This window comes from Elgaria multicarinata, chromosome 11 (assembly GCF_023053635.1).
Source record: "Elgaria multicarinata webbii isolate HBS135686 ecotype San Diego chromosome 11, rElgMul1.1.pri, whole genome shotgun sequence".
NCBI classification, from domain to species: domain Eukaryota; kingdom Metazoa; phylum Chordata; class Lepidosauria; order Squamata; family Anguidae; genus Elgaria; species Elgaria multicarinata.
In genome coordinates, this window is record NC_086181.1 from 30,609,738 (window position 1) to 30,753,916 (window position 144,179).

The 144,179-nt window shown below is 43.7% G+C and overlaps 3 protein-coding genes and 2 long non-coding RNA genes across 5 annotated transcripts; 2 read left to right on the forward strand and 3 right to left on the reverse strand.

The window, feature by feature from the left end:
- Positions 1–33,455: 33,455 nt before the first annotated feature.
- LOC134405650 (galactoside alpha-(1,2)-fucosyltransferase 2-like) lies at positions 33,456–34,541 on the forward strand. Its single transcript, XM_063136893.1, has one exon. The coding sequence runs from the start codon at positions 33,456–33,458 to the stop codon at positions 34,539–34,541; it is 1,086 nt and encodes a 361-aa protein (XP_062992963.1).
- Positions 34,542–51,057: 16,516 nt separating this feature from the next.
- On the forward strand, positions 51,058–52,116 carry LOC134406156 (galactoside alpha-(1,2)-fucosyltransferase 2-like). Its single transcript, XM_063137443.1, has one exon. The coding sequence runs from the start codon at positions 51,058–51,060 to the stop codon at positions 52,114–52,116; it is 1,059 nt and encodes a 352-aa protein (XP_062993513.1).
- A 21,357-nt stretch (positions 52,117–73,473) lies between these two features.
- On the reverse strand, positions 73,474–76,969 carry LOC134406165 (uncharacterized). The gene is made up of 3 exons (XR_010025965.1): positions 76,912–76,969; positions 75,695–75,735; positions 73,474–73,821 (listed from the first exon to the last, which is right to left on the reverse strand). It is a non-coding gene; the product is annotated as an uncharacterized LOC134406165 (long non-coding RNA).
- Positions 76,970–82,308: 5,339 nt separating this feature from the next.
- On the reverse strand, positions 82,309–110,158 carry LOC134405651 (leukocyte immunoglobulin-like receptor subfamily A member 4). The gene is made up of 3 exons (XM_063136894.1): positions 110,014–110,158; positions 84,048–84,332; positions 82,309–82,631 (listed from the first exon to the last, which is right to left on the reverse strand). The coding sequence occupies exons 1-3, from the start codon at positions 110,156–110,158 to the stop codon at positions 82,309–82,311; spliced, it is 753 nt and encodes a 250-aa protein (XP_062992964.1).
- LOC134406166 (uncharacterized) lies at positions 97,657–98,568 on the reverse strand. Its single transcript, XR_010025966.1, has 3 exons — positions 98,532–98,568; positions 98,034–98,069; positions 97,657–97,719 (listed from the first exon to the last, which is right to left on the reverse strand). It is a non-coding gene; the product is annotated as an uncharacterized LOC134406166 (long non-coding RNA).
- Positions 110,159–144,179: the final 34,021 nt, after the last annotated feature.

The window sequence follows — 144,179 nt, forward strand, 5'->3', positions numbered from 1 at the left end:
AGCCAATGATAGCCTTTGCCTCCAGGAATTTATCTAACCTCCTTTTAAAGCCATCCAAATGGGTGGCCATCACTACATGTTGTGGTAGTGAGTTCCATAATTTAATTATGCGCTGTGTGAAGAAGGACTTCCTTTTATTTGTCCTGAATCTCCCACCAATCAGCCCCATGGGATGACCCCAGGTTCTAATGTCCGTTGCTGCACTACGACTGCTCCCTTCCCCAGCATCAGTGTCGGGAAAGGGCGATCCAAGAGTCTGCAAAACTCTCTGGACTGTACAGTTCTGGTCACCGCACCTCAAAGAGTAGGGTGACCATATGAAAAGGAGGACAGAGCTCCTGTATCTTTAACAGTAATGTAGACAAGGGAATTTCAGCAGGTGTCAATCGAAGAGGGTGAAATTTCCTCTTCATCACAACAGTTAAAGCTGCAGAAGCCCTGCCCTCTTTTGTAGCTGGCCACTCTGCTATAGCTAGCGTAGCTTTAACTGTTGTGATGAAGAGGGAATTTCACCCCCTTCAATTGACACCTCCTGAAATTCCCTTGTCTACATTACTGTTAAAGATACAGGAGCTCTGTCCTCCTTTTCATATGGTCACCCTATCAAAGAGGGTATTGTAGAGTTGGGAAAAGGGAGGAAAAGGGCAACTAAAATGATCAAGGGGCTGGAGCATCTCTCCTGTGAGGGAAGTTTACAACATCTGGGATTATTTAGCTTAGAAAAAAAGGAACGTAACTGGAGGGGGTGGACATGATAGAGGTGTACAAAATGATGCACGGTGTGAAGAAAGTGGATAGGGAGACATTTTTCTCCCTCTCTCATAATACTAGAATCTGGGGTTCATCCCATGAAGTTGATTCAGGACACATAAAAGAGAGCACTTCTTCACACAGCGTGTAGTTAAACTATGGAATCCACTTAAAAGTGATGGCTACCACTTCAGATGGCTTTCAAAGGGGATTGGAGGAGAAGGTTATCATGGCTAATAGTCTTGATGGCTCTTTGCTACCTCCAGTAGCAGAGGTATTGAGCCTGTGTACACCAAATGCTGGGGAACATGGGAGGGAGGGTTCTTGTGGGTTCCTGGTCTACATCTGGTTGGCCGCTGTGTGAACAGAATGCTATATAGAGGGACCCTTGGTCTGATCCAGCAGGGCTCTTCTTATGTTCTTATCCTTAGATACAGGGCTCACATGCTCCTGCTGAATGTATAGAGCTTCCATGTTCAAGGCAATATACCTCAATAAATACCAGTAAGGCCACAACAAAGGAAAACTGTTGCCTTCATGCTCTTTTTGTGCACTTCCCCAAGGCATATGGTTGGCCCTTGTCAGAGACAGGATACTAGACTGGAGGACCTTTTGTCTGATCTAGCAGGGCTACACTTAATGCTGATTATTATTATTATTATTATTATTATTATTATTTATTACTACTACTACTACTTTATTTGTATACTGTTCAACATCCAAAGATTTTGGAGCAATAAACAGCAGAATAAAAACAACCATTTAAAAATAATTAATATTTCAAAAGAGAAACAAAAACAGTTCAGATAAAACTGACTTTTGATAAACCTTGGTCGGTCACTCAAAGAAGGCTTCCTGAAATAACAATGCTTTCAGGAGGCGCTAGAAGCAGCACAACACTGGCGCCTGCCTGACTTCCAAAGGCTGTGAATTCCATAGGAAGGGGGCTACCACACTGAAGGCTCTTCTCCTGACGGACTCCAATTGGGCCATAGGTCCATGTGGAACCACCAGGAAGATGCCCTCTGCTGCTCAATGGCCAGACAAGTTGGTATGGGAGAAGGCGCTCAGGTATCACCCCCCCCCCGTCTATACATCAGCGGGATTGCTCATTTAATTTTAACCTGAATTTTAGTTGATTCGAATCTAGCCAACGAGCATCACACTGCAGCAGCAACAGCGATTTATCTCCTGAATTTATGTATTTTTGTAGTGCAATTATTATTTCATTTGAATAGCTGTATCTGCCCGTTCCCCATAGAAGAGGAAAAGTGAGTGGGGAAAGGAACGAGGCAGCAGAGGAGGATGCAAGCAGGGGACTGCACACGTCTCCTGTCTCTCGCTGCCCATTCCCCCCTCTTTGTTTTCATTTGAAAAGCTCCATCTTAATTCAACATGAAAACGGGAGGAAGGAACGAGGCAGCCAGAGGAAGCGATAAATGGGAAGCCAGGGAATCAGCCAATCACTTTGTCCTACCCTCAAAGCTCCGCCCACATGTCAAAATGCGATTTAACTTCCCCAATGATACATAACCATAAAGCGGTGCAAACTTGGACGTGATCTAAAAATCGCGGTAAATCGTGAATGCGAATATGCGCATTATCACGTTAAAAACCTGGCGCTACGGCAAATGGATGGCTGCGTCATGTGTCCTGAAATGTGAATATGTGCATTTAGGTCGGGGTAAACAAGCTGTATAGACAAGCCTCTGGTCCAAAGTTGTTTAGGCCTTAAAGAAGAATCGTTAACAATGAGAGAGTTTAAAAAAACAAATGAACACCGATCTTTATGAAAATACACTTTACACATAAGCTCATTTTTTAAAAAAATTATCACTCAACATATGTCCTACGTTTAACTGATAAAACTTGGGCCAATCTTGTGTACTTTTCCTACCTCAATCAATCATTCATCAACCCCTCCTGCAATTAGAGACTACTGAAAGTTTAGCGTTGGCAACTTTTAAATGGCTACAGTGCCTTTGAACTTCAGTTTGATCACACAGCCAACAGGGAAATCCGTGTTATCACCTGCTAATTGGTGCAGATTGCACTGAGAGGGCCAGTGGAAAAGTTGAGATCCTGAATTGTAGTTATTGATTTACTCTGTGATCATTTGTCTGATTTCTGGTTTATAGTTATTAAACTGACAACAATGGTTTTCTTTACTTTTCTATTCTTTCTTTCTCTCTTTTACGACCATTTTACTAGTGCAGACAGGCAAAGGAAGGAAAACAAGTGCACCCTGTTTTATTTTAATTTTAGAAGCATCCCGCAAAAAGCAAATGAGAGATAATGTAGGGATGGTCTTTTACCAGGGATCGAGACAAGTAAAGACGGGACTGCCCTGGTAAACAAAGACAGCTGGGGAATAGTCAGTTGTGTGGAACCGGTCAGGCCATTGCTGTAGGGAATGCCTGAAGAGTAATCACATGTGACTTGGCACCAAAAGGGAAATGGGAGGGGGGGAAATTGGGCTGCTGTCTCCCTCCCCAGTCCTCCCTATATGGCGCCCATCACCGATGCCAGAGTACCCTTAATTATGGATCCTGGTGCAACACGCTTCCCCGTAGCGGCGTCCTTGTGTGACAATAATGCCCCACGACACACCAAGAGATTTCTATTTGGAGGCAAGAATGAGAGAACTGGCATCCTCAGCGAAGCACAGAATAGAAACAGCCCAGCGGTGACGCTCACCAGTCTTCCATTGTTCCTGGGGTGGAATGCCTGTGTAACACGAGCCTTCCCAGCTGTTAGGAGGAAGTTAAACTTAGCCTGGCGAGTTGGGGGTTGAGAAAGGTAAAAGGCATAGTGTGTCGAAGTGATGGGGGCCGGTGGGCCTGGAAGGGACGGCTGGTTGAGGCTGAGGCCAATGGCGGAGCAGGCCTGGGATGAAAGGGTTGAGCACGCAAGCGTGGCTGGGCTGAGAAGGGAGCTCAGGCCTTCCATTCCATTGCAGCTGGTTTTATTAATATTGCTCAGCTATCTCCTGGATTAGCAGTGATTATTTATTTATTTATTTATTTATTTATTACATTTATAGCCCACCGTTTTTCCTCCAAGGAACCCAAGGCGGTGTACATAATCTTCCTCCTCTCCATTTTATCCTCACACCAACCACCCTGTGAAGTAGGCTGGGCTGAGAGTCTGTGACTGGCCCAAAGTCACCCAGTGGGTTTCCATGGGCGAGTGGGGACTAGAACCCAGATCTCCTGACTCCCAGTCCAACACCTTAGCCACTACACCACACTGGCTCTCTGTGATAGGCTTACTACAACAGCCTTTTCCAACCCAGTGCCCTCTTGCCGGGTTGGATTACAACTCTCAACATCCAGAGGGCCATGTTGGCTGGAGGATGATGGGAGTTGTAGTCCGAGACATTGGGAGGACTCCGGGGGGTGTTCGGGGGGGGGGCTGGCCTACACTAGGGTCTTGTGTGAGAAACCGGTGGCAGTCATGATCAGAGTCTTTGTGAAAGGGGTGAAGGTTCCTCAGCAGCTCACTACAGTGAGTGTCATCACACAAGGGAAAATTGTGTTTGTGCTTCTCCACCCACACATTTGTCCCTCATTACTTCCTCTTTTGAAAGAGGAAGTAAACAACGTGCACATGACCCATTCAGTGGGCTGTTTTGATTACACTGCTTCTCCTGCACACAGCAGGAGATAGCAGCAACTTCCAAACTTAAAAATAAGTTGGACTTACTGGGTGGTGTTTTTGTGGCGCGAAGAAGGCTAGAAAGGGTGGGAGGCAGGCAGCGTTGTGAGATGGACCTGCGAAAATCCGTGAGCGCCCAGCAACAACTGAGCAATAAAATGCTCATCTGATTAGGGCAACTGTCTGGCCTTTCCTTTCCAAGATTTCAGGCAGGGGCCATTCCCAGAACTACTTTTAATGTGCTGGATTTTGTATTGTCTTTTGTCTTTTGCCTTTTCTTTTTTTTCTTTTTAAAGTTTTAATATTACAGCTGGTTCAATTATTTAAAAAAAACTTTTGTATACTTTTGTTTATTTGTTTTAATTGTACATGTTTTTAATTTTTTAAAGCTGCCTTGAGTCCCAGTATGGGGGAAAAGGCAGGGTACAAATAAATAAATATAACGAATAATAATAATAATAATAATAATAATAACAACAACAACAACAACAACAACAACAACAACAACAATAAATATTGGGAGATGCCAAGGGATTGAACTGGGGATGTTGGGAGTGCAAATCATGTGCTAGATGACCTTTCGTGCAAATCATATGACGCATGGCCTTTCCCTTTCTAATAGCTATGCATGCGGGGGGGGTGTCGGAGGTTCCAGTTGCCATTGCCCTCCCTCATTCATGGAATGTGAAAGGGAGGTCTAGACATTGTCATCTTCTCAGTCATGTCTCCCCTGGCATATTTTCCCACCACTTCTTCTGTCTTTCTTCTTACCGCAGAAAACCCATTAAGGAAAAGAGATGGAAGTAGGGTGACCATATTTTGGAAACCAAAAAGGAGGACAATATGGCTGCCCTCAGAAGGTGTGGCCACCCCAACATGTCTGGCCCCCAAGGGGGTGTGGCCTCGGTCAGCATCCATTATCATTATCAGCATCACCATTATCAATATTAGTATCACCATCATTAGCAGAGCAGCATCATTATCAATATCAGCATCAGCATCCATTATCATTATCAATATCAGCATCATCCTCACCATCAATAGCAGCAGCAGCTGCTCTCCTCCCAGTACATCTGCCGCCACCGCTGTCTTCTCCTGGGCTGGTCCACCGTCAGTGTCCACCACCTGGGTGGTCTGGGCTACTGCTGAAACCGTGTGAACTGCCCCCTGCCCCTTGGGTCTCGTTGCATGTGATGAGACCCAAGAGGCGGGGCTTCATGTTCGCTCCCTGTCCTGGCCCAGCCAGCCAGGGCAGGGAGCAAACTGCTGCGCTGACGCGATCACGTCAGCATAGCAGAAGGGATAGATCAGCCCTGGGGGGAGGTGGGGCTGGGAGACGCCATCCCGGAAGTCCTGGGATGGCGTCCTCCAGCTCCTCCCCCCAGGGCCGATTGCAGTCTTGGGATGTGTCTTCCAGTCCCCGCCCCCAGCGCCAATCTAGCCTTCTGCTGTGCTAGATTGACGCTGGGGGAGGGCTGGAGGACCCGTTCCTGGAAGTCCAGGAACGGATCGTCCAGCCCTTTTCCTTGGTGAATTGGGGGCCAGTCCCAGTTGCCCCGGTGACCATCATTTCTCCGGAGGTCTCCGGGGTTTCCCGGTGCATCTGGTCACCCTACAGAAGATGATCTTAGGGTCCGGGCAGGTACATATGGGAGGAGGCGTTCCTTCAGATGAAACCATTGTTAAATGAATGCAGATGGCAAGCCATACCACAGGAACAGGAAAATGGAACATATGAAATTATGAATGCACAGCACAAGGTAATGATTACAATGACAATAATAATAATAATAATAATAATAATAATAATAATGCAGCCATAATTTGAGAAGGAGTTGAATTTAATTTAGTTATACGTCATGAGTGCCCAGACTTCTATTCAAGCCAGAAATGCATTGTTTTGCAGACAGCAACTTAAATGATTCAACACAGCCATAAGTTCAGAAGCATTTGTACGTAACAGTGCAATCCTATACATGTCTACTCAGAAATAAGTCCCATTAAGTTCAATGGGAATTACTGACATCCCATGTGCCAGGTAAGTGGGTATAGGATTGCTGCATAAGATAAATCAGCTCAGCCCAGTCTGTCTATATTCAAATGGGAGGGAATCTCGCCCCCGCAATGGCTCATGGATGGCGTTAAACAAAATTAATCCCCCCCCATCAATTGTTTAAAAATCATTAAGCTGCACCTAACCAGAGAGAAATCATTTTTAAATCCATTTTAAATAAATAACATGAGAATGAAAGAACAAGGAATCCCAACCTCAGTCCCATGCAAGTTAATGTTTTTCTTTTTAAACAAGGTAAGCAGCAGCCGTCATCAACCAGTCAGAAATCATGCTTTTCATTGAAATTTAAAATACATCTTTAGAACAGCAAGAGGCCAACAAGTAAGGAGGCCTCCGCTCCTCAAAGCAAAGCAAAAAAAGTTTCCAGTAGCAGTAGGATTGTTGGGCTGGGCTGGCTCCCATCTCCAGAAAAGCAAATGCCTCAAAGAAGGCACACGTGTAGCCCCCCAATCCTTTCTCTCACACTCAAGCCTGCTTGCTTTCTTCCTCAACATAGAATTCAAGACAGGTGGAAAGAAGTTGCACCTATTGCCTTGCCTTTCGCAGCACAGCCACATCGCATGTTCTGCTTTCTTTCCAGCCTACAGTGTGGTGGTGGTCGCTGCCACGCAGCATGGTAGATTTTATTTTTGTTTTGGCTGGAGCGGAGTCTTGAGCTGGTGTGGGCAGCTGACTGGACCATGCATCTGCACCAATGCCCATTATGCAGTGAAAAGACATGGGGGTACAGGGAGCTATCTGGAAAGGCACACAGAGATCCCAGAGTATGTAAATATTCATTGTCGCAGGATCATGGGCATTGGGCATTATTATGGGCAACCTACTACCCGTGGAGAACGCTGGACACCCAGTGGACATTCTGCTCAGTTCTGGTGGCTTGGGCACTCATTTTCCCCAGAAGGCAACATTTCCAAGAAAGAGTCATCACCATCTTCTGGTATTTAGGTCCAACGGGAAGGTTGACGTTATAGCAAACACAACATTTTCTTCTCCCAGGCATTTAACAGCATTTAACAATGCTAAATTTGTTTTTTAACGGATCCCAGAACTGTTGTTTTTAGATGGATACTGTTGTTTTTATGTTTCTGATGATTTTTTAAATTTTTGTATACTTTTTTTTTTTAATGTTTACTGTTTTTAACTTTTGTAAACCGCCCAGAGAGCTTTGGCTATGGGGCGGTATATAAATGTAATAAATAATAATAATAATAATAATAATAATAATAATAATTCCCCCAGGTGCCCTCCTGGAATGTTTCCCATTGCCAAAGGCCTGCACATGCACAGTTCACAAACTAAGGGCTCCTCTAAGCAAGCACTTTATTGCATGCCCCGCGATTGGTCACTCACAAAACATTGAGGGTTATTTAAATGATGTTGTGAATGACCAGGACCTCTCCAGCGGCATCAATTGGAAATTCCGACACTTTTAAAGTGGTAATAGCAGGGGGGGGGGAGAGAGATCCAAAGGTGACTCTTCCACCACTAGATAGCACTCTCTCTAAGTGTGCTCTGTACGCTCAATGGAAGTGAACAGAGCACACTTAGAGAAACAGTATTCAATTCCAACCATGTGGTCGCCCCTCTGTCCGTGTAATGCAGCCCATACAATTGTGCCTAAAAGCAGGAAGTGCAAGCACCCCGGGTAAGCAATGCGATTTCCCCTTTTGATGTAAAGATGCCCTAAGGCAAAACCACTGCTAGCCTGCTGAAGCAAGCAAGCCACAGCAGCAGCAGTGCAATAGCAGCTGGTTCAATTAGCATTGTGCTAACTCAAGAAATACTAACACCAAGTATCAAGAAGTAGTAACACCAAGTATTTAAGGCGGGGCTGCCAGGAACTGTGGGGGAAGGTGCCTGGAAGGAGGACAACAGCAGCTTGCCCAGAGAGCCACCCCCACCGCCCTCTGAGAGATCCAAAGGTGGCTGGGAGCACAGTTGAGCATAATGTGAAAGGGAAAGGCAATTTGTGTTGTGCAGGGCAGAGGGAGATATGGCAATAGCAGGGCAATGTGCCATTATAGGGGAAGGAGAGAGAGGCCGTAGCTAGGTGGGTCTTTATCCCGGGGCAAACCCCAGGATCGTCCCTGTGCGTCCACATCCCTCCCTTGCCCCAGGATATAGCCTTCCCCTTTGGCCCCAGTTTTTCCGCAGTCCTGGGCGCGGAATATTTTATACAATATCAAAACACAACAATTAAAAAAAAAACAACTTCTAGGTATCCACACAAAGCTATTTTTGACTAGTTTGGGTGTCTGTTGTTGTTGTAGTTGTTTATGTCCAGACCTGCACACACTGTGTAGTTTTCTGCCCTTGGAGTGAAGATGGAAAGATTGATGGAAGATGGAGGAGCGGTGTTGGCTTCAGGTTTTGACAAGATGCTTTCAGCGGGACGCCCAAAATGGGGTGTGAGTGGCACCTTTGCCCCCTCCTTAAAGCAGGCCCACCCTTTCCATTGTAATGGTAGCAAACCCTGCTATTCTTCCTCAGTTGCTCATTTTTTTAGGAACAGAGCAAGGCTGTGCCCATCCATCCGACTTTTGGTTCCTTTGTGTTAGTTGGTGAAAACTTTCCTGTTCAGGCAAGCATTAATCCTGCTGGGCCCACAAGGGTTTATATAGAGAGCCCAGTTGAGAGCATTTTATTTGCTGAGCCTGTTTCGAATTGACATGCAGCTTTTAGGTTGTTGTCTTTTCAGGGGTTGTGGCATTTCGACCACTGAAAGCTGCAGTGAGTCATGTGAATTGCACAAGAAGAGTCTGATACAAACCTTTGAATAAATATTAGACATCTCCTTTTGGGCTTACTACGTTGCTTCTCTACCTGCCTGAGGGAAGTGAGATAGCAAGGTTTTTTGCCTGGTGGTCCTCATTGGGCTGAAGCTGATGGAGTACTACAGGCTGGGGAGGGGGAATGAATATGGCAGCTCTACATGCGATCCCTACAGGGAGACGGAGGTGGAGGTAACAGCATGGCCACCCTCCCACCTGGCTTATCCCTCCTTCTGGCTTATCCCTCATGCCTTGGGTGCCTCATTTCATTTCTATAATGTCCCAGAGCCAAAGCTCTCTGGGCAGTTTACAAATATTTTAAACCTGAAAAATACAATATAAGAACATAATATGAAACCATTTACACACCCAAACATAAAGCAACGTTACACAATCAACAATAAAGTCCCAGGAACTGTTAAAAACCTTATCATATGCTGCCAAGTGCCTGAGAGTCGAGGAAAATCTTGACCTGGTGCTGAAAAGATGATAATGTCAGAGCCAGGCAGGCCTCACTGGGTGCAGCATTCCATAATCTGGGCACCACCACTGAAAAGGCCTTCCTGCTTGTTGCCCTCCTCCAAACCAGCTTGGAGGAAGGTCTCAGATGATGACTGTAGTATTTGGGAGGTTCATAATTCCCATCGAAACAGGCTTTTACGATCAAAAGCCACTCACTCCCAAGAGTCCCCTATTTTTCCCTCCTGAGTGGGAAAGCAATTAACCAACACTCCCTTCACCCAGCACTTCTGCCAAAATCAACTTTGTAGTTCCCATATGAGTGCATTTCCTTAAAAAAAACCAACATGTCAGGAGACAGGTTAACAACACTGGCTTACGAAGCAGGGTTGCTATGCACTCAGCCACCCTCCCAGCAATATGGGCATAATCATACTGGGATACTTTGCAGGGCTGACATGACCCACACTCTCTCACCAACAGTACCACACCCCTATAATATCAGTATAAGAATTGGGGACTTTAAGCTCTATTGCACCAGCGTTTATCGCATGCTATCGTTTATCGCACTCTCGCCATGTCTGCTATCTGGTTTTCCAGCACGGGACTCCCATGACGTCGTCCCTGTCCTGCACCCATTTTGCCTCTTTTCCTCTGGTTTGCATTTTATTTTGGCGTGGGGAAAGTAGGGATTATTTTCCCCAAGTGACCTTAATGCCCCTTTAAGCCTCCGTGTAGTGCTGTCCTCTCGCTTTTTCCTTTGTTGGGGGCATTTGCTGATGAAAGGGCAGGGTGGGGCAGTTCTCCAACACTCCATGTGGAATATTCAAATAATTCAATGTTTTACTGCTCCAACCCCACCCTCCTTGCCCACAGCTCCCCCATTTTTAAAAAATAAAGAAATGAAACTTGGGACCCTGAGAGATCTTATTTAGAGCTTTCAGCATGCCAGGTTTGAATCAGATTGGTAGGAGAGCAAACAAGTGAAGAGAGAGTTCACCGGTATAGCTGCGATCGTGAAAGGGAGGCAAGCTGGAGGCAAACCGGGGTGGAGGGTGATAGGTGTGATGGAGCTCTACATATGCATGGGCAGGGTAATTTTTTCAATGTTTACAATCTCAAGGAGGGGGGCGGGATACATTTTTGTGTATATGTTCATACATGAAAACACTTGCTTGGTGTTGCGAGATGTTGAATAGCACTTTTCATTGTTTTGATGCCCTCGGTTGAGTTTTATCGTGTAGTTACGATTGTTTGCAATTATTTAAATAGCATTTGGTTACATTTTGTGTGTTGTCCTGGGAGCACTGGACAGCGTCCAAATTTCCCAAACCCATCAAGGCAGAGAATGTTCCAGAGGGAAGGGTTGGAATTATCACAAGAGAGTCACCATCACGTTTGGTGAACTTCTAGGGATCATCACCGGAATTTAAACTGGATGAAATCGCTATGCCACAGCAGGCCCTCTAATTTAGGTGGTCCCTTAATCTATAGTACCCTTCGCATAATGGTTAACTCAGCCATAGCCATGGATCTATTTCAAGAGTGGGCAGCTTGTAGGGGGGCCAAGACTGCAATCCTATGTATGTTTAGGCAGACAGAAGTCCTACAATTCCCAGCATGCTGGCTTTTGTAGGACTTTTCCCCTATCTGAACATGTACCCTAGGTGTCCTACTTTACATATGTCTGAAGGTCTGTTGTAGGACAGTCCTGAATTTGGAGGCATCCTGTGTTTGAAGCACTTTCCAATTCAAGTTTGGGTTAAAGATAAAGAACTATTAAAAAAAATGTAAGAAGGGAGAAGGCAGACCTTGAAGTTGTGCATCAACAATTAGCACCTGACCCTAGTTTTCCACACTATGGTAAGATATAGTGTCTTTCTTTTTAAATTATAGTAATTATTTCTATATTTGCATCCACACATATACATTAGCATATGCAAATGTTATGCAAATCACGTCCTTTGTTTGTCCTTGTTTCTGGCAATTTGTACGTTGCCACCCTAGGCCTTTAGCTGGAAGGCGTGGAGAGAAGGTACCAGGCTGTGCATCCCGTGCCTTCACCAACATGGGGGGCTCCAGGTGTCTTGGATTGCAGCTCCCATAGTCCCCAGCTAACATTGGAGAGTTAAGGGGAGCGGTTATTCCCCAAACGAAGGGAACCAAAGGGGGATCCAGGATTCCTTGCAGTTGGAGCCTTGTGCAGAATTGAACAGGGAGCTACGCTGAATGGGCCCTCCGCCTCCGCCATAGGTGCATAGGGAGGTTCCACACACAAAATGGGGTAGGCAACATCTGGTGCCTCCAGATGTTTTGAATAAACAATTCCTGTAATCTACCATTGGCCATGCTGGCTGTGGCAGATGGGACTTGTAGTCCAACACATCTGGAAGGCATCGGGTTGCCTATCCCTAGACTGAAAGGGTTCAAGTTTGCAACAGGTGCCCTGTGAAAACAGTGGGTGATGGTTTCTATCCTTAATGGCTGTAAACAACTGCTAATACGTTTGACGTTGGTGTTGCTTCATGACTGAAGCATTTCTACTGGGCAGGGCTGTGGATTGGCCAATTCAGAATTTACCTTGGACAGCTTGGCTGAACTCATGACTTAGCCCCAGCCAGCATAGCCAGTGGTGAGAGATGATGGGAGTTGTAGGTCAAAACATCTGAAGGGTCACAAGTTATACTTTGTTGCCCAATTACATATAGCCGGGGTGGGTGGGGGTGGGGGGATAAAGAAGGCAAAAGTAGCCAGTTCTTACTCTTTTTTTAATCTTTCAACAGGAATTGGACAGGAGAACCCTCCAAATAGAAGACACCTTCAAGTAGAGATCAGTCTTCTAGTAGCCCTTGAAACAGAGGACTGTCCTCTCTAAAAGAGGTCACATGACTATCTCTCCATGACAGAATCATAGAAGGACAAGCCCTGAAACTGGAAATGAGACCTATAGCATACCAAATCTCCTCTTTTTATCTCTCTGCTTCTGGAATAAGTACAGTAAATATATCTTATTTTCCATTTCTTTTCTATATAATCTCTTGTGTCGCCCAGTGCCCCTCAAAAATACCTTTTATATCGTGAGTTTGCCTCATTTTGTTTAGGCCTCTCTGGTAACCTCTTCGTTCCCTTATTTGGCCACTCTTTCTCCCGTTATTTCCTGATTTCAAAGCTTAATTGGATTAATCTCACCAACTCAACACAACAGTGAAAGCTGCAGGAGCCCTGCCCTCTTGACCAGATACAAAAGAAGGCAGGGCTCCTGCAGCTTTCACTGTTGTGATGAAGAGGGCATTTCACCATGCATACAAATGATACCGGCTGAAATTCCCTTTTCAGTGCAACAAGAGCCCTGCACTCTTTTTCATAAGGTCACCCTAAGGGAAGGCTTACTGCACTGCTTTTAGCATGAGCGTCTTCAGATGGGGGGGGGGGGAATTACGTTTCCTTACCATTGTGCACCGTTGCTCTTGCTTCCTGCTTTTTTCCGCGTTGGGAACAAGTTCAAATTACGTGGGGAAATAGAGCAGGGAGGGACCACATGCCCCATACAGATCAATTAGAACAGCGCCTTCTAGTGGGCATTTTATAGTGCAAGTTTCTTGCACGTGACATGAAATACAGGCCTTAGCCCTAAGGTTTATCCCAGGATCGTCCCGGGGTCATCCCTGTTCATGTAAATGACACACAGGGGATCCCGGGAGCAAGCAGGGACGACCCCGGGATAAACCTTAGGTCTAGCTAAGGCCACAGAGTGATATCAGGCGGGTGGATTTTTGCATTTCCCTGCCGTCGCTATAGCCTCCTGCTGCTGTCCCACAATAGTGATGGTCTTTTTACACGGGGAGAGAAAGAGGAAGCAGCAACGAACACGTGGCCCATTCAGGGGCCATTTATCTCTTTCGGCAGGACTATCCAGTTGAAGTTTAAGATGCCTTTTTTTAATAATATGCTGCTTTTAATAATGTATTAGTTTTAAATGTTTTAATTAGCTATATGTATTTTATGGCGTTTTTATTTGTGTTGTACCCTGCCTCGATCCAGAGGTAGAGGCAGGTAACAAATAAATTATTATTATTATTATTATTATTATTATTATTATTATTATTATTATTATTATTACACCACTTTCCTGCACACAGCAGGAAATGGCAGCACATTAGTGGGCAGTAGTGAGCGAGTGATAAAACGCTCATATGATGACACTCATTGTCTTATTTATTTATTTATTTATTTATTTATTTATTAAAGAACCAGCTTTTCTGTGGATTAATTTAGAACACTAGAACCAGGATATAGGGTGGCAGAGAGGTGCAGGCAATTGTGAGGTGTATCTATATGAAATGTAGAGGGGGTGGGGGAAATAGCCCTACCTGCATATATGATTGACAAATTGTGATTTGCCCATTGGTGTCATATTACGCCTGCAGGAACGTAGTAGCCTCAGTTGAAAAATCTTGTTAACACGTCTGGAGATATATTTTGTTCTTGTTCTATTTCAGGATCAAGGCAGGGCAAAGACCTCGAGCAGAGGCAGATTAAACCCACTTCCTTGAATCCTGCCCAGACGTCTAGGAACATCACAGCAGAGGCAGCTGCAGCGTAGAGCTTCGAGTTAATTTTTCACCATGACCTGGTGAGAGAAGCCACTCTGGAGAAAATCACTTTATGGGGGTGGGGGGGGGCAGGAGGGGGGGCAAACAAATGCAAGAAGCAAGCTTAAATGGGGGAGAATGGCTACATAAAAGAGACGCTCACTTCTGATGCTCATGAGAAATATAACCTGGGAAAGTTGAATTTGTAGCTGTGAAATGGATGGAAGAATATGAGAGGAGAACTGGAGATTGAGGTAAGGATGGAGGGTATACTTTGGCTGCTCAGGTGAGGGAGCAGATAGTAGATACTGGCTGGAATATAGGTGTGTGTATTTTTTTAAAAAATGTTTCTTTTAAATTAACAAATGCAGAAGATATACAAAAGAATCTCCCCATACAGCCGAAAAAAACAGAATCATCTTACAACAGGCAGAGGTTCAAATAAGTAATGAAGTCATTCATTTTATCAGCGGTGTGAATTATCTGTCGATTCCCCGTTCTTCTATGAATATTTTCTGACAATTTTTTCTATTTCTGCCATTGCCAGGCATGGGCAGAACCCTTGGAGAGCATTCCAGGGACCATAGGATTTTCTAGATTCCCTCTGCTGAAGCTGTAGACACTCCTATGATTTTGGGAGTGGGGGTGGGTGGGACTCTGAGAGCTGATCTTTCCCTCATGGCCCCCTCACACCCGCCTTGGAAAGAAGTGCAGCGCCTGCTTTCTGAGGTTGCAAAAGTGGCCTTGGATGTCCTTTCAGAGACTTAAAAAAAAATCAAGGGGACATTCTAGTGAATGGGGTGGGGGGAGAGAAGAGACAGGATCCAGTCTATGGTATCTCCAGAATTGGGCCTGCCCCAGGCAGCACAGCTTCTCTGCGTGGCCTGAAAAGCCACTCTCGAGACCACTCCAGAAAGCTCTGCTGGACGACACTGAGAAGATGCAATGGCAGTGGAAAAGAATCCCATTTTTCCACCATCACAGCTCGATAATGAGCTCTGTCCTATGTTCAGATGTACTTGGCATGGATCTTCCTCCACCCGCATTCTAGCCAACTTCCCTCTTGCCATACCAGCAGGAAAATCCCCTAGAGCCCTTTGGAATCCATTTGCCTCCATTGGTGGGCCATTTTAACAAGTTCCTCCAGCCTTGCAAAGGGGAAAGGCCACTGATAAGAAGTCATCTGCCCATGACAATGGGATAGATGTGGTTTCCTCCAGTTTTCAGATCACCACCCTCCTAGTCGCTTGAGAAAACCAAACCAAGCATGTGTTCTCTTACATGTGTTGGGCCATTTACATGTTGAGACTGTAGGACAGACGCGGATAGCTTAATGAGTGCGCAGCAGTTGCAATAAACAGTCTGTTAAGACTTATGGTAAAGGTAAAAAAGAATAATAGCAACCAATGAGTGCCGAGGGCACACAACTACAATGATGTACAATATTCTAAATACTAAACAATATTAACAACGGGGGTGATAGAAATCTCAATATATATTTTTTTAATTTGACATAAAATTCCTTCCACAGAATAACAAAATGTCATAATATTTTTTGAACTAACATAAATTTCTTTCAATAGGCTTTTTAAACATTAATTTCTTTCAATTGGCTTTTTAAACATAAATTTCTTTCAATAGCCTTTTTTAACATAGATTTCTTTCAATAGGCTTTTAGGCTTTTTTTAAAAAAACATAATTTTCTTTCACCTCAGCTGTTGGAAGAAAAAAATCTGTTTGAGGTTTCTCTGCCGGGCTTTAAGCATTCAAGAATGATGTCTGGAATCCCTGCCTTTTTGGTCATGGCATTATCCCCATATAATCCTGAAGAAGCAAAATCAGCGAAAACAGGATTGATTCATACTGGAAACCTGTTTGCCTATTGAAAGAAATTTATGTTAGCCTAGAGAAAGAAAATCATGTTTAAAAAAGCCTATTGAAAGAAATCTATGTTAAAAAAGCCTATTGAAAGAAATCTGTTAAAAAAAGCCTATTGAAAGAAATCTATGTTAAAAAAGCCTATTGAAAGAAATCTGTAAAAAAAGCCTATTGAAAGAAATTTATGCTAAAAAAGCAAAAAACCTATTGAAAGAAATTTATGTTAGCCTAAAGAAAGAAAATCATGTTTAAAAAAGCCTATTGAAAGAAATCTATGTTAAAAAAGCCTATTGAAAGAAATCTGCTAAAAAAAGCCTATTGAAAGAAACCTATGTTAAAAAAGCCTATTGAAAGAAATCTGTAAAAAAAGCCTATTGAAAGAAATTTATGTTAGTTCAAAAAATATTATGACATTTTGTTATTCTGTGGAAAGAACTTTATGTCAAATTAAAAAACAAAAAAGCATTATTGAGATTTCTATCACCCCCGTGGTTAATATTGTTTAGTATTTAGATTATTGTACATCATTGTAGTTGTGTGCCCTCGGCACTCGTTGGTTGCTATTATTCTTATCAACTACTGCCTTCTTTAATTTTGTGCAAAGGTAAAAAAGAAAACAATAATAGCTTTTATTCTAAGTTTTAAAAAATACATACATCATCATCTAGGATACTGGAGAAACACAAAACAAACCTCATTACAACGCGAGGAGATAAGAGATAAAAAATGGTGGCACAAAGCATCACAGATTAGAAAGCGAGTGGTCAAGATATAGGAGTGGAAGAAAAGGCAGAAGCAGTTCGTTTTCCAAACAAACAACGTGTCATTGCCCATTTCCAACAGAGACAGCCCCATGGCACCCAGGAAGTCCTGAGCCACTCTGGATCCAGCAGCCACAGCATGGAAGTTAGAATCCCTCTGAACCATCGTTCTAGGGTCCGCAACACAAAATTCAAACCTCCTCATCAGCTTAAATAGGGGGACTGAAGGGGGGCGGGGAAGGTGGACCAGAAGAAACCCTAGTCTGTCCCACGTAACCAACACAAGGTACAAAGTCAAGACTGGCAGGAAATCTAGAGAGGGAGATAAAATTCATATAGACCAGGGGTTGGCAAAGTGAAGTTTGTGGGTATTTACTGACACTTGTAAAGTAATTTAGGCAGAACTCGATGTTCTTGGAGATAGCCACTGCAACCTCTTCCAGGAATCCGTTGAAGGCTGTAGGAAAAAACAGGTTGCAACAGCATTTTTTGTGGCTAGGTTTCATACTGTCGTTCATGTCTGTTCCCTCTGGCATTCACATGTGCTGGCGAGCTGATACAAAACACTCACATCAGTGAAACTTCTTTGATTGAGGAAATCACACGGTAGACAAGCTTAATGGTTACAGAGTCTCCAAAACACACTTAAAGCTGAACGATGGTTAGAAAGCTTTAGGCTTTTTTCCCTGAAACAATCCTTAAGGCAAACACTCAGAGAGGGGGGGCGTGAATAGGTTACGCCAATAACAGCTTTGAGTTTCTCCAGACGCCGCCTACACTGGCACCTCAAAGGGACATGGCCACTAGCCAGTATCCTAAAACGAAGTCCCAGGAAAGGTTGCTCTGAGCCACTAGAGTTGGGCAGAGAGATCCGTCATGCACTTATCAATCTCAGCCTACCACTACTGAGCTGACCCCGTTACCATGACTTCAGGAAAGGTTAAGCCTTGGGCCCAGGAGACCCATCCTTCTGCTAAGGAATGGGAACTCCCTATCACCTGAGTCTGGGCACGAACACAGAATCCACAGCATATGCAAATCCAAGTCTATGAAAAGCCTCACTACTTTTCATGGCACAGTTCTCAGATATCCAAAGTCCCAATAGCAAAGCGCCCATGTTCAGAGTGCTTTCAAAGCCCCGAGCAGAGATGGAATCCAAACAAGGAGGGAGGTCAGGCGTTGTGTCAAGAGATGAAACCTAGCAAAGCATTTTCAGCTTTGCACCAGCCTTTAAGACCTATTCAAGGTCATTTGACAGACAGGGTAAATCACATGTCAAGAGGGTGGGATGTTACAACTCACTTCGACGAGTGGCCCCCACCTTTTCTAAAACACTCAGAAGTTCCCCGAGTACCAGCTGCCTCAAGGCCAAGGTAAAGGAGTGAACAAACTACTTCTATGGAAACTTCTTACAGAGATAAACTTGTAAGAGAACATCTGGCATTGTCAAACTATTTCCTAATAAATCTGACCGGCCTTGTACCTATACCTGACAAGGGGCGTGGGGCCAGAAGAGGGAGAATTAATTTATAAATGTGCTTGCAGGACTGAAAAGTAGGGGTGTGTGCTCTGCCCTGGAATTATCTGGTAACGGCAAACATCCACAGAGCATTTGATCTTCCAGAGCGGAGATTGGCCGCTTCCAAACCCATCGTTGAATATTAGAGTGGAGACATGCCCAATCGGAGCTTCAAAAGTCTCTGAAATTATCCAGCTGTTTTTCAGGTATCAATGCTGTGTGTGTCTATGTGAATTAAGTATCTCCATAACTAGAAGACAATGAATGGGGTGAGGGGTAACTTTGACATTGACATCTGTGGCTAACCAATTAGGAATTCCCACAGCACTGTCCATGACCGTGTGGAAAACATTAACTGGCTGCTGATTCTGGCAGGGGGGAGAGGAGAGGGAGCGTGTTTCTGCTCGGACTCATAGAAGTCAATCACCCACATTTCCACAGTGTGAAAGTGCTGCTGGGCTGGCTGTCATCGTGAGTAAGAAATCTTCTACACCTGAGTCAGGCACAGGCAGGTTCTTTATTTAAATTAAGCTATTACTCCTGTTGGCTGGCTGGGCTTCCATTGCAGGGGGGCGGAGGGGGGGACTCCATCCAATAGATCTGTAGAGCACCTGGTTGGAGAAGGCTGGGGAAGAAACTTCAACCACTAGCAGTGGAGCCCTGCGTCAGCAAACTAAAGGATAAAAGCTCCCTCCATGAATGCACAGTGATGGATTAACGTGTATGTATGTGTGTGTTTAAGGGGGATATGGTTTGGGGAGGGGGGAATGTAAAAATTCCTAAAAAATCAAGGCATGAATGGAACTGATGGAACTTGGCACAGCTAAAGCCCTCCTTAAGAGCTATCACCATGTCAAGTTTCATCTCTTTATTTTAAAAAAATTATGCAATGTAAGTATTTTTGTTAATTTCCACTTTAAAAAGTCCTAAAAATCAAAGCATAAACCAATCTGATTCAAACTTTGTATGGTTAAAGCCCTCCTTAAGAGTTCTCACAGTCCCAAGTTTCATCTCTTTATCTTAAAAAATTAGGGAGTTGGAAGCATTTGATAAATTTCCATTGACTGGTGCGGTTATCCGAAAAGGGGCAGTTCTCTGACAGGTAATCCGACAGGGCAGAGTAAAGGGAGCCACTCCGAAATCGGGGCAGAGATTTGTCTCAATGGAGTCTATTCTGGCTTGAGATAATTGTTTGAATATTTAGGTATCTAAATTCTGTGGTATCTAGAAATATTCATGGCTCTTTTCAGAGTGCAGGACATCTGCTCAACTCTTTCTTTGTTCCATGCTTGGAATTGTTCTAGAATATATCTGGAACATCATGGAACTTCTTTTGCAGCTCTCTGCAGGAGTCACTGGCATCTGGAGTCTTTGACACTCAGAGCCTCGAACGCTTCCTCTGGCTGCATCTCTAGTTGTTGTTCATCAGACCCTCATCTATACAAGGGCGGTACTTAGGCTGACCATATTTTGGAAACCAAAAAGGAGGACAACATAGCCGCCCCAAAGGGGCGTGCCCACCAACATGCCCAGCCCCCAAAGGGGCGTGCCCACCATGTCCAGCCCCCAAAGGGGCGTGCCCACCATGTCCAGCCCCCAAAGGGGTGTGCCTACCAACATGTCCAGCCCCCAAGGGGGAGTTCCCACCCAAATATGGCCTTGGTCACAATTAAGACAAATCTGTTCTACATAACATCTTAATGTTAAAATCACTGGAATAAAGAACAAGTGAGACATTCAACTTAAGTGATATCTGAAATTAACGTCAGTCATTCCTACTTTTGTAGCTTTTGCTGCACTTTGAATCTTCTGACAAATCTTAACACAAACATGCACATATACACATAATATGTTATCCTTCTGGAACGTCTGGCTGAGTTGGGAGTGGGGGGCACTGCATTGCAGTGATTCCACTCCTACTTGGCAGGTCGGCTCCAGAAGGTGGTGCTTGGGGGACATTGCTCGGCCCCGTGGACTCTCCAGTATGGGGTTCCGCAGGGGTCGGTCTTGTCCCCCATGCTGTTTAACATGTACATGAAACTGTTGGGTGCGGTCATCCGGAGTTTTGGAGTGCGCTGTCATCAGTACGCTGACGACACGCAGCTCTACTGCTCCTTTTCATCCTCATCAGGTGTGGCTGTGGATGTGCTGAATCGGTGCTTGGCTGCGACAATGGACTGGATGAGGGCTAATAAACTGAAACTCAATCCAGACAAGACTGAGATGCTGCTGGTGGGTGGTTCCTCTGATCGGATGGGGGGCGTTCAACCGGTTCTGGATGGGGTTGCACTCCCCCTGAAGGAGCAGATTCATAGCTTGGGGGTTCTCCTAGAACCATCTTTGTCACTTGAGGCTCAGGTGGCCTCGGTGGGACAGAGTGCTTTCTACCAGCTCCGGTTGGTGGCCCAGCTACGCCCCTATCTGGACAGGGATAACCTAGCTTCAGTTGTCCATACTTTGGTAACTTCCAAATTAGATTACTGCAATGCCCTCTACATGGGGCAGCCTTTGAAGACGGTCCAGAAGCTGCAGCTTGTGCAAAATGCGGCAGCCAGATTGATAGCTGGAATAGGGAGGTTTGAGCATGTAACACCGATTCTGGCCCGCTTGCATTGGCTGCCTATATGTTTCCGAGCCCAATTCAAGGTGCTGGTTTTAACCTATAAAGCCCTACATGGCTTGGGACCACAATACCTGATGGAACACCTCTCCCGACATGAACCTACCCGTACACTACACTCAACATCTAAGGTCCTCCTCCGAGTGCCTACTCCGAGAGAAGCTCGGAGGATGGCAACAAAGGAGAGGGCCTTTTCAGTGGTTGCCCCCCCCCCCCCCGACTGTGGAATGATCTCCTTGATGAGGCTCGCCTGGCGCCAACATTGTTATTTTTTCAGCGCCAGGTCAAGACTTTTCTCTTCTCCCAGGCATTTTAACAGCATTTAACAACGTTAAGTTTGTTTTTAATGGACCCCAGAATTGTTGTTTTTAAATGGATGCTGTTTTTATACTGTTTTTTATGTTTTGATGGTTTTTAAATTTTGTATACTTTTAATGTTTACCATTTTTAATTGTTGTAAACCGCCCAGAGAGCTTCGGCTGTGGGGCGGTATATAATAAAATACAAAGCCAGTGAAAAATTAATTAAAATTATTTGTCTTTCGGTTTGTACATTGTGCACACAACGTAACATACATGGTACAGATCCAAACAGAATAAAATTAAAATTAAAGAGTTAAAATAAATAAGAACAGAAATCGCTCATCCACTTGTGATGCAGCATTATAAGCACCGTTATAAAAAGAGGAACTTTTTGAACAGGTGACTGTGAATCAGAAGTATTTCACATAATTAAAAAAGAAGTAACTTTTAAAACCTCAATGCAAGTTGGGGGTGGTGAAATAGAAATGGTAGAAGAAATAAATTAACTGTTTTAAATGGAAAAAAAGGAGTGGAGGAAGTTATCAAACCCACATGAGCAAAATTTGAAACATCCTTGTTGTCTGCACCAGGGTTTATATAGGGGTGAGAATGACTGAAGATGGATATTGAGTTCTTTTATAACTGGACAACCATTGGTATATATATATATATTGTTACTTGAGTTGTGACTTTACAAATTATGATGTTTTAATTAAGATCATGATTGATAAAGAACTTAAACTCGCTTGAAAACATATTTTGTGTATTTTGGTATGTTTTCTCCTTTTGTGTTTGTCTGATTTAAACCTATATTTTCAGATCTAGAAAAGTGTGGATGTCTGACTGAGAGAAAACTAACAAAAAACATAATTAAAAAAGAAGTAACTTTTAAAACCTCAATGCAAGTTGGGGGTGGTGAAATAGAAATGGTAGAAGAAATAAATTAACTGTTTTAAATGGAAAAAAAGTTTAAGGCTTCTTCTTTGCCCGGCATACAATGGGTAATGGAGGTGGGGGTTTTGGGGGGTGGGGGTTTACATCCTTAGAGAGTTTGGGGATTAATTTCTCCTAAAATAGTGAACCATATTACATATTCATTAACGTATTCAAAGCTGATGGGAGTTTCAAAACCACTTCATATTACTAATATCTTTCTTTCTTATTTATCACATTTAGTAATGGGGAACCAGTGTTGTGTATTGGTTAGAGTGTTGGACTTGGGCACGGGAGATCTCAGCCTGACCTACCTGACAGATTAGTTGTGGAGATAAAATGCAAAGGAGGAGGACCATGTAAGACACCTTGGGTTCCTTGCAAGAGGGGGGGAAAGGCAAGTTATAAATGAAATATAGTAATAATAATAATAATAATAATAATAATAATAATAATAATAATAAACTTTATATACATTTTTTTCTGCACAAACAATTAAGTCAGTGTACAATAGAACTCAAACAAATAAGAGATGGGAATCAGATGTTCAAAGAAAACAAATCTTTACACTCCCACTAGGTTTGTAAAAGCTCATGGACACAACTAAAGAATCTCTTTGGATACTAGTCAATAGCCTCACCCAACCTAGTGCTGACAGCTCTTTGCTTTTAGTACCCAGAATTCATTTCAGGTGACTCCTCAATAACAGCCAGCTTAGGCCTCATCTATACCAACTGGGCTATTGCACTATGAAAGTGGTAAGAAAGCAGTATATAAAAGGCAGGAGCCACACCAAGCAGGATATAGTGGTATGGAAGCGGTATATGGTATGTGTCAATGGGTTCTGAGTCAAATTCAGCTTCCACTCCATCTCCTGAAATATTAACAGTGGGCTACATTGTAAGCCAGGCTTTCTCATCGACTCCTCTCCTGAAAGCCCTACTTAATATCTATTACTGTGCCAATTTTGATATCTTTAGCTTTAAAACTTATGTAGATGTAAGCATTTGTTTATTTTGAAGTTTAAAAATATCAAATCATCCTCCTGGCCCCCAGTGGCCGCTCGGAGAACAACAAAAAATTCGCTCTTTAAGGGGTACTAAAATACAACGCTTCTTTTGGCTAAGAAGCACAATTACAGCAGGATGCATGGGAGTGCTTCACAGTAAAAGCAGATTATAAGCTGGAAAACTTCGGAGTCCTTTGCATGAAATTAGCAGTGATAGCACAGTGTAATGAAGCTAAAAGTGATACAGAATAGTCATTGTTAGCTACAGAAGTGCAGACATTGTGACTGCTGAATGAACAGACTTGTTTTTTTCCTGGTTGGCTAGAGTAATGAGGGTGTGGCAGAGTGACCATAGTTTGCGTCAGTAAAAAATAACACACTCTACACTGTCTGGTTTGACCACAAATAAGAAGACTCCAGATGTGTAGTTTAAAGAATGTACAGATCTGGTTGCTGAACCTTTGAGTCTTGGAAAGTCCTATCAGATTAAATGAGGATCAGATCACAGTCCAAAAGAGTAAGTGTCAGAGAAGAAAGAAAGAATAGTAGGTTTTGATGAAGGAAAGAATGTAAGAATTATTTAGAATGTAAGCCTGAGGGTAGGGACTGTCTTCTTTATTGACACATTGTAAGCCGCTCCGAGAGCCTTTTGGCTGAGGTGCGGGATAAAAATACTCTAAATAAATAAATAAATAAATAAATAATAAATAAAGAGAGGTTGGAATTTTGGCAGTAGAATTTTCATTCAAGGGCTGATAGAAAGTTTTGTGCCTCATTTAAATGCCCTTGGCAAAATTTTGTGAACCTGAGATAGGGAAAGAAGGAGGTTTTGATACATGTAAGGAAATGGTGCAGAAGACTAAAAAAGCATAAAGAAATACAAAATTGCTAATCTTATTAAAATAACTCCAAATATGATAACTTACCTAAACAAGGAAGCAAACCTACAAACACATGGAGTAAAGAGGCTTCACTTGAAAGGTTTCCTTTTTTATTATTATTGAAGAGTAATTTGCATATAGGAAGTAAAAATACAAAGCCAGTGAAAAATTAATTAAAATTATTTGTCTTTCGGTTTGTACATTGTGCACACAACGTAACATACATGGTACAGATCCAAACAGAATAAAATTAAAATTAAAGAGTTAAAATAAATAAGAACAGAAATCGCTCATCCACTTGTGATGCAGCATTATAAGCACCGTTATAAAAAGAGGAACTTTTTGAACAGGTGACTGTGAATCAGAAGTATTTCACATAATTAAAAAAGAAGTAACTTTTAAAACCTCAATGCAAGTTGGGGGTGGTGAAATAGAAATGGTAGAAGAAATAAATTAACTGTTTTAAATGGAAAAAAAGGAGTGGAGGAAGTTATCAAACCCACATGAGCAAAATTTGAAACATCCTTGTTGTCTGCACCAGGGTTTATATAGGGGTGAGAATGACTGAAGATGGATATTGAGTTCTTTTATAACTGGACAACCATTGGTATATATATATATATTGTTACTTGAGTTGTGACTTTACAAATTATGATGTTTTAATTAAGATCATGATTGATAAAGAACTTAAACTCGCTTGAAAACATATTTTGTGTATTTTGGTATGTTTTCTCCTTTTGTGTTTGTCTGATTTAAACCTATATTTTCAGATCTAGAAAAGTGTGGATGTCTGACTGAGAGAAAACTAACAAAAAAGTTCAAGTACTAAGCACAAACTTGATGACTGAGAGTCCTTAGTTCATAGAAGGAAGAAGTGAATATTCCAAACATCAAAGATATAGATAATCAAGTACTACAATCTATTTACATTGTGATGAGGAGAGACAAGAATTAGCGATGTCCAGATCAAGAATTATTTTTTAAGAAACCAACATAACTCAAATTGATCATTATGGAAGACACATTTTTGACTATTCTATTTTACTAATTACCAGAAGATCCAGAACTTCCACTGATGCATGCAACAATTATTTTTCCTTTCCTTTCCTTTCCTTTTTGATTGTTTTCCTTTGTTCTTCCTATTTTACTTTATATTGTATTGTATTTACAAAACCTCCATTCACACCAAGTGTAAGCTTGGCTAGGATGCTTAATAGGATGCTTATTAGTATTTTAATGTTATTGTTTTGTTTAATTTTCTAAAATAGAACAGATCAAGAAGATCTGAACTGTCCAGGGGAAAAAAAAGATCAATCAAATAGATGGCAACCAAATAGATTTGATTCAAGTCCATTGCCATGTTCCTGTTGTTTCTCCTGATTTGGATAACGCCTTCAAGGTAAGCGGGGAGCGCACAGACAGATCTGAACACAAACATGCACATATACACATAACAAAAGAAGAACACATTAAAATAGTTAGTTGAACAGTAGAAGAATATTAAGATACCAGCTATTTAAGAGACACAAACAATATAAACTTTCTTCGCTCATTAAAAGTTGATCCTGTTTTCAAGCAAGATGCTTGGCTGCCTTGAATAGTCTGTGATGCAGTGACTGGATGAGACTGAAGATGTATCTCTACAATTCTTACAAAAGACATGAAGAATGACTGAAGTTAATTTCAGACATTCAGAAGGCGTTATCCAAATCAGGAGAAACAACAGGAACATGGCAATGGACTTGAATCAAATCTATTGGGTTGCCATCTATTTGATTGATCTTTTTTTCCCCCTGGACAGTTCAGATCTTCTTGATCTGTTCTATTTTAGAAAATTAAACAAAACAATAACATTAAAATACTAATAAGCATCCTATTAAGCATCCTAGCCAAGCTTACACTTGGTGTGAATGGAGGTTTTGTAAATACAATACAATATAAAGTAAAATAGGAAGAACAAAGGAAAACAATCAAAAAGGAAAGGAAAGGAAAGGAAAAATAATTGTTGCATGCATCAGTGGAAGTTCTGGATTTTTTGGTAATTAGTAAAATAGAATAGTCAAATATGTGTCTTTCATAATGATCAATTTGAGTTATGTTGGTTTCTTAAAAAATAATTCTTGATCTGGACATCTCTAATTCTTGCCTCTCCTCATCACAATGTAAATTGATTGTAGTACTTGATTATCTATATCTTTGATGTTTGGAATATTGACTTCTTCCTTCTATGAACTAAGGACTCTCAGTCATCAACTTTGTGCTTAGTACTTGAACTTTTTTGTTAATTTTCTCTCAATCAGACATCCACACTTTTCTAGATCTGAAAATATAGGTTAAAATCACACAAACACAAAAGGGGAAAGCATACCAAAACACACAAAATAAGTTTTCAAGCGAGTTTAAGTTCTTTATCAATCATGATCTTAATTAAAACATCATAATTTGTAAAGTCACAACTCAAGTAACAACTAATATATACTGATATATATATATATATATAGATATAGATATAGATATAGATATAGATATAGATATAGATATAGATATATAGATATATATGCACCAATGGTTGCCCAGTTATAACAGAACTCAATATCCATCTTCAATCATTCTCACCCCTATATAAACCCTGTTACAGACAACAATGATGTTTCAAATTTTGCTCATGTGGGTTTGATAAATTCCTCCACTTCTTATTTTTTTTCATTTAAAACAGTTAATTTATTTCTTCCACCATTTCTATTTCTCCCCCCACCTTACATTGAAGTTTTAAAAGTTACTTCTTTTTGAACTATGTGAAATACTTCTGATTCACATTCGCCTATTCAAAAAGTTCCTCTTTTTATAACAGTGCTTATAATGCTGCATCACAAGTGGATGAGCGATTTCTGTTCTGTTCTCATTTATTTTAACTCTTTAATTTTAATTTTTCTTCTGATTGGATCTGTACCGTGTATGTTATATTGTGTGCACAATGTACAAACCTAAAGACAAATTATTTTATTTTATTTATTTTTCACTGGCTTTGTATTTTTACTTCCTATATGCAAATTACTCTTCAATAAAAAAAAAGGAAACCTTTCAAGTGAAGCCTCTTTACTCCATGTGTTTGTAGGTTTGCTTCCTTGTTTAGGTAAGTTATCATATTTGGAGTTATTTTAATAAGATTAGCAATTTTGTATTTCTCTATGCTTTTTTAGTCTTCTGCACCATTTCCTTACATGTATCAAATCCTCCTTCTTTCCCTATCTCAGGTTCACAAAATTTTGCCAAGGGCTTTTAAACAAGGCACAAAACTTTCTATCGGCCCTTGAATGAAAATTCTACCACCAAAATTCCAAGATCTCTTTCCTTCATCAAAACCTACTATTCAAGTCACTACAGCTGTTCCTTTTTCTCTGACACTCTTTTGGACTCTAATCTGATCCTCGTTTAATCTGATAGAACTTTCCAGGACTCAAAGGTTCAGCAACCGGATCTCTACATTCTTTAAACTACACATCTGGAGTCTTCTTATTTGTGGTTAGACCAGCCAGTATAGAGTGTTTATTTTTTTCTACCGAAGCAAACTATGGTCACTCTATTATTATTATTATTATTATTATTATTATTATTATTATTATTATTATTTATTTATTTATATAGCACCATCAGTGTACATGTGTACTCTGCCACACCCTCATTACTCTAGCCAACCACACACACAAAAAAGTCTGTTCATTCAGCAGTCATAATGCCTGCACTTCTGTAGCTGACAATGACTATTCTATATCACTTTTAGCTTCATCACACCAGCGTTAGAGTATGCAATCACTGCGAATTGCGTGCAAAGGTCTCCGAAGTTTTCCAGTTTATAATCTGCTTTTACTGTGAAGTACTCCCAAGCATCCTGCTTTAATTGTGCTTCTTAGCCAAAAGAAGCGTTATATTTTTGTACCCCTTTAAGAGCGAATCATTTATTTATTTATTTATTTATTTATTACATTTTTATACCGCCCAATAGCCGAAGCTCTCTGGGCGGTTCACAAAAATTAAAACAACAATCTTTTGTTGTTCTCCGAGCAGCCACTGGGGGCCAGGAGGATGATTTGATATTTTTAAACTACAAATAAACAAATGCTTACATCTGTGTACGTTTTAAAGCTAAAGACATCAAAATTGGCACAGTAATAGATATTAAGGAGGGCTTTCAGCATACCAAATTTGAATCAGATTGGGTGAACCGTTGATTTTTAATGATTTTTTTACATTCCTCCCCAACCCTTTTCCTGGTATGCAAAGGGTCTTAGGAGCACCACCTCCCGGGGTGTGATTTAGCTAACAACAACAACAGCTTTACGCTATGGGGATAATTCGAGGGAAACGGGTACGTGGGATGAAGCTCTTTGTATTCTAGGTCTGGTAGGAGTGCTAAAAGATTTAAATTAAAAGAATTCTGCTCAAGCACCATGTTTTTGTTTCATTGCTAGCTCCTGTGTCTTTTCTGCTAATTCCACAAATTCTGACAAACACATAGCATTCCCATCTTCCTCTTTCCCAAACATACCAGGCTCTGACTCTCCTTCACCTCTACTTTTCCTAGCAAAATTCCAGATCTTATGGAAAGCCATTTCCCTGATAAGGAGATGGGTGTGCTGTGGGCATAACAGGCGATCCCTTGAGTGATCCAGTAGGGTCTCTGGATTAGATCTTCCCAGCCCTCGTTTTTACGACAGCGGGATTGCTCCGCATTGAATATAAACCCAAATTGTCATTGATTCGAATCTAGATAAAGAGCGTCAGACTGCTGCAGCAACTGCAATTTATCTCCTGATTTATTTATTTATTTTTTGTAATGCAGTTATTAATGCACATGTGCACATTATTGCATATATGATGCTATGGAGTATAGCCTAGCGAAGCTATACATTTGATCTGCAGACGATGCGAGAGGTGTGGAAAGCAGTGTAGGGCGCAGGTTGAGAGACAGCCAGCCCGTTTCCCTCTCTTTCTTTTTGTGAACCACCCAGAGAGCTTGCGAGAGCTGGACCATAAGGAAAGCTGAGCGAAGGAAGAGAGATGCTTTTGAACTGTGGTGTTGGAGGAAAATTCTGAGAGTGCCTTGGACTGCAAGAAGATCAAACCAGTCCATACTCCAGGAAATAAAGCCAGACTGCTCACTTGAGGGAATGGTATTAAAGGCAAAACTGAAGTACTTTGGCCACATAATGAGAAGACAGGATACCCTGGAGAAGAGGCTGATGCTAGGGAAAGTGGAAGGCAAAAGGAAGAGGGGCCGACCAAGGGCAAGATGGATGGATGATATTCTGGAGGTGACAGACTTGACCTTGGGGGAGCTAGGGGTGGCGTCAACCGACAGAAAGCTCTGGCGTGGGCTGGTCCATGAAGTCACGAAGAGTCGGAAATGACTGAACGAATAAACAACAACAATATATATATATATATATATATATATATATATATATATATATATGAATAAATTTGTTTTAAGAAGCTTTCTCTGCAGAGCTCCGCAGAGAGACGTCAAACTAAAATCAGCCCGAACGAAGGAGGCAGCGGATTGGTGCAAGATTGGGAAATGGGCCAATCGCGTTATCCTACCCTCAAAACTCCACCCACATGTCAAAATCCGACATAACTCCCCCAAAAACACACAGCCATAACACGGTTCAAACTTGGACCCGATCTAAAAGTCGCAGCAAATCACAAATGCAAATATGTGCATTATTGCAGTTAAAGCCCAGCGCAGAGGCAAATGGACAGCTGCGTCATATAACCTAAAACACGAATATGGACAATTAGGTCAGGGTAAAGAAGCCGTATAGACAAGCCCCCAGTCCCACATTGGCTATTACTGCTGTTTTCAACTTCAACATTTTTTTCCACCCAGGACTCTTGGCTTGCAATACAAGGTTTAAAGCAGCTTCAGAGTCTCTTCTGTGTTTCTCTAAATCTACTGCTTCCCCTTTCAACTTATTCAAATACCCTAAACACTCCTGGTGATTCACCTTCTCTCTCCGCAACTGTTCTTGCCCTTTCAAGTTCTCCTGTGCAACTTGGGTGCAAAGAGTTCTATTCTGCTAATTTTAATAAGATTAGCAATTTTGTATTTCAAGCCGCCTTGAGTCTCTCTGAGGGTCGGGGTGGGCTGCTTTGGGAAGCCGCTCTCACTCTCCTCCTACCCCGCAGATGTCAGCTGCTTCACAAATTTTAAAATTTGCATTTATTTAAAAAATAACGTGCAAGCATGCCACCAGCAAAATTGGCTAAAATGTATAAAGGGGCATCAGGATTATGTTGGAAATGTGAAGAGGAACATTCTACCATGCATGGTGGACCTGCAAAAAAGCAAAAAAAAATCTGGATAGAAATCAATTCTGTAATCCAAAAAATACTAAAAATTAATATCCAACTGAAACCGGAATACTTTCTTTTGGGATTTATGGATGAGCAGATGAAAAAGAATCATAGAATCATAGAATAGCAGAGTTGGAAGGGGCCTAAAAGGCCATCGAGTCCAACCCCCGCCTCAATGCAGGAATCCACCCTAAAGCATACTTGACAGATGGTTGTCCAGCTGCCTCATGAATTCCTCTAGTGTGGTAGAGCCCACAACCTCCCTAGGTAACTGGTTCCTTTGTCGTACTGCTCTAACAGTCAGGAAGTTTTTCCTGATGTCCAGCCGGAATCAGACTTTCTGTAACTTGAGCCCGTTATTCTGTGTCCTGCACTCCGGGACTATATTCCTATATATGACGACAGTGGCAAGATTACTTTATGCACAGAGATGGAAGGGCAAAATAGTGCCCACAATAGAGGAATGGCTACTGAAGATGTTCGAGCTAGCAGAGATGGCAAAACTCATGGTAATAATGAGAGAAAAATCGACTTTAAGATTCATAACTGAATGGGAACCTTTTGTAAATTTTATGAAGGGACGAGAAAAAGACGACTTGTATATCTGCGGATTCAACCAATAATGTAGGAAATCTTAAGAGAGAAATTAGAGATTTGGATTTGACTGTGATAGAGTAAGAATAATGATGATGATGATGATGATGATGATGATGATGATGATGATGATGTTACATATTTTTGCTGGGGAGAATGTTGGAAGAACATTTTATTTTTGTGTTTTTTTGTTTTTTGGGTTTTTTGCTCTGTAATTTTTTTTACTTTTTTTATTGGTGTTTGGAAATAATAAAAAAAGATTAAACCGCAAAAAAAACCCCACCATGTAAGCATTAATGATGCTCAAAATAATGCGGAAGCGTTATTATTATTATTATTATTATTATTATTATTATTATTAATTTATATAGCACCATCAGTGTACATGGTGCTGTGTAATGGTACAAGCGTTATGCCTTGTACCATTAATTGCCTGTGCATCTACATGTAATGGACTGGAGAATTTTCACCCGAAACAATCATGAAGCCGAACAGTGCCGGCTCCAGGTTCTTGGGGGCGCTTGGGCAATGAGCCCCCTTTCCGCAGTGAATGTACTTTCTCACCACTGTTGTCAGCAACTGCTCTTGTTCCTCGTCCTCTTTCTCACCATTGCTACTGCTTGGTTGCTTGACAGAGAGCACCGGTGAGCGAGGAGGTCGTGGCATCTACCGCGTCTTTCCACCAGCACTGCTGTCCCAGCCAGAGCAAGAGGTAGGTGAGCAAACAGGCTGCAGTGGTTCAGAGGAGGAACAAGTCCAGGCGGGTCTTGTCATTGGGCCCATGGTGGAGTGCGGGTCCTGGGCAGGTGCCCAACCATAGCTGGCCCTGAAGCCAAATGAGAGTGAAGGCAATGGATAGTGTCCTATGGGCAGTATCCTGCTGCACACAGCCAGCTCCTCCGGTGCTGGTCTATAAGCAGCCCCTACCGCTTGTGCGATGTGATGTAGTGTTTCTGGGGGCAACCCCCAAAGCGAGTGGAAACTCTTGTTTCTGGAAGGGGGCAGTCGGCAGAGCCTTCCCTTTCCTGAAACAAACATTCCTACGCTTTTCGGGACTTGCCCCAGAAGCTCTGTTTCATATTGCGCGAATAGTTAGGCCAGCTTGCAGATCGGGACCAGTGAGGATGGCTGCACGTGGAAAGCCCCTTGGATGTTGCCCAATGTTTCTTGTCCGCAATCCACAGGTTGTCTTCGTGGTGCTGCTTTGCCGAAACCCCGCAGTTTCGCTGCTGCGGGTGGTGCTTCAAAGGAAAAAGTTGGGTTAAGTCCCCAACTTTCAAAATGTGCAGCTTCCGGGAAATGCTTCGCGGTGGCTGTGAGTTGGTGGCTGCATCATATAACCAACGCAGCACCTCTGCACAGCCACCGCGGGGCAAATAATTCATATAGACAGTCCCTTGGACATGTATGGTAAAAATGGCACTGTCTAACAGCTGGGATTCCTGGAAGTGCAAATAATAATAATAATAATAATAATAATAATAATAATAATAATAATAATAATAATAATAATAATAATAATAATATTTCTTACCTGCCTTTCCAATTGGATCGAGGCTGGGAACAGCAACAAGCATAAAATACACAAAATACTGATTAAAAACATAGCATACGCTGTTAAAAAGTCCTAAAAGCATATTAAAAGTATCCTAAAATTCTACTGGATAGGCCTGCCGGAAGAGATCCGGTGCTATTGCCCAGGCCATGAAACAGGTGATGACAGCAGCACAGAAGGTGAGGGGGGAATGATAGTTCATAAAACCTTTCACTCCCTTTCAGCAAAACAGTTCTGTATAGTTTCCCTACTGAACTAAAGTTTCTAGGGGAGAGAGAATGACTATTAACCTGGTTTAAGTCTGTAGGGTAGACATTTTACTTAGTTATTTTATCCATACCCTGTCTTTCTTCTGTGAAGCTCAGCTTGATATACATAGGAGTTCCCAGACAATCTCCCATCCAGGGATTGGCCAGCCTCAGACTTGCTTAACTGAAGCAAAGTTGATGCAACATGGACCTTCAGATCAAGCATTGGGTATGCTTCCTGGCAATTTTAGGTAACAATCAGACTTGTTGATTCAGGCTACATTCCTTTATCCATTTACTTTGGAGTAAGATCCATTGAACTTGATGGGACTTACTTCTGTGTAGATATGCCTAAGATACCACTGCCATCATTCATATAGTTCACTGTCATATAGTTCCCTACTCAAGAGCACTAGTGGCTGTATTCGCCGTGTTGGTCCTACCTATAATTTCACTCCACCCTGCTCTTTCTTTAGGTGTCCCTGTTTTGGAGCTATGAATCTCCCAGAAAGATATCCCTTCAGCCAACCTTCCATCTTTTTCTTCTTGTACTTGTTTGCTCTCTTCTCTCTCTCCACATTTTTGCACTTGTATGACAAAAACACTTATCAGAAGTGGAGAAGTAACTTCATAAACAAATCGAACTTCTCATTGATGGGAACCACCACCCATAATTCTTCCAGTACATCCTCCAAGCCCATAGATCCTGGAATATGGACAGTGAACTCCATTGGACGCTTGGGGAACCAGATGGGGGAATATGCCACCCTCTATGCCTTAGCCAAACTCAACGGGCACGAAGCCTTCATCCTTCCAGCCATGCACCGATATCTATCACCAATATTCCAGATCACTCTGCCGGTGCTCTCTGATGAAATAGTGCGCAAATTGCCCTGGAGAAACTTCAACCTACATGATTGGATGTCAGAGGATTATCGTCACATCCAGGGCAAGTACGTTCGGCTGACTGGCTACCCTTGTTCTTACACCTTTTATCACCACATACGGCAAGAGATACTACAGGAGTTCACCTTCCATGACCACATCAAGGAAGAGGTGAATCAATACCTTTTGGGACTACGGAGGGAGCACCAGGACGTGACCTATGTTGGAGTGCATGTTCGGAGAGGGGATTATGTGTGGGTAATGCCCAATACCTGGAAAGGTGTGGTAGCTGATAGAGACTACCTGGAGAAAGCCATGAACTACTTCAGAGAGAAGTACCACAATCCTGTTTTTGTAGTGACCAGCAACGGGATGGAGTGGTGCAGGCAAAACATCAATGCCTCCAAAGGAGACATTCACTTTGCTGGGAATGGGCAGGAGTCCTCTCCAGGAAAGGATTTTGCTCTCCTTGCTCATTGCAACCACACAATAATGACCATTGGGACTTTTGGCATTTGGGCCGGCTACTTGGCTGGTGGTGAGACTGTCTACTTGGCTAACTACACCCTGCCAGACTCTCCCTTCCTTAAGGTGTTCAAGCCCTCGGCAGCCTTCTTGCCTGAATGGATTGGGATTCCAGCTGACCTTTCCCCTCTGCTGCCCCAAACGAAACCTGCCCAAGTCCAGAAGCCATAGGTTAGAGTAGGTCGTTGTTCATTGATGTGTGAACCGCCCAGGGAGCTTTGGCTGTTGGGCAGTATAGAAGTTAAATAAATAAATCAGGTACCAGTAGAAGGGCTTATCTTAGGGTGACCCTATGAAAAGGAGGTCAGGGCTCCTGTATCTTTAACAGTTGTATTGAAAGGGGAATTTCAGCTGGTGTCATTTGTATGCATGCAGCACCTGGTGAAATTCCCTCTTCATCACAACAATTAAAGCTGCAGGAGCTATACTAGGATGTCCAGATACAAAAAAAGGGCAGGGCTCCTGCAGCTTTAACTGTTGTGATGAAGAAGGAATTTCACCAGGTGCTGCAAGCATGCAAATGACACTTGCTGAAATTAACCTTTTTCAATGCAACTGTTAAAGTTATGGGAGCCCTGTCCTCCTTTTCATACAGTGCTCCATCACTCCAGTGTTTTATCGCACTCTCTTCATGCCTGGTTTGCAGCGTGGCACTGAGATGACGTCATGCCTGTCCTGCAGACACCCCGCCTCTTCTCCTTTTTCGTATTTTCCTACAGCAGGGAAAGTCTGAGTTATTTCCCCCAAATGGAATTAAAGCGCCCTTCAGCCCCCATGTAGTGCCATCCTCTAGCTATTTACCTTGTCGGGGGGGGGGGCATGTGCTTCGAAGGGAGAGCTGGCTGACGAAAGAGGAGGGTGGGGTGGTTCTCCCCCTCCAGCACCGTACGGAACCAACAGACAGGTGCTGAGTCGTTTGAATGGACTTTTACTGCTCCAACCCCACTCCCATTGCCAAAAGAAACGGAGCCCAGCCAATGAAACGTTAAATCAGTAAATCGCTAGACAACAAAGCCAGAGCGAGGGGGGTGGGGAGGGAGCCCAGGACCATCATAATGAACTGGAGGCAGAAGGAGAACAGGCGGAGTGGAGCGGATTGGAGTGGAAGAGCAAACAAGCGAAAGGGAGATTTCATTGGTATAGCGCAATATCAGAGGGGGAAAGTATGTGTGATGGAGCCCGTGGTCACCCTAGCTTGTCTGGGAATTGAATTTCCAAACAAACAACAAGCATCATTGCCCATTTCCAGCAGAGGGCTCATCTATACCACGCAGGATATTCCACTATGAAAGTGGTCTACACAAGGCAGTAGACACACCAAGCAGCACAGAGCAGTACGAAAATGGTACATATGTTGTCAGTGCACTTCAATATTGCTAAAAAGCAGTAGTGTGGCTCCTGCCTTTTATATACCACTTTCAAAGTGCACTTTCAAAGTGTAAACTGCCCAGAGAGCTTCGGCTGTGGGGAGGTATATAAATGTAATTAAATAAACTTAATCAATAAATAAATCCTGCTTGGTGTAGATGAGCCCAGAGACAGTCCCATGGTACCCAGAAAGTCCTGAGCCACTCCGGAACCAGCAGCCGCAGCATGGAAGTTAAAATCCCTCTGAACCATCGTTCTAGGGTCCGCAACCCAAAATCCAACCCCCTTCGTCAGCTCAAATAGGGAGACTGAGGGGGGGGGACGGGGGAAGTGGACCAGAAGAATCCCTAATCTGTCCCACGTAACCAACACAAGGTACAAAGTCAAGACTGGCACCCAAATGGGCAGGAAATCTAGAGAGGGAGATAAAATTCCGATAGACCAGGGGTTGGCAAAGTGAAGTTTGCGGGAATTTGCTGACACTTGTGAAGTAATTTAGGCAGATCTCGGTGATCTTGGAGATAGCCACTGCAACCTCTTACAGGAATCCATTGCAGGCTGCAGCAGCATTGTTTGTGGCTACGTTTCATACTGTCATGTTCATGACTGTTCCCTCTGGTATTCACCCGTGCTGGCGAGCTGACACGAAACACTCACATCAGTGAAACTTCTTTTATTGAGGAAATCACATGATAGACAAGCTTAATGGGTACAGAGTCTCCAAAACATACTTAAAGCTGAACAATGGTTAGGATTGTTTTTTCTGAAATGATCCTTAAGGCAAACACTGAGAGAGGGAGGGGGCAAATAGGGTACGCCAATAACAGCTTTGAGCTTCTCCACCCGCCTCCGACACTGACACCTCAAAGGGACATGGCCAGTCTTCTAAAACGAAGTCCCAGGAAAGGTTGCTCTGAGCCACCAGAGCCGGGCAGAGAGATCCGTCATACACTTATCAATCTCAGCCTACCACTACTGAGCTGACCCCATTACCATGACTTCAGGAAAGGTTAAGCCTTGGGCCCAGGAGACCCATCCTTCTGCTAAGGACTGGGAACTCCCTGTCACCCGAGTCTGGGCACGGAAACAGAATCCACAGCATATGCAAGTCCAAGTCTATGAAAAAGCTTCACTACTTTTCATGGCACAGTTCCTAGATATCCAAAGTCCAAACAGCAAAGTGTCCATGTGCAGAGTGCTTTCAAAGTCCCAAGCGGAGATGGAATCCAAAGCAGGAGGGAGATCTGGCATTGCGTTGAGAGATGAAACCTAGCAAAGCTTTTTCAGGTTTGCACCAGCCTTTAAGGCCTATTCAAGGTCATTTGACAGACAGCTCCTCTGACCTGTAAACCATGCCCACGTGCCAAGAGGGCAGGATGTATCCCCCTTCGAAGAGCGCTCCCCACCTTTTCCAAAACACTCTGAAGTTCCCAGAGAACCAGCTGACTCAACGCCAAAATAAAGGAGTAAACAAACTACTTCCATGGAAACTTCTTACAGAGATCAATTTGCAAGAGAACATCTGGCATTGTCAAAACTATTTCCTAATAAACCTAACCACTAGATACAAGGCCGGCCTTGTACCTATACCTGACAAGGGATGTGGTGCCAGAAGAGAGAGAATTAATTTACAAATGTGCCTGCAGGACTGAAAAGTCAGGGTGTGTGGAATTATCTGGTAACGGTGAACATCCACGGAGCCTTTGATCTTCCAGAGCGGAGATTGGCTGCTCCCAAACCCATCAATTAATATTAGGGGTGTGCACGGACCCCCAGATCCGCTTCTCTTCCAGATCCACAATTTGCGGATCGGGCCACTTCATTCCGCCCTGCTCCACCTATAGTCCGCTCCGCTCTGCTGCGGAGCTCCGGATCCGGATCGGAGCTCTGCTTCCCCCCCCCCATAGGCTTGCATTGAAATCCAAAAAAGCCTACAACTTTTTTTCTGTTAAAGTTAGAAACCTCAAGTTTAGCACCATGACACCTCATGGACATATACACATGCATGCCAAGCCTCAAGCCAATCCAAGAGTCCCCTGATTTTGGGGGAATTTATGAAAATCGGACATCCCATTTTCAGACATGGACTGTTCCCCGACATTTTGACAGATAAATTTTTTTGAAGTGGGCACCCTCACAGATGCCATCTAGATCCACATTCATGCCAAGTTTCAAGCAAATCCCACCATCCCTTGATTTTTGGCGGGGCTTTAACCTCTAACGCACCACCCATAACCCCAATTCACACCCCTTTGGATATCTCCGTCAATTTTCATGTTAGAAACCTCAAACCCGGCACCATGATAGATTATTCATGGATACACATGCATGCCAAGACTCAAGCCAATCCAAGTGTCCCCTGATTTTTTGGGGAATTTATGAAAATCAGACACTTCAGTATCTCAGGGATTTAAAGCTGCAGACAGCTCAATGGGGCCATTTCAAAGGAAATCCCAAGATGCCATGAATTGGGGAGTAGAGATAAACCTATATGGATCTTCTTCCACACTTGAAAAATTGATTTGGAACTTCCAAAAGTCTAAGTAAGCACAGGAAGGACTTATCCCCTGAGTCAAAGCAAGACACACACAAACCATCCCTGCAAGGCGGGCAGGGGAGGAGGGAGGGAAGGCTGGCAGGCCACAGACATTTCTGGGGGCATAAGGAAGTGAGCCAAGAATAGTTTCAAAGCCAGTAATGCAAACCATCCCTGTGAGGTGGGAGCAGCACAGAGAGATGCCTTTTCTTTTGCATCCCATAACTAGGAGGCTAGGAGGATGAGAGTAAAGCTTTGTGATCCTTGCTTCAGAGTTGATTGACTGCACTGTGATCACAGCCATTACTAAACAACAAAATAATAATGTTAATAGCAGTACTAATTAATATTAATATCAGCAACAACAACATCAACAACAAGGAGTTGAACCACAATGAAAGCCTGCCTGACTTCACTGAAGAGGAAAAGCCAGGAGAGCTTGGGCTATGGGGTGTAAATATAAAATGGAATAAATAAATAAATAAACAAACAAAGGAGGGGTAGAATTAAAAGCAGCAGTGTTGCTGAATAAACAACAGGAAGAATTTTTTTAAAAAGGCTATATCTGTCTTTTACCAGTAAGAGGAAAGTGGGCGTGCCCAGGGGGAGGGGGAATTATGCCAATTTTGACTGGCCCTGTCTAGGGACCAGTCTTTAAGAAGCAAACTAACACTTCAACTCATGATAGGCATTAGTCTCTCTCCACTGGTTAACCTTTGGAGGACTCTGATGACCGCAATGCAATCCTATGGGCGAAATTTTCCAAAATGGCGATCAGAGCGCTCCGCGAAAAGAGAAGCGCTCCGCCTATGGGCGCTTCTCTTCACCGTGCTTCTAAGGGTCCGCGATCCGCTTCTACTCCGCCTCTGGGCAAGGCAGAGCAGGCCAATTTGCTTCTGATTCTCCGATTCTAATCGGAGCAGAGCACATCCCTAATTAATATCAGAGTGGAGATATGCCCAATCGGAGCTTCAAAAGTCTCTGAAATTATCCGGCTATTTTTCAGGTGTCAATGCTGTGTGGGTATGTGTGTATGTGAATTAAGTATCTCCATAATTGGAAGACGCTTAATGGGGTGAGGGGTAGCTTTGATATTGACATCTGTGGCTAACCAATTAGGAATTGCCATAGCACAGTCCATGTCCGTGTGAAAAACACTAAATTTTGGAATGGGAGTCAGGAGATCCAGGTTCTAGTCCCCACTCGGCCATGAAAAACCACTGGGTGACTTTGGGCAGGTTCTTTATTTAAATTAAACTATTACTCCTGTTGGCTGGCTGGACTTCCAGTGCAGGGGGGCAGGGGGGGACTCCATCCAATAGATTTGTAGAGCACCTGGTTGGAGAAGGCTGGGGTAGAAACTTCTACCACCAGCAGTGGAGCTCTTCATCAGCAAAGTAAAGGATAAAAGCTCTCTCCATGAATGCACAGTGATGGATTAACGTGTGTGTGTGTGTGTGTGTGTTTAAGGGGGATATGGTTGGGGGCAGGATTTAAACACTCCTAAAAAATCAGGGCATGAATGGAACTGATGCAACTTGGCACGGCTAAAGCCCTCCTTAAGAGCTATCACCATGTCAAGTTTCATCTCTTTAATTTGTAAAATTTATGTAGATGTAAGCATTTTTGTTAATTTCCATCTTAAAAAGTCCTAAAACTCAAAGCATAAGCCAATCTGATTCAAACTTTGTATGGCTAAAGTCCTCCTTAAGAGCTCTCACAGTCCCAAGTTTCATCTCTTTATCTTTAAAAATTAGGGAGTTGGAAGCATTTGATTAATTTCCATTGACTAGTGCAGTTATTTTATTTTATTTATTCATTTATTTATTACACTTATATACTGCTCCCATAGCCAGGGCTCTCTGGGCGGTTTACAGATTATCCAAAAAGGGGCAGGTCTCTGACAAGTAATCCGACAGGGCAAAGTAAGGGGAGCCACTCCGAAATCAGGGCAGAGATTTGCCTCAATGGAGTCTATTCTGGCTTGAGATAATTGTTTGAATCTTTAGGTTAATTCTGTGGCATCTAGAAATATTCATGGCTCTTTTCAGAGTGCAGGACATCTGCTCAACTCTTTCTTTGTTCCATGTTTGGAATTGTTCTGGAACATATCTGGAACATCATGGAACTTCTTTTGCAGCTCTCTGCAGGAGTCACTGGCATCTGGAGTCTTTGACACTCAGAGCTTCGAACGCTTCCTCTGGCTGCATCTCTAGTTGTTGTTCATCAGACCCTCATCTATACAAGGGCGGTATTACTGCGCCCAGCCGAGCGAGCCGCTGCACTGTCGCATTGATGCTCCTTCACAGAGCCTACATGTGAAGTAACACGTTTAGGTTTTTTTTTCATAGACAGGGCGAGGCGTTGCCGCCAGTGCACCAGCCCACCCAAGGCGCATGGGAGCATGGGAGCCTCTTCTCCTGCAAGTGGGATTTTTTTAAATTGGAAAACTGATTTTGTTTGTTTATTTTGCTTAGCTGTAAATGCGTTGAATCACACTTCTAGGTCTGGTGGGAGTTCTAAAAGATTTAAATTAAAAGATCTCTACTCAAGCTCCATATTTTTGCTTCATTGCTAGCTCCTGTGTCTTTTCTGCTAATTCCACAAATTCTGACAAACACATAGCATTCCCATCTTCCTCTTTCCCAAGCGTCCCAGGCTCTGACTCTCCTTCACCTCTACTTTTCCTAGCAAAATTCCAGATCTTATGGAAAGCCATTTCCCTCATAAGGAGATGGGTGTGCTGTGGGCATAACAGGCGATCCCTTGAATGATCCTTTAGGGTCTCTGGATTAGACCTTTCCAGCCCTCATCTATACGACAGCGGGATTACTCCGCATTGAATATAAACCTGAATTTTCATCTATTCGAATCTAGGTAAAGAGCGTCAGACTGCTGCAGCAACTGCGATTTATCTCCTGATATATTTTTGTAATGCAGTTATTAATGTGCACATGCGCATTATCGCATATACGATGCTATGGAGTACAGCCCAGCGAAGCTATACATTTGATCTGCAGACGATGCGAGGAGGGGGGGAAATCAGGGCAGGGCATGTTGGATCCTGGAATAGATCCTAGATATGTTTCCATGGATTTACTAATTGCTGAGGAGCTGGAGGAATCAGAAGACTCAGCAGAAAACTTAAAGGTCAACGTTGCACCTGGACATTGATGTCATGATTGAATAATTGGTGACTTGATTGTTTCAATTAAGGGATTGCAAGCAGTTGCATCATTGTACAGTTAGCCTATAAAAAGGATTGTATTCCCATGTACATGTATCAGAAATGTATAGAGCTGTAGTGACTGACCGTATGTAAGTATTTGTATTTGTGATTGCCATAACTAAATTATATTTTTATATGCCAGTAAAGGTTTCTTTAAACCTACTAAAAGTCTCAGTCTTAATCTGTGTCTATGCTGAGTTTGCTGGAAACCGCTGCAAAACTCTGTTATAAGGTTATTGGCCAGAAGCCCAGTCTGGCAATAACTAAAATAAGGTTGTAAATATTAGACCAACATATTCCAATAGGTTATGGGCCCAGGCCCCTAAAACAACCAGCAAGCAGAGTGGTTACAGCAAGAACAGTAGGACTGAAGGATTAAGCCGTGGTTGATTAAATTCCTGAGCGTCTTTGTTGAAAGTCGTAGGAACAGGCAGCCGGAAAGCTATTTCGTATAGCTGGTGTCTGAAAAATCACACGGAGAGAACTGGCAAGAGTGGTTTTGAATTTAAGGGGGCACTGAGGAAGCTGAAACTGTATAGCTGGTCAGGCCCTAAAAGAAATTAAACCACTGAAGGGGTTGTATATCAGAAACAACCTGTTAAATTGAAAGTATGGCATTAAATGTTGGGAACACTGTCCCTATGGAATTCCTTACAGACGAAAATTACATGTCATGGTCATTCAAGTTAGAAATGAGCCTGAGAAATCTTGATCTGTGGGAGGTTGTAACAGATGCCCCAGCAGAAGATTTGAATGCAGCAGATTTACAGGCGTGGAGACGTCGCGCAGAACGGGCAAAAGCCCATATTGTTTTGTCCATGAGAAATGACCAACTGTCGTATATAAGCAGAGAAGACACAGTTGATGTTATCTGGACTAAATTGAGAACTGTATATGTTAGCGATACTGGAGGAGCTAGAATAAGCTTAACCAGAAAGCTCTACCGCACACTGATGAAAGAGGGAGAAGATGTAAAAGCCCATTTGCAGAAATTAAGAGACTGTTTTGAAAGTCTAAATGCAGCAGGCTTACCTCTCAGTGATGAAATGAAAACGTATATGGTTTTGTCGAGCTTACCACCGTCCTGGGACGTGCTGGTGACAACTTTAGAAGCAATGAGGATCCAGGACATGACTTTAAATTTGATATCGGGCAGATTGATAGAAGAATGTCAAAAGAGGACTTTGAGAAAGTCAGCCCAAAGCAGTTCAGGCGATAAACCAGACGCATTTGCAAAATGGTCTGGGTATGAAGGGGTTAAGGCTTTGGTGAAGAAGGAGGAAAATGAGTCAGCGTTTTCAACTTCGAGAAAGCCCAAACCTAAGAAACCTCTACGGTGCTTCAGGTGCCAGAAGTTGGGACATTTGCAAAAGGATTGTAGAGTTAAATTACAATCAGAGCCCAACAAAGAGGACAGAGGGAAAAATAAATCAGTGCAGCTAGTCACGGCAGAAGAAAGGAGTCAGCTCTGCAAGCAAGCAGGAGGAAAGAGCTTTCAGTGGCTCATAGACTCTGGATCTTCTACAGTGATTTCGAATAGACCTGACTTCTTCCAGGACTTCAGGGACTCTTCTGAAAAATCTATCACGCTGGCTGATGGCAAAAAAGTTCAAGTGTCTGGCGAAGGCTCGTGCAGACTACCTTTTTTGAAAGAATGCTTTGATAATGCATTGTTTGTTCCCAGTTTAAGTTATTCTCTTCTAGGAGTGTCAAGTTTAACAGAAAAAGGTTTCTGTGTGTCTTTTGAAAAAGACTGTTAAGTATATGAAAAGAAATACTTGCTTAGTCATTAAAATTGTGTGTGTATGGCTATCTCAGGGTTAAACAGAGAAAGACTATCTGTGGGCAATTACCTTGAGATAGAGGCTGTTCTGGGAACCTTGCTAAGATTCTAAGTTAGCCTCATCACAGCTGTATGTAATGTAGATAAGAATTGTGTAAGATGTGTATATAGTTTCTCACTTGTGTAAAATGGAACTGATCACTGCTTACTGATCACTGCTCTCTGATCACTGCTCTCTGTGTATGCCTCAGTGTGCTGATCTGAACTGATCTGAATTGAACTGCACAGAAGCCTGAAGGAAATAAACCAGCTCTGCTGTGTAAGACCTGCGTGATGTGTGTTTGTTTCTGAGCACAAACAGAGTTCCAGAGAGAGAAAAGTTCTGGCAATAACCCAACAAAGACAAATGCTTTATTCGAAAGCATGGACTCCTGAAAGGAACTGCAAAGCTGCAGAATGGATTGTATTTTATACAGGACAATCCAAATGAGGAAGAAACTCCAGAGGTGCAAGCAGGTTGTATGGAAACTTTTGAAAATGTTCCTAACCATGACAATTGCATCCATGTTTTACATTGGAGGCTTGGACATTCGAGTTTTAAAGTTCTGAACAAAACTCTGAATTTTTCAGAGGGTCTAAAAGTTCAGAAATGCAACAAGTTTCTCGATTGTCTGATTTGTAAAGTTGCCAAGTCAAAAGAGAAGAATATTCCACGTGTCAGAGACTGGCGGAGTCAACACGTATTGGGACTGGTGCACATGGATCTGACCGGCCCGTTTCCAGAGAGCTATGGAGGAGCCAGATATGCTTTAGTCATTCTGGATGATAAAACCCGTTTTTCGTGGGTATATTTGTTAAAGCACATATCTGAATGTTTAGACACGGTGCAGGAATGGGTTAAATTCATAGAGAGAAAACTCCAGAAGCAGATCCGGCAGCTGATGACGGATCGGGGAGGCGAGTTTCAATCGACCCGTTTTAAGCAGTTTTGTAAAAAGACTGGCATAAGTCATAAATTATGTAGCCCGAGGACACCGCATCAGAATGGCAATGTTGAGAGGCGCATCGGCATGCTGAAAGAAAAAATGCAATGCTTGTTAAAGGACGCCGAAGCAGAGCCACAATTGTGGGGAGAAGCGTTTGTGGCAGCCAATTACCTTTGTAACAGGACTTGGACTAAAACCATAAATAACATTCCTTTCTTTTTGCTTTACAACAGGAAACCAAATCTAAAGCACTTGAGAACTTGGGGGAGTTTTGCTGTTGTAAATGTTCCAATTTCACAGAGACGTACTGTTCCTTCCAAAGAAATCAGATTACGCTTTGTAGGTTATGATCACAACAACTGGAGGTTCTTGTGCGAAGGGGGAAGAATAGTGGTCTCTAGGTCAGCTAACTTTAGTGAAGCGAATTGGAAAAGAGTGCACGGCAACCTGGAAGTGTTGGTAGAACTAGAAAGCAGGCAGGAGCCTGAATTGTTGGTTAACCGACAGAGTACAGAGACTCAAGAGTTAAGGCAAGAAGAACAGCAGGAAGAAGCTCCAAGACGCAGTCAAAGAGTTAATAAAGGCATACCACCAAAACGGTATGGCTTTGAAGCTTGCTGTGTGAATTATGAGCCTAGTTCGTACTCTAAAGTAAAGAAGTTGAATTCTTTAGAGAGGCAGCAGTGGGAAAGTGCCGAGCAAAAGAAAAGAAACAGTCTTAAGGAAGAGACGAGTTTGCCAGCAGGGCAAAAATCTCTAAGTTGCAGGAAACTGTTTAGCCTCAAGCAGTTAGAGAAGGGGTGAAGAAATTCAAGCCTCGGCTGGTCGCCAGAAAAGTTAAGGAGGCAGTTTGAAATTGAATGTTCTTCAAAATGTTTAAATCTTTTGTTGTTGGAAAGAGGTTTTCCTAGGATTGAAAAAGGATCAAGCAGATGAAAGAAGTTTTTGCTAAGCAATGTGATTGCAGGATTGCAAAGGGAAAAAGCCCCATGGAAATGAATGTGTGAAGCAACCTGCAAAAGAAACCGCTTTAGCAACTTCAGGCTTGTATCATTTGGTGGTGATAAATGTTATGTTCAGTGAACAGTTTGATTGTATGTTTTGTTACTATTCTCAGCAGGTTTATGGTGACGTTTGAAAAGATAGGAAGCAAGTGAAGTTTTTCCTATGAGGCTAAGTAGGGATGTGCTCCGCTCCGATTAGGAGCGTAGAAGCAGTAGCGGATTGGCCTGCTCCGCCTTACCCAGAGGCGGAGTAGGAGCGGACCGTGGACCCCCTAGAAGCAAGGCGAAGAGAAGCGACCATTTTTCGGAGCTCCGAGTTCAGGCGGAGCGCTCCGGTCGCCATCTTGAAAACATTTCGCCATAGGATTGCATTGCGGCAAATAATCGCGCATAACTATGATGTTTTTGAAGCTATCGCTCTGGAAATTCTTGTGCTCAGAGAGTCGTGGATGGGGGTCATTTTGAGACCACTCTCACCTCTCTGCGTTGTCCGTGTCGCGTGCTATATTTTTTTGAAAATCGGGTCAACCGCGCGGCTCAAACTGCGTTTCGGCTTTTCGCCCATAGGATTGCATTGAGGGAAAGAATCGGGGATAACTGGGGGGGGGTTTAAGCTATTCTTGTGCACAGAGAGTTGTGGATGGGGGTCATTTTGAGACTACTCTCAACTTTCTGCGTGCTGTGGTTCACGTGCAATATTTTGTTAAAAATCGGGGTTTGGGTTTTTTTTTATTTATTTTTTTATTTTTTTGGAAGCGATGACAGGCACATTCAACTCCCAATCCTGATGAGAATTGATCTCCTCAGAAAGCATCCTCCTCCAATCCCAGCGTTGGAGGGGGGACTAAGGCAGACCCACCCTGAGAACTTTCTGTTTTGTGTCTCTTTGTGGGTTGGCGTTCGTGGAGGGAACACTTAGTTAGTTAGTGCTCCTGCTTTGGACTTTGGAGATAGATTAGGATAGGTTTAGTTTGGCGTGTGTGTGTGTTTGTTTGCTTCTTTCTGACTTGTAGCTTAGTTTGCCCTGTGTTTTCCCCTTACTTTGATTTAATATAAACTTTATTTTTGAATTTTGGAGTGTGTGGTTGGGTTGGTTGCCCCCCCCTTCCCTGTATTAAAGCCTGACTGTTCTGCTTTTGTGAAAGCTTTCTTTTGAAAGCATACACACACTTTTTGTCCCATTTCCCTACATTTATATTCTTAAACATATTTTATTATATTCTTTCACATAGTCTATTAGTATATATTCTCATACATATTATATTAGTAGTATTCATATTTTGTTCTTCTTATAGTAGTGGTTGGTTCTTTTCCCCCCTCCCCTCTCTTAAATCCTGATTGTGTTTCCTTCTATCTTCTATATACCAAATATACCAAAAAAAATTGATTCTCTTTTTCTTCTCTGTGTAACTTGGACGGAGTGGGCTGCTTTTGTCAAGTTCAACAGGCAGCCACAGATTGAGCATTTTGGGGAAAGCATACGCACACCATTTCCCTATTCTTAAACATATTATATTATATTCTTTTACATAGTCTTAGTAGTCTATTAGTACACATTCTCATACATATTAGTAGTATTCATATTTTGTTCTTCTTATAGTAGTGGTTGGTTCTTTTCCCCCCTCCCCTCTCTTAAATCCTGATTGTGTTTCCTTCTATCTTCTATATACCAAAATATACCAAAAAAAATTGATTCTCTTTTTCTTCTCTGTGTAACTTGGACAGAGTGGGCTGCTTTTGTGCAGCCACAGATTGAGCATTTTGGGGAAAGCATACGCACACCATTTCCCTATTCTTAAACATATTATTATTATATTCTTTTACATAGTCTTAGTAGTCTATTAGTATATATTCTCATACATATTATTAGTAGTATTCATATTTTGTTCTTCTTATAGTAGTGGTTGTCCCATTTCTTGTCCCATTTCCCTACATTTATTAGTAATATTCTTAAACATATTATTATATTCTTTTAGATATTCTTAGTAGTATATATATATATATATATTAGTATATTCTCATACATATTAGTAGTAGTATATTTTATTTTTCTTGTCCCATTTCCCTACATTTAAACATATTATATTCTTCTTATACATATTCTTAGTAGTACCTTATACATAGTATTAGTAGTATTAATATTTTATTAGTCATCATGAAAAGAGGAAGGAGGCGTGCTGAAAGCAGCAAGGCTCAGGCTGCCAGCAGGCTGCCTCTCCTCCTGTGAAACTCAAACGGGCAACTCCTTGGCTGACTGCTACAAAACAGAAGCAGGACAAGCAGCAGGCAGAGCCACTCTCTTCTGCAACTTGTGCCCGGCGTTCTCTTTTTGAGGGTGGGAATGGGAAAAGTGCCCGTTTGCAAGAGGCACGTGGCAGCAGTGCCATTAGAGGAGGAGGAGTATCCCCAACTCCCTCATTCTCCTTTCAGCCCACGAGCCCGCTGATGGACCTAGACGAGGTCCTCAGCACAGTGGAGGGGGGGGAGGAGGAGGAGGCGGTGGGCCTCCAGGATGTGGGGGCTGAGGAGGAGCAGCAGCAGGCCGAGGCTCTCTCCCCAGTCTCATCCCACACCCCTGTTTCTGTGGCAACACCAGAGAGCTCAGGCGGGCAATTGGTGGTGTCACCACGGAAACGAAAGACAAGCATCGTGTGGGACCACTTTGAGTTGGGAGCGGATCCCCGCTTTGCTGTCTGTCGCCACTGCAAACTCAGCCTAAGCAGGGGTTCATCGACAGGGCATTATGGAACCAGCAGCATGAAGATGCATCTTCATAGGCAGCACCAGGCGATCTTGCTGGGAAAAGAGGCGGGCAAGGCGACTGGTTCCAGGGGAAAGCCGAAGGCTGCTGCTGGCACTGCCACTCTAAGCTCTCCATCTCCCATCCCCACAAGGGTTAGGCAGGCAACCCTGCAGGACATGGGGTGGGGGAAGTATTGGCCCACAAGATGGCGTTTTCCAATGCCCACCCAGGGTGCTACTGTATTGGGGCATCTGCCGGGACTGACTCCTCCCCAATACTAGATCTATGACATGTCACTCTGCCTGCCCCTCTGCTAGCCTGTCCTCCTCGGTGACCGACTCGCTGGGATGGTTTGCGTTTGCAATGCGTGACTAACTGCAATGCTGGCTTAGAAACCAGCCATCACTTCCTTGTGCCCCCAGAAATGCCCGCAGCCTGCCTGCCTGCCTGCCCGCCTGCCCGCCTCCCCCGGGGTGCTGCTGTGGTGGGGCATCTGCCAGGACTGACTCCTCGCCTACTCTGCCTGCCTCTCTGCCCGCCTGGTGCCTGGTTTGCTCCCAATCATCCTCCTCTGTGCCCCTCAAGGCGTAACTGCTGGCTTAGAAAGAAAGAACCAGCCATCTTTGCCTCACTTTGCGCCCACTTATGGGTTGGTTTGCTATGCGTTAGTGCTCAAGCCATCCTTGCGGCACTACAATGCATGCTGCCTGCCTGCTTTCCCTCCCTTCTCCCCTTCCCGCCTTGCAGCGATGGTGTATGTGTCTTGCTTTGACTAAGGGGAGAAGTCCTTCCTGCGCTCACTTAGACTTTATCAAATTCAATAATCCCTTTTTCAAATGTGCAAGAAGATTTAGGGTTATCTCGTGGCATGTTGGGATTGCCTTGGAACTGGCCCCATTGAGCTGTCTGCAATTGCAACTTTAAATCCCTGACATACTGGAGTGTTCAAATTTCAAAAGTTCCCCTAACATCAGGGGATGATGGGATTGCCTTGAAACTTGGTGTCCATGGGGACACATGGGTAAGCTGTCATGGGACCAAAGGATAGGTTTCTAACGTGCAAATTGACGTAGTTGTAGAATGGGACTTGATTTGGGGTGAGTTAAAAAGTTTAAGCCGCGCCAAAAATCAGGGGATGATGGGATTTGCTTGCAACTTGGCGTGCATGTGGACACATGGATAAGCTATCATGGTGCCGAGTTTGAGGTTTCTAACATGCAAATTGACGGAGCTATCCCAAGGGGTGTGAATGGGGTGCCCGATTTTCATAAATTCCCCAAAAATCAGGGGATGATGGGATTGCCTTGAAACTTGGCGTCCATGTGGACACGTGGATAAGCTATCATGGTGCCGACTTTGGGGTTTCAAACATGCAAATTGACATAGTTGTAGAATGGGACAATTTGGGGTGAGTTAAGCCATGCCAAAAATCAGGGGATGATGGGATTTGCTTGCAACTTGGCGTGCATGTGGACACGTGGATAAGCTATCATGGTGCTGAGTTTGAGGTTTCTAACGTGCAAATTGACGGAGCTATCTAAAGGGGTGTGAATTAGGGTTATGGGTGGTGCGTTAGAGGGTAGAGCCGCGCCAAAAATCAGGGGATGATGGGATTTGCTTGCAACTTGGCGTGCATGTGGACACATGGATAAGCTGCCCTGGTGCCGAGTTTGAGGTTTCTAACATGCAAATTGACGGAGCTATCCCAAGGGGTGTGAATGGGGTGCCCGATTTTCAAAAATTCGCCAAAAATCAGGGGATGATGGGATTGCCTTGAAACTTGGCGTGTGTGTGTATACGCCCATGAGGTGTCATGGTGCCAAACATGAGGTTTCTAACTTCAACGGAAAAAAAGTTGTTTACTTTTTTAGCTTTCAATGCAACCCTATGGGGGGGCAAAAACGGAGCTCCGGATCCGGATCCGGAGCTCCGAGCGGAGCAGAGCGGAAGTGGGCGAAGCGGGGGCGGAGCGGAGCGACCCGCTCCGGAAAATGGCGGATCTGCAAGTGAAGCGGAGCGGGGGGTCCGTGCACACCCCTAAGGCTAAGTATTGTGCTGGTGTATGGTTGGTGGCTGCATCATATAACCAACGCAGCACCTCCGCACAGCCACCGCGGGGCAAATAATTCATATAGACAGTCCCTTGGACATGTATGGTAAAAATGGCACTGTCCAACAGCTGGGATTCCTGGAAGTGCAAATAATAATAATAATAATAATAATAATAATAATAATAATAATAATAATAATAATAATAATAATATATTTCTTACCTGCCTTTCCAATTGGATCAAGGCTGTGAACAGCAACAAGCATAAAATACACAAAATACTGATTAAAAACATAGCATACGCTGTTAAAAACATCCTAAAAGCATATTAAAAGTATCCTAAAATTCTACTGGATAGGCCTGCCGGAAGAGATCCGGTGCTATTGCCCAGGCCATGAAACAGGTGATGACAGCAGCACAGAAGGTGAGGGGGGAATGATAGTTGATAAAACCTTTCACTCCCTTTCAGCAAAACAGTTCTGTATAGTTTCCCTACTGAACTAAAGTTTCTAGGGGAGAGAGAATGACTATTAACCTGGTTTAAGTCTGTAGGGTAGACATTTTACTTAGTTATTTTATCCATACCCTGTCTTTCTTCTGTGAAGCTCAGCTTGATATACATAGGAGTTCCCAGACAATCTCCCATCCAGGGATTGGCCAGCCTCAGACTTGCTTAACTGAAGCAAAGTTGATGCAACATGGACCTTCAGATCAAGCATTGGGTATGCTTCCTGGCAATTTTAGGTAACAATCAGACTTGTTGATTCAGGCTACATTCCTTTATCCATTTACTTTGGAGTAAGATCCATTGAACTTGATGGGACTTACTTCTGTGTAGATATGCCTAAGATACCACTGCCATCATTCATATAGTTCACTGTCATATAGTTCCCTACTCAAGAGCACTAATGGCTGTATTCGCCGTGTTGGTCCTACCTATAATTTCACTCCACCCTGCTCTTTCTTTAGGTGTCCCTGTTTTGGAGCTATGAATCTCCCAGGAAGATGTCCCTTCAGTAAACCTTTCATCTTTTTCTTCTTGTACTTGTTTGCTGTCTTCTCTCTCTCCACATTTTTGCACCTATGTGACAGGAACACTTATCTGAAGTGGAGGAGTAACTTCATAAACAAATCCAACTTCTCATTGATGGGAACCACCACCCATAATTCTTCCAGTACATCCTCCAAGCCCATAGATCCTGGAATATGGACAGTGAACTCCATTGGACGCTTGGGGAACCAGATGGGGGCATATGCCACCCTCTATGCCTTAGCCAAACTCAACGGGCATGAAGCCTTCATCCTTCCAGCCATGCACCGATATCTATCACCAATATTCCAGATCACTCTGCCGGTGCTCCCTGATGAAATAGTGCGCATATTGCCCTGGAGAAACTTCAACCTACATGATTGGATGTCAGAGGATTATCGTCACATCCAGGGCAAGTACGTTCGGCTGACTGGCTACCCTTGTTCTTACACCTTTTATCACCACATACGGCAAGAGATACTACAGGAGTTCACCTTCCATGACCACATCAAGGAAGAGGTGAATCAATACCTTTTGGGACTACGGAGGGAGCACCAGGACGTGACCTATGTTGGAGTGCATGTTCGGAGAGGGGATTATGTGTCGGTAATGCCCAATACCTGGAAAGGTGTGGTAGCTGATAGAGACTACCTGGAGAAAGCCATGAACTACTTCAGAGAGAAGTACCACAATCCTGTTTTTGTAGTGACCAGCAACGGGATGGAGTGGTGCAAGCAAAACATCAATGCCTCCAAGGGAGACATTTACTTTGCTGGGAATGGGCAGGAGTCCTCTCCAGGAAAGGATTTTGCTCTCCTTGCTCATTGCAACCACACAATAATGACCATTGGGACTTTTGGCATTTGGGCCGGCTACTTGGCTGGTGGTGAGACTGTCTACTTGGCTAACTACACCCTGCCAGACTCTCCCTTCCTTAAGGTGTTCAAGCCCTCGGCAGCCTTCTTGCCTGAATGGATTGGGATTCCAGCTGACCTTTCCCCTCTGCTGCCCAAATGAAAACTGCCCAAGTCCAGAAGCCATAGGCTAGAGTAGGTCGTTGTTCATTGATGTGTGAACCGCCCAGGGAGATTTGGCTGTTGGGCAGTATAGAAGTTAAATAAATAAATCAGGTACCAGTAGAAGGGCTTATCTTAGGGTGACCCTATGAAAAGGAGGTCAGGGCTCCTGTATCTTTAACAGTTGTATTGAAAGGGGAATTTCAGCTGGTGTCATTTGTATGCATGCAGCACCTGGTGAAATTCCCTCTTCATCACAACAATTAAAGCTGCAGGAGCTATACTTTGGTATATCAACCTTTTATCAACTTAGGTTGATATACCAACTACGCCCTTATCTGGACAGAGATAGCCTAGCTACAGTTATCCATGCTCTGATAACCTCTCGTTTGGATTACTGCAATGCGTTATACGTGGGGCTGCCTTTGAAAACGGTCCGGAAGCTTCAGCTGGTACAAAACAGGGCAGCCCGTTTACTAACAGGGACTGGCCGGTGAGATCACATTACGCCAGTCCTTTTCCAGCTTCATTGGCTGCCAGTCCAGGTCCGGGCCCGATTCAAAGTGCTGGTATTGACATTTAAAGCCCTAAATGATTTGGGGACAGGTTATTTGAAGGAACGCCTCCTCCCATATGTACTTTCCCAGACCTTAAGATCATCTACAGGGGCCCTTCTCTGTGTGCTCCTGCCAAAGGAAGTGAGGCAGGTGGCTACTAGGAGGAGGGCTTTCTCCGCTGTGGCACCCCAGTTGTGGAATGAGCTCCCCAGAGAGGTCCACCTGGCGCCTACACTGTACTCCTTTCATTGCCAGCTGAAGACCTTTTGATTCACTCAGTATTTTAACACTTAATTTTAACTTAAATTTAAATTTTACAGTTTTAACTCTGTATTTTAATCTTATATCAATTTTTCTGCGTGGTTTTATCCTGGTTGTGCTTTTTATACTGTATTTTGTATTTGTGCTTTTAACCTGTTGGTTGTTTTATTATGGTTTTAATTTTTGTGAACCGCCCAGAGAGCTTCAGCTATTGGGCGGTATAAAAATGTAATAAATAAATAAATAAATACTAGAATGTCCAGATACAAAAAAAGGGCAGGGCTCCTGCAACTTTAACTGTTGTGATGAAGAAGGAATTTCACCAGGTGCTGCAAGCATGCAAATGACACTTGCTGAAATTAACCTTTTTCAATACAACTGTTAAAGTTATGGGAGCCCTGTCCTCCTTTTCATACAGTGCTCCATCACTCCAGTGTTTTATCACACTCTCTTCATGCCTGGTTTGCAGCGTGGCACTGAGATGATGTCATGCCTGTCCTGCAGACACCCCGCCTCTTCTCCTTTTTCGTATTTTCCTACAGCAGGGAAAGTATGAGTTATTTCCCCCAAATGGAATTAAAGCACCCTTCAGCCCCCATGTAGTGCCATCTGTGGCGTTACACCCCACAAGTCAATTCCAAATGTATGTCTGCAGTTTGTAAGTCTGTGGTTTTTAGAATGTTGGCCTGAGTGGGCGGAGTTAGAATGTCTTGGGAGGGGGATGAGTGATATATAAGGGAATGACTGAGGGGATTGAGAGTTCTTGTTCTTGTTCTTTTCAGGGAGACTTGTTAGGTACTCTTAGAGTCTGTAGTGCTCTCTGTATTTATGGTACTTAAGTTCTGGGAAATTTGAGAGTCAGTGTAGTGAGTGGTGTCTTTAGGGTGTGGTGTGCACGTAGTGGAAGTATATTAATCAATACTGAGAATAAAGAAAGTTCAAGAGTGATTGTGTGAGAGAAAGGAAAGCGCGTATGTGAGTGAGTGACAGGATTGAATGAAAGGTTTACAAAAAAGGTTTTAAAATGTTATTTGAAACAAAGCTTATCAACTTTTAAAAATAAATTTTAATTGTTTTGTTTTTAAAACTACCACAAAAATCCCACGTGTCTGTTTGGCATTTATCATCTTAAGTTTACACATATAACACCCACTCTGACAATCATTCATCTAAGCAGATATAACTCACAGCACATTATATATATATATTAAAATCCATTCTCCATTTTAAACCCCTTTCTCCACATAGTTTGGAGGAAGGTGGGCTTTATCCCTTGCCTCAGGCGTATCAAGTGGTGGTGCTTGGCTTGAGCAGGGAGTAGCCTCGGCCGGGTCTGGTGTTCAGAGCCTGTGTCGCCCCATAAGAAGTGGTGGCAGACGTGAGGTCTGGTGTTCAGAGCCTGTGTCGTGGCATAAGAAGTGGTGGTAGCGTTGGGATCCAAAGTAGACTCTGTTCATTTATAGTGGTAGAAGTCAAAAAGGATTTTATTTGTGAACAGGACAGAGGGTGGTTACTGTAAAGCACCTCTGAGGTCCTTAGCTGTGAAAGTTACATATTACCTAAGTCAGAGGTTGCGCTGATACAATTCTCTGACAGGATATTTTTGTCTGTGATGAGATACATATTATAAAATATCAAGTTTACCACTCCTGACCTCAATTGAAAACTCCCAGTACCATTTTATTTATTAAGGTTAAGTCTCTGTCTGATAAAAATGAATATCTTAGCGTTGAAGAAAGATGCCCTTTCAGACAGATGTAAGCGTTTAAATTTGCCAACTGAAGGAAAGTCAGTTGATGAAATGAAATGGGCTCTTATAGAATATTACAGAGTTCATGCTGCAGTTGAAACTGAGGTAAATCCTCTGAGGCAAGTGCCTGTAGAAATGTCTCCTCAATACATGCAGCTAGAAAGGGAGAAATTAGAACAATGAAAAGCTGATAGACAACTTGAATTAGAAAAGATAAAACAGCAGGAGTCTAATAGACAAATTGAATTAGAAAAGATAAAACAGCAGGAAAAACTTGAATTGGAAAGGATAAAACAAAGAGATAGAGAATTGGAACAACAAGAAAGGCTGAGGGAAAAAGATCGAGAGTGTTAGGCCCTCTGAGGAGTTGCTGGGGATGGACTCAGAGGAGGAGGAAACAGAACCTGTACAGGCAGAGGCTAGTGTCACGGCTGCTGAACTGGTGGCAGCTGGGAGTGGGGCCAACTCAGAGAATGAAGGGGAAGCAGAGCCAAGTACCAGTGTGCCGGTGATTAAACCAGCAGGGAGCTTGGCCAATTCAGAAGACACAGAGGGAGAAACAACAAACTTACCTGCACAGTTGTTTAGACATCATAGGGCGGAAAAGGAGGCCCGGCGCAGATCTCTGCGTATTTATACTAGACGCCAACTCAATAGGGAACACCTGTAGCTGCCAGGGAGGGGTATTTAGAGAGCTGGGAAGCAACAAGAACTTGCCAGAGATTAACTGAGCATCCTGGCGAAAGCTCTTGCTTCCTGTTTCGGCTTGTGTTGACCTTGTATCCTGATTGAACTTTGGACCGGCTTGGAATTCGTGACCTGCTCCTATCCCTGGACCTCTGGATTGCTTTTTGGACTCTCTCTACCTCTCGTAAGCCCTTGACTTTTGGAACTGAACTGGACTTTGCTTATGTTTAAAACTTCTTATACTCTGACATTAAAGAGTGAACTGTGTTATTTCATAGCACAGATAAAGACAAATTCCAGCGTGTGTTGCTGAGTTTGTGGCTGAATTCTTGGAGTTTGTCTGGGCACGCTGCCCACATCTGTATCTCCGTTCAATTAGCTGGTCTATTGGCAGCTTTCCCGGACAGAGAGCTAGAGCTAGAACGACTTGCTTTGGAAAAGAGAAAATTTGAGCGGGAAGATCAGAGGAGAATTGAGGAAGGGGCTAGACCTCCCAAATTATCTCCTAAAGACTTTACCCCTTATGTTGAGGGGCAAGATCCCCAAATTTTCTTCAATACCTTTGAAAAGGCAGCCATGATGTGGGAAGTAAAGCCACAAGATTACATGAAGTTTATCCCTAACTTGATCAAGGGAGACCTGGCTGAAATTTCTAACAGTTTTCCTGTGGGGGAAGCTTTAGATTTTGCCTCCTTTAAAACAGCAGTTTATAAAAGATTTCACTATGGGCCTGAGTATTTCCAGAAGAAATTTAGAAGCCTTAATGCTGTGTCATCCAAATCTTTTGTGGAGTTGGGACACAAATTAGCGGATCATTTTGAAAAATGGATCACCTGCGCTGAGGTGAAAACCAAGCAAGATTTAGTTGATCTGATGATTAAAGATCAATTAATTTTTCAAATTCCCCAAGAAATAAGATTGCTGGTGAGAGATAGAGACCCAAAAACTTATCAAGATGCAGCTTCCCTGGCTGATCAATTTTCCTTAAACCAGGGCTATCATATGACCAGCAAGTCTCCTAAAGAAAATAATATTAAACCAGGGTATAAACCTAATGGGGGTAAGAAGGAAGCTGAGGTAAATAAAAATCAGTTGCCAACAGAAAAGGCGGGAAACACCACCAAACCTATGTTTGGAAATACAGACCTCACATGCCATAATTGTGGGTTGGTGGGGCATATTAGACCACAATGTCCCAGGCTGAGAAAAGAGAAAGAGAAAAGTACCTCAGTAAGGAGAGTGGATAGTAATAAAGATGCTAAACATCCTCAAAGTTCTCAGTGTTACACATTAGTGTGGGAAAATGTTTTAATAAATGGAAAAAAGCATAAAGCTATTCTAGATACTGGAGCTTGTTTATCTCTGATTAGAGCAGATCTGGTGATGAGGGAGGAGATTATTCCTCACAGAAAAATTAACATGAACTTGTGACAGGGCCCATAATTGAAATTCCTGTAGCCGAGATGGAAGTTACATGGAGGGGAGTCACAGGGAAATGTATTTTAGGTGTTAATTGCTGTCAGAAAGAACCTCTAATCCTAGGTACTGATATCATGGGGTTAGAAGGTAGAAAAGTTTTTATTATTACACGCTCACAAGCAGCAGCGGAAGGCTTGTCAGACAATTGTAGCGAATCTGGAGAGATTGAGGGCATGCCTCTGCAGTTGCCTAGCAACCCAGCTGAAGGAACTGCTGTGCTAGGAAACATCGTTGCAAAAACTGATACCACGTTTGCTTTACACACAGGAAATGATCCCAGCTTGGAGGTTTTAAGACCCAAAGCTGAGGCACAAGAAACCTCTTTTAGTAACACTCGGAAAGAACAGGTTTTCTGGAATCGGGGACTCTTATACCAAAAGTGGTTGCCCAAGAAGAAACAAGGAAGTTGGGGGGCTGAAAAGCAGCTTGTGGTACCAATACCAGATAGGGACCAGCTGCTGAAATCAGATCACGACTCCTTTTTGGCAGGCCACATGGGGATAGGTAAAACCCAGAAAAGGTTGATGGCTAATTATTACTGGCCTAATATTTCTAGGGAAGCCACAGAGTTTTTCAAGCGCAATATCAGAGGGGGAAAGTTATAGCGCAATATCAGAGGGGGAAAGTATGTGTGATGGAGCCCGTGGTCACCCTAGCTTGTCTGGGAATTGAATTTCCAAACAAACAACAAGCATCATTGCCCATTTCCAGCAGAGGGCTCATCTATACCACGCAGGATATTCCACTATGAAAGTGGTCTACACAAGGCAGTAGACACACCAAGCAGCACATAGCAGTACAAAAAGGCCCATTCTGCCATGCCCAGCAAAGCCTGGGCATGGGGAGGGATTTGTGGGCGGGGCAAGGAAGAGATGTGCCCATCCTGCATTGGGCAGGATTTCGCGCCACTAGGGCTGGGAGGGGTTTGGGCCTGATAAAAGCCGGGCTCTCATCCCTCGAAGACCCTCTTGCTTCTGCGGCTCCCAAGGATATCTCTGCATCTCCTGAAGGATATCTTCGTTCTGATGCCCACTACCTCCAAGGAGCAGTGACATCTTCGGGCCTAGGCCCTCAGGTTTGCCGGTGCGGGAGTAAGAGAACAGGGAAAAACCCACCTGCTGCTAGGGCTCTAAGGGTCTGCCAGCCACAGCCCGGCTCGCCAGGAGAGCAGGGCTCACTTGGGCGGGCTTGCCTCCGTGCTTTGGGCGGGACCCACCCACGACCAGGTGCTGCGGCGGTGCGTGTGGGGGCAATAGGAGCCGCGTGTTCTGTGGGGCAACTGCAAAGCTGGCCACACGAACCGCGGAGGCTTAAAGGCCCAGTGGGCTTTGCGCCTTCTCTGCCCTCATGGCGTGGGCTCATCCTGACCTGCGTGGGATCACCCCCTGGGACGCAGGGTGCAGGGGCGCTAGTGCATGTGGGGGCGTTAGCAGGCTGCTTGAAGGCTGCGCGCCCACCCGTCTAGCGCCACACATCCCTCCCTGGGCTGCGGGGGGGTGCCCGCATGTGTGTGAGCCCGCTCTCTGATGGGCGGCTCGTGCCCACCAGGCCCTACATCAGGCCTGGAGAGAGAGTTGGCTGTGGTTGCCTTGGGCCTCGCATAGAGCTTTGGCCATTTAGCAGTATAGAATTTTAAACTGGCAAATAATACAAGCAGAGGCTTGCAGCCAGACTATAACCTCCACGCTCCCATTTAATACAGAGAAGCCTGGTATAAGCACGATGCCCCCCAAAAAGGGAGTTGGTGGTGCCAAGGGGAAATGAAAAGCCACCCGTGCGCAGTCAAAATGAGTAAGGCATCGCGACGATTCCTCTGACAATGAATTGGATCCCCAGGTAGCTGCCTTACTAGCCAAAGTGCAGGCCTTAGAAAGGAGCAGGGGGGTAGATTCGACACCCGCAGTTAACCCTCAGTCAAGGAGTGTAAGGCCACACCAAACACGGTTTCAAGCTCAGGCTGATTTGCTTCAATCTCTCGCTGCTAGAATTGAAGCCATCGAGCCCGCGCGCACCCAGCCCATGGAGCATCAGCATATCTCGGACCAAGATACTGCGAATACCAACTTTGAGCCGGAGCTAGCGCGCCAACAGGTGCAGGCGGCGCCGGCTGGGATGCAGCCCAATGTCATCGTTCCTGCAATTCCAAACACAGGTATGCAACTGGGAATGCCCATGGCACACACTATGAACCCATGGGATTGGTTTCCTTGGTTATCAGGTATGCCCTGGCCACAAATGCAAATGCCCGGCCTCCCTATATGCGCCCTATCACCACCACATGTACCAGCCGCCCAAGACCCAGCTGGACTCATTACACCTGGGCTTCTGGCCACCAACTCTACATCGGCTAGCAGCAGGGGCGCAGGGAACAATTTAGGACAACTTGGGCCTACGAATCCAGGAAAGGGCAATACACAACCCACATCCACTGAGTTACCCGAAGCAAGCCCATCTGCAATTAACACGGCTTGTGCTACGGTTTGGCAGGGCCCATCAGGCAGTGGGGTAACTCTAGATAGTGATAACGCTCCAAATTCAGATCCATTTTCTGGGGCAGAGCGCAATGCACTGCCAAAAGGCTGCACTTCTACACCTTTGAGTTATCACTTGCTCCCTTCCACCAGGGAAAAAATAGTGAAAGGAGAATATGTCAACATCTTCTCCTTACTCTTCAGGGAGTTGGAAAGCAATGAGAGAGAGAAATTGACGAGAAAGAGTTAGAACAGCTGAGGAGGCGCAGAGCCACTCGGACGTGGGCCAATTGGTTGCCTGGCTTCCTAATCTACATGGGTGTCCTGCAGCAGCGCTTCTCAACGAAAGCTTTCGTGCTTACTAAATACCTCAATATGATATATCGGGCGTGTATGGAATACGAAGGGGGCGCTTGGTTGGCCTACGATGAAGCCTTTCGTAAAAAGGCGGCTTTCCATCACACAGCCCACTGGGATATACGGGATTATGATTTATGGCTGCAGTTCATGACCCCGGCCAGACATGTTTCCGGTGAGAGGGCCGATAGTGGCCACGTTCTAACTAAACTCCAAACCGCCACCTCTAAAGGGAGTGTGGGGCGGGGGGTTCAATCACACCCACCTTGCTGGGAATTCAACACTAAAGGAATGTGCCTACGCTCTCCATGCAAGTATAAACACGACTGCCTGGCATGTGGGGGAGCACACCCCTCAGCTAATTGCCCCAAAACACGCTCGAGCAGGAATTCCTTTAAGGAGGGGCAGGGAGGACGGCGACAAGGCGGTCAGCAACAGCAGCCTCCTCCTAAAGGGCCCCAGCCCAGTTAGAATAGGCCCCCTCAGAACCTTGGTGTCTCGTTATCCTAGTAAACAGGATGCTGACTTGTTGTTATCAGGTTTCTCCAAAGGTTTTCGCATTCCCTTCCTTGGTACTAGGACCTCATAATTCGCCAGCAACCATAATTCAGTGAATAGTATGGAAGCCCTAGTTAAAGATAAAATAGACAAGGAATTAGCCGCTGGTCAGGTGTCTGGCCCTTACAAGGTTCCGCCGTTACCTAACCTCAAAGTGTCCCAGTTAGGTATAGTGCCAAAGAAGCGCCCGGGAGAATACAGGTTGATTCATAATCTCTCTTTTCCCAAGGATGACTCCGTTAATGACTGCATCCCAGAGCAATTGTGCTCAGTATGTTTTGCATCATTTGATTCCACTATTAAAATGGTTGGTAATAACGGTCATGGAGCCCTTATGGGAAAGTGTGACATTAAGTCTGCCTTTCGTATCCTCCCGATTCATCCCGATGATTTTAATCTATTAGGATTTCACTTTCAGGGGCATTATTATGTAGACAAAAATTTACCAATTGGATGTGCGGTCTCGTGTGCATTATTTGAGAAATTTAGCTCATTTCTCGAGTGGGCGCTGCAGACCAGAACAGGTTTTAACAATTCAATTCATTATCTCGATGATTTTTTGTTTGTTGGCCCAGCTAATACAAACCTGTGTGCTGACACTATGAATGAGTTTCACATCCTCACAGAACAATTGGGTGTCCCTTTAGCTCATGAGAAAACGGAGGGCCCCACTACAATCATAACATTTTTAGGGATTGAATTGGACTCCAATAGGCAATGTTGCAGATTACCTCAGGATAAAATGAACACTCTCCCCCAACGATTAAACCAAGTTACACAGGCTAAGAAGGTTACCCTAAGACAATTACAAGAAGTGGTGAGTCATCTTAATTTTGCATGCAGAACCTAGGTTCTGCATGGTTTCATGGTTCTAGCCATGAAAACCCACTGGGTGACTTTGGGCCAGTCACAGACTCTCAGCCCAACCTACCTCACAGGGTTGTTGTTGTGAGGATAAAATAGAGAGGAGGAGGATTATGTACACCACTTTGGGTTCCTTGGAGGGAGGAAAAGCAGGATATAAAAAAAAATCAATAAAACTGGCTGCTGATTCTGGCAAGGGGGAGAGGAGAAGGAGCGTGTTTCTGCTTGGACTCATAGAAGTCAATCACCCACATTTCCACAGTGTGAAAGTGCTGCTGGGCTGGCTGTCATCGTGAGTGAGAAAGCTTCTACACCTGCACCTGAGTCAGGCACAGGCAGGTTCTTTATTTAAATTAAGCTATTACTCCTGTTGGCTGGCTGGGCTTCCAGTGCAGGGGGACAGAGGGGGGGGACTCCATCCAATAGATTTGTAGAGCACCTGGTTGGAGAAGGCTGGGGTAGAAACTTCTACCACCAGCAGTGGAGCTCTTCATCAGCAAAGTAAAGGATAAAAGCTCCCTTCATGAATGCACAGTGATGGATTAACGTGTATGTGTGTGTGTGTTTAAGGGGGATATGGTTGGGGGCAGGATTTAAACATTCCTAAAAAATCAAGGCATGAATGGAACTGATGCAACTTGGCATGGCTAAAGCCCTCCTTAAGACCTATCACCATGTCAAGTTTCAGCGCTTTATTTTTTAAAATTTATGCAGATGTAAGCATTTTTGTTAATTTCCATTTTAAAAAGTCCCAAAAATTAAAGCATAAGCCAATCTGATTCAAACTTTGTATGGCTAAAGTCCTCCTTAAGAGCTCTCACAGTCCCAAGTTTCATCTCTTTATCTTTCAAAATTAGGGAGTTGGAAGCATTTGATTAATTTCCATTGACTTTTTTGCAGTTATCCAAAAAGGGGCAGGTCTCTGACGAGTAATCCAACAGGGCAAAGTAAGGGGAGCCACTCCGAAATCGGGGCAGAGATTTGCCTCAATGGAGTCTATTCTGGCTTGAGATCATTGTTTGAATCTTTAGGTTAATTCTGTGGCATCTAGAAATATTCACGGCTCTTTTCAGAGTGCAGGACATCTGCTCAACTCCTTTGTTCCATGCTTGGAATTGTTCTGGAATATATCTGAAACGTCATGGAACTTCTTTTGCAGCTCTCTGCAGGAGTCACTGGCATCTGGAATCTTTGACACTCAGAGCCTCGAACGCTTCCTCTGGCTGCATCTCTAGTTGTTGTTCATCAGACCCTCATCTATACAAGGGCGGTATTACTGCGCCCAGCCGAGCGAGCCGCTGCACTGTCGCATTGATGCTCCTTCACACAGCCTACATGTGAAGTAACACGTTTAGGGTTTTTTTTATAGACAGGGCGTGGCGTTGCCTCCAGTGCAGCAGCACACCCAAGGCGCAAGGGAGCAAGGGATTTTTTTTCATTGGAAAACTGATTTTGTTTGTTTTGCTTAGCTGTAAATGCATCGAATCACATTTACAGCTAACTGGGGGCAGGGGAAGGAGGAAAGGAGATGTGAACCGTTACATATTAAGATTACAAAGAATAAAACGGCAGGGAGGGGAACGGGGCAGCCAGAGTGAGCTCCATTCCACTTTCCCCCATTCTTTAAAATGCCCCCTTCCACCTTTAAGTTTGTATTTTTTTTCCCCTAAAAAGCATGGATGCGAGAACATGAAAGTGGAGGTTGCCCAGTCCTCTGAAATTTATATTTGTCTCTGCAGATTTAGAGCATTAAATAAAAAAAAAATGGGGGGAAAGAACAGCACTATCCCTCTCCTCTCCCCCCCCCCCCCCAGTTTTGGAGCGGATTTTCCAGGGTTTGCCCCTGGATGGCTTTGCATTTGCAGCTACGTTATGTGTCCAAAAATTCTAAAGTGCACATTTACGGCGGTGTAAACAGCCATATGGACAAGCCCCAGGTCAGCTTCTTCATTGTACCTGGAAACAATGTCTGTGCAGTGTATCAGCACCCTCTCAAGTTTCTTGGTGACTCAAAACTCTGGTAGCATTGCGTGAAGACATCTATCACTGAGCTGGAGATGATATCATTCATGTTCAGATGTCTGTTGAAAATAATCCATCTTCTTCATGTCTTTTGTAAGAATTGTAGAGATACATCTTCAGTCTCATCCAGTCACTGCATCACAGACTATTCAAGGCAGTCAAGCATCTTGCTTGAAAACAGGATCAACTTTTAATGAGCGAAGAAAGTTTATATTGTTTGTGTCTCTTAAATAGCTGGTATCTTAATATTCTTCTACTGTTCAACTAACTATTTTAACGTGTTCTTCTTTTGTTATGTGTATATGTGCATGTTTGTGTTCAGATCTGTCTGTGCGCTCCCCGCTTACCTTGAAGGCGTTATCCAAATCAGGAGAAACAACAGGAACATGGCAATGGACTTGAATCAAATCTATTTGGTTGCCATCTATTTGATTGATCTTTTTTTTTCCCTGGACAGTTCAGATCTTCTTGATCTGTTCTATTTTAGAAAATTAAACAAAACAATAACATTAAAATACTAATAAACATCCTATTAAGCATCCTAGCCAAGCTTACACTTGGTGTGAATGGAGGTTTTGTAAATACAATACAATATAAAGTAAAATAGGAAGAACAAAGGAAAACAATCAAAAAGGAAAGGAAAGGAAAGGAAAAATAATTGTTGCATGCATCAGTGGAAGTTCTGGATCTTCTGGTAATTAGTAAAATAGAATAGTCAAAAATGTGTCTTCCATAATGATCAATTTGAGTTATGTTGGTTTCTTAAAAAATAATTCTTGATCTGGACATCGCTAATTCTTGTCTCTCCTCATCACAATGTAAATAGATTGTAGTACTTGATTATCTATATCTTTGATGTTTGGAATATTCACTTCTTCCTTCTATGAACTAAGGACTCTCAGTCATCAAGTTTGTGCTTAGTACTTGAACTTTTTTGTTAGTTTTCTCTCAGTCAGACATCCACACTTTTCTAGATCTGAAAATATAGGTTTAAATCAGACAAACACAAAAGGAGAAAACATACCAAAATACATAAAATATGTTTTCAAGCGAGTTTAAGTTCTTTATCAATCATGATCTTAATTAAAACATCATAATTTGTAAAGTCACAACTCAAGTAACAATATATATATACCAATGGTTGCCCAGTTATAAAAGAACTCAATATCCATCTTCAATCATTCTCACCCCTATATAAACCCTGGTGCAGACAACAAGGATGTTTCAAATTTTGCTCATGTGGGTTTGATAACTTCCTCCACTTCTTTTTTTCCATTTAAAACAGTTAATTTATTTCTTCTACCATTTCTATTTCACCCCCCCAACTTGCATTGAGGTTTTAAAAGTTACTTCTTTTTTAACTATGTGAAATACTTCTGATTCACAGTCACCTGTTCAAAAAGTTCCTCTTTTTATAACAGTGCTTATAATGCTGCATCACATATGTATGAGCGATTTCTGTTCTTATTTATTTTAACTCTTTAATTTTAATTTTATTCTGTTTGGATCTGTACCATGTATGTTACGTTGTGTGCACAATGTACAAACCGAAAGACAAATAATTTTAATTAATTTTTCACTGGCTTTGTATTTTTACTTCCTATATGCAAATTACTCTTCAATAATAATAAAAAAGGAAACCTTTCAAGTGAAGCCTCTTTACTCCATGTGTTTGTAGGTTTGCTTCCTTGTTTAGGTAAGTTATCATATTTGGAGTTATTTTAATAAGATTAGCAATTTTGTATTTCTTTATGCTTTTTTAGTCTTCTGCACCATTTCCTTACATGTATCAAAACCTCCTTCTTTCCCTATCTCAGGTTCACAAAATTTTGCCAAGGGCATTTAAATGAGGCACAAAACTTTCTATCAGCCCTTGAATGAAAATTCTACTGCCAAAATTCCAACCTCTCTTTATTTATTATTTATTTATTTATTTATTTATTTAGAGTATTTTTATCCCGCACCTCAGCCAAAAGGCTCTCGGAGCGGCTTACAATGTGTCAATAAAGAAGACAGTCCCTACCCTCAGGCTTACATTCTAAATAATTCTTACATTCTTTCCTTCATCAAAACCTACTATTCTTTCTTTCTTCTCTGACACTTACTCTTTTGGACTGTGATCTGATCCTCATTTAATCTGATAGGACTTTCCAAGACTCAAAGGTTCAGCAACCAGATCTGTACATTCTTTAAACTACACATCTGGAGTCTTCTTATTTGTGGTCAAACCAGACAGTGTAGAGTGTGTTATTTTTTACTGACGCAAACTATGGTCACTCTGCCACACCCTCATTACTCTAGCCAACCAGGAAAAAAACAAGTCTGTTCATTCAGCAGTCACAATGTCTGCACTTCTGTAGCTAACAATGACTATTCTGTATCACTTTTAGCTTCATTACACTGTGCTATCACTGCTAATTTCATGCAAAGGACTCCGAAGTTTTCCAGCTTATAATCTGCTTTTACTGTGAAGCACTCCCATGCATCCTGCTGTAATTGTGCTTCTTAGCCAAAAGAAGCGTTGTATTTTAGTACCCCTTAAAGAGCGAATTTTTTGTTGTTCTCCGAGCGGCCACTGGGGGCCAGGAGGATGATTTGATATTTTTAAACTTCAAAATAAACAAATGCTTACATCTACATAAGTTTTAAAGCTAAAGATATCAAAATTGGCACAGTAATAGATATTAAGTAGGGCTTTCAGGAGAGGAGTCGATGAGAAAGCCTGGCTTACAATGTAGCCCACTGTTAATATTTCAGGAGATGGAGTGGAAGCTGAATTTGACTCAGAACCCATTGACACATACCATATACCGCTTCCATACCACTATATCCTGCTTGGTGTGGCTCCTGCCTTTTATATACTGCTTTCTTACCACTTTCATAGTGCAATAGCCCAGTTGGTATAGATGAGGCCTAAGCTGGCTGTTATTGAGGAGTCACCTGAAATGAATTCTGGGTACTAAAAGCAAAGAGCTGTCAGCACTAGGTTGGGTGAGGCTATTGACTAGTATCCAAAGAGATTCTTTAGTTGTGTCCATGAGCTTTTACAAACCTAGTGGGAGTGTAAAGATTTGTTTTCTTTGAACATCTGATTCCCATCTCTTATTTGTTTGAGTTCTATTGTACACTGACTTAATTGTTTGTGCAGAAAAAAATGTATATAAAGTTTATTATTATTATTATTATTATTATTATTATTATTATTATTACTATATTTCATTTATAACTTGCCTTTCCCCCCCTCTTGCAAGGAACCCAAGGTGTCTTACATGGTCCTCCTCCTTTGCATTTTATCTCCACAACTAATCTGTCAGGTAGGTCAGGCTGAGATCTCCCGTGCCCAAGTCCAACACTCTAACCAATACACAACACTGGTTCCCCATTACTAAATGTGATAAATAAGAAAGAAAGATATTAGTAATATGAAGTGGTTTTGAAACTCCCATCAGCTTTGAATACGTTAATGAATATGTAATATGGTTCACTATTTTAGGAGAAATTAATCCCCAAACTCTCTAAGGATGTAAACCCCCACCCCCCAAAACCCCCACCTCCATTACCCATTGTATGCCGGGCAAAGAAGAAGCCTTAAACTGAGGGCTTGTCTAGACAGGCGCTATTTCCCGGGGTAGCTTCAGAATGGTGGCAGGTGATCTACATGGCACAATTAATTTTTGTGAACCGCCCAGAGAGCTTCGGCTATTGGGCGGTATAAAAATGTAATAAATAAATAAATAAATAAACCGCCACTCCGAAGAGGTCCAGGGGCAAAGCCCCAAAGCTCCGTTCTAAAAAAGTCGGGCACTTTTTGGAACAAAATTAAAGGGGGTGTGTGTGGATATTCTGTGAGGGAGCACCCCATTCCTCCCCTCCTTGTTCACCCCATTTAGGATCGCATTTACAGCTTTAAAAAAGAAAGAAAGAAAGAAAAGAACTAGGCCAATTTAAAAACAAACAAATCCTAACTTTAGAAGGAGGGGTGGATGCTCCCAGGCGCCCCAGAACTGCCACGTCTGTGCTCGGCTACGCATCTCTGTGGACCTTTGTTAAGAAAAAAATATTAAAAATTAAAGGGGGTTGGATATTCTGCCAGGGAGGGAGCACCCCATTCCTCCCCCCCCCATTCCCTCCATTTAGCTTTACATGCGACCCTTCAGAACATGTCAGTCCATTTAAAAAAAACAAAAAACAAAACCTTAACCTTAGAAGAGGGGACGCAGATGCTCCCAGGTGCCCCGGACCTGCTGAGTGTGTGCTCGGGTGGGCAGGCGCAGTGGCGACAGACGTGTTGCCGCCTGGAAAGCCCGCAACTGCACTCCTTCCGATGTAGATGGCTGGAAGGAGCGTCAATGCGGCAGCGTGCTGCCTTGCCTCGCCCCGCCCTGCACTGCATTCCCGATGTCATCAAGACGAGGGCTGAGTCGGACCTCTGTTCTCTTCAGTCCACATTATCAGCATTTACCTTGCTGTAACTCTCCAAGGATTCAGGCAAAGGTCCCTCATAAGTCCCTCTTCCTGGGCATTTTAAAATCTCTCGTCCTTTTATCAGAGAAGCTCATTTGTGATTTTGCCTCGGACCGTCGTCATTTTGAGTATGTGCTCTGTAAAGGAGGAACGCCCAGCAAACTGCTGGCTTCAGACTGGATTTAGCACGGACCCTTGGTTTGGACACTCAAAGCTCACACAGAATGAGGTTTAAGACCATTTATTCAGGATAAGGGTAGGAAATACATGGGATTCAGCAGAATAAAACTTAGTTACATGCATAAAGTACCAGAACCCAGAGTAAGCAAGCTAAAATCTAAAACTACAGATCATACGTCACCCAGACCAGCCTCAGCTGACTCTTCCCTGTTCTTTTCACAGGGTTTCTTTATACTATCCTTTTCACTCCATTGCCCCCTCCCTTCAGCTTTGATGCAAGGAGTTACTTCACACTTCAGCCCAGGATGGCTAATCACTCAAGGCCACAAGACAGTTACAATCGGATGGCTCCTTCTTCTCCCCCTCACGCAGCTGGTCTGGATCTTATCTCCCCTCCTATAGAACCATAAAACCATAAAATTCATGCGTTAAAAAACATGCCAGTCCCAAGATCCGCTTAACCCTTACATGCTCAACCACTGAGCTGGGAGACCCATTAAGAACCATTAAGACCCCACCCCCCAAGCCCCTTAGAGACCGGTTGAATTTCTTCCTCCCCCTTATAGCCTTATAGCCATTTTTTTTAAGGGAAATGTTGCAGGGCAGAGAGTGGGGATGGAAGTGGACAGATGGGGTGGGGTGGAATAATCTTACCTTATGTCTATGATCCTTAAAGAAGCGCTGATCCCTGATCACAATATATATGATTATAAGGAAGATCAAACCTCCTATGGCAAGTTGGACTACGTTGGTTTGGTTGTAATCTGAAACTGCAGGAATTTCTCCAATGAGTTCAGAGCAGACAACTTAATGAACAGAGAAGTTTTAATCTACTAAGTGCGGTGAGCCGCCACCCCTTTCATTGGTCCGTCACAGACAGGAGTGTTTATTTATTTATTATTTATTCATTTATTACATTTCTATACTGCCCAATAGCCGGAGCTCTCTGGGCGGTTCACAAAAATTAAAAACATTCAAAGTATAAAACAACAGTATAAAATCATAATATAAAATACAATATAAAAACTCAACCAGATAAAAACAGCAGCAATGCAAGATTACAAATTTAAAACACCAAGTTAAAATTTATTTATAGACTATTAAAATGCTGGAAGTGCCAAGCAAACCTCCTTAGGGAGCTCATTCCACAGCCGAGGTGCCACAGTAGAGAAGGCCCTCCTCCTGGTAGCCACCTGCCTCACTTCCTTTGGCAGGGGCTTGCGGAGAAGGAGCCCTGAGGATGACCTTAGGGTACATATGGGAGGAGGCGTTCCTTCAGATAACCTGGCCCCAAGCTGTTTAGGGCTTTAAGTGTTGAGCCCATGGAGTGGCACTTGCCCGTTCCTCCATCTTGCCAACCCAAAAGACAATGCCATATATATCTGTAAGGCATTGCTTTCTGGAGAAAGTAAAATGGCAGCAGGGAAGTTTGACTATGTTGATCTGTGTGTAATTGGGAAGAACCTCTGGAATGAGGTATCAGGGTTTAAGCAGACAACTTGATGGACAGAGGGATTGTAATCTAATGAGTGAAACAGTGATCTCTCCAAGACAGCAGACTTCTATATGTGCCCAAATTGCCCATTGGGGGTGGCTTGCTGGTGGTGGGGACGGCGGGAATTTTGCCAGTGGCCCCCTCAAACCTGGAACTGGCCCTGGTCTCATATCTTCTGACATTGCTAAACAGCAAAGTACAATATCGTCTGTCTTTGTTAGCAATCGGAGGAATCTCTCCCATTTTTCTTTCCAAGCAGAGAGAAGGGATTGTAGGTTGGGGAGAACAAAGATCCAATTTGGATCTGAAGAGCATGGCAGAACAGTGACTAAGAAAAGCAGCTACACAGAGGCTGCTTGTGGATGTGTGGCGGAAGTTCTCTTGAGTAGCTTGCCATGTGAAGCTGCCTTCATCGACTGCACATACAATTTGGGCCACAGTGTTGGTCAAACTACCCCTCAAGGTCTTGGAAAGCAATAGCTTTGGTGAGTAAGTGGTAGAAATGTGAACGCCTGGGAAAACCTGGGGGTGGGTGGGTTGTGCACCCCCAGCCCCACTGCCCCAATTTCTCAAAAATTCCTAAGGAAACAGAAAAGCCCTGAATTTTATTTATTTATTTATTTATTTTTAAAACTGGCTGCCATTTTCCCCCTCTCTAGTGAGTGCACAAGAATGTTGTTTGACAACTGCTTGAACACTTACCCCGCAGAAGGAAGTAGAGCTTTTGGAGAAATGCAGAGAACAAAGGTATAATTACGCCTACATATCCTTATGCCAGCAATGGAGGATGGAGAATCATGGTGGTTTAGTACCCAATGTTTAGTGTATGACACAGGGGGTCTGGGAGATACCCACTTTCTATGGCTTCATTAGCACAACTTCAGAGAACGTACAATGCCCAAGGGAAAGTAAGATTGACCAAGTTATTAAATGTCACTATCCTGAACCATTCGTTTTGGACATATGTGAATGTGGCAATCCTGTCCCAGCTGAATTCTACTCAGAAAGGACTTGGGTTGGTTTGCCAGAATTATAGCTTACCGATCAGCTATGCCATAAAAAACAACTTGTAAATTAAGGCAACAATCCTATAGCCACTAACTGACAACCATCTGTCAGGGATGCTTTAGGGTGGATTCCTGCATTGAGCAGGGGGTTGGACTCGATGGCCTTGTAGGCCCCTTCCAACTCTGCTATTCTATGATTCTATGAACTTGGGAGCAAGCCGTACTGAACTTAATCAGCCTTACTTCTGAGCAGACAGGTTTAGGTCTGCACTGTGAGCTACTTTTCCATCCATCACTTTTAGGGTGACCATATGACCGGATTTCACTGGGCTCTTAGATGATGAAAGCTTCTAACGTAGGCTGGTAGTAGCAATGGTAGTTTCCTCCAATGTTCACCATTATATTTCTGATGGTGGAAATGGCTGAGGTCCCATTAGGTGAACTGTGAACTATGAAGAACCGATGAGGCATCTGTTTTTGAGCCTTTTTGAGATAGAACCTCACAGCCCTCACTGGGCTTTGGCAATGGATAGTGACACTTCCTACCAGCATGACCCCTTCTACGGGGTTCATAGAGATGGTCGGTCTGCGTATCCCGGGATCTGAGGAAGGCAAGAGGTGGCATGGTGAGGATTCCCTTCCCTCCCAAAGAGCAGGCGCTAGCGACATTCCGTGCTTTTTCTTCAGGGGGCGCAAAATGCAGCAGCCAGACTCCTAACCCATGTTGAGGTTTGCACCTGTCCTGAAAGTCCTGGGCCGGATCTACACTACTGCTTTGAAACAGTTTATAACAGTTTTGTCAACTAGCTCATATGACGTCGTCTGCCTCTCATGCGCCTTCCACCCCTTCTGGTCTTCCTTGCACCACAAGAAAAACCACAAAAACTCCAAAATATTTTTTAAGTTGTTGCTCTCTCCTGCTGTGTGTGGAAGCAGCAGCATGTTCACAGGGAGGGACTGAATGGCCCTTGTGCACCTTGTTTACTTCCTGTTTGAAAACAGGAAGTAACTGAGTGTCCACGGAAAAGCAAAGGTAGCCAGCATTAGCCAGCATTTCTTCCAAGGTGTGATGGAGCTTTAAAACTAGTTTTTCAGTCATCATTACTCCCTAGTCCCTCCTCCTATCCTTTTGAAAGTCTGCAGGTTTCTTACCTGAAGATGCCTCCATGATGTGTGCCATTTTTGCACAAATTGCTGGGACATGCAAACACACACATACACTTGGGGGTGGGGAAGGGAAAGGGAAGTAAATCACTGAACCCTTCCCCCCAAATTGAAGACTTCCCTGCTATATACACCGCTGTACCAATCCTTCTGAAACGTTACCATTTTCTAATTTAGGGCCACTGCATAGTCTGATATTTTCAAAATAATGCTGTTATTTTCTACATCAGTAGGGTGACCAACTGTCAGGATTTCCCCGGATTTGTCCTGGTTTTTGTTCTTTCCATGGTGTCAGGGGGGATTTTCTATAATTTTCAATAATGTCCTGGAATGACACACCTTCCCCTTTAAGGCTGCCATTAGCATGGCAGGAAGGAATGACATGCTTTCTTGAGGCACATCATTCCCCCACCCCGAGCTCCAATTGAGGTCTTAAAGGGGAAAGTGGGTCATTCGTGGACATTATAGAAAAGGCCCCAATTGGAGTGGATGGTGGTGGTGCAGAATGAAATCCTTTCCCCTCCTCCACTCCAATCGGGTTCTTTAAGGTGGCGGGGGAATAACGTACTTTTTGCAAGACTCAGAAAGCTGCTTACACACACACACACACTAGGTGTCCTCTTTTTTGGTTTCCCAAATATGGTCACCCTAACATCAGTGAAGCTGTTTTGTCACACACACAAACCCTCCCTGGGCTTAATACAAATGTCCCATTTCACTAAAAAAATAAAAGTAAAATAACAGTAGCTATACATAGTTGTATCAAAAGCTAGCTGTGTAAGGTCTGATTGGTTGGTACCTGTGCTGTCACAATGCAGCTATAGGTGGTTTATTGTTCTTTTTGTAAATAAAGTGTCAAATTAATGTTTAAATTATTAAACCTACATGATACAACTCCCCTTTAAAAGAAAAAAATGGGAGCTTTTCTGAAGCATGGTTGAGGGGCACGTCTGATGACTGAACCAGCATAGAAGTGTACAAAATTATGCATGGTGTGGAGAATGTGGCTAGGGAGACTTTTCTCCTTCTCTCATGATACTAGAACCAGGGGTCATCCCATGAATCTGATTGGTAGAATTCAGAAGAGATAAAAGTACTTTTTCACATAGCACATAGTTAAACTATAGAGTTCGCTACCACAAGACGTAATGATGGCCACCAATTTGGATGGCTTTAAAAGGGAGTTGGATAAATTCCTGGAGGAGAAGGCCATCAATAGGTCCTAGTCCTGATAGCTATGTGCTACCCCCAGTATCAGAGGCAGTAAGCCTATATACATTGCATGGGGAACATGGGTGGGAGAGCACTAATGCACCTGTGTCCTGCTTGGGATTCCTCATTGACAGCTGATTGGTCACTGTGTGGACAGAGTGCTGGACTAATTGGACCCTTGATCTGATCCAGCACGGCTCTTATGTTCTTAAATACATTTCCTAGTATTCCTGCCTGTAATTTCAATTATCAAGCCAGACTTACACCCATATTGAGAAACCTGCAGGGATTCATCTTTCGATACTATACCTTTCTTCACCCAAATGAGCATGCCATGTAGGCAGGGTGAGAAATTTGTTCGGTTAGCATTTCAAATTTGGACTTTTCAACCCAGAATGCAGTTAAAATTTGAAATCTGTACTTTTATTTATTGGTTTTTGTTTTTAGCATTTTTACCCCGATCTTACACAGGTTAATAATGGGACAATCCCTGTCCTCCGGCTTATAACTCAAAAATTTATTGAAATTTGCAATACTGTTTGCTCCCAAAATTAATATGTATACTAATGCATACATTTGAAACTGTGCATGCAAAAAATGTGTATACACACTAAAATGCAAATACATGAAAATAAATGTGCAGAAAAGCACTTTGTTCAATGGACACATTGCTTGCAAAAAAAGGCATACATTTGAAAAATGCGCATGAAAATATATGAGTTTTCAAGCAGATGAAAAACATAAAGAAATCGCAATCCACTATGAAAATGATGGGATGAATTTAGCAGTGGAAAAATAAGACCTCGAACAAAACATGATAGACTGTCCCCCATTGTCAGGCTGACTACATTACTATTTCAAGGAAAAGAGCTAGAAATGAGTTCAATTGCATTCAATGTCCCAATCATGAAGAACTTGGAAATCTAGCTGCCAGACCCAAAGGAGTTCTTCAACACTCCTCCATACTATTAGAAAAATCCCCATTATTAGACTCCGCTTCCGTCCAAAAGACACATGAGCCTTAGATCCTAGACATTCTGGACTAGTGTGTGACAGTTGTGACATAGACGATGCCGTCAGAATTCAGATTCAGTTTCCTCCTGACTCTGTAGAGTTTCCTTCTTCAGGTCAGCATAGATGATATCCTGGGTCTGGGATGGGGGGCGATGCTTTGGAAGCTGCAGAGAAATGAGATACATTCACAGAGAAACAAGAAGCATTCACAGGGGTGACAGGCTGCTTGCATCTCACTCTCACAATATATATTAGGGCTGTGCACCACCTCGGGCCAAACTCCCGAATTTGAGCCAAGGTGGGTCGATTCAGCCCACCTCAGCCTGAATACAAGGCAGTACTGGATTAGCCGGAGGCACGCCTAGGAGAAGCCAATCAGCTCTGAAGTGCCTTGGGGGGAGATATATATTCCTGCTGTTACTTTCCACCCTGTTTTCACTCATCTACTGAGGCTCTTACCTGCTCTGATGCAGGCCTTAGCTACACCTAAGGTTTATCCCGGAATAGTCCCGGGGTCATGGCTGTTCATGTAAATGACACACAGGGGATCCCAGGAGCAGGCAGGTACGACCTCGGGACAACCCCGGGATAAACCTTAGGTCTAGCTAAGGCCGCAGAGTGGATTTTTGCCCCACCATCATGCTTGAAGCACATCCAGCATTTTAAGCCATGCCAATGTTTATTCAGTGCCCCCCCCTTTTTTTTTACCCAGCAGGAAGTGATGCGTCATGTCAAGCTTACGTGTCAGGCAGCCAAGTAGTCCTACCTAACAAGCCTTTGGAAAGAAATCTGAAAATCATCAATAACTATTTTCTTTTTAAAAAAAATCCATACTATTTTCCTTTAGATAATTAGTTTGTGATTATTAGCCATGACTTGGTGCTATAAAGAATCCAAAGAATGGTCTTGTGGCCACAATAGGATCCAAGTGCTGAAGCTAAGGGGGGCTTGTGGCTGAGAAGTGGCTGGGTGGGAGGTCCGCTGGAAACCACTTGTGAGTTGCTCTGAGCAACTTAGGCCACAGCTAGACCTAAGGTTTATCCTGGGATCATCCAGGGTTCGCCCCTGCCTGAGCACTGGATCCCCTGTGTGGAACCTAGGTGAACAGGTTTGACCCCTGGACGATCCAGGGATAAATCTTAGGTCTAGCTATGGCCTTAGAGGAAGGCTGGCTTATCAATGGCCTTAGCGAGACCTAGGAATTATCCAAGGCAAATGGAAGGGTTGTCCCTGCCTGCTCCCGGGATCCCCTGTGTGTCATTCGGATGCACAGGGATGACCCCGGGATGATCCCGGGATATAGGCCTGGTCTAGCCATGGCCAATGTCACAAAAGCAACATGTTGGATACCATTTTCATTTTTCTGAACTGCCCAGATAGCTTTGCATATTGAGTGGTAAGGAAATATAATGAATGAATGAGTGAATGATGAATGAATACCTGCCGCTGTTTACTCTATGCATGGGCAAATTTGTGATGTTCAAAATCGGCCAGGAAACAGGAGCAAATTGAGCAGACAGAAGATTTTCACAAGTCTCCCCAAATTTGCACAAATTTCCTCCATAGACGAAAGGAGGTCTGATCTAGTGTGGAAATCTACGCATATTTGGAAATTTGCCCAAATTGAACTGGGACTCAGAAACAAGATGAACACAAGCACATGTTTGACCATTTGGGAATATTTTCTGTGGGAACGTGCTTGCGTTTGGAGCTTCGAACGGGGCATTCGTGCATGTTTTGCGAGCAAAACCGAAATTCTCACACATACCTAGTTTATTCATTCTCCCTTTCCCATTGCAAAGCTTTGGGGATGGGGTTTGCACGTGAAAAGGAGGGATGGCAGGGAATTCTAGCAGCAGAGGTAGAGAATGACGTGAACCCTACTTCAAGCCATATGCAGACTTAAATATGGATTTCAACTCAATCCTTGTAGTGGGGTGGGCAAAGTTCTCATTCGGAGCACCCACTCAAAACTCATCCACAAAACTAATGGATACCAAAGATATTAAGATCAGGAAATCTGCGGTAAAGACTCACTGGCTTCCCCAACTGCGTTCCTTGTGCCTGTGTTGAGGAACCTGTGGATGAGAGACATGTGGGTGAGTTCTGGAAACACCGAACTCAAGCGCAGTTGGCCAAAAGGAATCCCAAAGCTCTCTTGACCACTCTGTGTTGTCTAAATCTAGATGGCCGGAAGAAACTATGGACAAGGAGCCAGTGTAGTGTAGTGGCTAAGGTGTTGGACTGGGAGTCGGGAGATCTGGGTTCTAGTCCCCACTCGGCCATGGAAACCTACTGGGTGACTTTGGGCCAGTCACATACTCTCAGCCCAACCCACCTCAAAGGGTTGTTGTTGTGAGGATAACATGGAGAGGAGGAAGAGGATTATGTACACCGCCTTGGGTTCCTTGGAGGAAAAAGGCGGGATATAAATGTAATAAATAAATAAGGAGTTTATTGGGTACAAATGGCAAGGTTTTACTGAATGATATCAATCCATAATTATGTCGCATTAATAGCCCTTTAAATACTTGGGACTAGAACTCTCCCAAGACAGATAAGTGAGAGAGCAGGGCATTTTCCTGGAGGATAAGATATTACCCACTCTCCCATGATTCCACTTGACTGCGATGGCTGTTGAATTGTACTTCAATATTGATGACAGCACAGTAGTTTCCATCACATCTGATGGCAGCAGGGATGTCACAGGAGTCCAGGAAGGGGGTGGAGTCTGGTAGACTCTTCCCTGCTCAGTCTCCCAGACTCCAGTCCAAGCACTGCCACATTTACCTGACTCAGCACATGCCTAGTATACACAGCTTCCTATCATGTCTCTGTCCTCCTTTCCCCCCCTCCCCGAAGCCTTAAAATCAAGTGTCTAACAAAAACTGCAAGGCAGATGAAGCACAGAGGAAAGAATCCCCTCCGTGCTCTGCCCACCCTGTATTGGATTGGTGCTAGTCTCTGAGTTCGAAGGCTTATGAGTATCCCGATAGGAATGCACCCTTATTCACCTTCCATCTTTTTTGAGAAAGGCGTTTAAGAAACATAAATAATTATTATTTAGATAATTAATAGCATTATACATTATTATTATTATTATTATTATTATTATTATTATTATTATTATTATTATTCCTTGCACCAGGCACTGTGAAAGTGAAGATGCTCTACCAAGCCCTAAATCAAATGCAGCTTAAAAAGATCCCACCCACTCACAGCTGGCCCGATGTGACTCACACGCAGTTACTTACTGCTGTCGGGTTTTGTCACCCAGTGAGTCTTCAGCACTCTGAAGGAGTGTTTGGCACTAATGAAAAGGGGAAAGAAAAACAAATAGCAAAGGATCACGGAGATGCTCAATACCTAGTCTTTATGCACTCACTCAGCCCTTCACTCAGTGCCAGGTGACATTGTTCCACTAAAATGAATGCCAGTACTCCAGGCCCCCAAGCACACAGGCAAGCCACACATTTCCAGAAATATCCAGAGATATTTCAGCATTCTCTTGACACTATTTTTCCAGTATAGAATACAAGAATCTTCTTACCCCAGTCTAACCAACCAACCAATCAACCTAATTTCCAGGTAAGCTACAGGTTCTTGTTCACATCACAGTCAAACTAGTGTGTGATGCCAGTTCTAAGGAAACTCAAGAGTCATGGGTCTCCATCCACTCCCCTCCACCCCAGTGGAGACACCAAGAGAAAAACTACCACCCCTTACTCCTTCTAGACAACTTTCCTTCCACGATTGCCCTGCATCTTGGCCTCATCCAATAAAAATTCTTCTTCTCTCAAAGCTCAGAATAATACTGCAGCATCCTTCAAGCCACTGCAGTATAAGATGAAAAGTTCGGGATCTCTTACCTGGCTGCTTGTCTTTTTGCTGTAGAGAAAGAAAAATGAGAACCCATCGGAAGGCAATTCTCTCAAAACTATACCTACCAGAGATCCGCAAAACCAGCCCATCAGCTCATAATGTGCTGAATTTTTCCAAGCTTTTCTCTTTGAAGGAGATTCCATGGACTTTTTCCTCAAGAGTACTGCAAGACTTGGACCAAAGAGTACTGCAAGACTTGGAAACATCTAACACTGAGGGCCTCGTCCACCATTCCGAGTCCTCTTGTATATTAATTTCCCTTCTCCCTGCCTTACACCTTTACTAAGTTGAGAGATTGGAAGAGGGGACAGTTGAAAGTCAAGGGCTCTTTCTAATCTGCTCCTCACTCTCCAAAATAAAATAGACATTGGACTGACCTGAGAGCCTCATTGGAGAAAAGAAATGTGCTTTTTGCTGTTGAAATTGTTTTTAATAGTGTATTGTAAATGTGATTTTTAATATTTATATGTAATCGCTTAGAGATTTTATTAGACAAAGCAGTATATAAGCTTTCTTTAAAATTGATTTTGTTGCAATTAGTCCTACTAGTCAATGAGCCGGTCCTGCAGAGGCATGTTTGTTTAGGGTGACCATATGAAAAGGAGGACAGGGCTCCTATATCTTTAACAGTTGTATAGAAAAGGGAATTTCAGCAGGTGTCATTTGTATGCATGCAGCACCTGGTGAAATTTCCTCTTCATCACAACAGTTAAAGCTGCAGGAGCTATACTGCAGCTACACTGTGACTAGATTTAAAAGAGGGCAGGGCACCTGCTTGGTGTGGCTCCTGCCTTTTATATACCGCTTTCATATTGCTTTTATAGTGGAATATCCTGCTTGGTGTAGATGAGCCCTTGGTGTGTACCGAGTCAGGCAAGCTCAGAGGTCCATGAGCTGATGTCTAGGGGAGCAAGCTGGTGATAACTCACTGAGCTCAAACCACAAACCAGATGAAGAACATAAGAGCCCTGCTGGATCAAACCACGGGTCCATCTAGTCCAGCACTCTGTTCACACAGTGGCCCACCAGCTATTGGCCAGGGACCAACAAAGCAGGACATGGTGCAACAGCACCCTCCCACCCATGTTCCCCAGCAACTGGTGCACACGGGCTTCCTGCCTCAGTTACTAGACTTCTCCAAGAATTTATCCAACCCCCTTTTAAAGCCATCCGAATTGGTGGTAGTGAATTCCATCGTTTTAATTATGTGCTGTGTGAAGAAGGACTTCCTTTTATTTGTCCTGAATCTCCCACCAATCAGCTTCATGGGATGACCCCAGGTTGTAGTATTATGGGAGAAGGAGAAAAATGTCTCCCTGTCTACCAACATCCGTAGTAACAAGCTTCGGAAAGTGTCCAAATGGGGCAAGGAAGGCTATAAAAGAGGGAAATGAGAACTCTGGCACCGAGATATTACAGGCTGAGCTGAAATTCAGAGATAGTTTGGGATCATTTTGTAATTGCTGGGAGGTTTTCGATCTGTGGGAGTGAATTTCTAAACCCACCACATTTCCAAACATTTTACCCACTGAGGGAAAGCATGTATTCACCCCTGTTGTGTCTTGTTGGGCCCATTATATTCTGTAGGGGAGAAGCCAAAAGGCTGTGAGAAGTTTGACTAGAATTCTCTGGTCTCCCACCAAATTCCTAACCAAGGGCCTTTGGGACCTCCTTCTCTCCAGGAAGTCATACATACCATCTCTTCTTCTTTTGTACCAAAGCAGGGCAAGGGACAGAAGGAGGAAGAGCAAAGCCAGAGATACTCCTATGCCTGTAGCACTGCCAACACGGTATCCACTCTGATCATCATCTATAAAAAGGTGAACAAGCTGTCAGAGGAGAAGGTGCCTGCTTGAGATTCTCCCACAGAGGTCCCCAACGTTTTGGGGGTCTGAAGGCACATTTAGAATTTTGAGTGGGTGTTGTGGGTGCTGTCACAAAATGGCTGTCATGCGAGGGGTTTGCCCATTCACAAAATGGCTGCCATGTGAGGGATTTGCCCATTCACAAAATGGCTGCCATGGTGAGCATGGCCAGTCACTAAACACTCATTTCCCAGAAGGCAAAATGATGAGACAGATTAAAAGAAAAGAAATTTGCTCCAGCATCTAAGTACAAGGGAGGGAGCAGGTCTGAGCTCCCAGGCACAAAACCGCTCTCTTGAACCCACAGTTTTCCGTTCTAACACAGATGAACTTTTAGTAAAAGCTGATAGTGTTTGTCTGCTTCGGCAACACTACCTTGTAGTGCAAAACCATCCGGTAGCCCAAACACCTAAGAGTTTGATGGCCAAATAATAGCATTTTTAGAATCTGTCATCTGCACGCCGTCTGGAGTGATGGAAATGTTAGAAGAAGGGGTTTTTTGTTGTTAGGGGGGAACAAGCAGTATTATAAACATAGGCTTGATGTAGAAAGATAAATATTTCAGTTCTTAATTGGTTGCTCACATAGAACAAGTGCCTGCTTTTGTCTCTGCAGCAAACTTTTGTAAACCGCCCAGAGAGCTTCGGCTATGGGGCGGTATATAAATTTAATAAATAAATAAATAAAATAAATTTCACACCTATTTCACAGAAAGCAAACTAACAGGGATCAGAAACCACTAACATCACCAAGAAACTCAGAACAAGAAAGAGGTGGAGTCTACTCCCAAATGCGAACCATGTATTTGTCCACACAATGCACAACAAAATACCCATTTCACAGAAGTCAAAATGGTGGTGTTCCCCATTAAAATATTTTAATTAAAAATATATTTTTTAAAAAATCAGGAGGGACAGAGAGCCTGGTGGGTGGGGACCCAAGGGCTAACAAAATACCACCTTATTCTTGAAAGAAAAAGAGAAAAATTGCCCAGCCAGGCACCCCATCTTTTGTTTATCACTGATGAGAGTTAGTACTCAAGTTACCATGGGTGGCTGTTGAATTGCCATGTTTATCCAATCTACTGCCCTGTGTGTAACTTTTCAGCTATATTGTTTACATTGCATGCGTTATGGCAGTGGCACTACCTCACCTGTCCCAGGGTTATGTTGGGTGAATCCACACATTGTCCCAATACTTACATTCCTAGGGTGACCCTATGGAAAGGAGGACAGGGCTCCTGTATCTTTAACAGTTGTATTGAAAAGGGGAATTTCAGCTGGTGTCATTTGTATGCATGCAGCACTTGGTGAAATTCCATCTTCATCACAACAGTTAAAGGTGCAAGAGCCCTTCCCTATTTTGTATCTGGTCACTCTAGTATAGTTCCTGTTGTGAAGAAGAGGGAATTTCACCAGGTGCTGTGCATGCATACAAATGACACCTGCTGAAATTCCCTTTTCAATACAACTGTTAAAGATACAGGAGCCCCCAGTCCTCCTTTCCATATTGTCAACCTACAAAAAATCCACATATTGTTACAATACTTTACCCAATCTGCATAAATTTGATTTTGTATAATACGAGAGCACGGGGTGGGGGAGCACACTCTCTTTGCTTTTGCACAATGTGCGGCATGTGTATAATGCATCAAGAGCCATCTTAGAAGAGGTCTTCCCTACTGTGTATGGGGGTGAAAGGGAAATCCCTTCCCTTAGATGGCACCGATCACCTCCCCCCCACCCCACATATTTTAAAATGTTGATATAAAATAATAAGGCAGTATCCAACAGGTTCTGGTTCAGTTGTGCTTGCACCCACTGCTTGCACAGCAAGGCTTCTGGACTGGATATGCTGGATATGCTCTTCTTCCTAAATCTGACAGCCTACTGAGTAGGGATGTCTGTCATTTGTAAAATCCTGCCCTTTGGGGGCCAGATTGATCCCTGTGGCTCTCCTGGCTTGGCTTTTATCTGTGAACCAAGCCATAGGTTTTGCCCCCAAAATGAGAACTTTTCACAGGGTTTGCGCCCTCCCCCCATCAATAGAAAGTTGCACAAACTGTGGGCTCAATTTGCATAATTTGCACAAATTAAACAAATCACGGCCAGAATTTGTGCAAATTACATAAATTGCACCCAAAATTTGTACAATTTTCTATTGATGGGTAGGAGGATGGAAAATTCATAAAACAGACCAAATCGATGCAGGTTGGGTTGGACCAGCTTACAGGGAAGCAAGCCGAAATCCAGGGACACAACTTGATGAAAGCTCAGTGAACTACACACACACACACACACACACACACACACACACACACACACATATATACAATGGGACAGATAGGCCAGCCCAAGATATATCACTGCCTGAGATGACAGACAAAATGGAGCCCCCTCCCATTCCATGTACAAAAGCCAACCAGACTTACAGTTGAACCTTCCTTTGACACTGGTGTTGATAAAGCATCCTCCACCATGCCTGAGGATACCAGGTGAGCTTAACACCAGCAGGGCAAGCCACCTGGAGCACATAGCTTTGTCCTGCAACACCTTGCTGCCGTCTCCTGTCTCCTACCATCTGCTGCCTGAGACAGCCGCCTACTCCTATATCGTGGTAGGGCCAGCCATACCTATTCTGCCCTCCAACTTAAGATTATTTTTAAAGATGTTTGCAGGGACTGCACCTGGTAAAAAGTAATTATACTAATAATTATACTTCAGGTTCCCTAACCTGATTTTATTACACCCTGCTATATTCTTGTTGCTTTTATTGTAATCTAATTGTTGTTCAATGTGTTCCTTAATATGAGTAAAACCACTGAAAGAGGCATTTAGATAACTTAAAACAAAACAAGCGAACAAAAGCACAAATAGCCAAAAAAAAAAAAAAAAGTGGGGTTAGTCAACTACAAAACACTGGGCCATGTACTGCACCTGACAAAAAGAGTTCCAAAGTCTTGCTGTGTTCCGAGACAACAAAATCTCTCTCTGAAACTGCACAACTGCAGCTATATTTCCCTTTGTCCTCCAAGCTGAAGGCCCTGATGTAATGTTGACCCATGTTCTTGTCAGAGTTCATGGGCCATCTTTTTGTTGGGTCTCCAGATTTATGGAGATAGAACACGAAGGATCCGTTATTCACTTCACACCGAATCTTGACGAGCTTCCCAAGGGCAACCGATACGCCTGGCTTGCTGGAGATGGCAGGTCTAGGTAAGTTGGGATCTGTGCACAGAAGAATATGGGAAGTGAGATGCCCACCACCACCACCAAATGACTTAGCCCTGTCCTCTTCCACAGGGCAGGGGCATTATCTTTGCTTCCCCCTTTGCTACAGACCCAGACATTCTCTCTCAAAACAAAGATTGACTTTGGCTGCACTAGGTCCTCCTTCCTTCACACCAGTGAGTGATAGCCCCTTTTAAATGTGCATTTGGCCTGTGCTCAAAACTAGGCCATTTTGGTGCCTCCGAAACAGCCCCGACTCAACTCAGGGCACTTCAGGGGGTGCCTGCCTCACCTCAGCTCTGAAGCCAAAGCAAGACGCAGACCCCGAAGAAGGTGGTACCCAGGAAAGCCAGGCCCAAGGCCTATCCAAATTCTGACTCCCCATTCCCCATTCCCCATTCACAGCACCCTCACCACCCCTTCCTGCTCCCTTTGCCCCTTCCCAGAGCTGCTGCTGCTGCTGCTGCTGGGACTTACCTGTAAATTGCATCCTCCTCCCAGAGTGCTGAGCCGTGATTTAAAGTTAAGATCATGGCCGCTCTCTGTTTTTACTATATCTATGGTCATAAACTATAGCAGCCATAAAGAGCAATGGCCCTAATCATGCTGGCTACATAACCATGGTTTTAAAATGCTCACTTGCTGCAGAACAGTTAGTGGCTTAAGCATGGCTTAGTGTGTTGTCTGTACAGGCCCAATGTGTTTATATCATGGAGCATTGCCACTTTTAAAGTTGTGCTACTTTCAAGAGGGGCAACTATCCTTACTGCAGCTTAGCACACAACAAAAATGGGCATGTTGACAGAAATCTCAGGTAAGCCCTGAACAATGAGTCTCTGCCAGTAGCTGAAGTTTAGGGGAGAGGGTATAGGGATTTGTATAGCACCATAAGAGAAAGAGCTATACTAGAGTGACCAGTTACAAAAGAGGGCAGGGCTCCTGCAGCTTTAACTGTTGTGATAAAGAGGGAATTTCATCAAGTGCTACACGCCTACAAATGACACCTGCTGAAATTCCCTTTTCTATGCAACTGTTAAAAATCCAAGAGCCCTGTCCTCCTTTCCATATGGTCACCCTAACCTACAACCCCCCCCCAAAAAAAAACCTATAGGATGTAGACTTTTGGCTTGGATCTAGATTTAGCTATACTTAGAGTAGACCCATTAAAATCAATGAGACATTAGTAAGTCACGAGTATCTATAGCCCCATGGTTTTCATTGGATCTACTCTAAGTATGGATCCAACCCTACATCCTCATTTCCTCTGATGCAGGTACTGGATCTTCCAGAAGACACTTCCCATTGGTCTCTCCCTGCAATTGCCTGTCCAAAGAGCCTACTAAAAAGCAAGCAGGCCTTGGAGCTAAAATTCAACTAAAACCCAACATTGGGAGAGATTTTCTGCCTCTCTACCTGTTAGCAGAAACTCCACAGGGTCACTGGGCTTTGATATGGTAAAATTATCCAGTAAGATGTAACTGCATCTGTATGTCCCCCCATTGTCCCTGCTTGCATTGTCAATTGGGAACATAGCTATGTTACTGTATGATGACCATGGTCGATCCATCTCATCTCCATTCCTTTGGAAATAAAACTTCCTGACTTTTGCTTTGGTTTCACAATTCATCGTGAAATTTTGTCCAACAAAAACCTTCTCCATTGGATTCAGGGAGATTACAGGTCTGGGTAAGCTGGGATCTGTGCAAAGAAAAGGAACATATAGTGAAGGTCCACACAGTTGCTAGAAACAGTTGCTGGTTATGTGATGGCTATCTTCCACAGAAATTAAAATAAAATCCCAGCATCTCTCTCTGTCTGTTCAGAAATTAAACAGAGACTCTAAAATATTTAAGGGTGTCTCAGGAAACTGTTGGAAATGTAAAGAAGAAGAAGGAACCTTCTATCATCTTTGGTGAACTTGTAAAAAAAAAGCCAAAGCGTTCTGGATTCAAATACATTCTTTAATTCAAAAAATACTGAAGACTAATATACAAATGAAACCGGAAGCTTTCCTACTGGGACTAATGGATAAACAGTTAAAAGAGAAGGGGGGAACTTTATTTCTATATATGACAATGGCAGTGAGACTGTTGTATGCACAAAAATGGAAGGATGAAATAACACCAACAACGGACTAGTGATGTTGAAGATGCAAGAATTGGCAGAGATGGCAAAACTTACATCGATAATGAGAGAAAGGTCTATATCCATGTTTATATCTGAATGGAAACCTCTGATAGAATTTTTGCAAGAAACAGAGAGAAATTATGTATTTGTCTGTGGATTCGATGTATGAGATATAGTTAAGATAGAAGAAAGAAATGAATCTGATTATTGTGTTAAATGTAATTTTTTAAATGTTGGTAAGAAACAGAGAGAAACGATGTATTTGGCTGTGGATTCAATGTATGAGATATAGTTAAGACAGAAAGAAGAAATGAATTTGATTCTGTGTTAAATGTAATTAAGGAATGAGAGAAGATAGTTCGCATTTTAATAAGACGAAAGCTGAAAGTACACCTTAACCTTAGATTTTTTTTATTGTATTTCCCTGTGTATTTTATGTTTGCATTTCTCTTTGTATTTTATTTAATGATTTTGTTGTATGTATGTCTATGATGTTTGAACTAATAAAATCATTTTAAAAAAGAAAGAAAGAAATTAAGCGGAGACATGACTTTTGGTGCCAATAGATTTGTATATCCTTTTCCTCTCCAGAAAACAATCCACTTCTCATTTTCCCTCTCACTCTCCTTCCAGCAACTCTTTTGCAAAATATGCTCTCTTACAAAACTCTCCCTCCTCCCACTTCTGTGTGCTCAGAGTTGGGTGGTCTTCTGAGATGCTGAGCAAAATGTTCAGGCAAGTCTCTTACCTGTAATCAGCAGCTCTACAGTTTGAAAGCATATTGGGTTCATAAAAAAGCAACACGAGTAACGCCCTCCATGTTTTTTCCCCACATTAGTTATGAAAAAGATCACTTGGCTTTCATAGGCTTGCTTGGAATAGTGTTGGATCATTTCATCTTTCAATAGAACAATTGGTGACCGCAGAAGATGGCGGCTTTTGCAGAAAATCGTGGCATTTCCCCCAAGTGAGACTATCAACTGGGAATATGCTCCCTTGAGGGGACCTGTGAGTATATTCCTAGATTAACAAGGAAAGAAGAACAAAATCATGCATTGGAAAAATGTGGAGAGACATCACCAGAGATATCCCATCTTGAGCGTTATGTCAGCCCAAGAACCCAAGACAATTCTTTCCTGGAAGAACAATAAAAACAATTCAACAGTATGGGTATCCCAATTGTTTCTCAGAATGTCTATATTTCTCTCACACACGTCTAAGAACAAAACAATCTTAAATTTCCTTTTATTCATTTCCCACACATGCCCCAGCTGTTGCTTTGAAGAACTTGGGTCAGCATACATGTGATTCTCAGGCAGTTTCCAACATCAACATCAAATTTCCCAAGATTTTTCTTTTTCTCACTCCACTTTTTCCTCACTTTGTGGAATGTTCTCCAAATATCATTCACCATTGTTGGTAACAGTTACCTTGGGCAATTGCACAATTCCACTAAACCACAGCACCACCTAGTGGTTGTGTAATGGAACATATAGGAAGGCAGAGTAGCCAACGAATGAAGTCACATTTATGATTGATATTTAAGGAAGCAGTGCTGGCCATATGCATTAAAGAAGGGATTAGATTGACATACCTCGAGTCTGAAATAGGGACTTCCTTGCGCATTTTGAATCCATAATTTTGGACTTTTCTGATGGAATTATTTCTGCCCATCAAAAACAATCAAGAAATATAGAATTTTAGTGTAGCTCTCATTGCACAGTACAATAACCAGCAACAAAGAAAAGATGGCAGCAAAGACCATGTTCTTTCTACATCAGGTCTTCTCTCACGCATGCACGCACACACAGTGATATTTTTTCCTGAGTTTATAAATGTTTCAAAATTACCCTGTTAATGGAAATAAAGTCCACTATTATTTATTAATTTATATCCTACTTTTCCAGGCAAATGCCCTCCACAATTTGGTGAGGGATTCACCTTGCCTCATGACACTTCAAACTGGATTCAAACTGCAGTAGTTGAATAAGTATCCAGGTTTCTCTGGCTCTACTAGTTTGTCCTGGGTGGTTTCTTTGCCTTTTGATATGCAACCAGATTCACGTGTCTCTTTCCTTGCTGAGCAAAAAGTATCAAAGAGGGAGAAAGACTTTTAGCTTCATCCCACGTACCTGTTTCCCTCGAATTATCCCCTACAGCGCTAAGCTGTCGTTGTTGTTGCTAGCTAAATCACACCCCGAGCGGCAGTGCTCCTAAGATCCTTTGTGTACCAGAAAAAGGGTTTAAGAAGGGAAATGTAAAAAAATCATTAAGAAATCAACGGATGACCCGGTCCGATTCAAATTTGGTCTGCTTAAAGCTCTCCTTAATATCTATTGTTTGTTGTTTATTCGTTCAGTCGCTTCCGACTCTTCGTGACTTCATGGACCAGCCCACGCCAGAGCTTTCTGTCGGCCGTTGCTCCCCCAAGGTCAAGTCTGTCACCTCCAGAATATCATCCATCCATCTTGCCCTTGGTCGGCCCCTCTTCCTTTTGCCTTCCACTTTCCCTAGCATCAGCCTCTTCTCCAGGGTATCCTGTCTTCTCATTATGTGGCCAAAGTACTTCAGTTTTGCCTTTAATACCATTCCCTCAAGTGAGCAGTCTGGCTTTATTTCCTGGAGTATGGACTGGTTGGATCTTCTTGCAGTCCAAGGCACTCTCAGAATTTTCCTCCAACACCACAGTTCAAAAGCATCTATCTTCCTTCGCTCAGCTTTCCTTATGGTCCAACTCTTGCAGCCATAGGTTACTACGGGGAATACCATTGCTTTAACTATGCGGACCTTTGTTGTCAGTGTGGTGTCTCTGCTCTTAACTATTTTATCAAGATTTGTCATTGCTCTCCTCCCAATATCTGTTACTGTGCCAATTTTGATGTCTTTATCTTTAAAATTTACGCAGATGTAAGAATTTGTTTAATTTGAAGCTTAAGAGTATCAAATCCTGCTCCTGAGCCCCCAGTGGCCGCTCGGAAAACAATAAATGATTAGCTCCAAAACTAGTAGCAAAATAGGTCGGGTCTTTTGGCTCTATAGCACAATTAAAGCAGGATGCCTGGGAGTACTTCACAGTCAAAGCAGATTATAAACTGGAAAACTTCAGAGTCCTTTGCATGCAATTTGCAGTGATTGCACAGTATAACACTGGTGTGATAAAGCTCATTAGCAGAAAGGGACATGAGGAGAAAGCGTTAAGAAACCTCGTTCTTTGAACCAGCTTTTTCTTTATTTTGCATAGTTAGTGCTTGATTTTATCCAACTCTTTGAAGGCAGAACCTGGCGAAAGTCCTTCTTTATCACAACAGTTAAAGCTGCAGGAGCCCTGCCCTCTTGATCAGATACAAAAGAGGGTAGGGCTCTTGCAGTTTTAACTGTTGTGATAAAGAGGAAATTTCACTAGGTGCTGCATGCATACGAATGACACCTGCTGAAATTCCCTTTTCTATACAATTGTTAAAGATACAGGAGTCCAGTCCTCCTTTTCAAATGGTCCCCCTATTCAGGATCCCTCCAAAATCTCCCTTCTTTCTCCATAGGTCATCCTTAAATCCTTTCTCTCTCCCCTTCTCTCTCTCTCTCTCTCTCTCTCTCTCTCTCTCTCTCTCTCTCTCTCTCTCTCTCACACACACACACACACACACACACACACACACACACACTCCACTCAGACATAGGACACACCACTCTTCGCTTTGACCCCAGCTGCCTGTAAGAATAAATAAATCAGGAAGGGTAGCGTGCCTTGGCAGGGGGCGATGCAACATATAAGTGCTGGTGGACAAAGAAAAGTAAGCACCAAAGTCTGTGGAGAAGGAACATCGTAAGGAATAAAGAAAGGCGGACTGTGAAGGATACAGGAGCTTTTGAAAGTGAGTTGGGGGTTTCTTTTAGATTAAAAGCATGATCTTATACATGTTGATTTCTGAGATAAGACTCACTGGGTTCAGTGGGGATTACTGTCAGGAAAGTGTTTGCATGATAACAGCCTTCAAATTCTTACACTACATAATTATCTTGAGTTTTCTTTAACCTCTGAGAGCTCGAATGCACGTCATGTGCAAACGCATCTAAGAACACACAACCGTCTTCTCCTTCTCATAAAGCAACTTTGATGGATTGATTTGGAGAGGGAAAATATTTATTTTACTTCTTCATTTGATTTGTATACCGCCCTTGCTCATAAAGAGCCTTCAAAAAAATTAGCATGCACGGGTGGGGTGCTTAATCCTTTCCCAAACCATCACATGATTCAACTAATTACAAAAGCATTTGCATAAGATGAGAATTAGGCAGCCTAGATTTAGGGACCTGGGTCACAGCAGTGTTAGATCAATGTTCTTTTCACCCAAGGACGAGATCCAAACAGTGTAGGGGAAATTGTTATCCCTCTCTTTGGCACACTTTCAGTATTGGCATACCATGCTGAGATGTGCTAGAACACAGGATAACACTTTTAAGATAAAGCCTTGCTAAGTAACATCTTGGTACTTGCTGGCCAATGCCTTGGAATGTGCTGACGCACTGACTCAAGAGCCACAGAATACAATACAGTATTGAAGACACTATGCTGTGATCACGTATTTCCTTAACCCTTATATGGTATATTCATGCTGAACACACACTAACCAACACCTCTTGTGCACCCCCTGTGCACGAGGTAATCATGCATTTAACATGCTGTACTTAACAACCAATCATAGCTTGTATACAAGAAATGTAACCACTTAGTTCTTAATAAAAACCAAGACGGGGCCGCCTGTTTGGGATGCCTCCCCTTCATGCAGTTGGACTCCTTGCCAGTTATTCACTACATCTGGTGACCCCGACGTGATCGGATCCAGGAAACCCCCTGCTCATCGGCTGGAATAGCCTTGGTGCACCTCAGCGTTACAACTAGGGGTGTGCACGGACCCCCCGCTCCGCTTCACTTGCAGATCCGCCATTTTTCGGATCGGGCCGCTCCGCCCCGCCACCGCTCCGCCCCCTTCCGCTCCGCTCCGCCCGGAGCTCCGGATCCGGATCCGGAGCTCCGTTTCCCCCCCCCCATAGGCTTGCATTGAAAGCTAAAAAATTATACAACTTTTTTTCTGTTCAAGTTAGAAACCTCATGTTTGGCACCATGACACCTCATGGGGATATACACACGCATGCCAAGTTTCAAAGCAATCCCATCATCCCCTGATTTTTGGCGAATTTTTGAAAATCGGGCACCCCACACACAACATCCCTGCGAGGTGGGCAGGGGAGGAGGGAGGGAAGGCAGGCAGGCATGCAGCTGGCATTTCTGGGGGCATAAGGAAGTGAGCCAAGGATAAGCCAGTAATGCATATAAAATGGAATAAATCAATCAATAAACAAAGGAGGGGTGGAATTAAAAGAAGCAGTGTTGCTCAATAAACAGCAAGAAGAATTTTTTTAAAAAGGCTATATCTGTCTTTTACCAGCAATAGGGGGACGTGCCCGGGGGAGGGGGAAGTAGCTGCCAGTTCAAGACAATGACAGCCACCAACAGCTCTGAGAAGAAGTAAAACGCTCACTTCAACTCATAACAGGCATTGCTCTACCACTGAAAAGTGACCATTCACTTCAACTCATGATAGGCATTGCTCCACCGTTTTACTCTCTTTGGAAGGCTCTATGGCCTTCCAGTGCAGGAGAGAGTGGGGGCACGTCCACGATGAGATGCCCTAGGGGAGCTCATCCCCTTGCACCACATCGATTCAGTTGTTCACCAAGGTTAGGGTGGGGAGCAGTGCTGTGTTTCTATCTCTTATTCTTGGCTTAGTATATGATTTCAGGTTGTGTTTGTGCATTTGGTGGGGCTACTGTGTTAAAAAACACGGGGAAAAGCCCGTTCAGATGAAGAAAGAGAAGTTTCCCAGAATCCCAAGTTACCTGTTTTGCCTATGCCCTCCTCCAACTTTGGGATCATCATGACCGGGAGCTGACTCTGCCCCTCAGCCCTTTGAAAAAGGTATTTTTCCCGCCGATTTTTTAAAAACTTCTAGCCCGCGACCCGTACGATGCAGAAAGTTGAGAGTGGTCTCAAAATGACCCCCATCCACGACTCTCTGTGCACAAGAATTTTCAGAATGATAGCTTAAACCCCCCCCCCAGTTATCCCCGATTCTTTCCCTCAATGCAATCCTATGGGCGAAAAGCCGAAAACGCAGTTTGAGCCGTGCGGTTGACCCGATTTTCACAAAAACATTGCACGTGAACCACAGCACGCAGAAAGTTGAGAGTAGTCTCAAAATGACCCCCATCCACGACTCTCTGTGCACAAGAATTTTCAGAACGATAGCTTAACCCCCCCCCAGTTATCCCCGATTCTTTCCCTCAATGCAATCCTATGGGCGAAAAGCCGAAACGCAGTTTGAGCCGCGCGGTTGACCCGATTTTCACAAAAACATTGCACGTGAACCACAGCACGCAGAAAGTTGAGAGTAGTCTCAAAATGACCCCCATCCACGACTCTCTGTGCACAAGAATTTTCAGAACGATAGCTTAAACCCCCCCCCAGTTATCCCCGATTCTTTCCCTCAATGCAATCCTATGGGCGAAAAGCCGAAACGCAGTTTGAGCCGCGCGGTTGACCCGATTTTCAAAAAAATATAGCACGCGACACGGACAACGCAGAGAGGTGAGAGTGGTCTCAAAATGACCCCCATCCACGACTCTCTGAGCACAAGAATTTCCAGAGCGATAGCTTCAAAAACAACGTAGTTATGCGCGATTATTTGCCGCAATGCAATCCTATGGCGAAATGTTTTCAAGATGGCGACCGGAGCGCTCCGCCTGAACTCGGAGCTCCGAAAAATGGTCGCTTCTCTTCGCCTTGCTTCTAGGGGGTCCACGGTCCGCTCCTACTCCGCCTCTGGGTAAGGCGGAGCAGGCCAATCCGCTACTGCTTCTACGCTCCTAATCGGAGCGGAGCACATCCCTAGTTACAACGCTCCCTTATCGTGAGTATGGGGGGGGGAATTGTCAGCTCCGCAGAAGCTTCATGCACAAGAGCTACATAAAATTTTAAAAGAGCAAGGTTGTACAACTGTATCCCTCAGTCATGTAAGTGACCTAGTAAATGAAATAGGGTTGCAATGCCCTTGGTATCCCGAGGCAGGGACACTTCAGCTCACAGATTGGGTGAAAATAGGTACACACCTATACACTGAACCACGAGCTCCCATACAGCACTTGTTGCTGTGGCAGCGATGCAAAGATGCGCTGGAGAAGGTAGGAACCGAGGCATCCTCCAGCTCATTATCTTTTATCGCTCCCATTTCTCAAACATCACTCCCATATCCCCAGTTAGTGCCTCCTGCATCAGCTTCACAGCTGAGAGGAGAAGAAGCAAATAGTGAAGTGTTGCCAAAACTTAGCAAAGTCCGTGAGGCTTTTGAAGAGGAAAAGAGGAAAGGAACACTAACCTCAGATGAGCTGTTTGAGGGTCTTAACAACTTTCCTTCAGCTTATCCTATAACCTCACATCAAAATGACCAAGGACAGGTAGTTGTCAATTGGACATCATTGCCTTATTCAGTACTTAGAGAATTGAATAAAGCTATTCAAGAGACAGGCATACGCTCTACTTATGCCCAAGGCATGGTGGAGAGTATTGGCAATGGATACACTATGCTTCCTCAGGATTGGAAAGATTTATTTCGCATGATCCTAAGTCCAGCCCAATATGTAGTTTGGGACAGTGAATACAGAAAAGAGTCGCTCCATATAGCCCTAAGCTCTAATGGAGTGATTACAGCAGAGCAGTTGTATGGCAGTGGACAGTTTGCAGGGATAGAGGCACAGGCGCAACTACCTATGCCTCCCCTTCATGCAGTTGGACTCCTTGCCAGTTATTCACTACATCTGGTGACCCCGACGTCTACCTTTCAAGCCATTAACCGCTGCATCCTAAAAGCATTTCAAAGGATGCCAGTGTCTGGAAAACCCTCAAAATCCTTTACTATCACACGCCAAGGACCTAGTGAGCCTTACCATCAAAGGAAGCCTTACAGAGACAAATTGACAATGAAGAGCTATTAATTGGCTCAGGCCTTACTGCAAGCTCACAACTGATGAACTTTCACCTTTGTTTGCCGCCCTAAAACAAGGCAAACACCCAGCTGATAAAATTTCTTTAACCACAAATCAATTGCAAGTTTTGTCCTTAGTAAATGAACGTCTAAAAGAAATTTGGGTAGATCGCCAAGTGTTAGATCAACCTTGTCAAGTTCTTATACTTACAGGGTTAAGTCAACCATATGCAGTTATTACACAGACACACATTGAAACCTGTGACACTCAGTTCAGGAGTAGATCTTGCAACACTAAGACCTGCAATCGTCACACACACATACTTGAATGGCTGTATCTCAGTCATAGCCCTAGCTGTACCATCTCTACAAAACCAATTATGTATGCCAATCTGATTATTAAAGCTCGAGAGCGTACAAGAGCACTTTTAGCCCAAGATCCAGAAACTCTGATAGTTCCCATGCCTCTTCAGATGTGGGAACGATCAGTGTCATTTTCTGAAGAATTGCAAGCTGCCCTAGCAGGCTTTGTAGGACAAGTTACATATCATATTCCTACTGACCCTTGACTGCAATGTTTAAGTCAATTGTCTGTTAAAATCAAGCCTTTACAAAATAACTTCCCTATTAAGGAAGCCCTTACTGTTTACACTGATAGAAGCCCAAAGAGAGGAATAGTAGCCTGGAAACAAGAAGATCAGTGGAGAACCATGTTCACACTGCCAGAAATCACCTCAAAGAGCTGAACTAGCTGCAGTTATTTTAGCCTTCCGCACATTTCCTCAAGCACTAAACCTAATAACAGACAGTTTATATGTTAACAATGTAGTACGTGGTCTTCCAGGAAGTTATGTAACCCCAGTCATAGATAAGAACCTTTTAGGTCTCTTTATAACCTTGCAGACTCTGTTGGCTCATCGCACCAATGAATATTTTATTGCTCATATCCATAGTCATCAACCCTTCCCCGGGGAGATCTCCACTGGTAATCAAGTGGCTGATCAATCCCTTCGAGCTCTAGCGGTGCAAAAACAGACTCCATAGGAAAGCCATGCGTTTCATCATCAAAATGCTAAAGCCTTAGCAAAACAGTTTCAGCTGCCATTAGATCAGGCACGCGCCATTATCCAATCATGCCCACAGTGCACAAAGGTACATTCAGCCCCTGATATAGGTGTCAATCCTCGTGGCACAGTTGCCAATGAGCTATGGCAAATGGATGTTACTCATTTTAGTCCTTTCACTCCATGGAAATACCTTCATGTGTCAGTTGACACTTACTCAGGATATATTTGGGTCACATGTCAAAAAGGAGAAAAAACAAAACATGTTATTAATCATTGCATTAGAAGTTTTTCAGTAATGGGAATACCTTCTGCCTTAAAAACAGATAATGGACCTGCTTATTGCAGTACTTCTTTTGCACAGTTTTGTGAAACCTGGCAGGTTACACATACTTTTGGCATTCCATATAATTCCACTGGTCAAGCTATTGTGGAACGCACCAACCGCACCTTGAAAGAGCATTTACACAAACAAAAACAAAAAGCAGGGATCCCCATTGGTTTGGGCTCCTGCCAGGAATGGCTGGCAAAAGTGTTGTTCACTATTAACCATTTGAATGTTCTCCTACCAACTAATACTACCCGATTACAACAACATTTCCAAATGCATACCCCTCTGCCGCAGCCGCTGGTCACGTACCGGCAGCTACCTAATCCTGTCTGGCACGGCCCTGTCCCCTTGATCACTTGGGGTCGAGGTTATGCTGCTGTGCTTACTCCAACAGGACCAGTGTGGGTTCCAGCACGGTGTGTGAAACCCTGGAAAGAGCATGTCGTGGCATCAAGGATTGACCAACCCGATTCCAGAATTCTCCCTACAACTTTAGGAGGACCCCCTGAAAGCACGTGGCAGGGTGCCCGTCCAAAAACATAAACCAACATGGGGAGAGATAAAGGCGTTATCTTTCCAAGCTCAAAAATTATTGGAGCAACAGCACGTTGATCCAACTCCAGAGAATTTTCTAGTTGCTACATTTGCTTGCTTAAATGCTAATTCTTTGCTGACAATAATTCTGTTATTTAGCTGTATAACTTGTCCAGTTATAAGCACTCCACTACATGATAGAATGCAGTACAATGTATGGATAAAGTTAGCAAAAATAGTAAACACCACTGATTTCTGTCTTACTGATGCTCCAGATATGCATGGATTACTTAGTACATGTCTCATTCCCATATGCAAAGCTCCTGGTTCTCTTGGTAATGTTACTGGGTTGAGTAAATTTCTGAACTTTAGTGAAATTCATTATCATACTATGGCCCAATGGGGAATTGCTACATACCAGTTGCCCCAAGATGCTATACAGTTATACACCCCATATGTTGTAAACCACAAGAATAACACATGTGCTAGAATGGTAAATTGCTCTATTCACCGTCCACTAAAAGGTTGTTTGTCCCCAGGGCCTTCTTTGTGGAATTGTTCAAAGAAAGAAAATGTAACAAGTAACTATGGACACATTATATTGCCAATTGGATGGTTTTTCACATGTGGGTCTCGTACTTATAATTATGTACCAGCTAATATAACATTAACACAATGTTGTCTTAGTCGCTTGACAGTGTTTCTACCACCCCGGCCTACTAAAAGCACTCGACAGAAAAGAGAGACTGAGACTATGAATGCAGTTTGTGATGGAAATGTTACTGTTTTAAGTCCAGCAGAATATATCTCCCTGGCTATGAGCCTTGTCGGGGTTCCTGGATTGGCTGTGGGAAATGCCAAACAACTTGGGCATCTGGCATGTTTACTAGCAAAGACAATTAACAGTACTTCCATTGCTATTGGACTTTTGATTCAAGAACAACAAGATTTACGCCATGCTATACTGGACAATCGAGCTGCAATAGACTTTTTGTTGTTACAAAGACATCTTGGCTGCGAAGCTGTGGAAAATATGTGCTGTTTCAATCTCACAGACAATAGTAACCAAATTCAACACCAACTGGACTTACTTAAAAAATATGCACATGCAGTTAAACAAGATATTGCACCTGAATGGTGGAAGTTTTTGTGGTCCTGGTTTCCAACAGGATTGTTCAAAACTATATTTCAATATGCTGTATTGATTGTATTTTTATTAATCACCTTCTGCTGTTTCATACAATGTATCCCAGGATTACTGTCATGGTGTGTTCCCTCTTGCCGTCCCAAGGCTTCAAAACCAAGCAAACGCCAAATTTATTATGCTTACAAGGCTTTACAATTAAAAGAATAAAAGGGGAGATGTAGGGGAAATTGTTATCCCTCTCTTTGGCACACTTTCAGTATTGGCATACCATGCTGAGATGTGCTAGAACACAGGATAACACTTTTAAGATAAAGCCTTGCTAAGTAACATCTTGGTACTTGCTGGCCAATGCCTTGGAATGTGCTGACGCACTGACTCAAGAGCCACAGAATACAATACAGTATTGAAGACACTATGCTGTGATCACGTATTTCCTTAACCCTTATATGGTATATTCATGCTGAACACACACTAACCAACACCTCTTGTGCACCCCCTGTGCACGAGGTAATCATGCATTTAACATGCTGTACTTAACAACCAATCATAGCTTGTATACAAGAAATGTAACCACTTAGTTCTTAATAAAAACCAAGACGGGGCCGCCTGTTTGGGATGCCTCCCCTTCATGCAGTTGGACTCCTTGCCAGTTATTCACTACAAAACAGCCCTTAAGCACGACTCCACCATTCCAGCGACAGAGGGTTCAAAAGCGCTTTATTGATTAGTAATCAAGGCCTGGTCTCTTCAAAAGGGAGCAATCAGACAAAAGACATAGGGAATATGGTACAGTATTAAAGCTTTCAAGGGTCAGGGCCCAGTAGCAGCATTAACCAATCAGAACATAACACTGAGGCATAGCTAATTATGCTAAACAGTCCTGTAAACAATACCTTTGGCCTGACAGTAAGTTATAAAAGTTAACTTCGACACAGACAGCTGGAGCCAGAGCTCTTGTTTATATTAGTAATCAAGGATGCAAGGACGCACACAAGGAGACATTCTCATACAGGGCATTATGACATTTTGCTTGGTGTGCAATGGAGATTTTACAGTTTCCTGTTAAAAATGGAGGTGGTTATGCTAACAGCAGTGCTAGAGGGAGACCTTATCTATTAGTCCCATTTCTCAACAATTTCATGCATACTTTAGCCATACGTGGTACAGGTAAAAAGAGACTCTAGTCAGTATTTGGGTGGATTTCTAGGACCTTTTTCTTTCACATAATGAAATGTAAATTTGAGAGCCAGTGTAGTGATGCAGTTAGAATGTTGGAGACCCAGGTTCTAGTTCTATCTCAACCATGAAGCTAGGGTGACCAACTGTCAGGATTTCCCCGGATTTGTCCTGGTTTTTGTTCTTTCCATGGTGTCAGGGGGGATTTTCTATCATTTTCAATAATGTCCTGGAATGACACACCTTCCTCTTTAAGGCTGCCATTAGCATGGCAGGAGGGAATGACATGCTTTCTTGAGGCACATCATTCCCCCACCCTGAGCTCCAATTGAGGTCTTAAAGGGGAAAGTGGGTCATTCGTGGACATTATAGAAAAGGCCCCAATTGGAGTGGATGGTGGTGGTGCAGAATGAAATCCTTTCCCCTCCTCCACTCCAATCGGGTTCTTTAAAGTGGCGGGGGAATAAAGTACTTTCTGCAGGACAGAAAGCTGCTTCCCCACACACACACTAGGTGTCCTCTTTTTTGGTTTCCCAAATATGGTCACCCTAATGAAGCTCACTGGGTGACTTTGTGCCAGTCACTAATTCTTAGCCACACCTACCTCAAAGGGTTGTTGTGAGGATAAAACGAAGAAGATGAAGACCATTTACGCCACCTTGGGTTCCTTGAAAGAGGGGGGAAGGCAGGATAAAAATATAATAACACATTTTTATTTAATTTCCCTGAATGTAGCAACTTGACACCCCAGTGAAAGCAGTATGGTAAGCATATGGTTCTCTTACCATATGAGCAGATCTCTCATGTGCATTCGGGGGAAATCGCAGCACCTCATGAGTCAAGCAACAAAATGGCCTCATGGCAAAGTAGTCAATTTGCTGCTTTCACTGTGCTGCCAACAGTCACTAAGAAATTAGTAACCTGTATTTCAATGGTACCAGAGGGATATTACTTTCACACTCAGACAGAACATATTCTTACCTTCTAAATGTGTCTTCTCCTGAAGAAGAGAGCAGCCTGCAGGTGACAGGAGAAAAGAGCCATTACTGAACAGGCCTCACCACAATAAGACCCAGGCCACACTCCAGGATTCCTTTCTCCCTTCACTTCCCCCACCCTCACCCATGCATCCAGAAACACAAATAGACAGGGCTTAAACCCTGAAGCAGGGCTGCAGAGCACCTTTTCATTGCCTAGGTTCTCAGCTCGCAAGCATCCAATTTGCACGAAATAAAACCAGCGACTCTCTGAGCATGTGCAGGTTGCCCTTCTCCTCACCACTAAGAAACCACACTCCCAGCCCCATCCATCTCGGAGTAATGCAGAGGTGACGGTTTCCAGGTGTGATGATAACCTCAACTCCGGTTAGAAACCTAAACACCATCTTCCTCTCGCTCAGTCTCCCACAGAGACATGAATTGACGATTGACGTCCTTCTTGCTAACTACCAGCTGTGAGCCTGGCCTTGGCAATCCTCACCAAAACAAATGGATGGAGAGCATCAGCATCATGACGGAGCCCATAAGAGACAATTCCAACATTGCTGCCCTCAGCTCTATGGACTATGACGTACCCTGCGAGCTCCCCTGATTACATCTGAAGCTGCAGGAAACTGACAACAGCATCATCTGCTACCCTAGAGGTTCTCAATCTGCAGAAAACATCAAAGTAGTACCTGTCTCCTACATTATTATTATTATTATTATTATTATTATTATTATTATTATTATTATCCCCATTCAATTTGATAGAGAAATTGCTTTCAAAACGAAATTCAAAGGAGAAGAACATTTTGGAGAAATTCTTATGAGTGGGGTCCAGGGTGTGCTCGCCTCGTCCACTTACAAGGCGGACAAGGCATGTGCTTGGTTCTGTTCCTGTCTTCCATTGTGCCATCATCTCTCTTGTAGCCTGAAGCCTCCTTGCCTTCCTACACACGAAACAAAACTCTGGAGAAGACACCATGATGTGAATAATCACACTCCCCACGGCAGCCGTTTTGGGGTGGTGCCCAGGACAATTGATCAAACTCCCAAACATGTCCACGGGCTCAAAAAGATTGGAAACCCATACTCTCAATTCAGAGCTCATTTCAAAGATCAGTTTAGGGGTATCTCTTTTCCTGTTGTGGGTTTCATATCTTGCGGAAAGGGAAATGGTTTGGGGGGTTGGAAAAATAGCACTCCCTCTTTAATATATATCACTGTGATCTTCTGTTCACAGAATCTCGAAAAAGATAAGATATCTTTCTCTCTCTAAACGGGGTAGTGCACAGCACTGAGAAGTGACACCTCAAACAATCCTAAAACGAGTTCTTTTATCCCCTTCTTTGGGGGCATAGAAAACATTTCTTGAAAAAAATGGCACTCACTTCACTTCTTCAACCAGTGTGAAGCTCAAGGGGGTGCAGTGCTTGACATGGAACACAGGCAGAAACTTAATACTTCATCAGACATCCGAAGCCCACTGCTCCCACATGAGATCTCTAGGGAGATGTTTAAAACCCAAGCTCAGCTTCCTTGCTTAGTTTCTCTTGAACTGCAATCTGTTGCTCTTTCCAGAAATGAACATCTTACCCATCCCCTTGGCTAGAGAGATGAGTACCGAGAGGAGTCATCTCTTCCAATCATCACTTGGTCTTCTTAGCTCCCACAAAGACGCTACATCAGAAACTCAAGGGCTATCAATGCTCCTTGGTCAAGCCTGGGTATTGGCCAAACATTTGATAGGAAACCCATAACAATATGGAGGTGGCTGATATGGACTGTTCCCCAAATTGTCGGAGGTCAAGGCTGCTTGAAAAGCAAAACTGCCTGCCCTGGAAGCCCTATTTCTAAATCCAAGGAGCTTATGGACAGGCTGCATTTGCTACATGGCAGCAGGAAAGGCACTTTGTGCATGAACAAAACCATTTTGATTTGCCTGTTGCCTGTATAAGACATGCAAATCAAACACAGTTGCATACTTGGGCTTAACCGGCGTGCTTGATTCTGCTTGTCAGAATGCAGGGGACAGTGCAGCCTGGCTGCTCCCCTTCTGATTTATCCAGCAAGGGTGGGACAAAGCACATGTGACTGTGAGTCATGGAAAATTTGTCTTCAAAGAGTTTGATAAAAATCAAGCACTAAGTTATGCAAAGTAAAGAAAACGTTGGTTCAAAGAATGGGGTTTCTTAACCCTTTCCCCTCATGTCACCTTTCTGCTAATGATATTTTTTTTGACCAGCAAGGGAAAAGACACATGAAACTGGTTTCATATCAACAAAGAAACCATCCAGGAGAAACTAGTAGAGCCAGGGCCAGCCCAAGGTGGGTTGCTACCTGATGTGTGCCACTGTTGCCCCCCACCTTGCCCTGCATGCTGGTGCCCACAGACACCCATGCCTGCCCTGTGCACCAACCCCGAATGCCGCCAACTCCTTAAGCAAGCAGCCCAGGTGGCCGGGAGGTGCCTGAGCCACCACCTCTTGGTCCCGCCGCCCACCTGCATGCCTCCTGCCCACCCGGATTGCCTGCCTAGGCAGCCAGTGACACACTTACAGCATACTGTTCCCTGGCTTGCCCATCTCTCCAGGAAGTCTCGCCTCTTCTGAGACTTCCGTGTTGGAAGACCTCCAGGAGAGGTCACCACAAGACCTCCAGGAGAGGCAGGCAGGCAAGGCAGGCAAGCCAGGCCAGGGAACAGGAGTCAGTGGGACAGAGGTAAACGTGCTGCTCGATGCCTAGGTGGGCAGTCCAGGTGGACCATCCTGGTGGGGGGGGGAGGATGGGGGCATGAGAGGGGCAGCACAGATTCACCACTCTCAACTCCCTGCCGCTTCCTGCAGGAGCTTACTCCCACTTCACATAAGGCCAGCTCTGAGTAGAGCCACAAAAGCCTGGATACTGAATCAAATACTGCATTTTGAATCCAGTCTTAAGTGGCATTCCATACAGGGCCAGCCCTCCCATGAAGCAGTGTTAAACTCTCACCTCGGGTGGCAGATGCAGAAGAAAAGTGGGATGCATTTCCAGAGCCTCCATTGTGCAGATGGAATAGAACTCCTGTAAGGCTTCACCTAATACGGGGTGATGTTTGCCCTGTCCTGGACGGGGTTGCACTCCCCCTAAAGGATCGGGTCCGTAGTTTGGGGGTGCTCTTGGATCCAGAACTGTCACTTGAGGCACAGGTGAACTCAGTGGCAAAGAGCACCTTTTATCATCTCAGGCTGATATACCAGCTGCGCCCTTATCTGGACAGAGATAGCTTAACTACAGTTATCCATGCTCTGATAACCTCTCGTTTGGATTACTGCAATGCGTTATACGTGGGGCTGCCTTTGAAAACGGTCCGGAAACTTCAACTGGTGCAAAACAGGGCAGCAAGGTTATTAATGTAAGGAATGGTGAGTTGTCTGAGGATGAGGACTCTGGGGATGAGCAGCCACAGGCGGGACCCAGTACCAGCTTGGCTGATCAACAGCCAGCAGAGGCCTCATCCAGTGCAGACTTAGAAGAGGAGCAAACAGACTTGTTACACGTGCCCTCGTTCAAACAGCAAAGGGCAGAGAAGGAGGCGTTACGCCGATCTAAGCGGATTGCTAATAAACGCCAGCTGAACAAGGAACAGCTGTGAGGCTGAGCTGGTGTATTTAGATAGCAGTCCGCAGGCCAGAAAATTGTCAGAGCTTATCTGGTTTGCCTGGGAGAAGCTCTGGACCGTGTACCCTTGACCGTGCCGTGTTCCTGTTGGATTGTTTTGGACTCTGGACTTCTTGGACCCCGTGACTCTCTCCTGCCCTTTGGAACCTGGACTGGCTTATGGACTTTCGTGACTCTCTCGTACCCTCACTGACATCTGGAATGCTTTATGGACTGCCTGTGTGTTTTGCGTAAGCAACAAACGATTGCTCTATGTATTTTTGTTTCAGCTGTGTGACCAATACACATTAGAAGTTACCTCCTTTAGTTTGCTGTGTTTGCTGTTTCTTGGCGTGCTTCCCAGTCTGGGCACTCTGCCCAGAAAGATAAGCAAAAGTGGCTGGTGTCAGACCGGCTTCTTCAGGACAATTAACAGGGACTGGCCAGCGAGATCACATTACGCCAGTCCTTTTACAACTTCATTGGCTGCCAGTCCAGGTCCGGGCCCAATTCAAAGTGCTGGTATTGACATTTAAAGCCCTAAACGGTTTGGGGCCAGGTTATCTGAAGGAACGCCTCCTCCCATATGTACCTACCTGGACCTTAAGATCATCTACAGGGGCCCTTCTCCGTGAGCCCCTGCCAAAGGAAGTGAGGCAGGTGGCTACTAGGAGGAGGGCTTTCTCCGCTGTGGCACCCCGGTTGTGGAACGAGCTCTCCAGAGAGGTCCGCCTGGCGTCTACACTGTACTGCTTTCGTCGCCAGCTGAAGACCTTTTTATTCACTCAGTATTTTAACACTTAATTTTAACTTAAATTTAAATTTTACTGTTTTAACTCTGTATTTTAATCTTATATCAACTTTGCTGTGTGGTTTTATCCTGGTTGCGCTTTTTATACTGTATTTCGTAATTGTGTTTTAACCTGTTGGGTGTTTTACTGTGGTTTTAATTTTTGTGAACCGCCCAGAGAGCTTCGGCTATTGGGCGGTATAAAAATGTAATAAATAAATAAATAAATAAATAAATAATACATCCAAATTATAGTCACTGTTTTTGGAAGGGGTGTGGCCAGATTGGTTCATATTTTCATCCATGATGGGAATGTTCTACAGTGCAGGAGCTTTGGAACATGATTGCTGATTACTATATAAATTTAATAAATAAATAAATAAATAAATAAATACGTGGTTTAAAATGGATACTGTTTTACACTGTTGTTTTTATATTTTTGATGGTTTTAAATTTGTATACTTTTTAATGTTCACTGTTTTAACTTTTGTAAACTTCCCAAAGAGCTTTGGCTATGGGGCGGTATATAAATTTAATAAATAAATAAATAAAATACTATCAGGAATTTCTTCATGTTAATACAGTGGTAACTGCTAAAGTGATGCTTCTTCATCTTTTTGGACCTATTGATCCTGGGTTCCTGCAAAAAGACCTTCTGAAGCAATTGTATACAGCTGCAAAGTCATGTATAGAGTGTAAATGGAAGAGTCCAAAGCAATCAACTAAAGAGCAGTGGATTAATAAAATTTGGGAAACTATGACTGTGTATAATCTAAGTCAGTAAGTGCAGCAAGAAAGGAATCCTAACTTTTTTTAAAAAAAAAATTATTAACAAAGGAAAAATAAAACATAGTACATAAACACAAAATTACATTTGTATCATATATTCAAGCTTAAGCTATTAGACATAATCATAATCAACATAAAAGTGCACCCCCCACCTTGGGATCTCATTCCTGTTTCCAAAAACTCATAGTTTCTTCTGTTGGTGGTTTCCCGCTTCCCTTAGAAAACACAAATACTAGGAACTTTTTCCAGATTCCCTCAAAATCATTCGTTTTTACTATACCTCTTTTCACTTTAATATTACATGTCAATTTATCATTAATAGCAATATCCCACACTTCTTTATACCATTCTTCAATAGAATAGTCACCTTGAGTCTTCCAGTTCCTAGCTACAATTAACCTTGCAGCTGTCAGCAAATTCGTTATCAGTTCCTTAATTTCTTTACTACATTTAAGATCTTCTTGCAGTGAGAGTAATGCAATTCTTGGTGTATCTTCTATTTTCATTCCAACAATCTGCTCAGTCTCAGGAATCCTAACTTTAAGAAAGATATTGTGGCATTTATTTCCTGTGCTGAAGCTCTTCAAACATTTGAATACATTCCAACCAATATAGTTGCCTCTACATTTCTGAGTAATACATACATACACCACATAAAATGCACTCATACATGCTCCCTTTATATGCCGTATAAATTGTATTTTTGCACTTTCATTAGGAATTGAGCTCCAACTTAAGCTGTTTTATTGCAGATGTTCCATAAGCATATCAGTTACAGGCTGGGAATTGTAATTAGTGAATTCCCTTGTTCCTTTAGTGATCTTGAATTATTATTATGTATGTGGTTGTTCTTCTTTTTGTTGCCTTTATTTTGTTAACTTGTTTCAAAATAAAATATAATTCCACAGAAAATAATAATACATGCTTTACATCAACCATTATTTGTTCATTTATTTATTATTTGTATTCAAGAAGTGCCTATCAAATCAATTCCATAGGCATCGTACAAATCCTTAAAAACCAAAAACAAGAATACAAAACTCAACAATATAAAAGCAATAAAACAAGGCAAACCCCACATAAAAAATAGTGCAAACGCCAACATGCCAAAAAGTTTATTTTATTTAATTGGAGATATTTCAAACATGGCTGGATTATATTGCTCTCCAAGTAGACTCTGCTTAGCAAATTTCATATAGTTGGAATAAATTGACTTGTTTGTTTTTTCCAATTTAGAATTTTCAACCTTGATTGCATTGCATTGATAATATTTCTGCAAGAGCCAAAAGCCAAAGCTCTCTTGGCAGAAAAATTAAAATCTTAAAAATGCAATACGCAAACCATGACCTAACCATGATCTATAAGGGTAGATCATGGTCAGTTGCCTCTGCCTTAATTACACAAGCAGTTCTGTACCTGCTTCATAAAGTCATCATGAATCAGTAACTTCATGATGACTTTATGTGTTGTAGATGAGAAAGAGGACCACTATCAAAACTTAAGGGAGGTCAGAGCTGCTTTCCCAAGGCTGCTCCATTCCTTGTTTAAAGCCTGTACATATTTACCCAGATGTCAGCTCCACTGAGGCTGTTCAGACATAACATGACTTTTGGTGGAAATTCACCAAAAATTAACCAACAAATTGTGGGAATGCAAGTCACGCTCAAGCCAGACACAAGCTGCTTCCTTTTTCCAGTGACAACCCCTGAATGCTTCATTTGATGGTTGTTACTATGATGTCTGAACCTGGAACATTGGGTTGTTCGTGAGTTGCACAACCCCAAGTTAACTCAAGAACAAGCCGTGGTTTCACTTTAGGTTGTTTAACCCATGAACAACCCCAAGTTTCCAGATTCAGGCATCATAAGAAGAACTCTTGAATGTGGCATTCAAAGATCTTTACTTGAAGCAGGAAGCAGCTCACGTGTAGTGCATATCCACACAATTCATAGGTTAATTAACCTCCAAACGTGGGATTATCTCCGAACATGATAAATACATTTTAGGAAACATGAGGTGCTTCTGGATGAGGATTTGATGGTGCAATTCAGCTACCTCATTCACAGACTTTTATGGGAGGTCTGGACGATGTCTTCCACTCCTAACCATCCCATGTTTCCCTACTATTTCTTCCGTAGTTTCTCTTACACAAAAAAGAAAAGAAAAGAAGGAATACCTGCACAATGCCTTTGGGATGATCGTGCTCAGAGCCCTACATTTGGGAGCACCCAGTGTCTTTTGGAAAGAGATCACTTCTAACCCCTATCACTATGAAAATAGGACTGAATGTGTGTGGGCAATGCCTTCTGAGATCTATGGAGCCCCAAATAACTATAATCAAAATGTCTTATATGAAGATCTAGGACTCAGGGAGGATTTCTACTCTCAGCAATGGAGCAAGCATTCTTGTAGGCGATAAAGTTCGCTTCTGGGATAAAAATCCATGCATCTGCATTTGTTGTGATCACACCAACTTTTTTGCTTAACCTACAATTATGTGACAGCAAATGTCAAAAAGGGGGAGGAGTCAACATGTGTGGGGAGGACTGAGGGGGCTCAAACAAGCGCTCTGGGCTTAGAGGCTGCGCATCTATAGATAAAAAATAAAAAATAAAAAAATAAATAAGGGGGGGAAGGAACGGGACAGCCAGAGGGGGAGGAAGAGAGGGACCCTCTCTCTGACCTCCCTCTCACTGCCCTCACCCTGGGTTTTTTAATTTCTTATCTACAGATGCGATCCTTCGAAGGATTGCATCTATAGATATAAAAGCGGGGAGAGGAACAGGACAGCGAGAGGGGGAGGAAGACAGGGAGGCAAACTGGCTCTCCTCCCTCTGACTTCCCTCTCATTGCCCCATTCCTTCCACACACCCTTTTCTTTTTATCTATAGATGCAGTCCTTCACATCTATAAATAAAAAAAAATGGGGGGAAGGAGTGGGGCAGTGAGATGGTGGTCAGAGGGAGGAGAGCTGGTTCACGTACCTGTCTTCCTCCCCCTCTCGCTGCCCTGTTCCTCCCCCCTTCCCGGTGCTTGGTGACGGTGCTTGGTGACGGCAACTCCGCACTCGCGCTCCTTCTGGTGCAGATGCCAGGAAGGACCGTGAGTGTAGGAGGCCGAGGCCTCTCGGCGCCAAGGCACTGTCATCCAGACGGGGGCAAAGATGCAAGGGAATGAGAAGCTGCCATTTCACTGAGCTGGAGCTTCTTGTAGGAAACCCAGAATTCAGGGTGGCATCTTATTTGGAAAAGTAAAGGACACAGAGAAAGAGAGAGGGAAGAGGAGAGAGTCATCTCACTGGGAGTCCATTTCAGAAGTGCTGGTCAGCAATCACTAGCAGTGTCAGGAGGAAGATAAAAAGACCTCCTACGGCAAAGTGGATTATGTTGATCTGCGAGTAATCTGGGATCTCTGAAATGAGAGGAGGGGGCAGGGAAGGAAGCAGTGGTGTGATCGCATGTAATGGGAGCGGCTCCCCTAGGGCTCATCTACACCAAGCAGGATATTCCACTAGGAAAGCGGTACGTGGCATGTGTCAATGGGCCCCAACGGTTGTCAGTGCACTTCAGTACCGCTATAAAGCAGTCGTGTGGCTCCTGCCTTTTATATACCACTTGCATAGTGGAATATCCTGCTTGGTGTAGATGAGCCCCTAGGCTTAAGCTGGATTGGTTCTGAATAACCCAAGTATCCCCCTCCCCATGCTGCCAAAATAAGGAAATATTATTTCTGCGCCAATCTGAATCAGCTTCTGAGCCTGCCCACCACCACCACCACCACCACCAAGCCAGCAGCAAATCCTTCCCCCCCCCAGCCCTGAACTATTCATCCATCCCAAAACAATCATGCCAATTTTTGTGTGCTTCCCACACATGGACTGCCATGCACAGTTGCCTCCACAGACTGTACATGTGCTCTGGGTCACACTGAGGTTCATCCGACAAGTGTTTTATCACACTCTCGCTACTGCCCACTTATGGATGTGCGCACGTCCTTGAGATAACATCGAATACCTCCCAGGCGCCTCCCGTTCCTTCCACTCATTTTTTCTGTCACAAAACAGACCCCTTTTAATCGGACTTTTTTATTTTAAAAGAATGGAATGTGCTGCGATCTCCTGCTGTGTGCAGGAAAAGTGGTGTGATACAAATGGCCCCTAAATGGCCCACATGGACTTTGTATTATTATTATTATTATTATTATTATTATTATTATTATTATTATTATTATTACCCGCCTCTCCCTCTGGATTGAGGCAGGGTACAACACAAATGCAAAGCACCATAAAATACATACTTAATTAAAACATATAAAACTAATACATTATTAAAAGGCATCTTAACATTCGACTGGGTAGGCCTGCTGGGAGAGATCGGTCTTTATGGCTTTCTTAAATTCCGGAAGACTCTTAAGGTGACGAATGTCTCCCGGCAAGCCATTCCACAGTCTGGGAGCGGCAGAAGAAAAGGTCCTCTGGGTAATGGTTGTCAGCCTTGTTTTTGTTGACTGGAGTAAATTCTTCCCAGAGGACCCGAGTGTGCGGGGCGGAAGAGGAAGTAATGAGGGACAAACATGAGGGCAGAGAAGCAACGGTAAGGAAACGCGATTTCCCCCCGTGTGATGATGCTCATTGTTTCTACAGTGGCCCCTCATGGCAATGGAAAGCAATACTATAGTTTACTGCATGGATAAACTAGAATGCTGCCTGACAGTCATGTAACTGGCTGAACTGCAGGAGAAGAGAGCATGTGCGTGCGTGCCTGTGTTTTACAAACTCACCCCACTTAGGGATGGATGGACTCGTCGCCATCCATCCTCACCAAGATGCTGGATGACCCAGCAAGTGTCGGAGGAGCACCACAGGGCTGCCTGCTCTCTTACCAAGCGGCCATTTTGTGTAGAAATAGTAGCTCATGGTTTTATTTCATTATAATAAATGGCAGCCGTAAAGGGAAGTGGGTTGGAGGGAAAGGCACCACAGTATATGCGAAAGGAGGGAGAGACTGGCTCTGGTGCCGGTGGAAAGATTTTTATTATTTGTTGATCTTGTTAAAAAAGTTTTTTTAAAAATAAAAATAAAAATCAGATGGCCCAATGTTTCAGATATTAGAAATCCTTCTTCAGGGGCTATAGTTAACAGAAAATATACACGTGTGTTGTTATTTCATTAATGAATATACACAGCTAAATACGTCAGAGACAATACCGTTGTATGAGAGTTGTTAGGGCATTATGATAATCATCATAATTAGGGTCCTTTTAATCGCAGGACCTTTTAATAAGGTCCTGTAGGAAAACATCCAATGCACATCCAATGCACTAAAGAACCTTATACCTAACCCCAACAGATAAATCCTGCTTTTCAAACTTTTGCTACATCTTACTAAACAGACTGAATTTTCTTCAAGACCACTCCTTTTTAAGAGAGATTTTTTTAAGAAATCCTTTCTCATTAGAAAGGCTTGTTACAACTAGCACACCCCTCCCAGCTTTTCATCGCCATAATGTTTATTCTAGTCATCCCCTTACAATAAACCACACCCCCACCTTAAGACAGCTTTCTTTTTTGATTGGACTTGTTTAGAGTCCCTTTTGTATATCATACACCTGAAAGGGGCCATCTATGCAGCCTTACAGGCATAAATGGACCATTTATACCTGTAATGTTGCATAAATGGCCCTTTTATGTTCACCATTTACATTATATTAAATTTATGGAAAACCATGAGCCGCCATTTTTATGAAAAATGGTGGCTCGTTGAGGGAGTGGGCAGCCATTGGGCACTTGTGGACTGTGCCGTACTCAGCCAGCAGGAATCCAACAAGCATGGAACCTTGGCCAGCAGATGCTCTACTGGTGAACTATGGTCAGTTCTATTCCTGCTCAACCATGGAATAATAATTAGTGGGTCCAGAGCGAACAACCCCTGGTTCTCTCCTTGGTAGGGTTAGCAACTTTTCCCCCCTGCTGTTCAAGGCAAGGGGGACTTTCAGATAGGGGGAAATCATGTTTCTTTACTGTTGCTCTTCTTCCTGATTCTCTTCCACATTTGAAATGAGCTGAAATTACACAGGGACGAGAGCAGCAACCACATAGCCCATACAGTTCAATGGGAACAGTGCCCCCTAGTGGGGGGTCTTATTTATTTATTTATTTATTTATTTATTTATTTATTTATTTCATTTATATCCCACCTTTTTTCCTCCAAGGAACCCAAGGTGGCGTACATAATCCTCCTCCTCTCGATTTTATCCTCACAACAACAACCCTGTGAGGTAGGCTGAGCTGAGAGTCTGTGTAACAGGCACAAAGTCACCCAATGAGCTTCCATGGCTGAGAACCCAGATCTCCCAATTCCCAGTCTGACACTCTAGCCACTACACCACACTGGCTCTCACACTGCATTTTATAGCGTTACTTCGCCTGCACATGGCAGGAAATCCTGACATATTTCAGAAGAGTTGGGTTTTCTGAAGCTTTTTTTTTTTTTAACGCTAAAACCAGGAAATGGAGTGGGAGATGTGCAGGAGGCTCACAGCATCATCAAAATGACCCACAAACATCCATGAGGGGCCAGTCACGAATGCTATAAATCGCTCATTTAAAGAAGCCCATAGACAACTCTGCTCCCTCTGTACTCCACTTTGAGCCTAATCCTATGAGAATTTCATGTCTCCAATACATAGTGGTAACTAAGTAAGCTCCCAAGATTACCTAAACTAAACAGTATTAAAACAGTTGGAGGGAAGTCGTATACGACACCTGATACCAGAAGTTCCAGGGGATCGCTGGGTGCCGAGAATAGAAAAGGCTTTTTAGTGAACCTATAAATGCAGCTGTAGTTCCCTTCGTGCTCCCAACTGATGTTGCTAATGGAATATTCGCCCACATCGAATTCAGGGTTCATGGTCCAGTTTGCTGTTGTGTCTCCAGTCTTGTAGAGGTAGAACACTGCAGGACCATCTTGAATTTCACAACGTATAGTGACTTGCTCCCCAAAGCCAACTAACTTACTGGGTTTACTGGAAATGGCAGGCCGTGGCAAGGCAGGATCTGTGCACAGAAGGGAACAGAAAGCAAGTTGCCTGCAACCAGCTAAATGAGCCACAAAGCACCTTCCCCCAACCTTTCTAACTTATGCTGTTGAAGGGAACTCAGCCATAACCCCAGCAACATCTGAGAACTCTGGTGAGGAGGGGGGACCCAAAACTATAAAGAAAAAGCAACAACTCCGCCTTTCCCTTGAGAGTAAAGAACTATGTAGGCATTTGTCTGCTCATGTGTAAGGCTAAAGTGGGGAGGGGGACATGGCCCAGCTCTCAACATCCCTGTTTGCCCAGCTACTTTGTAGACCTTTGTGCCCTGAGTGCAATTTTTTTGAAAAGGTCCCTGTTAAGTGCATTCAGTTCGACATACAGAGACCTTTATGGATCTTCATGCTCAACATGTAAAGATCTGCAAGGCAGCCGGGCACACAGGGACATTCAGCGTGGAACTTAGGCGCACACCCACACACCCCTGACCACTTTAGCCCTATATATGAGTACACAAATGCCTCCATAAGTCTCAAGACTCTCTCTATATACTTATACTAAGGGTAGGCACTTACTGATCCATAAAATGGCCTCTCCTCTTATTACATGACTGCTAAGTTCACTCAGGAGTCTTTGGTGAGGGACTTTGGCAAAAGCCTTTTGGAAGTTCAAGTAAACAATGTCCACCAGATCACCCCTTTCCACACACCTTTACTGACACTCTGAAAGAACTCTAAAAGGTTGGTGAGACAGGACCTACTTTTGCAGAGGCCGTGGGGATTCTTATTCAGCAGGACTTGTCGTTCTATATCTTTACTAATTTTATCTTTAATGATGCTTTCCACCAATTTACCAAGAACGGATATTAAGCGAACCATCCTGTAATTTCTTGGATCCCTCTAGATCCCCTTTTTAAAAACTAGTGTTTCCTTGGCCCATTCTTTAGTCCTCTAGTACAAGGATGAGCTTAAGGACTTCTTCCATATTTTTGTTAGAAGATCAGCAATTTAATATTCGAGTTCTTTAAGAACTCTAGATGGATGCCGTCTGTGCTCAGAGATTTATTATCTTTCAATTTGTCGGTAATATTGGGAACTTCATTTTTTCTCCCCACTATTTGGCTCAGTTCCTCAGGCTCCCTTCCTGAAAACATCAATTCAGGCACAGATATACGTTCTATATATTGCGGGACTCTGAGTCATAGTGGCAGGGAGATCCTTAGGCCCTGAAATATCACCATTACAAAAGAAAAGCAAATCCTAAAGACAACTTTTTAAAGGAAAGTGGAACATTTTGAGACAAGCTGAGTCGTGACAGGAGGGATGGGCTCCCCTTTAAACAAAATGGAACCACAATACTTTCTAACATACAATTAATGCAAATAACAAGACACCTTCATGTCCACTTGTAGCACTTTTCCTCTCCTCCAGCAGCAGGCCTTTGTAGAATCAATGGGTCTTAACTGAGCCATCCCAAAGCACTTTGCATTACAAATGGGATAGGGCACAGTGATAGGGTGACCTTATGAAAAGGAGGACAGGGCTCCCGTATCTTTAACAGTTGCATGGAAAAAGGAATTTCAGCAGGTGTCGTTTGTATATATGGAGAACCTGGTGAAATTCCCTCTTCATCACAACAGTTAAACCTGCAGGAGCTATACTGGAGTGACCAGATAGAAAAGAGGACAGGGCACCTGCACCTTTAACTGTGGTGATGAAGAGGGAATTTCACTAGGTTCTCCGTATATACAAATGACACCTGCTGAAATTCCCTTTTCTATGCAACTGTTAAAGATACAGGAGCCCTGCCCTCCTTTTCATATAGTCACCCTATACAGTGATCTACTGTTGCTGGGAAAATCCATTTTCCCCCTCCTCTACTGTGAAGAGTGTAGCTACACCCATAGGGTATAGGGAAGCCTGAAGTGGGTGACAAGACATAATTATATCTGCTAATCAAAAAATCCCAGTCCTTCAACTGTGTAAGTTCTGCCTCCACTTCAACACTGGGGGACGGGGCAGATGCTGAATACCTAAGAGGTACAAGTGAAGATCATGGCTGGCCTTTGAGGAAACGAAAGTCCTTGAGAGAGGGCTGTAGGTGCAATGGTAGATTCCTCGATTCTCCCCGCTGAGGTCACTGATGATGAACTTTGCCACGTCCCCGTCTGGCTCCACGGAGAGTGGTATCCCTTGAGCTCCAACCTTATGAAGAAAGAACTTCTTGATTGGACCTTTACTCCAGCACCGGATTGTGATGTTGGTTCCCAGAACTGCCATTCCACTAGAGCTCAGGGAGATATTTGGCCTGGGTAGGTCAGGATCTGTGAACAGAAGGCGGGCGTTTGTAATTCTGTTGCAAAATGTACAAAACGGATTCTTCTCAATGCTGAAAATACGTTGAGTGGATTTTTAAGCATTCAAAAACACAAGAAGCCCAGTTCATTATCAAAGCATGCAATCAAAATATGCACTTGGTAGTATATTGTTATTATTATTATTATTATTTATTTATTTATTTATATAGCACCATCAATGTACATGGTGCTGTACAGCTTCATCCCACGTACCTGTTTCCCTCGAATTATCCCCTACAGCGTTTAGCTGCCGTCGTTGCTAGCTAAATCACACCCCGGGCGGCAGCGCTCCTAAGATCCTTTGCATACCAGGAAATGGGTTTAAGGGAGGGGATGTAAAAAATCATAAAAAATCAACAAATGACCCAATCCAAATCAAATTTGGTATGCTTAAAGCTCTCTTTAATATCTATTACTGTGCCAATTTTGATGTCTTTATCTTTAAAATTTACACAGATGTAAGCATTTGTTTAATTTGAAGCTTAAGTGTATCAAATCCTGCTCCTGCACCCCCAGTGGCCGCTCGGAAAACAACAAATGATTCGCTCCAAAACTAGTAGCAAAATAGGTCTGGCCTTTTGGCTTTATAGCACAATTAAGGCAGGATGCATAGGAGTACTTCACAGTCAAGGCAGATTAGAAGATGGAAGACTTCAGAGTCCTTTGCACGCAATTCGCAGTGATCGCACAGTATAACACTGGTGTGATAAAGCTCAAACTCTCAGTTCACCATCCTCATACATGGCAACTCTCAGACTGGTTTGGTCTCGCTCCAGGAGGGAAAAGCATGCTGCCACCCTGGAAGAATTTGTTGGTCCATGGGGCAACTCCAAACACTCATGAATTCAGAGCAGCCATTTTGGCAGCTTCTCAGTGAGGAGAAAAATTCTCATTGATTTTCAGGTCACACTTCCTGAAATTCAATGATAATTCCCCCCCCCCCAAGTTTGTCAGTGGTTCCCCTCTACCCAATTTCAGACTGAAATTGCTCTGGAGAATCTTTAGAAAAGAGATTTTGGGTTTTGCTTCCTCCAGTGCTCACAATGGATCCTCCGTCCAGTAGAGACCATCCATTAATGTATCCCTACAACTGCACTGAACGAATAACCTCATTATCCATGTACAGAAGACACAGCAGACTTGGCAGCAACAATTCAACCCAAGTGTCACGCTAAAGCATGACATTGACGGTTGCGTACGAAGCCATCTTCATTACCTTGAATCAGCAATTTTACCGGATTGCTGGGCTGTGAGCAGACTGCATCATATGTACAATAAGTGCAGCTGTATATGCCTACATCCTTCCGTCTTGCATTCCTGATGGTGAACTTGGCCGCAGTCCTATTCATTTCCATGAGCTTATCAGGCATCTGGCCTCCAACCTTATGAAGAGAGAATTCCTTGAGGGATCCTGTTTTGGTTCGGCAATAGATAACTATATTTCCTCCGAAGGGTACCCCCTCAGAAGCACTCAAGAAGATTGTGGGTCTGGGTAAGCTGGGAACTGCAAGAAAATGAAAGAGATGGGAGAGTGAATGCTACCACCCTGTGCTTCCTTGTGCCAGAGGAACACGAAAGGAGAGGGAAGCATCTGTTGTTCCCCCTCAGCTGCCACAGGCATCCACCAACGTCTGGCATTTCCATGCACAAAGACAGGAGCACAGCACATTGTGCTATTGAATCACCAAGATCTGAACAGACGGTCTACTCATCTTTGGTTGCACACAAGTAGAACTCTCCACATGGTTGTGGATCCTACCTTACGATTGCTAGGATTGAATATGAGCAGGGCTCCCTTTCAGACTTTGCCAATTCAACATGGCCATGCCCCCATCTGGTATCATACCACCCATGGGAGAGAGGGGCAGCGAGAAGTGCATTCCTCCTTGTGTCCATATCAGACTGTGGCCTTAGCTAGACAGGGCTTTATCCCGGGGCGAACCCCAGGATCGTCCCTGTGCATCCACATGACGCACAGGGGATCCTGGGATCAGGGAGGGATGATCCCTCCCTTGCCCTGAGATCTCGCCCTACACTTTGGACCCGGTTTTTCTGCGGTCCCGGGCTGAACCCGAGACCACGGAACATGTGGCTCGTTGCTGCGGGTTTACCCAGCTCCGCGCGATTCCTCACCAGGCACAGCACTCCTCAGGAGCGCTACGCCCATCGGGGGTAGGGTGGGGGGAGTGGGAATTTAAACTATTTTTTTAAAAAAAACCTTACCCTTAGTGCACGAGCGTTCATACGTTCCTTCCCCTTTAAAAATAAAAATGGCGGGCGCAACAGCTCTCCTCCTGAGGTCATCGCATCTCACGTGTAAACAGAGGAGGGATCTTGCGATAATCACATCGTAGGGTTTTCCCTCCTCTGTCATGGAATAAAAGGTAGGTCTAGCTAAGGCCTGTGATGGGTTCTCCCCACACACACTTTTGAATGAAAATGCATGCGTATTTAAGCGTGTATTTTTCCAGATATATGCATCAGTTGTGCAATTTTTCCATGCCCTTTTTTCAAATGTACGCATTATTTTAGTGCAATACTTTAGGAAAGGAAAGGAACCTCTCATGCAAGCACTGAGTCATTAATGACTCTTGGAGGGACGCCAGCTTTCGCTGATGTTTTCTTGGCAGGCCTTATAGCGGGGTGGTTTGCCGTTGCCTTCCCCGGCCGTGATTACCTTTCCCCCAGCTAACTGGGTACTCATTTTACCGACCTCAGGAGGATGGAAGGCTGAGTCGACCCGAGCTGGCTGCCTGAAACCAGCTTCCGCTGGGATTGAACTCAGGCCGTGGGGAGAGTTTCAGCTGCAGAAACTGCTGCTTTACCGCTCTGCGCCACACGAGGCATGAATTTCATCACCAGTTCAGAAATATACAGACTTCAGACTGCAGATTGCATTCGGGTCTGTGTTCAGTTCCAAGAAATGTGAATTCGATACATTCTGGTCAAAACCAAACTGAAACCAATTTCTCTCCCATCCATAATGGGGAGATCTAGTTTGGCCCTAAGGAAAGTGAGCAACGTTATACCAATGTGGGTCTCCCAAGTTATTCAGGTTGCTGAATTAGGATTCTCACTTATTGTAAATAGCATCACAGGGTTGGTGAGCCTTGATGAGATGAAAAACTCTGACTTGGGTGCGTAGCTGCAGCGGTACAACTGGTCAGTTGATCTGCTCACATTGCTAAGGGCAAAGGTCCCAACGTTCCCATTTTTCTGCATTGGTATTGGTGCCCAGTCACCAAATATCATATGAAGGAAGAAGCTTTTGATCAGCCCTGTGGCCGAGCACTGAACAGTGACGTTGCTTCCAATGACTGCCTTGTTGCTAGGATGGAAGGAGATCTTAGGCTTGGGTAGATCAGGATCTGCAGCAGAAGGAAGAGAGCATGGTGTATAAATTGTCATAATCAAGGTGTGTGCTCCAAGACATGTTGCAGTTCTCACCCTTCCCTAGATGCTTATCCAACCAACTTCTCACTGGGAACTGGCATGAGGGGATGTTGAAAGGGAGTTAGCCTTAGGTCCAGCAGATAGCATCACATCTAACCCTGCCCAGCCAAGGTGAGATGGCCAGGTACTGCCACGACACAGGCTCTGAACACCAGACCTCACGTCTGCCACCACTTATTATGGGGCGACACAGGCTCTGAACACCAGACCCGGCCGAGGCTACTCCCTGCTCAAGCTAAGCACCACCGCTTGATACGCCGGAGGCAAGGGATAAAACCCACCTTCCTCCAAACTGTGTGGAGAAAGGGGTTTAAAATGGAGAATGGATTTTAATATATATAATAATGCGCTGTGAGTTATATCTGCTTAGGTGAATAATTGTCAGAGTGGGTGCTGAATGTGTAAACTTAAGATGATAAACGCCAAACAGACACGTGGGATTTTTGTGGTGGTTTTAAAACAAACAATCAAAATTTATTTTTAAAAGTTCATAAGCTTTGTTTCAAATAACAACATTTAAAAACCTTTTTGAAACCTTCCATACAATCCTGTCACTCTCACATTCGCGCTTTCCTTTTTCTCACACAATCACTCTTGAACTTTCTTTATTATCAGTATTGATTAATATACTTCCACTACGTGCACACCACACTCCAAAGACACCACTCACTACACTGACTCTCAAATTTCCCAGAACTCAAGCACCATAAATACAGAGAGCACCACAGACTCTAAGAGTACCCAACAAGTCTCCCTGAAAAAGTTCTCTCCAAAAGAACAAGAACTCTCAATCCCCTCAGTCATTCCCTTATATATCACTCCTCCCCACTCCCAAGACATTCAAACTCCGCCCTCTCAGGCCAGCATTCTAAAAACCACAGACTTACAAACTGCAGACATACATTTGGAATTGACTTGTGGGGTGTAACGCCACAGGTACCTCCTCAACATACCTTTAAGAGGAGAAGCTGAGAAGAAGCATGAAGCAATGAGCTTGGACCTCTGGTGGAGATGCCAATGTAAGGCATCCTCCCAACACTCAGCTTAAGTTTAGGGTGTTTGCACTGGGGCAGCAAGTTCAATTGCCCTGGGTGATGTTATATAAAATCATACAATAGGGTGAAAGGGTTCCTGAGGTTAGAATGGATGAAAATTACCAGAAGAAACTTGCACACTTACAACAAGGAAGAGGCTGAAGAGGGTTTTTTTGCGGGGGGGGGGGGGGGGAGCAGGTGTGCAAAGCTGACTGTGCAAAGCTGACTGTGGAACAGGAACAACAAGAGATAAAATGATCTCAATTAATGTACAACCTGGACCTTGGAGGCCTGGCTGGTCATTCCAAATTGCCATGGAGAACCCCGATGGCGGGCCTTCCTTGTGGTAGCCCTCCCCCTCTTGAAAACCCTTCCCCATGCAATTTGGAAGGCAGAAAATGTTTACATACCTTTTACATACCTCCTGAAAACACATTTGTTCATCCAGACTTTCCCTGGGCAGTAATTAATCATGCCACTTTATTTTACTGCTCCTTGAATTGTTTTTACTGTAGTTGCTAGTGTTTTTAATTTTGTGTTTTGATGTTGCGTTTTTTGGTATTGTGTTTAAATGTATTTTAATATTTATTGTGAACCGCTGAGGGATTTCTTAAAATTCAGTGGTATGCAAGTGTCACAAATAAATAAGCTTGAAGTAGAGTAGAAAAGTCCTAGTGTTATAATTTGAGAATTATAGGAAATGTAACTACAGATTAAAAAAATAAAAGAAAGAGGCTTGTGGCACTATCATCATGGCATAAGCTGTTGTGAACTAACGCTTACCTCCTCAGGTGCACCTGATGAACATTACGCTTGAACCCTGATTAGTGCAGAAATACAAGATAATTATGGGTGGAAAAAAGTGTGAAGTGACCTGAATTGGAAATAGTTTCACCCATCCCTACACTCAGGTGAAAGTCCTCATATCTCGGCCGCACACTGATGCAAAATTCTTGGTTGATTATTGCATTGCACTAAAAGTGCTAGGGTGACCATATGAAAAGGAGGACTGGGGGGCTCCTATATCTTTAACAGTTGTATTGAAAAGGGAATTTCAGCAGGTGTCATTTGTATATATGGGGAACCTGGGGAAATTTCCTCTTCATCACCACAGTTAAAGCTGCAGGTGCCCTGCCCTCTTTTAAATCTGTAGTATAGCTCCTGCAGTATAACTCCTGCAGCTTTAACTGTGGTGATGAAGAGGAAATTTCACCAGGTGCTGCATGCATACAAAAGACACCTGCTGAAATTCCCTTTTCTATGCAACTGTCCTCCTTTTCATATGGGGATCATCTACACCAAGCAGGATATTTCACTATGGAAGCGGTATGAAAGCTGTATATAAAACGCAGGAGCCACACTACTGCTTTATAGCGGTATTGAAGTGCACTGACAAGTGTTGGGGCCCATTGACATATACCATATACCACTTTCATATCACTTTCAGAGTGTTATATCCTGCTTGGTGTAGATGTGTCAATGGGCCCCAACAGTTGTCAGTGCACTTTGGTACCACTATAAAGCAGTAGTGTAGATCCTGCAGTGCACTTTTATACCACTATAAAGCAGTAGTGTGGCTCCTGCCTTTTATATACCACTTTCATACCGCTGTCATAGAGGAATATCCTGCTTGGTGTAGAGGATCCCCTGGTCACCCTATTTTTGCAAGAGCACTTTCATCTGTCCCCATGCACATTCCCTCCCCCTTGCATGGAAGACTGCACAATTGTCTTTAGGATGCATCTGTCAGAACGCTCAGCAAGACTCTGAGATCAGCTTCTTACCTATTACTAGCAGTTCCAAAGGTTGGCTGCTCTTTGACCGGACAATGAATTTTTCATAGTAACAGGTGTACATCCCTCCATGTTCTTTGCTCATATTAGTGTTGGTAAACTCAGGTGAATTCGCTCGATAGAGCTCTTTAGTGCCGTTTGGGCCATCTTTCTCAAGAAAGTAATACATGTAATCATTAGAGCACCATATGGGAGGTATCAAACAAAAGATGGAGACATCTTCTCCTCGCAAGACTCTCCAGTTAGGACGCATGCCGATGAGTGGAGCCTGTAGGAAGTCACTAGTTGAACAAAGGAAGAAGATCAAATTACAGTATTAGAAGTTTAGGAGAGGAGAACGTTAAGAAATATTATTTATTAAAACATCTGTATATGACAACATACATAGAAAATATAAACGAGTATAAAACAATAAAACACACTGGTAACTTCGAGGATCGACTTCTGCAGTGTGCTCTACATAGGGCTACCTTTGTGCCTAGTCCGGAAACTTCAACTAGTTCAAAGTATGGCAGCCAGGCTGGTCACCGATACACCTAGGGGGGACCACGTTACACCAGTTTTAAAATCTCTTTACTGGCTGCCAATTAGTTTCCGGCCAAAGTATAAAGCGTTGGTTATCACCTTTAAAGCCCTAAATGGTTTGGGTCCAGGCTACCTGCGGGATCACCTTCTCCCGTACAACCCGCCCGCACACTCAGGTCCTCTGGGAAGAATTTACTCCAGCCAACAGAAACAAGGCTGACAACTATTACCCAAAGGACCTTTTCTTCTGCCACTCCCAGTTTGTGGAAAGGCTTGCCAGGAGAGATTCATCACCTTAACAGTCTTCCAGAATTTAAGAAAGCCATAAAGACTAGTCTCTCCCAGCAGGCCTACCCAGCTGAATTTTAAGATGCCTTTTTTAATGGTGTGCTGCTTTTAATGATGCACTAGTTTTAAACGTTTGAATTAGTTTTACGTATTTTATGGTGTTTTTATTAGTGTTGTACCCCGCCTCGATCCAGAGGGAGAGGCGGATAACAAATAAATAACTATATTATTATTATTATTATTATTATTATTATTATTATTATTATTATTATATTAAATAATGTACACAGCTGAAAACATATTAAACCATTAACAAGCTAAAACCAGTAGAAAATTTAAAAGCTATAAAAAAAATGTAAAACTTCACTGCAGCTTTTAAGCAAATTTAGCCCTCAAAGGCTTTGATAAAAAGCCATGTTCTAACTTGCGGGGAATCCGCATGTCGTTCCGAGATCGCTTCTAAGTGACCCCAGTGCGGCGTGAAAGCGAGCGTGTAACTTGCCTTTTGAAGAGCCGACGAAGAGACGTCCTTCCCGCCGCCGCCCCCGCCGCCCCCCAACTCCCTCCTCGCTGGCTGGAAAGGAGAGCTCGGGGGAAGAAGGCAGGGTGGAGAGCTTCTTCCACTCTCAACCCCGCCTTCTTCAGCCGAGCTCTCCTTGCCGCTCGGCGAGGAGGGAGTTGGGGGGTGGCGGGGGCGGCGGCAGGAGGGACATCTCTTTGTCGGCTCATCAAAAGGCAAGTTACACGCTCGCTTTCACGCCGCACTGGGGTCGCTTAGAAGCGATCTCGGAACGACGTGCGGATTCCCCCTTGGTGTCAAAACAATGCCAGTGTTGGTGCCAGGTGGGCATTCCACAACCGGGGTGCCACAATAGAGAAAGCTCTCTCCTATGTCCCACCATAATGCAATGTTTCACATTGGTGGGACGCAGAGGAGGACTTCTCCAACAGATCTCAAATCTCAGGCAGGCATATAGAGGGAGAGGTGCTTCCTCGAGTATCAACGTCCCAAGCCGTGCAAGGCTTTAAATGTCATTGCCAACACCTTTCAGACTGGTGTTATACGGTATTTCCGTGATGCTCCAATCAGCAGTCTAGCTGCTACATTTTGCACTAGCTGCAACTTCCACTTGGGCCTCCAGTGACAAGGGCAGAATCCACACTGCTGTTTTAAAATGGTTTATTACAGCAGTGACAACTGTTGGGACTCACTCCACATAGAGTTTTCAAACCATTTTCAAAGTGCCGTATCCTGCTTGGTGTAGATCGGGCCAAGGATGGATCTAGGAGTACTCCCAAGCTATGCACCTTGCAATTCTACAACCGTCACAATGAGGAGTTATGGTTTACACGGAGTAAAGGATTTATTTTACGCGCTTAAGTAGCTGAAAGAGGAGCAATTACAACCTAACGGGAAAACATTTGGCGGGCCTATCTACTAAGGTTTGGTGTCAGAAGCTTTCGGGCCATTTATTAATGGACAAATTCATCCACCACAGGATGATTGTTAGAGGTCATACAAAACCTGAAACATTCCATACAAAATGCTGCCCATTTTTTATTTTATTTTTAGGCATGGTGATCAGTAGCAGAGGCAGCAAGCCTATATACACCATTTGCTGGGGCACTTGGGTGGGAGGGTGCTGTTGCACCGTGTCCTGCTTGTTCATCCCTGGTCAACAGCTGGTTGGCCACTGTGTGAACAGTGTGCTGGTCTAGATGGACCTTTGGTCTGATCCAGCAGGGGACTTCTTATGTTCTTATATATACCAGACCCGCTCTACCAGACCATTATAAGAGTTTATTGTCCTGTTACGGGTGCAATCCTATGGCCCCTAGATGTGGTCTTATGGGCTGCAGGACAGTGGGATCCAGCCTTCCAAAATTGGTGACAGCGCTCTGACTTTAGAAAGGGTTGTCAGAGATCTGAAAACCCCCCCTCCAACCCCTTCACAGCTGGTGTGGAGAAAACCGCATTGGCTGCCTCTCCAAGGTTGGAAAATTTGACCTTGGAGAGGGGGAAATGGAGGCATTCCAGTGGGTGAGGAGGGAAGGAGACCAGAGAGGCCTGGATATGAGTTATCCTGAGCTCCTCCTGCCTCCTTCCCTCCCCCTTCCGAAGTGCATTCGCCAGATGTGCAAAAATAAAAAACTCCATCACACCTGGGGTTAACACGCTCCCTACCTTCACTTCTCCGCCCGAGTTTTCATTCCTCAGTTACCTCCTCTTTTCAAAAGAGGAAGTACACAGCGAGCACGAGGCAGGAGAGAGCAGCAATTCCGAGTTTTAAAAAAATCGGACTTAACGAGGGTTTTTTTTGTCGCGCAAGGAAGGCCAGAAGGGGCGGGAGGGGCGTGTGAGGCAGGCGATGTCATGTGAGGGACCTGAGCAAACTCCGTGAGTGCCCAGTAACGAACGTGCAATAAAACGCTCGTCGGATGGAGTTTATAATCTGTCTAGAAAAACCTGCAACGATCAGAGAACAAGTAGGCAAAGATCACCTCCCCTGTTCTTCCTGTCCTGCTAGCTTCAACCTGGCACCGCATTGGATACATGGAAGCCTCTGAGTTCAGTGGCTTAAGAACACAAGAAGAGCCCTGCAGGTCAGACCAAGGGTCCATCTAGTCCAGCACTCTGTTCACACACTGGCCAACCAGCCATCCGGCAGGGACCCACAAGCAGGACGTGGTGCCACAGCACCCTCTCACCCATGTTCCCCAGCAATTGATGTATATAGGCTTACTATCTCTAGGGTGACCATATGGAAAGGAGGACAGGGCTCCTGTACCTTTAACAGTTGTATAGAAAAGAGAATTTCAGCAGGAGTCATTTGTATGCATGCAGCACCTGGTGAAATTCCCCCTTCATCACAATAGTTAAAGCTGCAGGAGCCCTGCCGTCTTTGGTATCTGGCCAAGAGACACTGATGCCCTACTCCATGTTCAGCTTGCCTGACCAGGTGAGGGCCGTTGCAGGTGATAGGGGTGGGAATGAGGAGACACTCCTCAAGCTCCAACATTGGTGGGGCTTTGTGGTGATGTTGGCCAGAGGAGGTTCTTACGAGGTGATATTAGCCTTCGGGGGACCTCTTTGAAACATGGCTTCCGGCAGAAAGACACACCGCCTGGGCAACCCCATGCACACCAGTTGCGCAAAGCAAGGTGGAGCTGAGGAGCCTTATGATGAAGGTGAAAGAAGAAAGTGCAAAAGCTGGGTTGCAGTTAAACCTCAAAAAAACCAAGATTATGGCAACCAGCTTGATTGATAACTGGCAAATAGAGGGAGAAAACATGGAGGCAGTGACAGACTTTGTATTTCTGGGCGCAAAGATTACTGCAGATGCTGACTGCAGCCAAGAAATCAGAAGACGTTTACTTCTTGGGAGGAGAGCAATGACAAATCTTGATAAAATAGTTAAGAGCAGAGACACCACACTGACAACAAAGGTCAGCATAGTTAAAGCAATGGTATTCCCCGTAGTAACCTATGGCTGCGAGAGCTGGACCATAAGGAAAGCTGAGCGAAGGAAGGTAGATGCTTTTGAACTGTGGTGTTGGAAGAAAATCCTGAGAGTGCCTTGGACTGCAAGAAGATCAAACCAGTCCATACTCCAGGAAATAAAGCCAGATTGATCACTTGAGGGAATGGTATTAAAGGCAAAACTGAAGTACTTTGGCCACATAATGAGAAGACAGGATACCCTGGAGAAGAGGCTGATGCTAGGGAAAGTGGAAGGCAAAAGGAAGAGGGGCCGACCAAGGGCAAGATGGATGGATGATATTCTGGAGGTGACAGACTTGACCTTGGGGGAGCTAGGGGTGGCGACGGCCGACAGAAAGCTCTGGCGTGGGCTGGTCCATGAAGTCACGAAGAGTCGGAAGCGACTGAACGAATAAACAACAAAATGCACAAAGTATTGGATAATGCATGTATCACTTCATGAAAAGGAAAATTCTCTACATGAGGCTGTTAATCTGCAGCATCTCCTCTTGGTTCCATTCCAGAAGTGAAACTTGAGGAACAGGACAGCATCTAAAGAACCCCAAAACAGCAGTGAGTAGGAAATGACAAACGCACAGCCTCAGGTAAAAAAGCTCTCTATGGCCTTAGCTAGACCTACCTGAAAGTCCAGGAAGGAGGAGTGAAGATCTTGCGTTGTGATTAATGCAAGATCCCTCCTTCGTTTACACATAAGGCACGATGACCTCAGGAAGAGAGGCGTCGCGCCCGCCATTTTTTTCCTTAAAGGACCGGCAGCACACGAACGGTCATGCGCAAAGGTAAGTGGTTTTTTAAATTTAAATTAATTTCCCCGCTCCCCCCATCCTACCCCCGATGCGTGCAGCTCCCAGCTCCGCGCAAGTAATCGCGCAGAGCAGGGTCAAGCAGTGGAAACGGGACCATGGAAAAAGCGGGCCCAAAGGGGAGGTCTCTATCCAGGGGCAAGGAAAGTATGATCCCTCCCTGATCCCGGGATCCCCGGTGCGTCATGTGGACGCACAGGGATGATCCTGAGGTTCACCCCGGGGTCTAGCCTGGTCTAGCTAAGGCCTATGAGTGCCCATTTAAAAGCTCCTAAGGTCAAATGGAGTAACATTCCCACCATATTCAGCCTTGGCACGTTCTTACATGTCAGTATAGTTTCTTCCTGAGCCAAACAGCAGCCTTCAAAGAGAAAAGAAAGAAATATTACCGAGTAAGCGACAAAACCAAGGCAACAGGATCCCTGCAAGACCAGAATGTCCATTTCTCCATTCCCCCCGCCCCTGCCGGACGCGCAGACAGACAGGGCTTATCTGAGAAAAGCCTTGGCAACAGAATTATAGGGTCTTGGCTATCATCTCCCAGGCATGTGTGGCAATTACAAGACCAGTTGTAATTCAGGGAAAGACTTTGAAACCAACACAAACACATATATAAACAACTTTTTATAATGAATGAAAAAGTAGCTTCTCATCTAGATATAATACTTTTACTATGCTGTATTCTCTCAGGTATAATGTGCAGGCCATTTGGGGCTGCCTTTTTGAAGATGTTCTTGCATGGTACCCAGTTGCCACAACAAGGTGATGCTCCAATGTTGATACTCCACATTACTAGATCTCCTGCTTCCCGCAGTGATTGTGTTGTTCATCGCCTAGGCCGTACTGTCTCATCTCTGTTGCCCAACACCTGACCATAGCTCCCATCTCACTGGATTCACCCCACAGGATCTCACAGGATCCTTTTTTCCTCCTCTGCTTTACACGGCTCGACTCCTTATTCCCCCTGCTCCACTTTATACCTCTGAGGCCATAGCTAGACCTAAGGTTTATCCCTGGATCATCCAGGGGTCAAACCTGTTCATCTAGGTGACACACAGGCCATCCAATGCTCAGGCAGGGGCGAACCCTGGATGATCCCAGGATAAACCTTAGGTCTAGCTGTGACCTGAATTGCCTCTCTCCCCAACACCCTAATCTCCTTAGCAGGGGTTGCTGGGAGTGGCCTCATGCTTTTCTCCTCTCTCTCTCTCTCTCTCTTTCTCTCTCTCCCTTCCCTGATTTACATTCCTTTCAGTATTCATCATTTCCCACTTTTGTAGACAAATAAGCTCCACAAAGCAGTGTACAAATATGTTGAAACAAATATACATTTTAAACCATATCACAGAAATGAAGTAAAATAAAAATACACCCATGAATATGCACTAACCTAAAATAGTAACACTGAGAAATAGACCATCAAAGGCAAAACACAGATCATCTGCACACATGCAATCTGCAATTAAAATCAACTCCCGCTAACATGTACAGACTGCCTTTTCTCTCATGACTAAGCAATCTTACCTAGATTCATTTTGAATTAATGTGGAAAACATTTGTTTCCATGTTAATTCAAGATGAATCTAGGTAAGGTTACTTAGAGCTTCTCTAAACGAGCTGTTTATAGCAGCCTCATGACTGGCCACTCAATTCCATGACGCTGCCATCCTCCAGTGCCTCTCTCGTTATATCTGTGTGATAATTGATAACAGAATTAAAGCAGTCATAAAAACACCCCCTTCTGTTTCACTGTGAAAAGAGGGCATGATGGTACTATTAAAGAGAAAGGAGACAGCGTCATCTTGTGGCTGTATCAATGGGCTCATCTATACCATGCAGGATATTGCACTATGAAAGTGATATGAAAGTGGTATATAAAAGGCAGGAGCCATAACATATAGCGGTATGAAAGCAGTATATGGTATGTGTCAATGGGCGCCAACAATTGTCAGTACACTTCAATACCGCTAATGTGGCTCCTGCAGGATTTTCTGCTGGTGTAGAAATCCCCTCAGTGTATTCCACTCCAGACATAAGCCCCACCAACTGTGCGATTATTAAGTTATTATTAATTAAACTACTACTCCTACACCAACACCACCCTCTCTCTCTCTCTCTGGCCATGGCTAGACCAGGCCTATATCCCGGGATTGTCCCGGGATCATCCCTGTGCATCCAAATGACACACAGGGGATCCTGGGAGCCGGCAGGGACAACCCCTCCATTTGCCTGGGATAATCCTTAGGTCTAGCTAAGGCCTCTCTCTCATATCTATATCTAGATCTAGATCTAGATGTAGATGTAGATCTAGATATATATGCACACTTGCATCAGTAAATCCTCTTTTCTCTGATCCCTAGTTGTCAGCCTTCTTTGGTCCTTGTGATTCTCACCAAAGAAAGATGAAGGCGACAGACAGCCTCGGGGTGGAGCGATGTTGAGGTCCAAACGAGGTGATTCCTGTTCCATTTCCAGTGTCCCCAGCTCCATCTAATGTGATGAGATTTTCTTTGAGTTTGCAGCCGCAGGAAGCTGAAGAAAGTTGACAATGAGCCCGCCCACCCCTACCCCACCCCCTGCAGACTTGAGACATTCACACTGCTCTCAATCCGTAAGAAAGATCTCCTGAGATCAGTTTAAGGAAGTATGTCCACCTCTGTGAAAGGTTCTCAGATTTTGGGCTCAACGGACTCCGTTTGATCATTCGACACAGCTAGCATTTGCGGGCCAAGCCACATACCTTTCCTTGACATCTGGGATCCTTTCCATCTTTGTTTATTTGCATTTAAAAATGCATCATTTACGTTAATTTTGGGCACAGTTTGCAGCCGCAATTTTTGTAAATCACTTAAGTAACGAGCACAGTTTATGCAAATTATGTCTTAAATCTGCATAAATTACACACATTGCAGCTATAATTCACCTAATCTATAAGGAAGACATAAGCAGCACCCACAAGATTAAACCCAACTTCAACAAAGCAGTTAGCTTAAAAGCTAAAGTCTCAGTTCAAAACTAACATTCCCAGCTTAGCTATCTTAGATTCAAGTGTTCGGATTTCTTTTTTTCTTTTTAAAGGAAGTTTCTCCATGAGTTCACATCTGTGATCTCCTCAACATTCCCAATAAATGTCTAACGTGATTAATCCTCAATTAGAATAGAAATGTGCCAAAACGCGACAAGGTTGATTACTCAACGACTTGACTTTAACAAGTGAATAAATCCTAAATATATTTGGTGGATATTAGCGTAGTTAGCTTCTTGACTCTGAGAAACTGAGTCAGGCGCATAAGAAGGAACTTAAAGAGAGGTGGAGTCAGGGTCTTCATTTTCACATAAACACCTATCCTACTTTTAGCATGGAGTCAAGGACCAGGGGTAGCTGGTTGGGCTGAGCACCACCTTGGGCTGAACCCTCCGAATCCGAAGTGGTACCGGGTTGGCCTGAGACTCACCCTTGGTTGCACCCTTGACCCTGCCCACAACTGTTTCATAACCTATCACATTATCACAAGGTTTTTTTGTTCAGTGAAAGACAAATTTGGGGAGATACAGGGGACAGATGTTGATTCTTGAAAAAAAAAGTATGCACATATGGGGCCTGACAGTGTTATATGGAACAGGGAGCTTGTTGCTGAAAGAGAAGTTTGCCATATCCCTCCCATAGTGATTTCATCTTATCTCCGCCTTTATGAAAATAAAATGTTTTGTTCTGATCATTGACCCAGCATTGAATGGAGATGTTGCTTCCCAGAAGTGCCATCTTTCAAGAGCTGAGAGAGATGTTGTCAGGATCAGGCCTGTTCTCCTAAGTGTGATGGAATGGGTTTGGGGGGGATCAGTCGGGCTCAGAATATGAAGAAGAACCAGGAATTTACCAGCCAACACAGGAAGAAGGGGAGGAGATTCTCCAAGACATTTCAGGAGTCAATGATGAATCTTCCCATGAGCTTATTGTGGAGAATGCTCAGAGATCACCACCACCCCACTCCTGAAAACTCATCCTCTGTCTGAGGGGGTTGACAGATCCCAGAGCCCACCACAGAGTAAAGCGGGCAATGTTGAGAGGAGGTGGGAGGCAGTCTCTTAGAAGAAGAGACTCACAAGAAGTCTTCTCGAAAGACCTTCCCTGAGGTAAAATGCCTGTTGTGGTGTTGAAAACAGTCCTACTTTAGTTGAAGGCAACTGCCTAGCTTTGTTAGCCAAATTAGGCTTAGAGGATATCTCCTAGCACTCACAGTCCCTTCAGGTATGAAGAGATGTTTATTGGTTGAATAAAGCTTTGTGGATTACACAGCAGATGGTCTTTATTGTCACGCATCAGTGGGAGGACTTAGAATCACGACAGATATTGGGCCTAGGTAAACAGCTTGTTCTGCAGTATTATTCAAGCCTTTCAGGCACAAGATTTTGAGTCTACTTTTTAATTATTATTTTTACAACATTTTGACATATAAATTTCCCTCATGTTGCCTGTATCTCTCTGCTAGAATTAAGGAAGCTTCAATAAATATATTGCATTAGATCCAGACTTAGGGATTATCTACACCAAGCTAGAAATTCCACTATGAAAGCGGTATATAAAAGGCAGGAGCCACACTACTGCTTTATAGTGGTACTGAAGTGCACTGACAACCGTTGGGGCCCATTGACACATGGCATATGCCGCTTTCATACCACTTTCATGGTGTTATATCCTGCTTGGTGTAGATGTGTCCTGGGCCCCAACAGTTGTCAGTGCACTTCAGCACCACTATAAAGCAGTAGTGTAGATCCTGCAGTGCACTTCAATACCGCTATAAGGCAGTAGTATGGTTCCTGCCTTTTCTATACCTTTTTCATACCACTTTCGTAGTGGAATATCCTGCTGGGTGTAGATGAGCCCTGAGTCATACACTGGGTATGGCTAAATGGGGCGATATCCCAGGGATCACCCCAGGGTCATCCCTGTGCATCCACATGATGCACAGGGGATCCAGGGGCAGGGAGGGATGATTCCTCCCTTTCCCCAGGATATTGGCATACCCTTTAATCCTGGTTTTTCCCATGTTCTCAGGCTCACCCCGAGATCGTGGGGCGTGAGGGCAGCTGTCCTGGTTTGTCCCGGCTCCTCGCGAGTAACCGTGAGGAGCCAGGAACCGGGCATTTTTTTTCTATTTTACTTTTTTCCTTGATGTCTTCTGGACTTGAGTTTTCATGAGAGGGTCTTTGGTGCACTCTGTTGCCATCTAGTGTTCAAAGAGCATATTGCTGTTGGAATGCGCAGCCATTTTTAGCTTGGCTCCATTAGCTCTTGGAGAGGTACAGCGGGTTTGTTTGACATGAGAGGACTTGTTAACCACCTCCATGAATGCCAGTTGCATACTGCCCAATTTACCTAATTACCCTCACCGGCTGCAGATTATTGCGATGTCCAAACATTATGAAGGTGTGTGGTTGTGTAGGTTAACAAACCACTCAGCAACTCTAGAATAAGCCATGTATTGCTTTGATGCTGGCCTAGTTCCTTAAATCCTGATCTTGAAATAATGGTCAGTTCCTGTCCAGGATTATGGGATTTGTGGTTTTCGCTGAGCACCAAAAAGAAATCTCATGATCCCAGCATGTCAAGCTCAGGTGTCAGGCAGCCAGGAAGCCCTATCTAGCAAAACTTTGGAGAAAACCCTAAAAATGAGCAATAGATACTACCTTTTTCTATCTAAACATGTACACATCAGCATAAATACAGTTTTCCTTTAGATAAAGAAATTTGTTTTCTAAATACGTTAGGGTGACCATGTGAAAAGGAGGACAGGGCTCCTGTATCTTTAACAGTTGTACTGAAAAGGGAATTTCAGCAGTGTCATTTGTATATATGGGGAACTTGGTGAAATTCCCTTTTCGTCGCAGCTGTTAAAGCTGCAGGTGCCCTGCCCTCTTTTAAATCTGGTCACTCTAGTATAGCTCCTGTTGTGATAAAGAGGGAATTTCACCCGGTTCTCCATATATACAAATGACACCTGCTGACATTCCCTTTTCTATGCAACTGTTAAAGATACAGGAGCCCTGTCCTCCTTTTCATATGGTCACCTAATTAGATCATTAACCTTGACCTACAAAGAATCCAAAGAACTACGTTAGGCTCCATGAACATGACAAAAGCAACATGTCATATTTGTGAATTTTAATTTTTGTGAAACACCCAGAGAGCTCTGGCAATTGGGTGGTGTAGAAATGTAATGAATGGATGATGAGAGCATAAATGCCACTGTTTACTCATTGTCCCTTGTGCAAGGGTTTGAGGGTGAGGTTTGCATGTGAAAAGGAGGGATGGCAGGGAATTCTACCAGCAGAGGTGAAGAATGAAATTTATTTCAAGCTATACCCAGACTTAAAGAGGTGTAGATTCAACTCAACCCTTTTTGGTGGGTGGGGTAGGGGGAGTTCACATTCTGAGCACAAACCCAGCCCTAATCTACACCAAGCAGGATATTGCACTATGAAAGTGGTATATAAAAGGCAGGAGCCACACCAAGCGGGATATAGCACTATGAAAGCGGTATGAAAGCAGTATATGGTATGTGTCAATGGGCCCCAACAGTTGTCAGTGCTCTTCAATACTGCTATAAAGCAGTAGTGTGGCTCCTGCCATTTATATACCGCTTTCATAGTGGAATATCCTGCTTGGTGTAGATTAGGCCTCAGACTTCATCTGCAAAAGTAGTGGATACCAAAGCCATTAAAATCAGAAAATCTGCAGTAAAAACTCACCAACTTCTCCATCTGCCTTCCTTGTACCTCTGCTGAGATGCCTGTGGTTGAGAGAAGGAGTGAATTTTAGAAACACTGGCCTCAAGCACGGCTGGCCTAAAGGAACTGCAAAGCTGTCTTGGCTATTCTGGGTTGCCTAAATTGAGACGGGCCTACCAACAAAATGGCGGCACGGCAAAGAAGTCAGTCTTCTGCTTTCACTGTAGTGCCAACAGTCACTAACAAATCAATAATCCATTTTTGAATAGTATTGGAGGAACATTACTTTCACAAGCAGATCGGACACATTCTTACCTTCTCAATGATGCTTCTCCTGCAGAAGAGAGTAGCCTGAGAGGGAAAAGAGGAAGAACCATTACAAAACAGGCCTCCAAACAACAAGAGCCTTGTCAGTCCACAGCTTCCATGTCCCCACATGCACGCCCCATTCAAAAACATACAAACAGACAGGGCTTAAACCTGAGGTGGGGTTCAGGAACACATTTCCATTGCCTAGGTTCTCAGCTCTCAAACAAACAATTCACATGGAATAAACACAGCAAGTCTCTGAGCATGTAGAGAATCCCTTTCTCATCACCACTAAGAAATTACTACCCTAGCCCCATCCATCTTGGAGTAATGTAAATGGGAGGGTTCCCAGGGGAGATGATAACCTCAATTCCAGTCAGAAACTTTAATTTGAAAGACAAAACTCCCTCCCTCTCAGTCTCTTATACAGACATGAATTAGTTCTTAATGTCCTTCTTGCTATCAGTCATGAGCCTGGCTGTTGCAATCCTTACCAAAATAAAAGGATGAAGAGTGTGAGCGTCATGACAGAGCAAAATTGGGGTCCGTAAGAGCCGATTCCAACACTGCTGTCCTCAGCTCTATAAACTGTGATGTGGCCTGTGATCTCCCCTGATTGCATCTGAAGCTACAGGAAACTGACAACAGCATCCTGTGACTCCGAACCCCAGAAGCTTTCAATCTGCAGAAGAGGTTTAGGGATGCCCAGAGTGGGGGAATGGAGCCTTCTTGGGGCACCACAGATTTCCCCTGTGCTCCCAGCATTAGCGAACCAAGCCGCACGCCACCCAGAACTTGCAGGCAGTGTGTGCAAATTGTTCCCTTTCCTTCCTGGTGCCTGGAAGGGAAAAGAAGCATTTGTGCATAGCAGTGGGAGCACTGAGTGTCTCCTTCACCCATTTGTGTAGAGCAACCCACCACTGCATAGGAAAGGAAAGAAAACTCTCGTGCAAGCACTTGAGCCATTGGTGACTCCTAGAGGGACGCCTGCTTTCGCTGACGTTTTCTTGGCAGACTTTGCAGTGGGGTGGTTTGCCATTGCCTTCCCCAGTCGCAGTTACCTTTCCCCCAGCTAACTGGGTACTCATTTTACCGACCTTGGAAGGATGGAAGGCTGAGTCGACCTGATCCAGCTGCCTGAGAACCAGCTTCTGCTGGGATCGAACTCAGGCCGTGGGGAGAGTTTCGGCTGCAGTCACTGCCACTTACCACTCTGCGCCACACGAGGCTCTAACCACTGCATAAATGGCTCCTATTTGCTCCCAGTTGCTGGGAGGGGAAAGGAGCCATTTATGCACCTTCTGCCACCCTGGTCTGGAAGTGTCCATCTTTCTTTAAAGAAGAGAATCCACCCAGGAAGTATCCATCTGAAGTATGTGCTACATAATTTTCCCTCACTTGAATGACTGGGGTCAATGAGAATTTTAAAAACTTCCTATTGTGACAAATATGCAACAGATTATCAGCAAACACTGAAAGGCAAGTGTGGCGTTACCTCATAATTGATTATATTGTATATGTCCGGCTTAGTATGTCTGGTAAGAAGGGAATGTTAGAACTGTGTGGGTGTGGTTTATGATGTAATGGGGGGGGGGGAAGAGGTGTATATAAGGAGTGTGTTGGGAGTTTGTGGAGAGTGTTTTTAGGTTTTGTTTTCTTGTGTGTGTTTTATTTGTAAAGTAAGAAGAGTTTAGATTCTAGGGACAGGATTGGTGTAAAGAGAGAGAGAGAGGTGGTTGGTGTGTGGAGAGTTTAGATTAGGCAGGATTCAAAGTATTATATTTTTATTTAAATTTTTAAATATGCTAACATATTCTAAGATGTTTTTTTTTAATGGACCCCAGAACTGTCGTTGTTTAAAACGGATACTGTTTTACACTGTTGTTTTTATATTTTTGATGGTTTTAAATTTGTATACTTTTTAATATTCACTGTTTTAACTTTTGAAAACCGCCCAGAGAACTTCGGCTATGGGGCGGTAGGGAGTCTGTGAACCACTAATTCTCTTCCCTGCGTAGCTGAATTCTTAGCCCTTGGTCTGCTCTTCTGCCTTCTGTAGGGTGACTATATGAAAAGGAAGGACAGGGCTTCTGTAACAATTGTAGAGGAAAGGGAATTTCAGCAGGTGTCATTTGTATGCATGGAGCACCTGGTGGAATTCCCTTGTTATCAAACAGTTAAACCTGCAGGAGCCCTCCCCTCTTTTGTATCTGATCACTCTAGTATAGTTCCTGCAGCTTTAACTGTTAGGATAAAAAGGGAAATTCCCTTTTTTCTAAAACTGTTGAAGATACAGGAGCCCTGACCTCATTTCCATATGGTCACCCTACCTTCTTCTATGACATCATCTTTCATCATCATATCCCACTTTGAATATTCTCCTTGAGCCCACCTCACAAACCCCAGGTTACCATGGGAACAGCAATAAACAGTTTTACATCATTGCAATTGTGTGGCCTATTCCTTACCGGACATTTGGGCAGTAAGGACTGCTGCTGCTTGACTCTACAGTGTTTGGGAAGATTTCCAGAGTTGCGGCCTTTTCTAGCATCATGGCAGGTAAGAATTTATTTTCTTAGATGTGGAGGCTAGAATGAGGAATAATGTAATAAAGAATTTCTGTCTGCTAGTTTTATACACGTTTTTAGACGTAAGTGATCAGAATGGTGGTAAACCCACGTATCCAAAAAGGTAATCTCATTTCTGTCTTGATGAGAGGAAAATTTGATGTTGCTATAGTATTGATCCAGGTTATAAATTCAATGAAACTATGTGGATTTGCAAAAATTAAAAAAAAAATAGCATCTATGTATCGTTTATAGAACAGTATTTCATTATAGAACGGGTTTTGAGCTGGATGATAGATAAAATTCTCTTCCAGCCATGCCATGAATAAATTGACCACACTAGGGGCAAAAGGGCTTCCCATGGCAATGCCTCGAATCTGCAGGAATTCTTTTTCGTCAAACTTAAAATAGTTTTTTTCTAATATGATCTCAGTAAGTTCTAATAGGACATAGGTAGGTGGAGAAAGATTATCCCTTTTATTGAGATACCATTCAACAGTATTGCGTGCCTCATCATGGGGGATATTAGCATGTATAGAGGGAATTGACATTTTATTGATGAAATCAGAGGTATCCTTTAAATATGAAGGCATTTGAGCCACAAAGGGGCACAAGAAATGGTCAACGTATTGGGATAAGGGCTCTAAAATAGAATTACACCCCAAGATTATTGGGCATCCTTGTGGTGGGAAACTTGATTTATGAATTATAGTTAAGATGTAGAAAACCAGTATGTGAGGGTGTGATTTTTGTAGAAACTTTGCCGTTTGTTGGGAGAAGAGTGTGATGTTTAAATAGATAGCTCTCTCTAACAAGAATCATAGCAAAATATTAAAGGCGAAGGAAATTTGGCTGGTGCCCATGACTACGCCGAGATTATCCATTCACATTTGGGCAAAGACTTTGGTCAAAGCAAACGCTTATTTCTCAAACTTACTGTGTGGTTTGACTTACTCTTTCGCTCCCCTAACAGCCTCCCTCCCCTCCCCTCCCAGCACCTTTCATTCAGGCCAAGCGCCTTCCCTTCTTTGGACTCCCGTTTGCATCATGAGAGTCTCTGGCCTGGTAGAACCTTGGGATCCCAGTGGGAACGACAGAAAGCAGGTGCAGAGGATGCCCGTTTCATGGGTTCCTCTTTACTTGAGGGTGAAACCTCTTTGTGCCAGTTCAGATGTTATTGAAACTGGCAGGCTGCAAAGCGAAGGGCTGCCCTCCAGCTCCATCTTGAAGTGGGTTCAAAGGAGTGTTTTTCTGTTTGGGTGCTCAGACTCCATGTCCGCCTCGTATTTGGTTCTTGCACAAGTGACCTTTCATTGAGTCTTATTTTGTAAGTGTGCCCAAAACACCCTTTCAAAATGCCCAATGTGCCCACCAACCCAAAAAGGTTGGGCACCCGTGCCCTGGCAGCTCCTGTTGAAGCAGCAGCATGGGGAAAGGACTTTGCCTGGGGGGACCTGATTGAATGGCTGCCAATCAGCAAAGACAGTAGGTTTTGGCCCAGTATTAGGGGATTTCCAACACACCCACCTGCGGCAGCAAGTGGGCTATCACCTTTCTTGCAGGGGGAGGGGTACTAATGAAGAGAAGATGGAGCAGAGACAACCATCTCAATAATATTTATTGATTTATTAGGATTTATGGATGTTTCACATCCGCAGATTTCAAAGTAGCGAACACAAACCATAAAAACATAAACATGTAAAAACAATATGTAGAATAGATTGTATGTATAGTGTAGGATGAATTACACACAAAACACTTGCATAAACTGATGTGTCTTCTTCCCAGCAGAATCCAGAGAGGATTCGCGACTGCCCCGGATCCCCCAGGAGAGAGGACTGTGCAGCACAGTGGGAAGACCTCTGCCAAGGTCACGTCCCGATCCATGGTCACTCCCCAAAACTCAACTGGCTCCTGTGAAACCACTGCCAACTCCTCAGCTGAAGAAAGTGCCGACCAGACTGCCAAAGGTGGTGGAGGCCTCCTTGCCAAGGCCCCTGGATCAAAGCAAGACCACTTGGCCCAAGCCAATACAGGCCCTTTGGCGAATGCCAGCGCCAGCTGTACAGAAGCCGGTGCCGCCTCGTGTGTTGACCCCAGATATCATCACCTTGTGGGTAAACCCACTCTACATGTCTTCTCCGAAGCCTGTGACACCCCCAATGCAGAGCCTAGGAACAACTTTGGCGAAGAAGCCACTCCTGGCATCTCTCCCAAAGTCGATGGCGACCTGCGTCGAAAAGGCCGCTGCCCCAAAACTAGGAGAGAAACCTTGGAGAAGGTCAGTGGCGACCGATGGACCCAAGCCAGGGCCGTCCAACTGGCCCAGGCCAACGCGGCTTCATCATCCAAAGCCACCCCACAGATCAATGGTGAGACTATGACATTTGTAAGGATTCGCCAGGATTCATATTGATAAATCAGGGTTAGGGGGAAAGGGTTGTTGCAAACCATTTTGCTCATACCTTTACATTTGCTTTCAAAAACGGGTTTTTAATTGTTTGTACATGTTTTTTCAGTGTTGGAAGAAAGGGGATCGCCCTGATCGTAGGGATGCAGGGGGCGCTTTCAATTGACACCCACGGGATTGCTGTCTTGTTTCTAATTATTTTGAGTAGTTGCCTCAATTGAAAGGCATCATGGTACAGCCTAAGATTTGGGACACCCAACCCCCTAGTTTAGATGGCTGGAAGAGAGTCGCTTGATTGATACGGATGTGTTTGCCCCCTCCACTGAATGTGGCTAGAGCTTTTTGTCAACGTTTGAACTCATTTCCAGGAATCTCTACTGGCAAGGTATGAAACAGAGAAGACAGTGTAGGCAACAAAGTCATTTTCAGGGCCGCATTCCTCCCTAGTCAAGATAATTTAAGTTTCTTCCACAGGATCACTTGAAACCCCTTTTGTTTGAATGGAAGACTAACATGTTATGCCTTCATTTTTCCAGAGCGCCATAGGATTTATTCCATCCAGCTTGGGTCCATCGGTCAGCCCTGGCTTTGCCAGAGACATCTCCATGGCCTTTTCCACGCAGGTCGCCATCGATGTCAGGAGAGATGTCAGGCGTGGCTTCGGCGGCAAAGTTGTCACTAGGCTCTGCACACGGGGAGGCACTGGCTTCAGGGTAGATGTCTGGGGTGGCTCTGGCCACCTGGTGATATCTGGGCTCCACACATGAGGCGGCACTAGCTTCTGTACAGGCGTTGGTGCTGGCATTTGCCAAGAGCCCTGTAGTGGCTATGGCCAAGGGGTCTTTCTTTCAATCACGGGCCTTGCAAAGAGGCCTCCACCACCTTCGGCAGGCTGGTTGGCACTTGTTTCGGCTGAGCAGTTGGCAGGGCAGCTAGATGTATTTGGGGAGCATGCAGGGTTCGGGACGTGGCCTAGGCAGAGGTCTTGTTGTTTCGTCCACTATGCACACTCCACTCTCCTGAGGGATCCGGGATATTCTCCAATCCTCTCTGGGTTCTGCTAGGAAGAAGACATATCAGTTTATTTATGTCAGCATTCTGTGTATAATGCATCCTACACTATAGATACAATGTATTTTCAACATAGTATTTCACACTTTCTGGGATTGAGTTTTCTTAGCCCTCATATCAGTCCATTGTTGCAGCTAGGCATCAGTACACATCCACACCCTCACCTGAAGAAGACAAAAAGGAGAAATAGATCCCCAGTCTCTTTCACAAACTAATCCCTAGGGGAATGATGCAGGTAACAATACATAACATAATGAACTATATTTTCCACCTCTCCCTGGCACAAACAAATAAGTAACATGATCTGCCAGCAACATCTCCAACATCAGCAAAATAAATAAGCGGATACACACAGACTTTGATCTCATTTTGCTAAGACAGAGGATCTGGCTAGCAGATTCTGCAAACTTCTAGGCTGCTATGAACGTCTAACTTAAGAGCTTCCTGCCACAGATTCAAATGTAAGATAGAGGGCTGTCTGTGGGTCTGGCAAGGGATCAAAAACTCAGCTCCCAGAAATCTGCTGATGCCCCAGAACGTGCTCTTAATCAGATTGGCTGATCACTGGGTTAGGACTGAAGGCAGATCAGGACTAGTGGGGATATGGCTGCAAGGTGTAAGTCTATAGATGGTAAGATGCCACAGGGTAGCCAACGAAATGCCCAGGCCAGCAGCTCAATCAGCCTGAGAAAAATCTGCCCCTTGAGTCCCTTGGAAGAAAATAATAATACCAGCAACAACAACAAGAATATACTCATCTGGGGACTTGAAGAAAGTGGGATGCCAGAATTACATGATCTGCTTTTCAAAGTCAGCATCCTAAGAGGCAAAAGCTCACTGCTTTACCTACGTTAGGGTGACCATATGAAAAGGAGGATAGGGCTCCTGTCTCTTTAACAGCTGTATAGAAAAGGGAATTTCAGCAGGTGTCATTTGGATATATGCAGCACCTGGTGAAATTCCCTGTTCATCACAACAGTTAAAGCTGCAGGAACCATGTCCTCTCTTGTATCTGATCACTCTATTATAGCCTTTGCAGCTTTAACTGTTGGGATGATTAGACAATTCCACTAGGTGCTGCAGGCATACAAATGACACCTGTTGAAATTCCCTTTTCTATATAATTGTTAAAGGTACAGGAGCCCTGTCCTCCTTTTCATATGGTTACCCTAACCTACATTCAAATCAATGAAAATTCAGGTTTATATCTAATGAGCAGCAATCCCGTTGTCATATAGACAGGGGCCAAGGAAATTTCCCAAACCTTCGTTCAACTTACCTGAGCAAGCAAATGCAAGCCTTTTATCTCTCCACAAGAGGGAACCACTGGCCTAGGAATGAGATGGCCAGTCTTATCAAGCAGGAGTGTACAAGAATTTCATTTCTGTTTACAAATCACACACGTGTCCCATTCGCAATCACAAATATAAGCAGGAGAGCTTTCGTTTGAGAAATGTTCGTATATTTCCAAATTTGTGATTGCATTAAAAATGTGTATTTCCCCCCCCCCCCAAATATACACTTCGTGTATTTGTATTTTAAACGCATATTTTCACCATTTAGTCCAATGGCAAGAAGTGAAAACTTTTGAAAAACGGGCACAGGAGTACACACGTTTCCCTTTCAAAATGCACACTTTTCCAGTTCGAACACGCCAAAAAAACAGGTCGAAAACAGAAATGGGAACAAGCTCAAAATAGCTTTGAAGTGGTTTTTAGACAATTTAGGCAAGGTTGAAAATCACTGGTTCTCCCATCCTTTCTTACAGTCAATCCCCTTCTCAGTATACAGCTGAACTCTGATGCCCCATTCATTTTGTCCCATAAGTGCTCCTTGCACAAGGAAAATGGAAGGAGCACAAATATAACCTCACATCAAATATGCTGGCTTTTTAATTGTTAAGGAGACAAGCATTTGTTTAAAAAGAGCCCAGTTTCATGCAAAGAAGGAAATAAACATTCCCTCATCGAAATATGGCTATGCTACATTATATAGGTTTGTCCTTTCTTCACACAGGTGAGGCTTAAAACAATTTCTGGTAAAATAGGCTTATGATGTGAATGTAAAATCTACAATATTTGGCCTTCGTGTTCTTTTCCACAGTCTGTCCTGCATTAACAGGCAGTGAGAAAGGATCAAAGGCCCTCTTTATTGCCTTGTGTAAAAGTAGTTCTAGTAGCCTCTTCATAGCCTTGCCTATGAGCTATACATGAATTCTACATTTACAGTTGAGTGCATATTCTCTGCTTTCAATGCTTAGGTAGGGTGACTATATGAAAAGGAGGACAGGGCTCCTGTATCTTTAACAGCTGTATAGAAAAGGGAATTTCAGCATTTGGATACATGCAGCACCTGGTGAAATTCTCTGTTCATTACAACAGTTAAAGCTGCAAGAGCCATGTCCTCTTTTGTATCTGATCACTCTACTATAGCTTTTGCAGCTTTAACTGTTGTGATTAGTAGACAATTCCACCAAGTGCTGCAGGCATACAAATGACACCGGCTGAAATTCCCTTTTCTATACAATTGTTAAAGGTACAGGAGCCCTGTCCTCCTTTTCATGTGGTCATCTTAGTTTAGGTAAAAACTATCCATTTTGGTTGGGTAGAAGATTCTTCTGAAAACCAGATACACTGTGATTATTCGCTTTTTTAAAAATCCTGTTACGTGCTATTGTTTCCAATAGCTGCTGCTTAATTCCCCACGCCCACGCTGCGTCTTCTTCCCGGATTAGTCACGCAGGTCATGCCATCCAAACAGGCATCACATAGTAAACTACGTAATATCTTGATGTTACAGAGCCAATCAGATTTGGCTACGTGATAACATCACTGAGGGCAATTGAAAGTGAGACCAAATGAATAAGCAACTGTTTTTGCAACAGTTCATATAGGGGGCAGGGGGAGGGGAGAGGATTTAAGCAAAAACCTGCAAATGTTCACAAAACAACAGCCAGTTATTTTGGGCTCAGCTTTGGTTTCACTAAATGCCAAAGCTCTGTGAATGGTATTAATATAAAGTTCTTAATATCCAATCGTTCTTAGCACTTTAGGAAACCACTAAAAAAAGTGTCTGCTATTTGCCAGCAAATCTCAAGAACGGCAAATTGCTTTCAAACAATGACAACATTTCATCCACATTTTTATCATTTATCAGTAAATATCAACCTTTACTGAGTCACATTACTAAACGTTCAAAACATGCCTGAATTTCAAAGTGTCTTCAACCTTTCACAATCCTGGACATTTCCTAGTCTTCCTTGGTAAATGTCAGTGTTTTGAATAAATATGACATTTCACTCATTTATTCAAAACAGGCGGTAGTTCCTGAGACTTACCAGAAAATTTCAGAAATTGTCAACTGGATTGCTGTGGTCATGCCTTGGTAAATTATGACATTCAACAATTAACTATGAAAATGGAGGAGGCATTTCCCCTGTTCTCCTTTATCATTATGCCTCAGAATATAACTAGCTGGGGGGGGGGGTTAAATTGGCAGAAAAGGGCAGGGTCCGTAGTTTATTAATCCTGGCTGTTTAAAGCACAAACAATTTGCAGATTCCACCAGGATGTTTCTGATCCCCTGGGAGCATTTTCCATGTATTGATTTGCAGGCCATGGTGCTTTATTGCTGAGTGTAGAGAGAGAAAATAGAGGGACAGGAGTGAGCTTGTCAAAGGGAGAATGAAAACACACACATACTAATGAACTAATAAATATGAGAAGAGGGGAAAGCCACAAAGGTATAAGAAGTTAGATGGACTTCTGTCCTATTCCTCCTCCTCCTCCTCAGTTTTCAGTTTTCAGTTCTCTCTCTCTCTAATCTGGCTCTCTCCTTCTCCAGCTGTCCAAAAACAGCTGGAGAGGGACACCCAATAGCAGCCAATCCCAAAAGGCCAGGGGAGGGGCTTGTCATTGCCTCCTTTTCAACTCATGGCAAATTACAGATACTCCAGGGATTAGCTGGGATCTACATTCCCAACAGTTGGGCTGAGGGAACAAGAGAAAGTAATGAGAGAGAGAGAGAGAGAGAGGAGTAGGGTGGAGGACATCTTTGACAGCTGGGAGACGAGAATTAAGGAGGAGAAAAGAGAAGGGGAAGAAAAGAAAGAAGGAAGAGAAAATACAGCTTGCCTGAGGGCGGGAAAGAGATGTCCAACTGTGATGGGGTAAGTGGTTTCTTTGCAAAGAAGTGTCCAAGAGAGGCACATCAAGGGCAATGCATGATGGTAAACAGGTTTATGGCAGGTTGCAGAAACAGTGGCCTCTTAGTGTTTGTCCTAAAGAACTGATGTTGGTTTATCTGGATGCCAAGGCATCCAGGGGAGAAAACAAGGAATTTGGAGCTAGAGGGGATAAATGTGAAAGGAATGGAGAGAGCATCTATGAACATTGTTAAAAGGGGAAAAAGAGAATGAACGGGTGTATGGCGTAAGAAAGGACCCTTGTGTATCAGTGTGAAGACAAAAGGTTTAAAAGATGGGTACCCATGGGTGTGGGGAGACGGGTCTGTGATTTGATGTGGATGGTCAGGTACAGTACAAGGAGAAAGGAGGCAAGGTGGCTAAACAGAGACAGTGGCTGAGTTTGGACGACAGCTGGGGGTGGGGGTAATAGAAACAGAATGAATGTGATATAAAGCCTACTATGGCCTGCTAAGGACCACTGTCTTGCCCTGTCTTGTACTTGGAGATGACTTGGAATGCCGATCAGAAAGTTCGCTTAATACAAAATAGGGCAGCTGAGTTACGAACTGGGAACAGACAACTGGAATACTTCTTGCCGGTCTTATGACTAACCAGTCTTGGTATTGGTCCATTTCTGAGCACAATTCGAGGTGTTTTGTTTATTTTATTTATAAGAAAAAGTTGACCCTGACGCCTACGCATCCCTGAAGGAGGGTTTAAAGTATATATATGAACAACGTTGTCTGATTTTAACTGTTGGCCCGTAACTTTAAAGCCCCCAACGGCTAATACCAGGGTACCTCTTGTTTCCACTGCATGAAACTGACCAAATGTTAAGTACATCTACAGAGGACCTTTTCCAAAATCTTTCAGTGTCTGAAGGGAGGCAGCTGAAGACCTATATTATAGTAGTAGTAATGTTTATTATGCTGAGATTGTTCTGGTGCTGCAGTTTTTAAGTGTTCTGTAGGATGTCAAGTTGTTGTTTTTTAATTGTCATCCACTCAGAAAGCTTTTCAACTAAAGAATGGAGTAGCAAATGCTTGCAATACATAAATAAAAGCAGTAGCGGATAACACTGGGGGCCAAAATTTCATGCCCCAACCTTTTCTCTACTTTATTCAGATCCCAACTCATGACCTTGATGCTGACCCCTATCCATGTATGCAGGGAAAGGTTAGAAGGGCTGTGAATCCCTCTGGATGGAGAGCCAGAGTATTAGAAATGCTGTTGGTAGAAGCTAGATAGAGACAGGCACATCCCTGTGCAGATGAAGACGTCTAGGGGTACATTTTAACGGGCTACCAAGTGGCTTCTAGATGGCAAACCGCAACCTCATGTGGGTACAAGAATAGTTGCTTATTCCTGATCCATGTGTCCCTCCCCCAACCAAGGACAGGATTTTTGGAAGACTTGGAATGGATTTGATTCACATATTAGGTTTTGTTGCATGCTGTATTTGGAGTCAAAAAGGAATTTATTCTCCCAGATCAAATAGGACTGAACTCCAGGAGAGTTGAGGGTGGATTTGGCGGTCCTCTACCTATCCCATATAGCTTGGCTCACTTGCTTAAATCCTCTGAATCTATTTGCGCTCTAAAATAGCCATCTGGGTACACTTTCTATTTGTTGCACACTTTGTTCTGGTTGTGAAGATTTGATCCACTTACCAGCCCTTGTGAAGGGCTGGTAGGTGGATAATGGTCTTTGGTTAAGAGATTGGATTGGAGTGGATTGCAGTAGATGTCATTTTGTTGTCTTCCAATCAGGATCAACCAAGAATTCTGTACAAGGCAGGACATTTGGGTTTCTGATTGGCTAGCCCAGGGGTCCAAAACAGCTAGCCTATACACCAGTATCTGCATGTTTACAATACAAAATAGGTCTGTCTCCATCCCAGACCTTCTGAGGATTGGTTTAAGATTGCATTTGCTCCCCCAGAAGCAATGAATTCATTGAGAAACTACAGGACAGCTTGGTGTTTCTGCATAAATAAAACCTGAAAGTTGGAGGCTGGTGGATGGGTTATTCAATGGAACTCATGGGGCCAGTTTTGGTTATCTCTGCTTCCAGCCCTTCGATTTTTATGAGCTATATTAGATAACATATTTTGTCTACATGCAAACAGATCCAACAATTCCTTGATAGACATTCACCAGGAGATCACAAATACCAGTGTGGTGTAGTTAGATCTGGGTTTTAATCCCCACTCAGCTGTGAAGATGAACCTGTCCTACCTTGCAGGTTTGTTGTGATGATAAAGTGACTATGTGGATCCTCTATATTCAAAGACAGAATGCCAGTGACTGTTTCTGGGTTACAACTGTAGGAGGGGGCCTTCTTGAACTGCTTCTGGTGGCACCTGACTGGCCGTTGTGCAAAGCTGGATGCTGGACCTGATAGATCCTTGGTGTGATCCTGCAGAGCTGCTCTTAGGTTCTCATATATGCCAACCTCAGCTCCACGGAGGATTAATAAAAGTGTAAGAAATATATTTATTTTGCACTGGCTATAAGATATAGATATAGAGTAAGGCTTATTACTAGAGATTTACCAGACCAATTTTGCTAATTTTCGCTTGAGCAGAAAATTTTGAAAGGTCCAAAAAATTCAAAGCTTGAGCTTTAATGGCAATTAATTTTGTCCTTTCCAAACAGGCAGGGCAGCCCCTCCACAGGCAGGATGACCAATCAGTGTGGCGCAAAGGCCTGTGATTAGGGAGAGGGAAGCAGACATCGAGGGAGTAGGAAGGGGACAAGGTGGCCAATCAGGGTGCGCGAGGGAGTGGGAGGGGCCGCCCCACATGTAAATTTTGGAGGGGGGGGTTCATTATGCATGATCCACATTTGCATTATGCATGAGCTCCTC

Excerpts from the sequence above, each read along its gene's own strand:
- LOC134405650 (XM_063136893.1), top strand. The coding sequence starts at position 33,456 with ATGAATCTCCCAGAAAGATATCCCTTCAGCCAACCTTCCATCTTTTTC.
- LOC134406156 (XM_063137443.1), top strand. The coding sequence starts at position 51,058 with ATGAATCTCCCAGGAAGATGTCCCTTCAGTAAACCTTTCATCTTTTTC.
- LOC134405651 (XM_063136894.1), bottom strand. The coding sequence starts at position 110,158 with ATGAACCCTGAATTCGATGTGGGCGAATATTCCATTAGCAACATCAGT. Across the intron at positions 84,333-110,013 it reads CCTGGAACTTCTGGTATCAG|ATCCCAGCTTACCCAGACCT; the intron begins GTGTCGTATACG and ends TTCTTTGCACAG. Across the intron at positions 82,632-84,047 it reads TGTGGAGTTTCTGCTAACAG|ATCCCAACTTACCTAGACCT; the intron begins GTAGAGAGGCAG and ends TTCTGTGCACAG.